This window comes from Giraffa tippelskirchi, chromosome 13 (assembly GCF_054371585.1).
Source record: "Giraffa tippelskirchi isolate mGirTip1 chromosome 13, T2T-mGirTip1v1.2.pri, whole genome shotgun sequence".
In the NCBI taxonomy this organism is placed as follows: domain Eukaryota; kingdom Metazoa; phylum Chordata; class Mammalia; order Artiodactyla; family Giraffidae; genus Giraffa; species Giraffa tippelskirchi.
Genome location: NC_137287.1, coordinates 47,069,866 through 47,214,044, shown reverse-complemented (window position 1 = coordinate 47,214,044; position 144,179 = coordinate 47,069,866). Strand labels below are relative to the sequence as shown.

General features: G+C 39.1%; 3 long non-coding RNA genes across 4 annotated transcripts; 1 reads left to right on the top strand and 2 right to left on the bottom strand.

Moving 5' to 3' along the window:
* Nucleotides 1–25,106: 25,106 nt before the first annotated feature.
* On the top strand, nucleotides 25,107–137,503 carry LOC145531567 (uncharacterized). 2 transcript variants are annotated; one of them, XR_014072537.1, is made up of 5 exons: nucleotides 25,306–25,377; nucleotides 102,373–103,595; nucleotides 104,680–104,881; nucleotides 106,242–106,362; nucleotides 135,941–137,503. It is a non-coding gene; the product is annotated as an uncharacterized LOC145531567 (long non-coding RNA). The 2 variants fall into 2 exon arrangements; XR_014072538.1 differs by lacking the exons at nucleotides 102,373–103,595; nucleotides 104,680–104,881; nucleotides 106,242–106,362; nucleotides 135,941–137,503 and adding an exon at nucleotides 43,881–44,999 and having other exon boundaries at nucleotides 25,107–25,377.
* Nucleotides 25,856–27,660, bottom strand: LOC145531568 (uncharacterized). The gene is made up of 2 exons (XR_014072539.1): nucleotides 27,243–27,660; nucleotides 25,856–26,968 (listed from the first exon to the last, which is right to left on the bottom strand). It is a non-coding gene; the product is annotated as an uncharacterized LOC145531568 (long non-coding RNA).
* On the bottom strand, nucleotides 74,630–78,297 carry LOC145531569 (uncharacterized). Its single transcript, XR_014072540.1, has 3 exons — nucleotides 78,116–78,297; nucleotides 76,618–76,775; nucleotides 74,630–74,881 (listed from the first exon to the last, which is right to left on the bottom strand). It is a non-coding gene; the product is annotated as an uncharacterized LOC145531569 (long non-coding RNA).
* Nucleotides 137,504–144,179: the final 6,676 nt, after the last annotated feature.

Below are 144,179 nucleotides of genomic sequence, written 5' to 3'. Positions count from 1 at the left end.
TATTTCTAAGTATAAAGGTCTCTGTCTGCATCCATTATATCAAAACTATTGTTACATTCACATTTATATATTCCTAGTTGTTTCCCAATTTGTTCTGTCACTTTTTAATATAATTGTACCAAACTCTTTCACTCTCATTGTGGTCTCATCATGGGCAGACACATTTCCGGAACATTTTTGTGAAGCCTAGGGGTAAGTAACATCCATCCCTGGTGCCCCCTGTCCCAGCCTTCTCCTGGAAGGGTATATTTTGAACAAGTTTGTCCTGAGATTTGTGGGTATATCTGGAAATTGCATGTTATTAGTCATTTTTGTTTGGAGATGTTGAAGACAATAAGCTTGTCCAGCTTCCCTGACTGAATATTAGGGGTCTGTGTGGTGGGAATAGGAATAAGATACCCATGTCCATTTCTATGACTTTTAGTTTATGAAAGGAAAAGAAAGTGAAAGTATGAGTTGCTCATTGGTGTCCAACTCTTTGTGACCCCATGGATACAGCCCACCAGGCTCCTCTGTCCATGGGATTCTCCAGGTAAGAATACTGGAGTGGGCTGCCATTTCCTTCTCCAGGGGATCTTTGAGATCCAGGGATCAAACCTGTGTTTCCTGTATTGCAGGCAGATTCTTTACCATCTGAGATACCAAGGAAGCTTGTGGAAGGAGGTCCTATTAATTCCTATGCCCTCGGGTATGCTGATGTTTGGGGTAGCCACTGGGCTGTCTTGATGTAATTGGCTAAATAATTATATACATTTCCAGGGGGAATAGGTAGTTTGTGGCTTACATGGATGCTATGCAAGGTGGCTGCCCCTTGGTGGGTCCTGTGTGCCCAGGAGCAAAAAGGGACCTAACTCATATTCTGGGTAATATTTGTCTCCTTGTTATTTATTTTCCATTTGGTTGCTGTTCAGTCGCTCAGTCATGTCCAACTGTTTGTGACCTCATGGACTGCAGCATTCCAGGCATCCCTGTCTTTCACCATTTCCCAGAGCTCGCTCAAACTCTTGTCCATTGAGTTGATGATGCCATCCAACCATCTCATTCTCTATTGGCTCCTTCTCCTGCCTTCAATCTTTCCCAGCATCAAGGTCTTTTCTAGTGAATCAGTTCTTCACATCAGGTGGCCAAAGTATTGGAGTTTCAGCTTCAGTATCAGTCCTTCCAATGAATATTCAGGATTGATTTCCTTTAGGATTGACTGGTTTGATCTCCTTGCTGTCCAAGGGACTCTCAAGAGTCTCACCCAACACCACAATTCAAAAGCATCAATTCTTCATCACTCAGCCTTCTCTATGGTCTGACTCTCACATCCATACATGACTACTGAAAAAAACCCATAGCCTTGACTATATGGACCTTTGTCAGCCAAGTAATAAATCTGCTTTTTAATAGGCTATCTAGGTTTGTCATAACTTTTCTTCCAAGGAGCAAGTGTCTTTTAATTTCATGGCAGCAGTCACCATCTGCAGTGATTTTGGAGCCCAAGAAAATAGTCTGTCACTGTTTCCATCGTTTCCCCATCTATTTTCCATATATAGTTATTTTCTACATATGGTTAAAAATAATTAAAATTTTAAATTTATTTTTAATAACATATGCACTGAAAACTGTAATAATATTTTCTTTGATGCAATCTTATGATAAGGATCTCAAGTCAGGTGATGACATATGAATTTATCAGAATATGTTGAAAGTAGCATATCTATTATCATTATTGCTAAAGTAGAAGTGATAATATAGCAGAGAGAGGTGACAATTACCTGTTGCCATGCTCTGACACTAACCATTCCTATTCATTACTGCCACTTTTTAATGCGCAACTTACTTAACAGATTGACCTCTGGCTCTTGAAGAGCTCTTTGTTTTCCCTCCTAATATCATGTTGGAATTTGAAAGAACAGTGGTTCTTTTGGTTCACTGCATTCCACTGGGACCCTTCCAACTCCAGCTCATTAGAAACACCCCGGACTCTGAGGACTAACTATGATGTCATATGTCATAGCAATGAAGTAATGGTGGCAGGCCAAGGCAAAGACCAAATTTATTTTTGCTGCTTTAAGAAATTTCTCATATTGTTGAAATGTTACTTCTACCTGTCAAGTAAAAATTATTACATGTAGATTCCTAGGGTCAAAGGAACAAGTGAAAACTTGTTAGATGGGGTCAACTCAGAATGAGTTCAGAAGACTTTTGAGAAGAATATCAGCTTCTCTTGGTTAAGTTCCATCCTTCTGACCATTTTGGGTGTGTCTCATATCAAACATCTAATTCTGGAAAGATATGAGAATACTGCAAGAAATTCTGTGAAAGGCTCTATCACCTTCTTATTAGTTTAAAAAGACAAGTCTTCATATCTTTTATATTGACTACAGCTCTTCCCTTTTAAACATAGTCTCAGACAGAAAACTTCTAATTTGGAGTAGCTATACTGTTGTAAGTTTATATCAAATAAGAATTTTGTATTAAATCTTTCTCTCTATCCCTATTTTTGAGGAAAGCAACTTAAACAATTTTTTGTTCTCAAGCTTCCTTTATTCTCCAATGTACTTTTCAGTGAATAGATTGAAAATTAATGAATGCCATTATCTACAAACTACCGCACAATTGCACTCATCTCACACGTTAGCAAAGTGATGCTCAAAATTCTCCAAGCCAAGCTTCAACAATACGTGAACCATGAACTTCCAGACGTTCAAGCTGGTTTTAGAAAAGGCAGAGGAACCAGAGATCTAATTGCTAACATCCGCTGGATCATTGAAAAAGCAAGAGAGTTCTAGAAAAACATCTATTTCTGCTTTATTGACTATGCCAAAGCCTTCGATTGTGTGGATAACAACAAACTGTGGAAAATTCTGAAAGAGATGGGAATACCAAACCACTTGACCTGCCTCCTGAGAAGTCTGTATGCAGGTCAGGAAGCAACAGTTAGAACTGAACATGGAACAACAGACTGGTCCCAAATAGGAAAAGGACTACATCAAGGCTGTATATTGTCAACCTGTTTATTTAACTTATATGCAGGATACATCATGAGAAACGCTGGGCTGGATGAGGCACAAGCTGGAATCAAGACTGCTGGGAGAATTGTCAATAACCTCAGATAAGCAGATGACATCACCCTTACGGGAGAAAGAGCCTCTTGATGAAACTGAAAGAGGAGAGTGAAAAAGTTGGCTTAAAACTCAACATTCAGAAAACTAAGATCATGGCATCCGGTCCCATCAGTTCAGTTCAGTCGCTCAGTCATGTCCGACTCTTTGCGACCCAAAGAATTGCAGCACGCCAGGCCTCTCTGTCCATCACCAACTCCCGGAGTCTACCCAAACCCATGTCCATCGAGTCGGTGATGCCATCCAACCATCTCATCCTCTGTCGTCCCCTTCTCCTCCCACCCCCAATCCTACCCAGCATTAGGGTCTTTTCCAGTGAGTCAGCCCTTTGCATGAGGTGGCCAAAGTATTGGACTTTCAGCTTCAACATCAGTCCTTCCAATGAACACCCAGGACTGATCTCCTTTAGGATGGACTGGTTGGATCTCCTTGCAGTCCAAGGGACTCTCAAGAGTCTTCTCCAACACCACAGTTCAAAAGCATCAATTCTTCGGCACTCAGCTTTCTTCACCGTCCAACTCTCACATCCATACATGACCACTGGAAAAACCATAGCCTTGACTAAACGGACCTTTGTTGGCAAAGTAATGTCTCTGCTTTTAAATATGCTATCTAGGTTGGCCATAACCTTCCTTCCAAGGAGTAAGCGTCTTTTAATTTCATGGCTGCAGTCACCATCAGCAGTGATTCTGGAGCCCAAAAAAATAAAGTCTGCCACTGTTTCCACTGTCTCCCCATCTATTTGCCATGAAGTGTTGGGACCAGATGCCATGATCTTAGTTTTCTGAACATTGAGCTTTAAGCCAACTTTTTCACTCTCCTCTTTCACCTTCACCAAGAGGCTCTTTAGTTCTTCTTCACTTTCTGCCATAAGGGTGGTGTCATCCGCATATCTGAGGTTATTGATATTTCTCCCGGCAATCTTGATTCCAGCTTGTGTTTCTTCCAGCCCAGCGTTTCTCATGATGTACTCTGCATATAAGTAAAATAAGCAGGGTGACAATATACAGCCTTGACGTACTCCTTTTCCTATTTGGAACCAGTCTGTTGTTCCATGTCCAGTTCTAACTGTTGCTTCCTGACCTGCATACAGGTTTCTCAAGAGACAGGTCAGATGGTCTGGTATTCCCATCTCTTTCAGAATTTTCCACAGTTTATTGTGATCCACACAGTCAAAGGCTTTGGCATAGTCAATAAAGCAGAATAAATGTTTTTCTGGAACTCTCTTGCTTTTTCGATGATCGAGCGGATATTGGCAATTTGATCTCTGGTTCCTCTGCCTTTTCTAAAACCAGCTTGAACATCTGGAATTTCATGGCTCACGTATTGCTGAAGCCTGTCTTGGAGAATTTTGAGCATTACTTTACTAGCATGTGAGATGAGTGCAATTGTGCGGCAGTTTGAGCATTCTTTGGCATTGCCTTTCTTTGGGATTGGAACTAAAACTGACCTTTTCCAGTCCTGTGGTCACTGCTGAGTTTTCCAAATTTGCTGGCATATCGAGTGCAGCACTTTCATAGCATCAACTTTGAGGACTTGAAATAGCTCAACTGGAATTCCATCACCTCCACTAGCTTTGTTCGTGGTGATGCTTTCTAAGGCCCACTTGACTTCACATTCCAGGATGTCTGGCTCTAGGTGTGTAATCACACCATCATGATTATCTAGGTCGTGAAGATCTTTTTTGTACAGTTCTTCTGTGTATTCTTGCCACCTCTTCTTAATATCCTCTGCTTCTGTTAGGTCCATACCATTTCTGTCCTTTATCAAGCCTATCTTTACATCACTTCATGGCAAATAAATGGGGTAACAGTGGAAACAGTGACAGACTTTATTTTTGGGGGCTCCAAAATCGCTGCAAATGGTGACTGCAGCCATGAAATTAAAAGATGTTTACTCCTTGGAAGGAAAGTGACGACCAACCTAGACAGCATATTACAAAGCAGAGATATTACTTTGCCAACAAAGTCCATCTAGTCGGGGCTATGGTTTTTCCAGTAGTCATGTATGGATGTGAGAGTTGGACTATAAAGAAAGCTAAGCAGTGAAGAATTGATGCTTTTGAACTGTGTTGTTGGAGAAGACTCTTAAGAGTCCCTTGGACAGCAAGGAGATCCAACCAGTCCATCCTAAAGGAAATCAGTCCTGAATGTTCATTGGAAGGACTGATGCTGAAGCTGAAATTTTGGCCACCTGATGCAAAGAACTGACTTATTTGAAAAGACCCTGATGCTGGGAAAGATTGAAGGCAGGAGGAGAAGGGGACAACAGAGGATGAGATGGTTGGATGGCATCACCAACTCGATGGACATGAGTTTGAGTAAACTCTGGGAGTTAGTGATGGACAGGGAGGCCTGACGTGCTGCAGTCCATGGGGTCACAAAGAGTCAGGATGACTGAGTGAGTGAATTGAACTGAACTGAACTCACTCTCCGAAACAGTGATCTTCACTAGTTCTTTCTAACAGTAAGGAAACACATTTTATAGTTCTCTTCTGAATCAGGAGACCCAGTCTTCTCTATTTACAATCTAAATGCTGCAGTGAGATAGCACAGAGGTAAAGAAAGTTCTAACATCCAGTAGGGAGAAAATCAACAAAAGCCTTTTATTTTCTTTTTAATGCTCTTCTCAGTTTAGGGATGTGAGAATATGATTTATGGAATGTTTTTTGCTGTTTTTTTTTTTAAGGAAACATCCATAGTTTTCATAACATTCTTATCAGGGCATGTAACCCACAGTATGTTTGGAACTCTTCCAAGAATATAATGTTATTTACTATTACAAATGCATAAAATTTAAAAAATACTATACATAAGGAATAAATGAAAAGAAAGATACAGATGTTTACTTAGTACATGAGCACATTATGGAAGTGACACGTTCTCAGTCACTAGTTTCTAAATTTCAGGGTATTCTGATTCTCCTTTTTGTATACATGTACTCAGTCAGCTATTAATTCCTTCTGAGAAGCAGTGTATTAGTCAAATTTTGCTGTTGTTAATACCAGACAACACACAGCCTCAGATTCTCATGGCTTACACTAACAAATATAATTTCTTGTTCATAGATTTGAATTTGGGATATGAACAAAAATTAAATGAAAAAACTAAAATTGTCCTTTCATTCAACAGTTGACAATGTTGAAGAAATGCAAAATTATGCCACAAGATAAACAAAATCAGATTAAGTCCACGCGCTGCTCCATCTTAGCTATGTTAATCTCTGAAGTTTCTCCATCAATTCTTCTCAAAAACTATTCTCTTCATCCACTTGTTTATCAAATGTTAGGCTTATGTTTTGTTTTTCAGTCACTAAGTCATGTCTGACTCTTTGTGGACCCACGGACTGCAACATGCCAGGCTTCTCTGTCCTTCACTGTCTTCCGCAGCTTGCTCAAACTCATGTCCATTGAGTCAGTGATGCCATCCAACCATCTCATCCTCTGTTGCCCTCTTCTTATCCTGCTCTCAATCTTTCCCAGCACCAGTATTTTTTCCAATAAGTTGGCTCTTTGTATCAGGTGGCCAAAGTATTAGAGCTTCAGCATCAGTCATTCCAATGAATATTCAGGGTTGATTTCCTTTGGGATTAACTGGTTGGTCTCCTTGATTCTCTTAGGCTTATGCCCTGGCACAAAAAATCACATCTAAAATAAAACCCAGCATCTTCACCATTATTTACCTCTTTAACACCTTGATACCTACCAAATCTGTTCTTCCTCTTAACCTTGTTAATAAATTTATATCACAACTAAAATTTCAGTATTATCTGCAACTCCTTCTTATTTTTCATTCGTCTAACTCAACAATATATAGGATTACCTTCACCATCTTTCACACATGATTTATTCCCTTTCCTGACCCTTTTAAAATATTATCAACACTCAGTTTTCCTCTGCTGCCTTGTTCAATTCAGTTCAGGTAATTTTTACCTTTTTCATTTATCTCTCATTTTAGTCTCTTTCCTAGAATACTGAAGTTATTTCCTGACTGGTTCCTTTGTTTCCGATCTCCCCTAATGTTTAGTCTATTATACTCATGATATAAGAATTTTCACAGAAATAAAATTCCTTGGTTTTTTCTTTAAAGTTTCTTAAAACTTTGGATCCACCTGAAGTTCAAAACTATTTAATGACTAATTGGACATCAATTTAAAGGTGACCTCTGTCATACACCCAATCTCATGTAGATTGGGTCACAATCTACATGAGAATTCAGACACATGAAAAAAATAAGTCTGAGAAAAGTATAATACTTATGTTCTAGTGAATGTACTGCATAGGGCTTGGAAGAACATCATTTTATCTTAATGTGTATGTATTCATTTTAAAGATTATGAATTATTTTAATGTGCTCTAAAAATGGGACTAGTCCATTACAGTTATGGTTGCTTGGTGTTAGTCAGAGAGAAGCTTAAGTAAGAATAATGTCAGATATAAATCAACTTATAGAAAAATAATTAATAATAACAAGGATAAACAAATATGCAAAAATTGGGCAAGTGATGTGAAAACTGACAAGCTTTGCATCTGATCTAGTAGTGATGGCGTGTAGAAAATATGGAAAAAATAGGAGATAAAACTTGAAAGGCAAATATATCAGGCCGATTTTAGTCTGTTTCTTCCACAATGGAGGAGCTCAAAATGGATAAAAATTAGTCCTAAAACAACAACCAACTATTATTTAGCTGCTGATTCTGAGAGTCAGTAGTTTGGGCTTTTTCTCTGCTGGTGGTTCTTCTGGCCTTGGCTGGGCTTGTTCACCTACCTATGACTATCACCTCGGCTGGCTGGGGCAGGGTGATCTAGGAAGACATCCACTGGAGAAGCTCATCTCTACTGTCCTTGTCTCCATCTTCCTGCAGAGCAGGAAGTGGGCTTATTTAAGTGTGGGCTTATTCACTTGAAGAATAAAGGATCTCAGTGGAGAAAAAGCAGAAGCAAAGTCTTCAGGCTTAGAATTTGTGCTTGGATGCTTTTGTGATATCTACATATGTAAAATACTGTCTTTATCTACACATCCTCGACAAATACTTACAGTGTTTCCATATCTTGGCTATTGTAAATAATGCAGTGATGAACACGGGAATGTGGCTCATTTCCTTCAGATATATATATTCAGTTGTAAGATTGCTGGATCCTATGGTAATTTTATTTTTAATTTTTAAAGAAATTGCATATTGTTTTCCATAATGTCTGTACCAGTTTACATTCCCAACAACAGTGTAGAAGGATTCTTTTTTCACCTTCATCATCCCTACCTTTACTTGTTTTTTTTTATTTATAAAAGTCACTCTAATACATGTAATTTTGGCTTTGATTTGCATTTCTCTAATGATTAATGATGTTAAACAGCTTTTCATGTACCTGTTGGACATTTGTATGCCTTCTTTGGAAAAATGTTCATTCAGTTTGTCCTGAAAAAGTTTTTGCTATTGAGTTGTGAGAGTTTTCTTACATGTTTTATGTATTAACCCCTTATCAGATACATGGTTTGCAAATATATTCTGTTTTTCTGTAGGTTGACTTTTCATATTGTTGATGGTTTCATTTACTGTGCAGAGCTTTTTAGTTTGATGTAGTCCCATTTGCTTATTTTTGCTAGCTTTTCCTTTTTGATGGAGAATGCACAAAGTCACATTTTAAAGGGTGTGGTCATAAGAAGAATGAAAGAGTGTGTTCAAACACAACATGCATATTTTAGGGTGACTCATTCATTATAAACCATTAAATGCCAAATATACTATAGAATTAATGGGGATCAGGAGGTATACAAGGCACGCTCGCCATTGAGAAAATTAATATAATAATAGGCCAGGGAAAAATAATGTGAGAGGAGCTGGGACAGTGGGTGTGTAAAGGATGTTTGAGGTTTTGTAAAGGAGAATCCCAGGATTTGCTAGGGTAGTATGATGAAGAGGCGTATGATATGGTGCAGGGTGAGGATACACCGGATGATGATGCCAATTAGTTCGGATAAGAGATGGGAGCAAAGGCGCCTTGTTTGGGGTGGCTGGTAGGTGAAAGAGTTGAGATGCTCATGGGTTATATATGTAGCTGTGTCCAGAAAGGAATTTGAATTTCAGATCTGGAGGTCAGGATACAATCAATAATAGAGACATAAAATTTGGGAGTTCTTAATATTTTGGTAAGAACTTGCATGCATAGGCGTGAATATGGTATGGAAAGAGCATGTTTTTTGTACCCTCAACCACACTGTACTTTGTGCACAGTGGTTACCAAATTGATAATTGTCTAGCTGTCAGCCAAAGAAGTGCAGTCTCCTCACTTTCTTGAACACTCAAGGTCAGGCCATTCCATTTCTTTTTTTTTAAATATTTATTTGGCTGCACCAGGTCTTAGTTACACCACGCAGCATCTTTGATCTTGTGGCATGTGGTGTCTAGTTCCCTGGCCAGAGGTCAAACCTAGGCCTCCTGCGTTGGGAGAGTGGCATCCATTGGACCACCAGGACCACTGGACCTCCTTCGGACCACCAGGGAAGTCCTAGGCCATTCCATTTCTTGATGAGCTGATTGTAATGTTAGAATTATAAGAAAAGTCAATGAGGTGCAGAGCCTAATATATTGAATTTGTGGGGAACATCAACCCTGTGGGTTCATGAGCTATGCTCTTTCCTTCATGAATCTTATTAGTAGCCTTCTCAGTGGGGTACTCCTGTCCACCTCATAGATGAAGGGCCTGAGGATTACAGATTATTGGTGCTTCTGAATATTTTCCAGGTCCTGACCCACATGGACTGTGATACCAATTGTCCTAACCATGGAAGGAAATGAAGGAAGCTTAAGGTTATGGGTCCCCAGACCAATCAACCTGTCCCTATGGCTGAGGACATCAATATCTTAGCACATGTGTTGTAGTCATATGCCACCACAGCGGACCTCAGCCTACCGGCTGGGAAATCTGGGTTAAATAAATGGCCAGAGTAGCAGGACTAATAAGTAACAAAACTATCAGAAGAATTCAGTTTTGCTTGACTCTGAAGTTCAGATTCTTTCCTCTATTTCATGCAATGATTCTGCCTAGGTTTTAAGATTGATAGACTACAGAAATCGTTTATCATTTGAGAGAGAACTCAAAACTCTAGGTGAAGATGCATGATGTCTTTTGTTTTTTAATCCCTGAAGTCAGTTAAATATTATGGGATAGGCAAACAATGATAATATTTCCTTTTCTTGCAATTTATATGGATAATTACTGAAACCACACCATATTGAGGAAACAAGCCATTCATTTTCCTTATACAGTATATGGACTTATAGATACATCTTAATGACCAATGTATGTGTTTTTATGTTTTATTTTGTTTTATTTCTGAAATATGCTTTCCATTTCAAAATATCCATTAATTTCATTGAAATAAACAAATCTTGGTTTAAAGATATGAGGTGAATTACATGAACTATTATCAAACCAGGGATTTTTTATAGTTTTGAATCTCTGAGTGACAGACTTATGTCTTCTCCAGGGCCAAGCCTGACTTAGGCATTGGCTGAGTCTGGACTAGGTGCTGGAAGGGGATAGCCACCCATGAGTTACATCCTTACATCTCTGCCCTTAATACTTACTGCATTCTGTTGTGCCTTTACAGATATGTGGAAAAAGTATACTTACTCTGTTTATAGTCACTTTCTTCTTTTTATAGGATGGTCATGATTCAATAGAACAGAGAAACATGGTATTCGACACATTTGGAGTAGAAATTTGCTTTTTTTGTATCTGTGTGATTTGGAGCAAGGGACATAACTTTTCTGACTTTCATCTGTAAAATGGGAAGTGGAATGCTCACCTCACAGAATTTCTGTGGGAATTGAATAAAGGTAATAGTTATAAAATACTCCCATTAGCTCATGGCTTACAGATACACTAGTGTAGTAGCAAAGAGGATGTAGTGATGGAGGTGGTGATGGTGCAGATAGTGACAGTAGTGGTGGAGGTGATGTGTTGTGGTGCTGGTCGGTGGTAGAGTTGGTAGGGGCAGTGATGATGGCAGAGGTGCTGACAGCAGGGGAGGTGGTAATGACAGTGAAGGTGGAGGTGGTGATGGAGGAAGTATGGAAGACGTCGTGGTGGACGTGGTAGGATTGGTAGTGGAAGTGGAGGTGTTACTGGAGTTGGTGGAGGTTGTAAAGGAGATAGTGGGGAGGTAGTGATGGAGGAGGCAGAGATCGAGATGGTGGTGGCAGAAGAAGGAGATGTGGTTAGGGAGAAAATGCTGAACGTGGAGAGGTGACAATAGTGGTGGAATTTGTGCAAGTAGAGGTGGTGGTGGTGAAAGTGGAGATAAGCATGTTAACGGTAGAAGTGAGGGGAGGTGAAAGGTGGTTGAGGTAATAGATGTGATGGTGGTGGTGTTGATAAGGGGTATTGATGAAGACAGAGGCAAGGTGGTGAATGGTGCCAGTGGTGGTGGTGATTGCAGGGTGGTGATGGACATGGTGAGGGTGGAAGTGGTAGTGACAGTGGGGAGGTGATGGTGAAAATGGAAGTGGGGATGGTAGTGGTCGAAGAGTTGTTGGAGCTGCTACTGATACTAGTGGATGTGGAAGTGAAGATGGCGGTGGGTTGAAGACAAGGAAGACGAAGGTTGTGGCAGAAGTGGAAGTGACAGTGGGAGAGGGGATGATGGTGAAGGTGACAGTACTGCAGGAGGTATTGTTGGGAGTAGAAAGAGCAGAGATGGCAAAGCAGCATGGTGATGCTTACAAGGATACTGGCAGCTGGCATGTGGCTAATATTCTTCCCTAAGAAACTGAGAAAAAAAGATGGATATTGTCCATCCTCGGGACAGCTTTGCTTTAATCAGGCAAGGTTCAGTTGCCACTGGATGAACAAATGATATCTTTTCCCAGTTAATCTTGATAACTGGCATCATCGAGAGTCAAGACAACATTCCTTTTACTTTCGTGTCCTGCCACTAGCCTCTGCATTTAATTCCCATCCTTTAAATTCACTGTTGGTGAGATAATAAAGTGAACTCTTGCATGCTCAGTTCAGTTCAGTTCAGTTCAGTGGCTCAGTCATGTCTGACTCTTTGCGAACCCATGAATCGCAGCACGCCAGGCCTCCCTGTCCATCACCAATTCCCGGAGTTTACCCAAACCCATGTCCATCGAGTTGGTGATGCCATCCAGCCATCTCATCCTCTGTCATCCCCTTCTCCTCCTGCCCCCAATCCTTCCCAGCATCAGGGTCTTTTCCAATGAGTCAACTTTTCGCATCAGGTGGCCAAAGTATTGGAGTTTCAGCTTCAACATCAGTCCTTTCAATGAACACCCAGGGCAGATCTCCTTTAGGATGGACTGGTTGGATCTCCTTGCAGTTCAAGGGACTCTCAAGAGTCTTCTCCAACACCACAGTTCAAAAGCATCAATTCTTCGGCCCTCAGCCTTCTTTATAGTCCAACTCTCACATCCATACATACTACTGGAAAAACCATAGCTTTGACTAGATGGACCTTTGTTGGCAAAGTAATGTTTCTGCTTTTAAATATGCTATCTAGATTGGTCATAACTTTCCTTCCAAGTAGTAAGCGTCTTTTAATTTCATGGCTGCGATCACCATCTGCAGTGATTTTGGAGCCCCCAAAAATAAAGTCTGACACTGTTTCCACTGTTTCCCAACCTATTTCCCATGAAGTGATTGGACCAGATGCCATGATCTTTTCTGAATGTTGAGTTTTAAGCCAACGTTTTCACTCTCCTCTTTCACTTTCATTAAGAGGCTTTTTAGTTCCTCTTCACTTTCTGCCATAAGGGTGGTGTCGTCTTCATATCTGAGGTTATTGATATTTCTCTCGGCAATCTTGATTCCAGCTTGTGCTTCTTCTAGCCCAGCATTTCTCATCATGTACTCTGCATGTAAGTTAAATAAGCAGGGTGACAATATATAGCCTTGACGTACTCCTTTTCCTATTTGGAACCAGTCTGTTGTTCCATGTCCAGTTATAACTGTTGCTTCTTGACCTGCGTACAGGTTTCTCAAGAGGCAGGTCAGATGGTCTGGTATTCCCATCTCTTTAAGAATTTTCCACAGTTGATGGTGATCCACACAGTCAAAGGCTTTGGCATCGTCAATAAAGCAGAAATAGATGTTTTTCTGAACCTCTCTTGCTTTTTCGATGATCCAGCAGATGTTGGCAATTTGATCTCTGGTTCCCCTGCCTTTTCTAAATCCAGCTTGAACATCTGGAAGCTCACTGTTCACATATTGCTGAAGCCTGGCCTGGAGAATTTTGAGCATTACTTACTATCGTGTGAGATGAGTGCAATTGTGTGGTAGTTTGAGCATTCTTTGGCAGTGACTTTCTTTGGGATTGGAATGAAAACTGACCTTTTCCAGTCCTGTGACCACTGCTGAGGTTTCCAAATTTGCTGGCATATTGAGTGCAGCACTTTCACTGCATCATTTTTCAGGATTTGAAATAGCTCAACTGGAATTCCATCACCTCCTCTAGCTCTTTGGTGTAGGTCATGATAAACTCAAATCTCTCTTGTAAGCACTTGTCTGCTTACCTGGCTCTCAATGCATGAATTCCTGTGGTAAGATGATTGATTACCTGAGCTAATATGGTCGTTCTTTGAGCCTTTCATCATCATTGGGGTGTGCTAGCTTGACCCTGTGTGGATGTGGACCATCCAGGGTGTCTGATCTTCGTCCTACCTGTATCTAAACCCACAGAAAACCCAACCTTACAACTCTGAGTCTTGGCTTCTCGGTCCTTATGTTTAGTTGTTCTCTTTTGCTCTTAAAACTGTTGCTTCTTGGGGTTCCTGAGGAACTGATTTCTAGGTCAGTGATAAATTCCACTCAGTGAAGCCACATATATCATTTCCTCCACCACTTTGCAAACAGCATTTCTTGGGCTGTGCCAGCCAGCCATGGGCTCTGCCGCTGGCATCAGCCGAGCCCACTCCTTTCTGGCAGTCCGCTGCCTTTGCCAGTTCAGAAGGCCATGGCCCCAGAGTCCCAGCACCACAATCTTGCATGGATCCTGGGGACCTGCCAGGCTGCCTGGCATTTTGTCTGAGCAGTGTTTGTGCTTGCCTTTCACATTGGCAGGTCTGAGAATTTCCACTGCTGGTGATCCACCTCACACAGCCACAAAACAGACCAGGGCCTGTGTGTCTCTCCAGGCTGGGGTGGCACTGCAAAACATTTCTGGTCCCAAACTGTGACTCGTGTGCCCGGCCAGGACTGAGGACCTTTGGGGAAGTGCCTTCCTTGTCCCAATTGAAAGTGTTTTATTGTTCAGAGCCGGGCTACTCGCTGTAGCTCTTCTTTCATCAGCCTCACTTTGTTAAGCATTATTGCACTCACTAATCTTCTCTTTCTGACAGCTCCTAGCCAACAGAATTACAAGTTCAAGCTATAGAAACAAAATGCATTTTATTTATTATACTCCTAAGATGTTTTCAATAACGCAGACTGTGCCTGTTTGGCCAAGTGGGTGTTGCGACTTTCTAGAGGTTTGGCTAGTTAGCAGCCTGCCAGTGAACACACATGCTTTCCTCCAGCCCTTTGGTGGGTGTCCTTCACCTGAGATGGAGCCTCCCCCATTATCATTTTTGGCCTCCAGTGAAGACAGACAGAAATGCTTTGGACCAAGGCCACCAGCTCCGTATAGTAATACCGTCTAAGGTGATTCGTGTGATCTGCGCTTTGACTACTTCTGTCCTTCCCTTGGGAATAATCATAGCAGCTAATGTTTATTGAGCATTTACTAAGTGCCAGGCACTGGTCTGGCAGCTTTATGTAGGTTATCACATTTAGCCCTCCAGCTATGGCGGGAGGCAGGCAGTGGTCTTATTTTTGTTTTATAAACGAGGAAGTAAGGCACAGAGAAGTTAAATGAGTTCCCCAAGTCACACAGCTGGTAAGGGATGCCTTTGGGATTTGAATCTACTTAACCACTCCATCAGACTGTCTCCTAGGTTTGGTGTCTGAACGAGAGAAAACAGGCAAACACAGTACGAGTTAAATGATCAGTGAAGATTCGGTTATATGAGTAGAAGCACATCTCTTGGCTTTTCAGTCAAGGAAATGCTTTTTTTTTTTTTTTGAGAAATGATAAAGGAGATTCTCTCTGCTACCAACCTTATTTTCAGGGCAAGGAATAGAGATGCAGATGTAGAAAATGAGCTTGTGGCCACAGGGCGGGGTGGGGAGGAAAGGATGGGACGAATTGGAAGAGTTGCATTGACATCCATATATACACACTACCATGCATAAAATAGATGGCTAGTGGGAAGCTGCTGTGTAGCACAAGGGGCTCAGCTGGGTTCTCTGTGATGACCTAGGGGGTGGGGGTGGGGGGAGGGATGGGAGGGAGGCTCAAGAGGGAGGGGATATATGTATGGAAAGTCCCCCTACCCTTTTGGGCACAGTGCATGCTGTGGCCATAGCTCCAGGCCTGCAGGCCGCCCAGGTGATGCTCTTTCTTTGCGGAGGCAGTGTCTCTTTGGTTGCCTGATTCTTCCCTGCTTGTTCCCCCCGAAAGATTGACAGTCTGTTTCCATGATGCTTTCCTCCTTTTTCCCTTTCATGCCTTGTATGTTTCGACTTGTCCAGTTTGGGGTAGAGGGGTGGGGTGGGCATCAGATAAATTCACTTCTTGAATCATCTTAAAGATGCCTCTTGATAAGTTCTGCGGGGGGCGGGAAGATTATTTCTGAAATCCTTAGGTGGGGGCAGCTGTGCACGAATTGATTTATTCGCAAGCCCAAACAGGTGTCTTGACCTCAGGCAGTCAAGGCAGGAAGTTGCCTCTCGTGGTGGTTTCAACCAGGTGAAGGGAAGGGAAAGTTGGTGTAGAACAGGCCTTCCCGCAGCTAACTTCTTGTTGGATGGATTTGAACAGAAAATTTCCACTGCTATCCAGGGAACGTATGTGAAATTGATTAGCATTTCTAGGACAAACCGGGCAACTGTATTCAGTTCTGAGACGCTTTAGATCTTGCAACAGGATACCTGGGAAGCATCTCAGAGAACACTGATGCCTTTCAGAGACATTATCGGGGTGCTTGTGATGCCAAATCACCATTGGTATTCATGGCAAAGAGAGTCCGGCATTGTCGCTAGCCCAGATCGCCTTACAGAAGGCTATTATTCCTCCGTCCTAGCGTCCCCTAGACACTAGACACAGGAGAATGTCATCATTTGAGTCACAGAGAGGAACTTTGAAGTTGGGTGACCTCAGTAAAGCTTGCAGGAACGGAACAAGGAAAAGGTGGACCTATTCTCAGGTTAAGAGAAAACATCCAAAGTTTGCAAAAAACCTAAGACACAAAGAAGCCAGCTAAGAACTAGGTTTTATAATCTTGGGGAAAATAGTGTATGTTTCTCTACATGGTGGCTAGCCAGTGTGTGGTTTGAAACAGTCTCTCTGCTGTTTTTATTTTTCCCCTGAAACAGGTTAAAAAAAAAGAAAAGAAAAAAAGAAGGAAGAAATTTCCAATAGTAGCAGATTTGGGCGCACCTGAATCAGATGTTTGTTTGTGGTATTTGAGTCTGGCAGGAAGCCATCATGGGGAGGTAACTGTTTGATATAAATGTGGCTGCCTTTCCATAGCTTCAGTCCTGAGAATGTTGGCTTTCTTTTACTTTCTCCCCCTTGAGGACCAAGGAGAGGAAGGAGGTGGCCCCCATGCTGTTTCCAAGGTCTTAGGACTGTCCTGGTTAGCGCTCTCATTAGGGAAATGTATACCTCTGATTGACAAGGACATTAGAGTGGTTTAACTCCATCTTCTCCACTGCACAAGGACACTGGTGCTTTGGATGAGAATTATAGAGGAATTCAAACTGAAGGCTTAATCTTCTGACATTCCTAAATCTGTGCCATCTGGGTAAGGAAGGCAATTTTGCATGAAGTGTTTTTCCCCTAATGTTCCAATCACACCTCTTAAATGACACCTTTGCTTATCGCCAGCCTGGGGCCGATGCTGTAAGAAAATAATAAAACACTAGCTTTTTGCTTTATGATCCTCCATGGTGTCTAATATTATCATTGCTTTTCCCAGGACCTTGCACATAGCTTGTGCTCTGTAGTTTTGCTTGGTTTGACATGAATTAGAGGACACATCATACTTGGTCTCATAGATTTCTGGTCATACTTTCAGGGAGTTTTGTGATATTCTTACCACCTATAAATTCAAAAGGTCTGGTAGATTGTAAGATAATGTACTGGAAAAGTGAATGTTACTGTAGAGAAAAATATATTCCTGGAAAAGTTCTTTTCGGCTTTTGAAGTTGGAAGAAGAGAACATGGTAAATGGCTTTATGAAACTAAGATGTGGGACTCAAATGAAAATCTGAATTTCCTCTGTGTGACTTTGTTAAAAAATAATTCATGTGAGAAAATGGAGTATCAAATATAATGCCTATTATAGATTAGGGAGGAGGCATTAGATGGTGTATGTCTTCAATTCTTACTGTGGGTGAGATTCCATGTTTTGATTGTGTGAATAGAAAAAACTGTGGTGTCTGCCCAGACCCTTGCCACTACAATGTCAGAGAGTAAAATGGAAATATATTTGGTGAAAATCAAACTTGTTATCACTTACTATTCTGACAGAGAGTAATGAAGGAGGGAGGTGATTAGATCTGACGGTCAAAAGGGAGAAAGAACCTAATGAACGCCTTTAGGATTATTTTTTTTTCTTTCCTCCAGAGATTAGTGTCACCAGTACTTATTCTTCACATATGGGAGACTGAGCAAATGACAGAGTGCAAGGAGGGTACAGTCTTAAATGTGGGACTGGAGTCACCCCTTGGAGGCTAACTGTATGTGTGGAGAGGGTTTGGCAAAAAGAAAGCGCTTTTGAGTTTACTATTTTTGTTTTCTACTAGAGAGGTTCATTCTATGTCACCCATGAACTGAAATATTAATCCAATGATATGCAAATGATTTTTCAGCTTAAATAGAAACTTGGGTTGTCACATTAGAATAGAATGCATTCTAGAGCCTCTGACATTCTGAAAAAGAATTTCAAGTAAACTAATCATCATTACTGCCGACTATTCGAACAAGAAGCTAAGATGAGCTCCCAAACAAGGATGAAAATGTTATCCTTCAGCAAACCCATTGTTAGCAAATTTTCTTTAAATCCACAGTCTCTCAAGCTTTATTATCTGTCTTTAGCAGTGTTATTTTCAAATAATTTATTCAATTGGCTCTGAGTAGAAATAAGCATTTATTCCTTTGGATTAAGATGATTATTCATCCTGTATCCCCCTGGCAGTTCCAAATGTAACTATTGTGTTATGGTTTTCCCATCGACCATAAAAATGTCCCAGTTAGTCTAGTAATTTTTTTATTCTCGTTGTTTCACACATGTGGAAGGGTCTGAATCTCACATCTGGAAGCAGCATGGCAATCATTTCCCGGACCACACATTTCACTGGGATTTGGGGGGGGGTTCAAAAATATGGGTACCATTCTTAGACCACTTATCTGGGGAGTTGGGGAGCAGGTGAGTGTGTAGTGAAGGATCAGTATGTACATGCTGAGCTGAGCTGAGCTAGAAATTTCTAAGAGCCATGGAGCTGAAGTGCTCTTCAGTTGTCTTGTCTTCCTTACTGCATAGAGTTGGATGTTATAAATATACAGCAGAACTGCTCCAATTCAAGACTAATTCTCAGATGTCCTAGATCCAATTGGTAAACATAATTTATTATTTGTAAGGGCTTCCCAGGTTGTGTTAGTGGTAAAGAATCAGCCTGCCAATGCAGGAGACACAAGAGACATGGGTTTGATCCCTGTATCAGAAAGATTTTCTAGAGAATCTAATTTAGCAAGTATTTGTTGAATATCTATTCTATGCCAGCCATTGTTCAAGGCCTGTGGAGATATGAGAACAAATCCCTCCTTGTTGTGGAGTCTATATTCTGGTTGGGTGGAACACTCCATAAAGTCAGTAAACAATTAATGTAATATATGATGATGAATATTCAGTTCAGTCTGGTTCAGTCGCTCAGTCGTGTCTAACTCTTTGTGACCCCATGGACTGCAGCTCGCCAGGCATCCCTGTCCATCACCAACTCCCAGAGCCTGCTCAAACTCATGTCCATCGAGTCAGTGATGCCATCCAACCATCTCATCCTCTGTCATCCCCTTCTTCTCCTGCCCTCAATCTTTTCCAGCATCAGGATCTTTTCAAATGAGTTAGCTCTTCACATCAGGGAGCCAAAGTATTGGACTTTCAGCTTCAACATCAGTCCTTCCAATGAACACCCAGGACTTATCTCCTTTAGGATGGACTGGTTGGATCTCCTTGACGTCCAAGGGACTCTCAAGAGTCTTCTCCAACACCACAGTTGAAAACCATCAATTCTTTGGCACTCAAGTTTCTTTATAGTTAAACTCTCACATCCATACATGACTACTGGTAAAACCATAGCTTTGACTAGACAGACCTTTGTCAGCAAAGTAATGTTTCTGCTTCTAAATATGCTGTCTATATTGGTCACAGATTTTCTTCCAAGGAGCAAGCATCTAAATTTCATCTATAGTGCTTTTGGAGCCCAAGAAAATAAAGCCTGTCACTGTTTCCCTTGTTTCCCCATCTATTTCCCATGAAGTGATGGGACCAGATGCCACGATCTTAGTTTTCTGAATGTTGAGTTTTAAGCCATCTTTTTCACTCTCTTATTTCACTTTCATCAAGAAGTTCTTTAGTTCTTCTTCGCTTTCTGCCATAAGGGTGGTGTCATCAGCATATCTGAGGTTATTGATATTTCTCCCAACAATCTTGATTCCAACTTGTGCTTCATCCTGCCCAGCGTTTCTCATGATGTACTCTGCATATAAGTTGAATAAGCAGGGTGACAATATACAGCCTTGACTGTATATTTGGGACCAGTCTGTTTTCCCATGTCCAGTTCTAACTGTTGCTTCCTGACCTGCATACAGATTTCCCAAGAGGCAGGTAAGGTGGTTTGGTATTCCCATCTCTTTTAGAATTTTCCACAGTTTGTTGTGATCCACACAGTCAAAGGCTTTGGCATAATCAATAAAGCAGAAATAGATGTTTTTCTGGAACTCTCTTGCTCTTTTGATGATACAATGGATGTTAGCAATTTGACCTCTGGTTCCTCTGCCTTTTCTAAATCCAGCTTGAACATCTGGAAATTCACAGTTCACGTACTGTTGAAGCCTGGCTTGGAGAATTTTGAGCATTACTTTGCTAGTATGTGAGATGAGTGCAGTTATGCAGTAGTTTGAGCATTCTTTGGCATTGCGTTTCTTTGGGATTGGAATGAAAACTGACTTTTTCCAATCCTGTGGCCACTGCTGAGTTTTCCAAATTTGCTGGCATATTGAGTGCAGCACTTTCATGGCATCATCTTTTAGGATTTTAAATAGCTCAACCGGAATTCCATCACCTCCACTAGCTTAGTTCATCGTGATGCTTCCTAAGGCCCACATGACTTCACATTCTAGGATGTCTGGCTCTAGGTGAGTCATCACACCATTGTGGTTATCTGGTGAGTATAATGATGATAAGTATAATAAAAGAAAAAGCTCAGTCAGAATACAGGACTGATATTAAGGGAAGAGCTCATTTAGACAGGATGGTTAGGAAAGACTTTTTTCTATTGAGATAGCGTTTGAAATCTAACAAACGCTGAGATCTAACATAGTGAAGAAGGAATCTACATGGATCTGTGAGAGAAGGAGGAAAAGAATGAACTACTATAAAGTAGAGAAATTGACATCTTCCAGAAACAGCAAAGATGCTACCTTATCTGGGCTAGACTAAGCAAGGAGAAGACAGGGAGAGATTAAGATCAGTGAGGCTGTGGGATTAAGCTCATTTAGGGCCTTCTAGGATTCAATGGTAAGTGTCCTAGAAGCCACTGCAGTAACTGGATGACCAGAGCTGCCATTTACCAAGGAGAAGGCTCCAGGTGGAGGGACCCCAAGCTCTAGACCAGATGAGCTTGAAGTGCCTCTATGTTTCCAACTAAAGTATTGAAGAGGCTATGTATACTGTAAGTTTGGAGTTCAGGAAAGAAGTATGGGTCAAAATGGCTATTTATAAGTCACCAATATGAAAATGGTAACTAAAACCAAGAGACTGGATGCAATCAAATAAATAATGAAATAATTAAATAAAGGAGACTTACTTGTGAGTTCTTGGTTAAGAACCTATGTATGGATTGATACAGGTTTATATCATGGGCTGAATTCTTTAGATTGTGAGAAGGATCACCACACTCATCCCCTGTGTAAAATCCAGTTCCCCTTGTCCACTTACTATGTGCTAAGGAAGAAAAAAGAGGAAAGGTGATGTTTATATTCTCATATGCTGATAAGAATGTTTTCACTGTAGGGCAGGTTCTTATGCTTTAAAAGGCATGTACTCATAATTCAATTTTCTCTTTCACTACCTCTTTTCCAAATGGTTCATTCTGAAAGATTGGTCTTATTCTTTGAGGCCAGCTAACTATATTTCCACTTTCTGCCTGTTCTCCCATGTGGTAACCTTGTCTTTGTAAAGGGGTTGACTTAACCTTCAGCAAGGTAGTTCTAGGTCAGTCTAGTAATGTTTTCTTTTCTAGTGTTCCATCTTGGGTAGTGGAGGCATTCCCACAATTGACTGACTAATTTGAATTGTGCTCTCTTTGGGAAATCAGTATTTCTGGATTTAAGGAAGTGGAATAGAATCACTCATCTTGGCCAAGAATCTGGGTCCTTGATTGCGTTTTTTCACCAGGAAACCGTGCATTGAGCATCCTTGGCTGTATGCCCATGGCTCTTTTTTCCTGTTTTATCAATTGTTCCTTGTGTTTTGCTCCTTGCTAGTGAAGTGTGGTTTCCTGGGAGTGAAGAAACACCTTGAAGTAATATGCATTTTGTAGGTTCCTTTGACTCTTCCTCTCTGCCTAGACAGGAATTGCATTTTGTTTCCAGATGCATTCCCAATGACTAACATGATCCCTGGCATATGGGAAGCACTCTGTGAAGCTTGTTGAATGAGGAAAGGAAACAGGGCCCCTGGCATTATCTATTTTCTCTGAAAGGGGGCAGTATCATGTTTTCACAATGAACCATTCCTTCCTCCTTTTTTCCATAGCAGGAAAATTCACCTCTCTGAAGGTGATTTTTATTTCCAACTCTCTGAAGGTACCTGGGATTCTGAAGGTCATTTGTTGCTTTGGCTTGGTTATTGGAACAACCATATCATGCATCTTTCGATCTCTTCTTGAAATTCTGAAACAGGCTGTGATCCAATGTGGGATTATTTCCCTCTACTTCTTCAGGGGTCCCTGACCTCTGGGATCTAAACGCCTGGTGATCTGATGTGGAGCTGTGCAATAATAATAGAAATAAAGTGCACAATTAAAGTAATATGCTTGAATCATCCCCAAACCATCTCCCTGCTCCCTGGCTCATTGAAAAATTGTCTTCCACAACACTGATCCCTGGTGCCAAAAAAGTTGGGAACCACTGCTCTACTTCACCTTATAAACAGCCTGCACCCCCAGTGTGGTTGGTGTACTACCCTGGGACCACTTGTGGATTCTGACCCCTTCCACTCCCAAGCACACATGATCACATACTTCTTTTGGCAAGGGGAATTGGAGGCCCATCTTCTTCCTGCTCACTCAGATCTTACCTCTCCCTAGTGGCCCAAATCCAGTGAACTCCTAGCATGACTTTCTCATAATACAGATGGGGCTTGGAAGCCCCAAGTGTCACTCGGCACTAACTGTTTCCTTTCTTTGTTACTATACACTAATACACAGGTTCTCAAACATTAGCATTTATCAGAATCACCTGAAGGGCTTGTTATAACAGATTCCTGGGCCCCACCCCCCAAGTTTCTGATTCGGTAGGTCTGGGGTGGAGCCTGAAAGTTTGCATTTTTAGCACGTTCTCAGGTGAGGTTGATGATGATGATTCTGGGACAAGGTATAGGAAATGACGAGGCTGGCAGCTCTTCATCCTGGCAGCACGTTGGAATCACCTGGGACAAATTCCAATCTTTGCAATGCTCAGGTACCAATTTAATCAGAATTGCTGAATGTGGAACCCACACATTGATAGTTGTAGGGGAAACCATCCTTTCCTCTCCTGGAATTACTACAGGTCTATAAAATAGACTCTTCTGCCTTCCTGGCAGTATTGGAGACAAATATGTCTCTGAGATGGTGTACTTTTAAAAGGCCAATAGACCATATTCCTTTATAACCATGGTTCTCAAGGTGTAGTCCCTGGAACAGTTTTTTTTTTCAGCATCACCTGGGCCCCATACCGGACAGATCCGATAAGTCAGAAACTTGGGTTGTGCAGCCCAGCAGTCTAATTCACAGCTCTCTAGGTGATTCTACTGCTGTTGCTAAGTTGCTTCAGTCGTGTCCGACTCTGTGCAACCCCATAGACGGCAGCCCACCAGGCTCCCCTGTCCCTGGGATTCTCCAGGCAAGAACACTGGAGTGTGTTGCCATTTCCTTCTCCAATGCATGAAAGTGAAAAGTGAAAGTGAAGTGGCTCAGTCGTGTCTGACTCTTAGCGACCCCATGGGCTGCAGCCTACTAGGCTCCTCTGTCCATGGGATTTTCCAGGCAAGAGTACTGGAGTGGGTTGCCACTGCCTTCTCTGCTAGGTGATTCTGATGTGCCCTCAGTATTGAGAACCACAGTTCTGTTAGATGGATAGGGGGGTTGATAGTTCAATCAGTCATTCTCAACCATAGCTGTGCAGTAGAGTAACCTGTGGAGCTCTGACATCTGTGCATTCTCCAGCCTCAGATATTCTGATTGAATTGTCCCTGGTGGGCATCCATTATTTTTAAAACACCACATTTGATTCTCTTGTGCAGCCAGTGTTGTGTAATGACTGAGATAAATATTTCTTTGTAACCAGTTAACCTACTGTTTGCAATGGCTGTGGTTCTATTCCCACATGAGCCAATTAGATCTTCTGGCTGATCAGATTTGTCATGAATGGATATGATGGTCAAAGTAACTACTATAGACTGAAAGTTTGTGTCCTCTCAAAATAGAAATTGAAATCTCAGTCCCTGAGATGATGGGGCTGTGGGGCCTTTGGTAGTTGATTAAGTCAGGAGCGCAGAACCCACATGAATGGAGTTAGTGCCCTTATGAAACAGATCCCAAGAGTTCCTCCGCCCCTTCTACCATGTGAGATCAGAGAGAGATGATAGCTTCCATAAACCAAGCTCTCACCAGACACCGAATCTGCTCCCACCTTGATCTTGGACTTTCCAGTCTCCAGAAGTATGAGAAATAAGTTTAGGTTGTTTATTAGACACTTAGTCTATGGTATTCTGTTATAGCAGCCTGAATGGACTAAGACAATCACCAACACCTTGCCCTGTGGAGAGTTGGGGTGAAGTTGTATGGGAAGTGTCCTGTGTGGAATGTACACTGACAAACACTGAGAGTAAGAGAAATGTAACAGAGGTTTTGAGGAATTACAATACAGAAAGGGACAGAGGTTGTGATAAGTTCACTGCAAAAATTGTCATACACCTATGCAATGTGTCTCTGCTGCTCTGAACACCAAGAGGTTGCTTTATTTCCTGATCCTTGAACCTAGACAGGCAGGTGCCTTGAATGGATGAACAGAATGCGGCAGAAGTGATGTGGTGCCTGTCTTCTGATTAAACCTCCAAATGCCTTGTGTGCATATATGTCTCTCTTGAATGCTGTATGGTCAGGCCATTCAAGGTGGCTGTTCTCTTGCTCTCTGTATACTCCCTGCTTGAGCAGTCCCTTATGCATTCACATGACTCTCCAATCCTCTCAATTATGGGGCTTAGTCCCCCGATAACTGAAGAACCCACAGGATGTCAATTCCCCTATACATAGTAGCATCCTACCCCCAAGTAGCTAAGACTTCTGCCTCGTCCTGCCCACTGTCTGCCACACACAGCAAGGGGCTGCACTCAGACCCTTTGTTCAGTAAACCATGGATGTCTCTGTCACTGCCTCTGGGCTCCTTGTTTGGTCTTGAGACCGGGCACCTACAGGGCTTGCAGGCCTGTGGAGTGCTGCCCAATAGACCCCCACTGCCATTATGAGAAAAAGTTCAGTGTAGGCTGCTGGACAATGAAAGACCACCTGGGACAGAGCTGATCTGAGCTGAGGTCATCCTAGGTCAGCAACCTTCATCACTCCAACAGCTGATGTGGACACATGAGATAGCCCAGATGGAAACAAGAGAACCAATCAGCTGAACTTAGCCTAAATTGCTAACCAGTAGAACCATGAGCCAAAGAAGTGAGTACTGTTTGAAGACACTAAATTTGGGGTAGTTTGTAAAGCACTAATGCCTAAATGATACAGATAATCTAAAAATAATCTGTGTTGTGCTCAGTCATGTCTGACTGTTTGTGACTCCATGGTTTGTAGCTCGCCAGGGGAATCCCTCTGTCCATGGGATTCTCCTGGCAACAATACTGGAGTAGGTTGCTGTGCCCTTTTCCAGGGGATCTTCCTGACCCAGGAATCGAACCCATATCTCCTGTGTTAGCAGGCAGGTTCTTTACCCACTGAACACCTGGAAAGCCCCATCTAAGTGTTCTTAATCTGAACCTATGAGCCTTAACATAAGGCTTAATGGTTTACAAACAATTACATTTAGGGGAAGAGAGAGAATGTGTACAGTGCCTGGAATTAGCATTCATTCCTTTGACAGCTTAGGATATAAAAATCAAAACCTTTAAAAAACACATATTCAACTAAGAATAAAAAATTATTTTTGTCAGGAAGGGAGGGGATCTTTTGTGATTCAGAGGAGACAGGAGACCAGTGTTTCTTTGGTAGCAGAAAACCTGTGACACTGAACAGGAGAGAAGAGTTATAACATTAGGCTAGTGAACTTTAGAGCTATATAAAGAGGGCCTATAACTTAGTCAAAGAGGTCATAAAATTTGTTGGGGTTGGATATTAAATGAAAGAGTTTCATCAGCCTGCCTAGTCTCTTAATCTTCTCTTTAACTGTAGGATACCCCTCTTTGTGTATTACAGCAGTTGTTTTCTTCATCAGTGCAGATTGATTGATTTATTTTTCTGATAAAATCTGTAGCTCTCTTTTGGTTCTGAAAGGAATTATTGATGGCCAAGCTCCACCTCAAGTTCAAAATCCATAATCCTAAAATTAAAAACACAATTTAAAGTGCCTATGGAGAATGATAAATATGCAGAGTGCAACTTTAAGGATGTTGAGAAGCGATTTGGGCCATTAATAGAAAAGGTCTGTGCTGTGCTAAGTCGCTTCAGCTGTGTCTGATGCTTTGTGATCTCATGGATTGTAGCCTACCTGGCTCCTCTGTCCATGAGATTCTCTAGGCAAGAATACTGGAGTGGATTGCCAAGCCCTTCTCCAGGGCATCTTTCCAACTCAGGGATAGAACCTGCATCTCTTGTGTCTCCTGCATTGGCAGGAAGGTTCCTTACCACTAGCACAACCTGGGAAACTCCAGAAAAGAGCTACTAAGTGTACTAAGTGCCAAATATTTTATGTATGTCATTTTATTTACTTTTCAAAAATGCACTACAAAGTAGTCGCTGTTATCTTCATTTTTTAGGTGAGGACACTAAAACGGAAGATTAGGAAGACAGTGAATCAGAGTACTTTGAATTCAAGAAACAAAACCAAATTCCAATGTCTTAAACAATATTAATAGTAGATCATGTAGTTGAAAAGTGGTGAGATAATACAAGCTTCAGGTTTAATCAGGGCTTTGGCTCCTTCAATTTGAGATTCTTTAAGTTTAGCCATTCTTCCTGTGTCAGCTTTGTCTTTCAGGTGTCTCATTTTATGGTAGTGGCTGGAGCTTTAAGTCTCTGAACTGCATACCACACCACCCTTAAGAAAAGAAAACAATCAATGTATGAGAAGTTTAAGCTCTACTGGGCTAGAACAAACTTAGGTCACATGTCCACTTTTGATCAATCACTATGGCTATAAGAAAACCATATGCTAATTGGCTCCATGCCTAAAAGACACAGTGACAACAGGCTTATATTGACTGGTTTAAATGATCATGAATCACCCCATGAACCATGGTCGAGGCCATTCACATCCAAAACCCTTAGCTCCTGTGCAAATAGCAGAAGGAACAGAGACTGATATTACCCACCTTGATTAGTAAGTGGAAGGGAAAGCATTTGAACCCCTTTTTACTCCAAGTCCAACCCCATGTTCTTTCTTGAATGCCTACCCTGTCTTTATTCAGGAAGTAAGACTTGAACTAACTGGGCCTTCAGGGTTGGACCTAGGGAGGTGATCTGCTTTTGAGGTCTGGGAATGAAAAGCATGATTGTGTGTGAACTCAGAATTAACAGTATGGGCTGTGCCTCCCTCCATTGGTAGGGTTATTAGAAGACTAGCAGTCGTTTGTTCTACTATCCTGACAATTTAGGGAATTTTCATAAGCAGCGATTTTTGTAAAGGAGGGGTTAAAATGACTACTTAGACGTTGAGGATCCATCTGTAATAATGCATGTTGGCAGAAGGAAGACAAAGCTACGATTCAGCTGCTAGGTCCTGGTGATGTCATAAACACTTATGACAGCAGTAGAACTTTAAGATTGAATTACCTTCTTTGTACCCACTGAAGGAGTGAGCCTTGTTATGTATAACACATTGTGTAAGCTAAACAGTGTTTTTGTGGTTTTCACATGGTGCTTGGGAAGAAGGGAACTTGATCTGTGAACCCAGAAGATCATGAATCTGATATGTGGAAAGACAATTTAACCTCTCAAATTGCTTTGGTCTCTGATACGTATTTCTAAAATTAAATAAATTAATATGTGCTGACATTTCCCTAACTTAATCTTAAGGCATCACAGTTTGATTAATCTAATGAGGAGTTCCAAATTGAACACTTCATTGTGTAACTAATAATGTTATAGTTCAAGATCATAGACTCAGTTAATGATTCAAATCCATTAAAAAGCATTGGTTGAAGTGCTCATAGTAGGCAAGGGGATTGAATCAAATGTTTGTTTGTTTTTTTTTTCCCCTCTCTCTTAGCAATGGAAAATTTTATAGAAATATTACCAACTGAGTATTCCAGGTATACTCATGGCCAGTTTATATAGGATTCGACTTTACAAGCCAAACATACCAGATATGCAAATCAGAAAGACTGTGGACAATAGATAATAGATAATCCCTCCAAAGCCAAAGAGAAAATGGGGTTAACAGAACAGATTATTGGAAAATATTAAATAAGCTTTTAAAAATCTTTTTACATTTTTTATACTTTTATTTTTAGTTGATATGGAAGTAAGTTTTACTTTAAAAGTAAGATTTATTTGTTTCTCCTTACATGTTTTTTTCCAGACAATTCAGGGTGACTAAGAAATTGAGTCACATTTTGCCTTAATTCATATACAGTTGTTGAGAAGACAGTTACTTCAATCATCAAAAAAAAAATCAAAACTTGTTTCAGTTACAGTTTTATAAGTTGTTACTGAAAAAAAAATTTAAAAACCTGTAAAAGCCCTTTGGCATATCTGTGGTTGCTTACAGTAGAGCTGAATGTGAAATTAAATCCGAGTTAAGGACAATCCAAAGATTCACCAAGAGAACACCTGAATCACTGCTGACAAAATGTTCTTAGGTGTTAACTACTCTTAGGTTAATGCTCCAGATTGAAAAATGTTATGTGCTTCATTAATTTAAATCACATACACATAAGAAAATCGTATAAATAAAAGATTATCTAACTTCAAGATTGCTATACTGAGTATCTAATGTTAGTAGATTGATTACTCCAGGGCTTGATGCTATCAAATATAATTAAGACCTTTCCTTATATAAACTATTCTTTCTTTTTATAATTTTTTCCTGATTAATTCTTACATAATATAAATAAAAAGCATTTAACCCATTCAGATGTGCACAGGGATTTTGTTCCCCTAATAACTTAGATATTAAAAGAAAAACATTGTTTGATCAGTTCTTGCACCACTTTTGAGTAATGATATTCTAACCTATTCATTCCAGAGATGGTTCAAAAGAGCAAATATGAAAATAAGAAAGGCTTGCACCAAATATGAAATATGCCCCAAATATGAAAATAAGGAAAGGCTATTTTTTTAAATAGTAATTTATTGTTGGACATTTAGATTGTTTCTGATTTTCACTGTTGTAATCTATACTCCTAAATAAATATTTGATACTTATTTTTATAAAAAAAAAGGTAAGACTTTTAAATGACAAGTTCTTGCTGTATTGACTTTCACCTTTTCAAGGAGACTTGTGACTTCTTCATATGTGACAATTCCCTTTATGTTTACTTCCCCACAGTTTTTTTTTCACCAAAGGTAGACTCTTGGCTTGGCGTGAACCGAACTGGCTAGCCTAAGCTTGGCTGCACAGTGGTGCCAACCCAAATAGATAAAACCTGTGAATTTTTCCCCAGCCCACAAGTCCTTATCTAGTGTGAATGGAATGCAGAGATTATTAATGATGTACTTTGAAGCCTCTTGCCCTGAGGGCACTGATTCAAATCCTGCCTATACCTAAGATGTAAGTCCTGAAAAAATGTTATTGCAGACTGAGGACTGAGCAGTCAACTATGTGAAATGAGTTGGTGGTTTGAGTCAAGAACTCAGTTGACCAGAGTCCAATTCACAAAAACCACCAATACAATTTATGCCCTTGTTGGCAGTGTCTTCAAGAGAGTGACTCAATGCCAAGTGGCTAAGTGGTCAACTTCTCTGACATTGCTTGTGCAGCTCACACAAAAAAACTTGCTTTTTGGCTAATTCTGGTGTTCCTACTTAGAAGAAATGAAAATGCTCGCTTCCATGAAGTTGATTTTCAGAAGAGTTTTATTATAATGAGGATGTGTTTTATAAAGCAACTCCTTGGCCTAGAGAGATTTGTGCCTGTAGGCTTTAAAGAGAGCTCAGGTTTGCACAACTATATAATAGATTTTGATAGATGATCAGATATTGGGCATGGGGTGGAGAAAATAAAACTACAGGTTTCTAGCTCAGCTGAAATCCAGTATTCAAGCAACAATGAGAAATAATTAATCTGTCTTTTAAAAGGTAATTTTGAATTTAGAATTTGATGGATGCTTGAAATTAAAAGGAAGAAATCAATATTTAATATAGCACGGCTGTGAGGGAGTTATTTTATCTTACAAAGTGTAAGTACGTCTGACTACCACTGCCATCACATAAGAAACAGAACCACGTGTAGAATTCAGTTTCTAAAATACTCCTGTTAAGTGTGCTTCCTTCCTTTCAACCACCTTCCTTTTCTTCTATTTTACCTTCCTCATTTAAAAATTAAAACAATTTTCTTTAAAAAAAACAAAACTTCAATCCTGAGATCAGATCACATCCAATGCTTGGAAGAGAGATTGAGGAAAAACTTTCTATTTAAACTGCTGATTCAGGCCAAAGCAAACTGAGGTTCTACCATCTGTAGTTCTACACTGTTTTTGTTTGTTTGTTTTTAGAATTTGAGTTTATTCTTCATTTAATTTTTAAAACACTACTATAGTCGAATACTAAAAACAATAGCAAGCAGTGAGTATATTAGGGTTAGAGTCCTTTGCTCAATCACTACTGCAAATAAAATGCCAGTGGTGTTATTCACTGGCCCATTAAGAGCTCTGACACTGAACACCTCAGGGCTGTCCCTGGGAGGTAGATGAGCCACATGAGCTGGATGGGTGACACAGGGACAGAGAGAGCAGTGCCTGCTGGAGCTGGGGATGGGGCAGCTTGCACAGGGTAGACACAGTGGTGCTGACAGGCACAGGGTGGTAACTGCTCTGCCCAAACCTTTACTAAAAAATCTTTTCTTTCTCTCAGGTAAGAGCATCACACACACACACACACCCGAGTAACTCCTTTTGGTTTGTTCGCCTCTCACCTCAACCCCCTTCCATTCTAAACTCCTAGCATATCTCTGCAGCACCTTGACTCCCAGGTACCTTACACCTAAGACAAGAACAGTCTTCCTTCATTGTTGTCAAGAATCCCATTGTCCCCAGAAAATGTAACACAGCTATTCATACAATCAATGGCTCCTACAAAACATAGTCTACTGGAGAAAGAAATGGCAACCCACTGCAGTATTTTTGCCTGGAGAACATCCATGGACAGTATGAAAAGGCAAAAAGATAATGACACTGGAAGATGAAGCCCCCAGGTCAGAAGGTGTCCAATATGCTACAGGGAAAAGTGGAGAGCGATGACTAATAGCTTCAGAAAGAATGAAGCCGCTGGGCCAAAGCAGAAATGATGCTGAGCTGTAGATGTGTCTGGTGGTAAAGGTGAAGTCCAGTGCTGGAAAGAACAGTATTGCATAGGAACTTGTCGTGTTGGAGAAGACTCGTGAGAGTCCCTTGGAGCAAGATCAAACCACTCAATCCTAAAGGAAATCAACCCTGAATATTCATTGGAAGGACTGATGCTGAGCTCCTTGGCAGGCAGATTCTTTTCCTCTGTATTACTGCATCGTAACTGCCCCACTCTTGAAAAGATGAGGACAGAGAACAGCCACCACAGCCACGAGAAGTGTCCATCCAGAGGAGGCTGCCCTGATGGGGGCAAGGACCTTTGGTCCAGGAACACACCCCTGAGATGATCTTGAGGAGAGGCAGCCGGAAGGTTCAGTCCCTTTCTCACTTCCCCCTTCACCCCTTTTCCTCCAGGGCTTATTGGGTGAACTCAACTGGTGGGTGAGGGATCATGTATAGAGCAGAATAAGGTCTGGAGGGGCAGATGTAAGACAGTTGCTAACAGATAGGAAATTTGACAGAACACTTCAACAGGTGTGGTTGTAGGCTCTTGTCTTCTTCCATCTTCCAGACTCTTCCAACCTGGAAGCCAAGTGCAGTGTTTCCTTTTGCAGTCCTCTTTCATCCAAAGTAGAAAAATTTCCAATTGCCTTTGTAAGAAGTGTGGATAAGGGGCCAGGAGATGTGGTGGAGAAAAATGCACCTACTTGGCAAATGAGACCAGAAATGAAATGAAAATCTAGAATATCACATTAACTTAAGATTTTAGAAATTAGGCAAATGTTCTAATAAGCAAATGCATAAATACAGGATGAAAAATTGGGTTTCTTTTAAGTAAGTGAGAAAATAATCTTAGCCATCATGGATCAAATATCAACTATGAGTCAGCACAAATGAGCAGTTGTTACCAGAGAGAGCAGAAGGCAGAAAGTAAATTTTGGAATCTGTGTTGAGAAATACAAGTCATGGTTAAAAGGCATGTTTAAGTACTGGGTAAAGTTGAGAGAACTTGGAGAGCATCCAGATGTGAAACAAGTTGCTTTAGAAAATATATTATGCTGTTTGAGGTTGAGTTTTGAATTTTATATTATATCAGCTAACACCTGCTGCTGATTCTAGTTACCTACTTAGTAGACCGTGTGTGAAATAAACTAGTTTTAGAAACTTGGCCATTGAAGCAGATCAAGTTTTACAGGATAAACTTATATCTCTTGCCATATAGTACCACTGTGCTTTTAATTCTAGTTACCTTGTATTTATTAACTTTTTTGACTTAGTACATATTTTGAGATAATGGGAGATCAACTTGGCATCAGGCTGACATTAATAATTAAAGATGTATTGGATATAAATCATCTAATACAAATTCTTACTAAAAAAAAAAATAGCTGCTTTTAATTTGCAAATATCCTTCACCTTCACTCAGTATACCAGGTAGGCTTTGAGAGTCATCATAATCTATTGCACAAATTGTCTATTTTTATTTTGGAAGGCTTTAAAATTCACACTTTTCATTTAAGAGGCTATACTGAAAAAGCTTTATAGTCTCATCAAAATCTTTATATAGTAAAATGTATAATTTACTTTCAGCTAAACTCCAGAAGTTTGTGGACATGCCAGTTGGAAAGCATTATTCTTTATGAACACTGCTAAGAAGATGAGGATGGGAGAACCTCTCCAAGGTTCTTGATGCTAACTGAGCAAAGCATGATGGGCATTTCCTAAGTTCTATCTTATTTTTTTTATGGGCAACACTATTACTAGGGTTGTCTATATCTGCAAACTACTTTCAAGAATTATTAGTTATAAAAGAAAAATAAAAGATTGAATCGACCCTCCATATGATGTTAAATAGTTGGTTTAATGGATTTTAAATGACTTGTTTTGGAAGCATATTTAAAACACAATACCCAAAAAATATATGTGGTACATCCATATCAAGCGTTCACATTTTTCAAAGAAATGTCCACACGTTTTCACTCTATTGAAGCTATGTCCTATCAAATGTTGCCAGGCTGGATTATTAGTTATAAAAGAAATTATTAGTTCAAGAATTATTAGTTATAAAAGAAAAATAAAAGATTGAATCGACCCTCCATATGATGTTAAATAGTTGGTTTAATGGATTTTAAATGACTTGTTTTGGAAGCGTATTTAAAACACAATACCCAAAAAATATATGTGGTACATCCATATCAAGCGTTCACATTTTTCAAAGAAATGTCCACACATTTTCACTCTATTGAAGCTATGTCCTATCAAATGTTGCCAGGCTGAGATTTAAAACCCACGTGTTACAGAGATTTCCATTAGCATCACATTCACATATTTTGCTTATTTTAACAATTCTCTATTGAAAAGAAATTATGCACTAATGTTATTTACCATAGCCCTGAGCCAGACTACCATATATATAACTGCTGTGGTGATAATGAGTTTAGTACCAAGAAGACAGAGATATGAAAAATTCTGAAAAAGAAAATGCCTCAGTATGGGAGAAGACAAATGGCATAAAAGATCATCCAGCTACATGACGAAGTACAACAGACTCATTTTCCCCCTGCCAACCTTACCTAATTTGTTGGCAGTTAAAATTTTGTAAATATGATGTGTTTCAAACTGCCATTCTAAAGATCTTTAAAATTTATCTTTCTGTAAGTGTGTTGGCTACAGCAGAACACTTCTCTATCCTAAAGAACCTCAATAGTATTACATGGTAACTAGTGATGAGGGACTTTGATTTCTGAAGATGATTGATATTGATTTAATAAACTTCTATACACGTTTCAAAGATACATCTGGTGGACCTGTTCATGATATCACAGGGATTGGTTCTTTCCTTTCCCTACCCTTCCTTCTTCCAAAAGTTATCTGGCTCTTCCTCTCAAATTCCACCCCTCCCCCCTCTCTCTTTCTGTCTCCCTCTCAGTTATTGCTATCATTAGTTTTTCTTTGGCAAGATTTGTTCCAAATCTTCATCTATGCTTAAGAATAAAACCAATAATGACCCATGGAAAACAATCAGGGGAAAGGTATATATGTCTTGATTGTTGTTGTTTAGTCACCCAGTCATGTCCAACTCTTTTGTGATCGCATGGACTGTAGCCTGCCAGGCTCCTCTCTCCATGGGGTTTTCTAGGCAAGAATACTGGAGTGGGTTGCCGTTTCCTTCTCCAGTGGATTGAACCCAAATCTCCTGCTTGGCAGGTGGATTCCTTACCACTGAGCCATTGGGGAAGCCCAGGTCTTGATTGTGTAGATGCTAAATAATGCCAAGATGCTAATTGATGCTTTTGAACTGTGGTGTTGGAGAAGACTCTTGAGAGTCCTTTGGACTGCAAGGAGATCCAACCAGTCCATTCTAAAGGAGATCAGTCCTGGGTGTTCACTGGAAGGACTGATGTTGAAGCTGAAACTCCAATACTTTGGCCACCTCATGCGAAGAGCTGACTCATTGGAAAAGACCCTGATGCTGGGAAGGATTGGGGGCAGGAGGCGAAGGGGACATCAGAGGATGAGATGGTTGGATGGCATCACTGATTCAATGGACATGATTTTGGGTAAACTCTGGGAGTTGGTGATGGACAGGGAGGCCTGGAGTGCTGTGATTCATGGGGTCACAAAGAGTCAGACACAACTGAGCGACTGAACTGAACTGAACTGAAATAATGACAGTTATTTATTGCTGTTTTTTTCTGAATGCAGGATTATAGCTAACAATTGAGGTTGAGGTGATGGGACTCAGGCCAGTGTATACACAGACTGCTACAACTCTGTGTTCCCCAAGGTCCCTGAGCTGTCTCTCCAAGATCCAGGCATCTCAGGAGATGCCTCTCTGTTTCCTCTGGAGCCATTGATTCAGGTCCAGTCACACACCTAGTTGGTTGTACATAGAGGGGAATGAAGAGCTACCTAGTTGGGTAAGCCCCTCAAGGCAGACTCATGAAGGGAAACAACAGCCTACAACCATAAGAAGCAATTCCCCTATCGTGGCATAAATGGCAAAACACTTTTAGTTTGGTGATCCTTGTCCCAGCCTTTTGAAGTGATTATTATTAGCTTCATTTTATCATTGAGTGAGAATGAGTCTCTGAGCTATTATGTGACCTCACCAAGGTCACTTAGTTGCATAAATTTCAGCCACTCATTCATCATCAATATTGTCCATGGATATTTTAAAATTAATTTTTATTGGATTATAGGTGCTTTACAATATTGGGTTAGTTTCTGCTGTTCAGCAAAGTGAATCAACTATATGTGTACATATATCCTCTCTTTTTTGAGTTTCCTTCCCATTTAGGGCACCGCAGCACTGAGTAGAGTTCCCTGAGCTATACAATAGGTTCTCATAGTTAACTATTTTATAGGTAGTATCAATAGTGTATATATCAATCCTAATCTCTCAGTTCCTTCCACCTCTCCCTTTACCCCTTGGTGTCCACATGTTTATTCTCCATGTCTGCATCTCTCTTTTTTTTGCAAATAAGATCAGTGACACCATTTTTCTAGACTCCACATATATGCATTTTTTTTTAGTCTTTTGAAAAAAAATTTTAAATTGAAGGATAATTGCTTTACAGAATTTTGTGTTTTTCTGTCATATATCAACAAGAATCAGACATAGGTACACCATGTCTCTTCCCTCCCGAGTCTCCCTCTCCATCACACCCTTCAGCCTGTCACAGAGCCCCTGTTTGATAGACTCCACATATATGCTTTAATGTACACTATTTGTTTTTCTTATCTATGGATTTTTAAAGAAATAAAAACTTGCTCTAAGGTGAAAACTACTTTTATCAGAATTTAGATCAAAGAAGAAGCAAGAGCATTTAATTTAAAAGCAAATCAAAGCAACCTTAGCATCTGCTTGGAGCATCACTTGGCTAAGCTCAAAGGAAAGTGGCTACACAAAAGCTGTCATATTCACAAGCAGCCTGATCCCATCATTGCTTCCCTGTAAGTCCCCTCCTAATGAAGTTTTAATAAGTGATTTTTCATTCCACATTTACTCTATGTGTATAATCCTTTGGCATAATGTTAGGCATACGCTGGCATCCAGGGTAGTATTTTCAATATCTTCAGCTTGTTTAATTAATTACCTTTCTATGAATGTTCACATAACATCAAAAATATCCAAGTGGAAAATTAAAAATTAAGCCAGACACCTAGATATGCCTAAATATGTAGATGTTTGGAATGATAAACACCTGTGTTGAGCACATATCCATGTAGATAATATTTGTAGCCTGTGTGACCACTTGTGGTCCAATTTCATGTTATAGAATTAAAACATGATTATTTTTTAAAATAGGCTCAAATATTAATGCTATCATAAAGGTAAAGCAGTTTCCTGAGCAACATTCTTTTATTCAGTAGATAATTCAACTGAATGAACATATATATATATATATATATTTATATACATATATATTTTTTTTCCCATGAGACTGAATAAAGGTATTTTAACTCACACTGGAAAACAAAATCCCCAGTTTTAAATATTTTTGCATTTTCTAAATTGGTTTTGTAAACAAAAAGTCTCATTGATATCAGTGAAACAGTATAATGAGTGATGGGATTTTTGCTCTCCATTTAAATATCTTATTAATACCCAGACATAAAACATCCTTGTTTGTTTCACATAGAAACTGCAAGTTTACTTTGTTTGAAAAATGGGGAAATAAACTCCTGTTTCAGACTTCTCTTTGTTGTTCTAGCTGTGTGTCATTGACACTGGCGTGACTTGTCATGGGAAGGGGTAATGAGGCAAGACTGGGATTGTAACAATTATTAACCTGCAAATCTGCTGTGGCAAAGTCAATTCCAGCTAGAGTGACATTTCTAAGTATCTCAGGAAATAGTACTCTTGTTTGAACTACTCACTTTATTAATTTGATTTGATGAATATGAGAGAGATTAATAACTTTTAAATATAAAGAGTAGCCATGTATCTTTAATTGTGCATTTCACATGGATCCATAGATTGGACGCTGCACCTCCCTCCCAGCCCCCCTGTCTATTTGGTGGTAATTTATTTAGCTGGGAAAGCTTGTGTTTGGTGTAGCATCTGGTTTTCAGTGATATCCTGCTGGTCTTATCCAATTTTCCAGCTGGGAGCGTGAGGCATAGGGAGGTCGAATGACTTGCCTAAAGGTCACCTGGTAGCTCAACTGGGATTATAACTCAGAATCTTTCTGATTTTCCCATCCTTTGCTCACTGGACCACAAAACTCCCTTGATCCCATCTTCTCAAGCTTGCCTGAGCAGGAAGTAATGTTTAGGCCTGGAAAAAGCAATCCCAAATTAAATACTGGCCACTATCATCTTCTTTAAAACGTGTTTCAGACTTGCATTGATGGGACTCTAAGGGAATCTCTCTTTTTCATTCTAACACTGGAGGAGATTGCTATTCATGGGAATGTTGTTTTTCCCACTGGTAACCTTGTGAAGGTTCATAGTTATTGCTCAGATGCTGACTGTGGTTGAAATGTTTTGAGAACGCCAGTGACTTGATGCTTGTCAAGTTACAGTTACTTATATGTATAATCAGCCTTGTACATTATACACCCGACACATGGTACTTGCCTATTAAATTAAAAAAAATCCACCTGGCTTATCCTATTTTAGAATTTCTAGACTTACCGTTCTCTCAGCCTGGAAATCCTCCTCATGATTTTCTATGACACTTTTTTTTTTTTTTTAATCATTCAGATCTTAGCAGAAGTGGTACTTTCTCAGAGAGAAGCTTCTATATCTATCCTCTTAATGTAATGGCTTTTTAAAAAATCTAATGTCTCCATATTTTTCTTCATTGCATTTATTGCTGTTTACAACTTTTGTTAATTTTTTGTTTCCTTGAGTATAGGAGTATAGACTGTCTTGGTTATGTATTAGACAATGTTGGATGTATGGGAAAAACTCAATAAACATTTGTTGAAAGAATGAGAAGCCATTCCTAATGAAAGAAGGGTTCTCTTTTCTTTTTTAAAAAATTATCATTCAAGGAGTTTCCAAAGAGAAAGCATGAGTGGAGATGACCCTTAGTCATCCACCCAGATCAGGTGAATTAACCCTGAAGGTCAACAGGGTGACAGATGACAGCTGTCCCTGTCAGATCACCCTCTCATCCATAGATTCAACCTTGGAATTGCCCTCAGGCTTGGCTTGTGATCAGCAGAGGAAAATAGGTTGTGTTATATTTATAGTCACACTTCATTTTTGATCTAAATTTGTACTTTTGCCCACTTTAATCACTCACCTTATTTACACGATTGATACTTAATGATGTGTGTTCACTTCCAAAAACCACATTCATATTGAAAGGCTGACCCATATGCAGAATATTGAAAAAAGCTATCTGACCCCTGAAAAGGAATTTCCAAGCTTTTGTATCAATAGATAGACTATGCTGGAATCTCCGAGGGTGATGACTTTAAATAAATAAGGCTTGAAAAAACGTTGCAGGTCAGTATTTTTAAGAATGCAGCCAGATAACTTTCCAGACTTGCTTGATGTATACTTATTCATGACTTTTGAGAGGGAATGAAATTGTATGGTACCCAAATTCTGCTGCAGGTGACTTTATGTGTATTTATAACCTAGTATTTATGACTCTGTGTCTATAACCTAGTTCATCACTTTATGGGAGAGGAAACAGGACCACAAAGTGACTTTCTCAAAAAGGACCCTGAGTTATTCTGGCTTCCCAGTGTGTGCCTAGCTGCAGGTGTTATGGACGAAGGGTTCAGGCACTTGTTTCCCCTGAGCTCTCTTAGGAAGTCATTTCTGGGGGATCTGGCCATTTTGCCAGCCACCACTACAACTCTGGATAGTAACTGCATGATATTCCGTGTGGTTGGGTTGAAGACCTGGATGACAAGGGTCTCAGGCAGCGAGAATTTTCCTTCTCACTTGGCAAGAAGTACCTTGGGGACATTTTGAGGTTAATATGGGGGAGTTTTGGGTTTCCCTCGTAGCTCATCTGGTAAAGAATTTGTCTGCAATGCAGGAGACCTTGGTTCGATTCTTGGGTTGAGAAGATCCCCTGGAGAAGGGATAGGCTACCCACTCCAGTATTCTTGGGCTACCCTGATGGCTTAGACGCTAAAGAATCTGACTGCAATGTGGGAGACGTGGGTTCGATCCCTGGGTTGGGAAGATCCCCTGGAGGAGAGAATGGCAACCCACTCCAATATTCTTGCCTGGAGAATCCCCATGAACAGAGTAGCCTGGCAGGTGACAATCCATAGGGTTGCAGAGAGTCAGACACAACTGAGCCACTAAGCACAGAGCAGCACATGGGAGAAATTGCAAGGTAACATAAGGTATCTCTGTGACCATTATTTAGTGTCTTTTGTTACACTTACAAAACTGCTGCTTCATTCCTTCACTGATTCAATTGCAACCTTCCAGCCATCTTGGCTGAGAGATGCCTAGTTTAGAGAGATGGACAAGCCACTGTAACCATCACATCAACTCTTCAACTCCTGTGATAATCTGTACCTACATGGATGAGTAAGCTTGAGTCCCTTATTCATGGTACTATTAAAAAGAACATTAACAATCTACTGGAACTGAGACAAACCTTGAAAATGAACTTTTCCCTTGATCTGCACGTTTTGGGACAGGTGTTCAGATTATTTCACATGGTTTCTCAGATAGACTGTATGCTTTTGTTCTAAAAAATATGGTGAGAATTCACTGGGTTCTTGAATGGCCCAGTAATCATCCTGGCTTCCAACATTTATTTTCTTTTTATCACTGGGAAATAATTAGATTATATTGAAACTATTTTCTAGGAAAGTCAAAAGTTGTTCATTGATATTGAGAAAATGGGATAAGCCATTAAGGCATTTCTCTGTTTTGAGTGGACAGAAATGTGATCTTTTCCAGAACTGATAATAAAGACCCTCCTAGTGTTCCAGGCCCCCAGAAAGTCATATATTGGGATCATTAAACCGATGATGGGAAACCTATCAGGGGATTGTTTCAAAACAGATGCGAATGCCTGTATCTAGAAAATAAACTCCATACACAATTCAAACAGAACACACTGATAAGTGTAATATAGCCACAAAAAATCATGAGACTTTTCCCAGTATCATTACTTGGACTTCATACTTTGTAATTTCATTCTGAGAGATAAGTTTGTGTGATACCTCAATCTTTTCCTCACAAATTACCTTTTGGAAAAGGAATTGATAACTACTTATAGAGCTGACAAGTATCTTTCCTTTTCCATTCAGATCAATGATTCTGTGGACCAGTTTCCTATTATTAATCATGCTGACATTAGAAGGAAACTCATATGAAAGAGAGTTTGTGAACAGGGTACTGAATGACAGCCAAGTTGAACCATCAAGCACACATTTGGTCAGCTCCTAATGGATGATCTTTTGAAACACACTGTCTGCCTGACATCATGGGAAAAATCTTCTTTTTCTTTACTTTTTGAGTAAACAGTCTGATTCCCTGGGACATATTCTACACTGCCTTCTCTTCTAAAGAACTTTACTTCCCTTTTCCAAAGAAGGAATGTTTTAGAGCCATTTAAATTTATAAGAAATAATCATGGGGTACAACCAAAAAATAAAAAATTCCTGCTGGTCTGATTCCTTTTAACCTATTCATTAATTCAATAATATTTATGGATTACCTACTATGTGCAATTGTGCAACATAGGATGTTGTGTTGCTTAAATAGCAAATGTCGATGTGTTTGGGGATTTTGGGGGGGCATCATTCTATTTTGAATACTTTTAAAAAATGTTTGTTATTTATTATTTGTGGCTGTGCTGGGTCTTTGTTACTGTGTGTGGGTCTAGTTGCGGCGAGAAGGGCAACTAGACCCACAACTTCGTTGTGCTGTGCAGGCATCTCATTGTGGTGGCTTCTCCTATTGCAGAGCACGGGCTCCAGGGAACTCAGGCTTCAGTAGTTGCTGCACGTGGGCTCAATAGTTGTGGCTCGTGGGCTCCAAAGTGCAAGCTCAGTAGTTGTGCCCCACAGCACAAGCATATAACTGGTCTTCCCAGACCAGGCATAGAACAGGTATCCCCTACATTGCAAGATGGATTCTTAACCACTAGACTACCAGGGAAGCCCCATCATTCTTTCTTGAAAGCAGTAAAAAGTGAAAATGAAAGTGAAGTCACTCAATCTTGTCCAACTCTTTGTGACCCCATGATCTGTAGCCTACGAGGCTTCTCCGTCCATGGGATTTTCCAGGCAAGAGTACTGGAGTGGGTTGCCATTTCCTTCTCCAGGGGATCTTCCCAACCCTGGGATTGAACCCGGGTCTCCCTCATTGCAAACAGATGCTCTACAGTCTGAGCTACCAAGGAAGCCCATTCTTGAAAAGAGAACTAGCAGCAATTATGGTACAGTTATATCTAGAATTTTGATTTGTAATGATGCTCCAAACTTGGCGTCTCATGAAATAGAGTGGCCCTGAACAGCAATGATCTCTTCCAGGGAGGAAGAACGTACAGATTTTTAAATGTCAACATGACTATGATAACTGATACTCCTTTTTGCCTCAGATTCCCATAGAGAGAGGGCAGGGGAAAATGAATTGGCCACACAATGTTATCCATTTCCATAGGCAAAAAAACAAACAAAAAAATTTAGGACAGAGGTCCTTCACTTTTTTGCTATCTTGAAATGTCAAGCGAGAGAGAGACATCTGAAGGGAATAGGAAAAGGGGGTGAGTAGGAGAGAAACTCAAACATTAATGGGGAATAGAATTTCTCTTGCACCGGCCACAATACATATGTTTGTTATAAAGCAAGAGGCGGGGAAGACATGCATGCCTGATGTTGAAGAAAAGCCTGTTTGTGCCTCATACACTGGAGAAATTGTTCAAGAACAGTTCATCCATGTGAAAATATGACCCATGTCATTTTGCCAGGGTCGTTAAGACACTGAGCTGCTGAGTAAGGCCTGACTGGGTAAATTCAAGATCTTGGGGGTGTACATACTTCCTTATGCCCAGTTTTTCTAAGATGAAAAAAAAAAAAAACGTCAGTGGAAATAAGGTTATGGAGTGCCACTTGCGTGGGTGAGACAGGGTCTACATAGGGTGGGAACCAGCTGCTCTCAGACATGGTCCATTCTTTTAGACTCTGCCCCATTTTCTTAGTGGGCAAAATGAGAAAAAGAGAATAAATCCCCAGCACTGGAAGCCAGAAGAAAACAGTGGTATTTAGAGATGGGGAAAGGGAAAGGTTACACATCATTTTGAAATGAATTCCCATTCTCTTTTGACTATTGTCATATTCATGTTTTGCAAACTCCTAGAATGTCTGGAGATAAAATTGAGATCATTTGTTGTGAAAAGAAATGGCCTCAAAGAAGAGCTCAGAAGACCTGAAAGCTATATTTGAATGAACAAATATGCAAAAGTTAGGCAGGAAATCTGGAATAATGGAGAAGATTTTTTCCTTGGTAGAATTGTATGAAGTTCGAGGGCATCCTACATGAAGTAAAATAGCTCACTGGAAAATAAAAATGAAGAAAAAAAAAAACCCATCCTTTAGCTCTTTAAGTTTAAACTAGGCTAGGACAAAGAAGCAATTTAATCTCAGTGTTGAATTTTTAAAAAATTGTTGACAATTCTGATTATTCTGGCTTATTTACAATGTCCCAGTTTCTCTTATTCAAGAGAGCGACAGAGTAATCATATAATTCATTCAACAAATAGTAAATTCTTACTAATTTACAATGGATCAGAACTTTAAATTCTCTGACATTAGTTGCTTTACCTATAACTTGATGGATTATAACTGTGGACTTTATTAGTGCTTCCCAGCTTTAATATTTCAGTAAGTGTGTGTGGGTGTGAAAGTCGTTCAGTCATGTCCGACTCTTTGCGACCCCATGGACTCTTCAGTCCATGGAATTCTCCAGACCAGAATGCTGGAGTGGGTAGCCTTTCCCTTCTCCAGGGGATCTTCCCAACCCAGGGATTGAACTCAGGTCTCCCACATTGCAGGTGGATTCTTTACCAGCTGAGCCACAAGGGAAGCCCAAACAAAACAATCACAGTAAAAGGGTTTATGATTCGGATATGGGTCTTGAAACTATTCATATTTCTAGAAAAACAAAATATAATAACCCCATTATGTTCTTTTTGCAGTGCCACCTGAATATATGAGAGAAGAAAAACTCCTGGGTTTCTTCTTATATTCTAGGAGTTGTTTTCTTTGGAGGGGGGTGGTTAATTTAATAGACACTTTTTTTTAAATCAGTAACAGAGCTGAGAATTGGGCAGGGTAGAGCTGACAATGAACCTATGTGGTTTAGTGTGATAAGTTTCAAAATCTTCCCAAAATTAAAGCCAGAGAATTTATTTTAAAGGACTTCTTTGAAAGATATATATATATATAGAGAGAGAGAGAGAGAGAGAGCAAAGCCTCTTTGCTTTAAGCTTCTTCAAGCCTGTTTCAAGTGCCTTAGATTAAGCAGCTTGAGATCTGCTAGTTATAAAAGTATTTTTTTTTTTCCAAGGAAGAAGATGTGCTTTTCAAATCATATTGGCAGGTACTTACAGAACTGTTACTCTGAGCGAAGGAGTGGAAACATGAGACCCTTGTAAAGATTTCACCGCCATTAAGAAGTTTCTTTTGAGACACTCGTATTAGCTCACTGATAAAATATCATAAAATAACTGTCATCTCCACCTTTTATAGGAGCAGCCCTTGAATTAGTCAGAGCTGCTGGATTGTAATAAGGAAACACGTGTTTAAAAAATGAATGAAAGGAAAAGATGACCTTCAGGTTACTCTGGTCTGTTGATGGGGTCAGGCGAAGGAATTCATAACCGAGAAGGACGGGGTGAGTCTGACTCTGGATGCGAAAGTTCACAAGTCTGCATTATAAATAATATATGTAGGAAATGAGTGTTTACTCCTCTCTAATACTGGCAAACTGGAAGGATAAGATGGCTTCCTTTTGACGCGAAGAAAGATCTAAATGTAAGATGCTATTTTAAACACCAAACAGCTGTTTCATCTTGAACTGAAAAGAACAAAGAAAACACCCTCAAGTCCACATAGGATATTTTGTGCTTTCCTTTGCATGTGTGTGTGTGTGTTTTCCCTCCTTTTTTTAACTTAGGATAATTGAAATGTCATTTTATCTTGGGATGTTTTCTTTACCAACCAGGGACTTGAAAAGTTAAAATATTGGAGAATTTCCTTTTCATCATTTTCAACATAAACAACTTTTCATTGCTTCAATATGAAATGTTTTCTTTGTTAATCCAACAGAGATTAATGCCTGGAATGCTAAACTGTATATTTAAAGGAAAAATTATGATGGTCCATGGATAATATATTTTAGGCAAGACCAAGCAATAGGCTGGCATTATATCACAGTCTAAGAGGTTTTTCTTGCTCTGGAGAACAGTTTGAAACAGAAAGGGTTGCCTGAGTCACCGATTTAAAAGATTTTATTTATCCAGTTAATGCCTAGGAATCCTTGAATCACATTCACAAAAGAGTTTAGACATTTACGTTTGGATGATTCAGAAAATGAATTTCTAATTTGCAAAGCAAGCTTCTTGGGAATTTAACTCAAAACACCTCTTTGATTGATATGAAAAATATATGTCTTTAAAAGTTTGAATTAATATGTAAAGTCATTTGCCTTGGTTTGGATTTTATGCTGAAAATTGTTCAGGCTGAATGCATAGAACAAACTTTTACATATTCAGTAAATAGCAGGTTTATTTACTTCTTAATTCTTCATAGATATTTATATCTGCTCTCCAACTTTAATTTTTGGGAAAATAAAGAGTCATTAGAATATATTCTATTCTCCCAGATAAGAAACACACACATATACTTAGTTCATTTTACCTGGAAACTTGTTCCATTAAGCAGGCAAACACACACTGAAAAGTTTAATTCTTTACTTATCTATCTCTAAAAGTCTGGCTCATAAGCTTGTGGCTTTTTTATTTTATTTTTTAATTGGAAGGAACAATGTTAGTTAGCTTGTTTGGTTATGTGGTTGCAAAAGGCATGTCTACTTCTTTATACTATTTCTAGCTCTCTTTCTTTTTAACTCATGAGACAATTTTAGTTAACTTTTCCTGGGACTTAATTCCTTCTAATTTTGTTTTTAAAATAAAAGATGAGTTTCTTTAACTTAAGAACAGGAAATTCTAGGCCAGAAACTGCTATTTCTCTTCCTTTAGATAGAGATCTCAAAGGTACTAACATCTTGTAAAAGTTTTAAAAAAAAAAAAAAAGGAAGATGAAAAAAAATCTGTGTCAGACCTTCTTTTTTAATCCAGACTTGGTTACTATAGCACATTAATAAATTGTCCTGTCAACCTTTAGGACATGGGTTCAACTCCAATTGGTTTAATGGTCACAAATGTTTCCTTAGAAGGATTCCGGATTTCTGGATGGAGGAAGAAATGCCAGAGATTTGAGAATCCCCCCCCCACCCCCCCCCCCCCCCCCCCCCCCGCAGAAGGTGGTCCTGGGAAGTAATCACACCCTGCTGATAGGATTTGGCAGTTAAAATAGATGGAGGTCAGCCTGTCATTTTGTCTATTTAAATAAGTCACTTGTGATTAAGGATAAGCAGCATTTTTTTTTTCTTTTTCTCTCTCTCTCTCTCACTTTTGGGTCCTTACAGGCTCTCATGTGTTTCTCTGACGTTTCTTTCCTTCTGGAGGACTTCTCTGTCTTATTCTCTCCTGCCTTTTACATGGAAAAATGATTATGTCACTTCTGTCGTTATCCCTTGGAGACATAGACTGGGGGACATGAAAAATGACAATTTATCATTTTAATCAATTTAAATTTCAAACATTGGTAGTCCAATCAAAACTCTTATTCACTACCAGATGTTCTATGACATCTGGAGAGAAATGAAATGTAAGACAGTTGTCTCTGCTATTTCCCTCTTTGCTAAGAGAAGTCAGTGGCATCTGTGTTATGTAATTGAGTTCATGGTTATTTCTCCATCTGCTTGGGTACTTTGGTATATAAACTTATTTTTCTGCCTTTTGAAAATTTTAACTAATGTGTATCATTTTATGCAATCCATGAGGACTGTCTTTGTTTTTAAGACTTTTTGTGACTATGAAATAGCAGGACCTTATAAAAATTGTGCACTTTTTCATAGAAGTATTTGGCTGTTAACACAAAATGTAATCAGAGATACAGAACTATTTGCATTCGCCAACTCATTTATTGTAATTGTTTGCCAAATGAAGTGCTGCTTCTCTTTCTCAGAGCATTTCATCCGGTCTTCTTCTACTGCTGCAAAGCCTGTGTAAGATTCTTCCTGCTGCCCAGGCCATTCACCAGGCACGGTGTGTGAAGGGGTAAGGCTCTGCTGAGTGAGAGCAGATGTGACCTGAACCCAGCCATCTCTTGGGCACTCTCTCACACCCTCAGTCTACTTTCATCTCTAATCATCTCTGACACATCTGGCTTTGTGAAGGTTTAATTTGATGGTATCCACTTCAGCCACATCACATAGTTTTTGCTTTATGCCCTGGGGCAAAAACCTCAAAGGACTCAAAGCCTGCCTTGCCTGGAAGGGCCAGAGGATGACCCCCCGTGGGGCAGCCCTTAGCCAGTGGCGGACAGGCGCTAGTGTGTCCTGTGAGCAGGCCATTTGGACGCCCTTTCTATCGTCTCTTCAACCTTTGCCAGTGGGGTTGGGCCCCAGGTAGTCAGAACAGTGATTAGTCCACGGTGGAACAAAGTTCTCCAGTTTTCTGCCTCCATTCTTGGTGTCATTTCCCCAAGTAAACTATTTGCCTACAGGTTCTTGTCTGAGATTCTGCTTTCTAGGGAAAGCCAGCCGCCCATAAAATAACACAACAGATGTGGATGAACCTGGAATCTGTTATACAGAGTGAAGTAAGTCCGAGAAAAACAAATACAGTAAATTAACGCATGTAGGTGGAATCTAGAAAAATGGTACTAATGAACCTATTTACAGACATAGAGAATGGACTTGTGGACGCAGGGGAGAGGGTGGGATGAATTGAGAGAGTAGCAGTGGCAAGTAAATTAGGTAGCTAGTGGGAAGCTGCTCTATAGCACAGGGAGCTCAGCTCTGTTCTCTGTGATGACCTAGGTGGGCAGGATGGGCGCGGGGGAGGGAGGCTCATGAGGGAAGGGATATATGTAATACACAGAGCTGATTCACACACAGCAGAAACTAGCATCACATTGTAAAGCAATTATACTCCAATTAAAAACAACACAGGGCAATACCGTGCAAAGCAAAACAAAAATCCAAGAGATCATCCTTCTAGCATGACTTGCTGCCTCATATCATGGTTATGTAGGTACAGTTCTTTGAAAAGTGAAAGTGTTAGTTGCTCATTTGTGTCCAACTCTTTGTGACCCATGGGCTGTAGACTGCCAGGCTTCTCTATTGGTGGGATTCTCCAGGCAAGAATACTAGAGTGGGTTGCCATTCCCTTCTCCAGAGAAATCGTCCCAACATAGGGATGGAACCCATCTCCTGTATTGGTAGGTGGGTTCTTTACCACTAGCGCCACCTCTCCTAAGGAAAAGAGTTTGCCTTTGAAAGTTGGGACAAATATGGTAAGTCCCTCTTTGATAGCAAGCTCTCTTTCATGAGGGTACAGTATGGAAAGAGAAGACACTGCTCCTGGGAACAGATCTGCAGTCTAGTGCTTACCCTCTTTGGATATTTCACTATAGAGGCACAGCAAATCATTTTTAAAAGTAGCCAAATGATGCTTCTCAAATTCATATAGAACTCTGGTTAAAAATGCTGTATACCTTCATTGCAGGACATTGTAAATAACATTTTGCAGAAAAAATCCAAATGTTGTGAGAAACAAACAGGAAACCAGGAGGTGAAGTGATTTGGGGAAGGCTTTCCCCAAGAGAGCTCTTGAGAGAGGTTTAACAAGAGGTGAAAGTCCTGGGTTGACAGAAGCAAAATACAAAGGCCTTTCATGGACAGAGAATGGGGAGAGAGAGAGCTCAGGATTCAAGAAGATAACTAGGTAAGTGTGGACACACAAACTTCTACTTTCCTGTGATCCTGCAGAATTTAACATTCTGTGATAGGTAGATACAGTTTGGTGATTAAATAAACTGGAAAAATACTCATGTTACATTCAGACTTAAGGAGTTCATAGCATACATTAAAGATCCCTAGGAAGTACTGCTATTTATAAAAATTAAACAACTCTTCAAAAAGCAAGCTTGTGGAACTGAGCATTTCCTAAACTTCTGTGACTATGAAATCTTTTGTAGGACACTATTCAATCATCTTGAGGCACATTGATGTTCCACAGAATGGATCTTGGGAAATTCTGGAAGGGAGCAGTGCTAAGAAATAAAGTTGATGGGGTCTGGGGTAGAGTGGGTATGGCAGTGAACCTCACATATATGTGTTTGGATTTAATATGTCAATCAGGTGCTACAATCTCTGTCCTGAAGAAAAGAATTATCTTGCTCATTGCAAGTTAATTCAGCACACCAAAGTCACACTTTCAATTTCATATTGACATTATCCACATGCTGTTACCTTTACCATGTCCATTGTTGGGAAGAGAGTATAACAGAGGATTTTGTAGCCAGATGTATGTCTGCTTGCCAAGTCACTTCAGTCGTGTCCGACTCTTTGCAACCCCATGGACTGTAGCCCACTAGGCTCCTCCTCCTGTGGGATTCTCTAGGCAAGAATACTGGAGTGGGTTGCCATGCCTTCCTCCGAGGGATCTTCCAACCTAGGGATCAAACCCACATCTGCTGTGTCTCCTGCATTGCCAGGCAGTCTCTTTACCACTAGCGCCACCTGGGAAGCATTCAAATCCAATTTCTCTTCTTCCCATGTGACCCTGGCCCTGTGTCTCCATGCTTGTTTCATTACCTATAATGAATATGGACACAATGATAATGGTGCCTAATTCACAGGGTTGTTGGAAGGATTAGATGACATAAAACAATTAAAGCACTTAGTAGAATGTCTAATATGTGGCCAGTGAGATATAACACATTTATTAATAGTATTGTGTAGTGGAAAATGCATAGGCTTGAGGACAGGCCTAAGTTCAAAGCCAGTCATTATCACTGTCACAAAACACCACTGGGTTTACCAAATCCTATGCATTAGTTTTTAGTTATTACTGTAAAGAAGGGAATAATAATACATATCTTACCAAGTTACTGTGAGCAATACTAATAAAGTAAAAAGGACATATAATCTTCTGCTGCTGGTATAGTTATTGTATTTCTATGGTATTCCTCCATTTCTTCTTAGGAGCAGTATACTGCTCCAGAAGGATCCTCAACCTTTCTATGAAATTGCCTGAATTTCTCCAATGATGCCTTGTGCTGATTATTGGAATATAGAGAATTACTAAATATTTGCTAAATAAATGAATGTGTAAATTAGTATTCCTATAATTGGGGATTTCACCCAGTGGGACACTGATAGAAAATATGTGATATCAAAGCTGAATGGCATGATAAATCATGCTCTGTGAAGTCAAAATGAAAATAGTTCTATTTTATCCTTGCTTAATGGAGAAGGAAATGGCAACCACTCCAATAATCTTGCCTGTAGAATCCCATGGACAGAGGAGCTTGGTGGGCTACAGTCCATGGGGTCACGAAGAGTCGGACATCACTGAGCAATTCAACACACATCCTTGCTTAATAAACAGAGAAGCTAAAATCTAAGAAAGTTATTAGTCATTCATTTTGTTCTTATGGATTAAATTTAGACCTAGACTCACTGTCGTTGTTTTTTTTTGTTTACTATGTTTTTTAATGTACAGATAGTATGGGAATAAAATATTAAAATTTTCTCTTTGGTGTCTGCATTGTCTCCTTGGGATTTTGTCAAGAAGCAGATTTAAAATTTCATTTAAAAGAAGATACTGTGAGGGAAACCTAGCATGCTGCAGTCCAGGGGGTAGCAAAGAGTAAGACAAAACTTAGAAACTGAACAACAACAACTTTGTAATAAAATATTTTATTCTGAGACATTTCCTAGTAGAAATCTTAAATTTACAAAATGAGGACTGTTTTTTTCCCATAGTGATGTCAAATAAAGATAGAATTACCAACTTCCCTTTTATTTTCCTACTCTTTTTTTTTGGATTAATACCTTATCAGGTTTTAATTCAGATCAGTCCTGGAAGGATTAGTTAGTCAGATGACATGTAGCTTTTGATAGGGTTGTATGTAATATGCTCTTTCATATGAAGTCTTTTGTGGGAATATTTTTAAATGAAACACTTAAAATTTCTTTTATAGTCCATCTTAATGTGCCACATAAGGCACATGACAATCAATACCTTTCTTAAAAGAGTATCCTCCCATGGGATGAATATTTTATAAAAATGGAGGCAGAATATATGGTTATTTTGTTCCAATGAAGCACATTTCTCTAAAAGACCAAGGATGAATCAGCCAACTGCAGAAGCAAAACATTACTATGTCAACAAAGATCCATCTAGTCAAGGCTATGGTTTTTCCAGTAGTCATGTATGGATGTGAGAGTTGGACTATAAAGAAAGCTGAGTGCCAAAGAATTGATGCTTTTGAACTGTGGTGTTGGAGAAGACTCTTGAGAGTCCCTTGGACTGCAAGGAGATCCAATCAGTCTATCCTAAAGGAGATCAATCCTGGGTGTTCATTGGAAGGACTGATGTTGAAGCTGAAACTCCAATATTTTGGCCACCTGATGCGAAGAGCTGACTCATTTGAAAGACCCTGATGCTGGGAAAGATTGAGTGCGGGAAGAGAAGGGGATGACAGAGGATGAGATGGTTGGATGGCATCACCAACTCAATGGACATGAGTTTAGGTAAACTCTGGAAGTTGGTGATGGACAGGGAGGCCTGGCGTGCTGCAATTCATGGGGTCGCAAAGAATTGGACACGACTGAGCGACTGAACTGAACTGAAAAGGAAAACATACCTTAGTTTTAAAATTTGGTCCTGAGTAGGTCCTCATCTTGGAGAAGGCAATGGCACCCCACTCCAGCACTCTTGCCTGGGAACTCCCATGGACGGAGGAGCCTGGTGGGCTGCAGTCCATGGCGTCGCTAAGAGTCGGACACGACTGAGCGACTTCACTTTCTCTTTTCACTTTCATGCATTGGAGAAGGAAATGGCAACCCACTCCAGTATTCTTGCCTGGAGAATCCCTGGGACGGGGGAGCCTGTTGGGCTGCCGTCTATGGGGTCGCACAGAGTCGGACACGACTGAAGTGACTTAGCAGCAGCAGCAGGTCCTCATCTCAAAATGCTTTTTGTCAGTGTATTGAGATTTTTGAATTCTTACAGCCCTAACGGGACTAAAAGTAATTCCCCCTATCTGTTAGTTCTTTTGGAGTTTATGAAGCATTTTCATGCACTTCATCCTTGTTGAAGGGTTCCTTCACATTTCAGGGGATATGGGTATTTAACTAAAAACATCAAATGTATGTGTTTTCCCAAGCTTCTGATTTATCCCTCCCTGCCACGTTTCCCCTTTCGTAACCATAAGTTTGCTTTAGATATCAGTAAGTCTACTTCTGTTTTGTAAATAAGCTCACTTGTATTTTTTCTAAAAAATTAGATTCTACATATGGGTGATGTCATATGATATTTGTCTTTCTCTGACTTATTTCATCTAGGTCCAAGGCAGATAACCAACAAGGGCCTACTGTATAGCACAGGGAGCTCTCCTGAATATTCTGTGATAACTCATATGAGAAAAGAATCTAAACAAGAATGAATATATGTATATGTGTAACTGAATCACTTAGCTATATACCTGAAACTAACACAACGTTATAAATCAACTATGCGCCAATAAAATTAAGATAAAAAACCATCAAATACAATGGCAAAACAGTCAACACATTTATTTTATGAACCATAAGTGAAGTGAAGTCTCTCAGTCGTGCCCTACTCGTTGCGACCCCATGGACTGTAGCCTACAGGCTCCTCCGTCCATGGGATTTTCCAGGAAACAGTACTGGAGTGGGTTGCCATTCCACTTTCACAGTTGTTTCTAATGCACACTCCCAACTTCTATCCTCCATAAACCAAGCAAATGGACACTACTGTTGATAGTTGGAACCTGCTTGGACAAGAGAGTTTTAAGGTTGCAAAGTAACACATGGTGGGTTTAAAGTGGAGCCCATTCCTTGCTGTTTTCCTATTTGCATATAGACTAATTTCTAAAAATCACTTGATTAGGATACAGAATGATTCTTAGAATATTTGATGTCTTTTAATTTACTATATGTAATAAGCACATGAAAGAAATTCTGGATTTCAACCTTAGCTATTTGCAAAAATTCCAAATGTTTTTAGTCTATGTTGTTTTTTAAACACACACACACACACACACACACTCACATAAGCAGAAAGGAAAGAAGAAAAAAAAGCCACCTGGCAATTTCCTGTGATGAGGGACAAATTAAAACTAACCAATTTGGGATGTTATTATACTTGGGAATTTTCAAAAGTAGGAGTCAGAGTCTAAAGATGGAAATTGGACCATCTTATTGATCTCTAAGGCAAATTTTGCTGCCTATTTATACTCTAAAATAAGAAAAATCTGTCTAGCACAAGGAATGAGAATTCAAAATAGGTTGTTTCACTGTGCAAAACTTGGTTTTTCAGCCCCAATTTTACAAAGTTTTGTCATGGGCAGTATTACTATTTTCCCACTTAATGGTAGCAGGCATGGGCAAAATCTCTTTGAAAATGAGTATCTTGTTTGATACTTATTTAAGATATTACATAACTTAGAGCTTAACAAATATATTGAATCATATTGTCCTGACTTATTTGCTGGGAGAAGAATAAAAGTGGAGGAGATTGGTACTGGGAAGGGAAAAAGGAGTCTTCAGTGACAGAACTGGCTTCTACTCTGGCAGAAAAACAATCTTGTTAAAATCTGAGAAGGCACTTTTAAGTCTTATAATAATCAGCAACCAAAAGAAGGAAGAGATCTAAAAATAGAGATGGATAATTAACAGTCTAAAAATAGACATGGCTAGCCATATGGAAGTCATTACACTCTGGAGGTTAAATGCTCTGAGGAAAATAAAAATCCAATCAAATATTATTGCATATTAAACTCACTACCTATAAACATAATCTGTAAATGCTTTATAGGGTTCAGCTTCATCTAAGACAATTTGGTACAAGAAAAATATAAAGGCACAAATTATCATTTCCTAATTCATCAAAGAGTTTTTCTTGGGAAGATGCTTTTGGCTCTAATTCAAAATGTTCTTTCTGGCTTAGATGTGTCTGTCATGCTATTGACATAATGGGGATTCTGTCTTTCACAACAGGAAAAGTAGTGATTTTCAGTTCACGTCTTATATTTATAATAAACAGTAATATTTCCAATATAAGTAGTATTGCCCTAAGAACAAGTAATTATGCAAAAACGGAGACTATCAACAGAGATGGATCTAGTATGGGCCAGCATAGGCTAAAGGCTTCTATTTTTTTTTTTTTTAAGATTAAAACCATCAGTGTGTAATTTTCTCCATTTTTATTGTTACTTTGGGAAGATTCAGGAACTCTATATGTTAAAGGGATGCTACAACCTCCTATCAAGGTTGTAGAGTGTCTAGGTTTACACCTTTAATAGCTCCTATCCTTCTTGTTGCCTGGAAGGCTGTGGGAGGAATCTAAAATCTGCTTGTTTTAGTTTTGAACTAAATGGGTTTTAAAAAAATGAATGTGTGAAAGAATGATTGGAGATGACTAAAATAGAAAGCAGCATACTAAATGGAACATAGGTGTGCTGTGTGAGGCAGAGACCCAAACTGGAGGTCAATCTCTGCCTTCTATCCTTTGTATGACTTTGGCCAAGAGATTTATTTGTCTGAACTTCATGTATCTTATTTGCAAAATGAGAATGATGGATTCTTGGTATTTATGTTGGGTATTCTAAGTATCTTGTGAAGGAACATACGTAAAATCTCTATGCACCCAAGGCCTTGGTACATAGAAATGTTTTAATAAATGATAGTAGCTTTCAATAATGATATCCATCAGTTCAGTCATAGTTAATAAGCTGTTAAGATGTTGACAAGATAGAAATGGCAAAATTCACCAAAACAAGAAACTTTATGGTTAAGAAAGATTGTGTTCTAATTTGCAGCCCTGCCATTCAAATTTTAGGAATGTTTATTGATTCTCCCTATTGATTTTAAATGATTTTTGCTTTCTTAAATATGGCCATTCATTCAAGATCTATTTTTTTATTCTTTTGATATCAGAATACTCTTTTTTAATATAAATTTATTTATTTTAATTGGAGGCTAATTACTTTACAATAATGTAGTGATTTTGCCATACATTGACATTAATCCACCACTGGTGTACATGTGTTCCCCTTCCTGAGCCCCCCTCCCACCTCCTTCCCCATTCCGTCCATCTGGGTCATCCCAGTGCACCAGCCCTGAGCACCCTGTCTCCTGCATCAAACCTGGACTGGTGATCCGTTTCACGTATGATAATATACATGTTTCAATGCCATTCTCCCAAATCATCCCACCCTCGCCCTCTGCCACGGAGTGCAAAAGACTGTTCTATACATCTGTGTCTCTTTTGTTGTCTCATATAAGAGGGTTATCGTTACCATCTTTCTAAATTCCATATATATGCATTAGTATACTCTATTGATGTTTTCCTTTCTGGCTTATTTCACTCTGTATAATAGGCTTCAGTTTCATCCACCTCATTAGAACTGATTCAAATGTATTATTTTTAATGGCTGAGTAATATTCCATTGTGTATATGTACCACAGCTTTCTTATCCATTCGTCTGCTGATGGACATCTAGGTTGCTTCCATGTCCTGGCTATTATAAACAGTGCTGCAATGAACATTGGGGTACATGTGTCTCTTTCAATTCTGGCTTCCTTGGTGTGTATGCCTGGCAGTGGGATTGCTGGGTCATATGGCAGTCCTATTTCCAGTTTTTTAAGGACTCTCCAAAAATAGAAATGAAAATGGAGAAATCACAACAGACAACACAGAAATACAAAGAATCATAAGAGACTATTATCAGCAACTATATGCCAAAAAAATGGACAACTTGGAAGAAATGGACAAATTCTTAGAAAAGTACAACTTTCCAAAACTGAACCAGAAAGAAATAGAAAATCTTAACAGACCCATCACAAGCAGAGAAATTGAAACTGTAATCAGAAATCTTCCAGCAAACAAAAGCCCAGGACCAGATGGCTTCACAACTGAATACTACCAAAATTTAGAGAAGATCCAACACCTATCCTAGTCAAACTCTTCCAGAAAATTGCAGAGGAAGGTAAACTTCCAAACTCATTCTATGAGGCCACCATCACCCTAATACCAAAACCAGACAAAGATGCCACAAAAAAAGAAAACTAAAGGCCAATATCACTGATGAACGTAGATGAAAAAATCCTTAACAAAATTCTAGCAAACAGAATCCAACAACATATTAAAAAGGTCATATATCATTACCAAGTGGGCTTTATCCCAGGGATGCAAGGCTTCTTCAATATCCACAAATCAATCAACGTAATATACCACATTAACAAATTAAAAGATAAAAACCATATGATTATCTCAATAGGTACAGAGAAAGCCTTTGACAAAATTCAACATCCATTTATAATTAAAACCCTCCAGAAAGCAGGAATAGAAGCAACATACCTCAACATAATGAAAGCTATATATGACAAACCTACAGCAAACATTATCCTCAATGGTGAAAAATTGAAAGCATTTCCCCTAAAATCAGGAACAATACATGGTTGCCCACTCTCACCACTACTATTCAACATAGTTTTGGAAGTTTGGGCCACAGCAGTCAGAGCAGAAAAAGAAATAACAGGAATCCAGATTGGAAAAGAAGAAGTAAAACTCTCACTGTTTGCAGATGACATGATCCTCTACATAGAAAACCCTAATGACTCCACCAGAAATTACTAGAGCTAATCAATGAATATAGTAAAGTTGCAGGGTATAAAATTAACACACAGAAATCCCTTGCATTCCTATACACTAACAATGAGAAAACAGAAAGAGAAATTAAGGAAACAATTCCATTCACCATTGCAAAGAAAAGAATAAAATACTTAGGAATAAATCTACCTAAAGAAAGAAAAGACCTATATATAGAAAACTATAAAACACTGGTGAAAGAAATCAAAGAGGACACAAATAGATGGAGAAATATACCATATTCATGGATTGGAAGAATCAATATAGTGAAAATGTGTATACTACCCAAAGCAATCTATAGATTCAATACAATCCCTATCAATCTACCAACGGTAATTTTCACAGAACTAGAACAAATCATTTCACAATTTGTATGGAAATACAAAAAACCTTGAATAGCCAAAGCAATCTTGAGAAAGAAGAATGGAACTGGAGGAATCAACCTGCCTGACCACAGGCTCTACTACAAAGCCACAGTCATCAAGAGAGTATGGTACTGGCACAAGGTCAGAAATATAGATCAATAGAACAAAATAGAAACCCCAGAGATAAATCCATGCACCTATAGACACCTTATCTTTGACAAAGGAGGCAAGAATATACAATGGAGAAAAGACAATCTCTTTAACAAGTGGTGCTGGGAAAACTGGTCAACCACTTGCAAAAGAATGAAACTAGAAAACTTTCTAACACCATACACAAAAATAAACTCAAAATGGATTAAAGATCTAAACGTAAGACCAGAAACTATAAAACTCCTGGAGGAAAACATAGGCAAAACACTCTGACATGAATTACAGCAGGATCCTCTATGACCCACCTCCCAGAGTAATGGAAATGCAAAAATAAACAAATGGGACCTAATTAAACTTAAAAGCTTTTGCACAACGAAGGAAACTATAAGCAAGGTGAAAAGACAGCCTTCAGAATGGGAGAAAATAATAGCAAATGAAACAACTGACAAAGAATTAATCTCCAAAATATACAAGCAACTCCTGCAGCTCAATTCCAGAGAAATACACGACCCAATCAAAAAATGGGCCAAAGAACTAAACCGACATTTCTCAAAAGAAGACATACAGATGGCTAACAAATACATGAAAAGATGCTCAACATCACTCATTATCAGAGATGTGCAAATCAAAACCACAATGAGGTACCATTTCACGCCCGTCAGAATGGCTGCTATCCGAAAGTCTACAAACAATAAATGCTGGAGAGGGTGAGGAGAAAAGGGAACCCTGTTACACTGTTGGTGGGAATGCAAACTAGTATAGCCACTATGGAGAACAGTGTGGAGATTCCTTAAAAAACTGGAAACAGAATACTCTCTTTGTTGTAGTTCAGTTGCTTAGTCTTGCCCGACCCTTGTGACTCCACGGACTGCAGCACGCCAGGCTTCCCTGTCCTTCACTATCCCTTGGAGTTTGCTCAAACTCACGTCCATTGAGTCAGTGGTGCCATCCAGCCATCTCATCCTCTGTTGCCCCCTTCTCCTCTTCCCCTCAATCTTTCTCAAGAATCTCCTCCAGTACCACAGAGCACTCTATACACTCATGTAATAGTTCTTATCTGTGTTTTGATTTTATTTTTGATCTTCATATGAACATGACTGCTTCTGATTTATAAATAAATGATAAAGCCTAAAGAATTGTAAAAATGGATGCAAAAATCAAGTCTTCATAAAAGATCTTGCATGTTTCTGCTTTCTCAGATAATTTACATTTTCTGTTGCCATTGTTCATAGGATTTTTCCAATAATCTTTCTAAATGGTTGCTATTATGAATATGAAAGTATTAACTTCCATGAAATGATACTTTACTCAATAACCTTTTCAATTATATCTTTGAGTTTCATCTGTTATTTAGTCAATTCATCTGAAAATTGTGATGATTTCTCTCCTCTTTTTTCAATTTGTATGCTGCTGCTGCTGCTAAGTCGCTTCAGTCGTGTCCGACTCTATGCGACCCCATAGACGGCAGCCCACCAGGCTCCACCTGGGATTCTCCAGGCAAGAATACTGGAGTGGGTTGCCATTTCCTTCTCCAATGCATGAAAGGGAAAAGTGAAAGTGAAGTCGCTCAGTCGTGTCCGACTCTTAGCAACCCCATGAGCTGTAGCCTACCAGGCTCCTCCATCCATGGGATTTTCCAGGCAAGAGTACTGGAGTGGGGTGCCATTGCCTTCTCCGCAATTTGTATGCTAGTTTTTCCTTATCTAACCATATATAAAATAATTATAATGAGAACCTGCAGTAGAATGTTAAACATTAGCGGTAATAATGGACATCTTTGTAATTTTCCTGACATTTTTGGGAATGTTTCTGAGATTCCCTGTTAAGTATCATGCCAGCTTTTGGACTGAAATAGTGCATTTTATTACATTTGGAAATTGTCCCATCTGTTGGTATTTTGCTGAGTTTTTTTATCAGAAGGGATTTTGAATTCTGGTAAATTTTTAGTAGCTCTTTCTTTTTCATTTTTAGGACAATTACTATCACAATTTAATTTTAATTTATTAAAATTAGTCACTTTTAAAAAATCTAAACTTGATATATGAACACATATATTTTTTCATAGTATTCAACTTTTGAAAGTTTGTCTGTGTTTGAGAAATCTGTAAAAAGTTATTTTGGATTATGTTTGAAAAATCTGTACCAAGTTATTCTGGATGACATTTTTATTAAGTAGTAATGAAATCTTTTTTATTGACTATTTTATGAACAGAAACACTAAAGAGATTATTTACCATATGAAGTATGTGTAGCTTGATAAAATGTATTATTGTCCCATTGTATTTTTCTCTTTTTGTGCTATTTTTTTGGCTCAGTAATACATTTGTTGTTTTTGTTGTTGTTTAGTTGCTAAGTCGTGTCCGACTCTTTGCAACCCCATGGACTATAGCCTGCCAGGTTCCCTGTCTTTGGGATTTTCCAAGCAAGAATACTGGAGTGGGTTGCCATTTCCTGCTTCAGGGGATCTTCCCCACCTAGGGATTGAACTCTTGTCGCCTGCATTGGCAGGTATATTCTTTATTGCTGAGCTACAAGGGACGCCCCATTAATACATTTATGAAATTCAAAAAAGAAAAATACTGAAGATATATAGGGAAAATTTCTGCTTCTGCACCCATCTTCTCAGCCCTTACCTTTCACCTTTCCACAGGTAACCACCAAAACACTCTTAGTTTTTGCAAGTCCTTGCAGAGTGTACATACAGGTACAGATAACTGTGAAAATGGCACTTATTCTTGCATCACTGTACAAGAGATAGAATAAAACACATGTTGTCTGCACTTTATTTCTTTGTCAGCAATATATCTTAACAATCATTCCATCTCAATAGAGTACAATTTCTCATTCTTTTTATTGTGCATTATATGGTATATCATAATTTTTATCATTCTTCTATTAGTGGACATTTAGAATTTCTCCAATATTTCTCAGGGGCAAACAATGTTGAAATGAATAAATTCCAAAGAGTCAAAATCTATATTAGGAAGACTGATAAACAAGCATTTTTTTAACCTTGTTAGAGGGATTATAAATTTATGTAGTCATTCAGACAGTAATTTGAAGTATAGGATTTTGGCAAAAACAGAACTATGTTCAGCAACATGGACCTGAACATTATTTTTCATATAAAGTTAAAAGCACATTGTATTTACATCCTGACCACTTGCTCAGATGGTAGAAAATCTGCCTGCAATGCAGGAGACCTGTGTTCAATCCTGGGTTGGGAAAATCCCCTGGAAAAGGAAATGGCAACCCACTTGAGTATTCTTGCCTGGAGAATTCCATGGACAAAGGAGCCTGGCAGTCTACAATCCATGGGGTTGCAGAGTTGGACATGACTGAGTAACTCTCTCACTCACTATGGAAGGCATTTAGTGACTGCTAACAAAACTACAAATACCTGTTCTCCTTAATGCAACAAATTCACTTCTGGGAAGAGATTCTCTTTTCTGTTTAGATTTCCATAGTAGTTGGTTTAAAAACAGGGAAGAGATTCTTGATTTAAAAGGCCTTGTACTCTATTTGCAGGATAATATGTTCTGAAGACTTTAAAGAATAGAATAGGTGCTTACTAGGAGATCTATATAGCCATCTACCAACCTTCTGAGACCCCTTCAAGTGTTATCTTTTTGTTTTTATTCATGTGCTATCATCAGAAATAGATTTGTGTCTTAGACCAACTAATTTTAGACCTACACACTTGGTGATTTCAAATGCTTTCTCTCTGGTTCATACCCAGAACATTTCCATTATACTTCTTCCTTGCACCAACTCATTACCTGGCCTCACTTTTATTTCTTTTCCTGCAGTAGAAAAAGTAATTGAATTGGCAGAAAATTATCTAAATTTTTGTATTTCCTTCCTATATTCCTTTCTCAAAAGATCTCCTGTGATTTAAAAGCTGAATAGACATTTTCCTCTCTTGGCATTCTCCTCCTTCATCCCTCTCCATTCTGTAATTTTAAAATGTCATTTGTAAACTAATTTTGAATTAATTTTGTCATTATCACATGGTAACACACAAATAGAATAGAAGGGTTATCCTGAAAAGAATCTGATCCTCCCCTACAATTAACCCCTCTCCTAGTTTCATTTTCCAGCGGTAATCTCTTTTAAAATTTCTGTTCAAGTGTCACCCAGTGTTTACTTTCATAACTTTAAATAATGTAGTCATACCACCATTCTTGAATTATTAACTTTAAACTTTCTATTTCTTTTCTTGTATGAAAGATAAAGGTTTATCTCTTACATATCACCCTACTCTCCCCATTCCACTTCTTTTTTATTTTGATAGCTATTTAATTTTTATCTAATTCCATTGGCTAAGTACATATATCTTCAATTTATATACTTGAGCCATCTTGCTTTTTCCATAATTATGCATGTTTCTTTGATTCTGTGTAAGATATGCTACTTTTTGTCTTTACTCTGTCTACCACCTTTCCCCACCACTACTATTTCCTACTTTCTGAGAGGTAGTTGTCAAGTTTGGTAACATTTATATTATATTCTGAAACAATAGTCAAGTTTTCTTTAATTTTTATGTATGTTGAGTCTCACAGGTGAAAACCAACAACACACAACTATGAAGTTATTCTTGTTCATGATAGAACCAAGAATTATAATTAAATTGCTCCTCTATTAATATAAGGTCTTAAACTCACTTGGAATTGCTATTTGGAGAATGTTTGTAGTGCCAAGAGGCAAGACAGCTCCCTGTCTTTTATGCTAAATTGGGTGCTCTAAATTATGTTTCTTCATGAAAAAAATTTTTTAAATTAATTTGTTTATTTTAATTGGAGGATAATTACTTTACAATACTGTGATGGTTTTCACCATACATCAACCTGAATTGGCACAGGTATACATTTGTCCTCCCCATCCTAAACTCCCTTCCCACCTCCCTCCCCACCCCATCCATCTGGGTTGTCCCAGAGCACTGGCTTTGGTTGCCCTGCTTCATGCATAGAACTTGCACTGGTCATCTGTTTTGCATATGGTAATGTCCATGTTTCAATGCTATTCTCTCAAATCATCCCACCCTTGCTTTCTCCCACTGAGCCCAAAAGTCTGTTCTTTTTGTCTGTGTCTCCTTTGCTGCCCTGCAAGTAGGAACATCAGTACTATCTTTCTAAATTCCATATTTATCCATTAGTATATAGTATTTGTCTTTCTCTTTCTGACTTACTTCACTCTGTATAATAGGCTCCAGGTTCATCTACGTCATTAGAACTGACTCAAATGTGTTCCTTTTTATAGCTGAGTAATATTCCATTGTGTATATGTACCACAGCTTTCTTATCCATTCATCTGCTGATGGACATCAAGGTTGCTTCCATGTCCTAGCTATTGTAAACAGTGCTGCAATGAAGACTGGGGTACACGTGTCTCTTTCAGTTCTGATTTCCTAGTTGTGTATGCCCAGCAGTGGGATTGCTGGGTCATATGGCAGTTCTATTTCCATTTTTTTAAGGAATCTCCACACTGTTCTCCATAGCAGCTGTACCAGTTTGCATCCCTACCAGCAGTGTAAGAGGGTTCCCTTTTCTATGCACCCTCTCGAGTGCTTATTGCTTGTAGACTTTTTGATGATGGCCATTCTGACTGGCATGAGATGAAACCTCATTATGGCTTTCATTTGCATTTCTCTATAATGAGTGATGTTGAGCATCTTGTCATGTGTTTATTAGCCATCTGTATGTCTTCTTTGGAGAAATGTATGTTTAGGTCTTTTTCCACTTTTTGTTTGGATTGTTCATTTTTCTTGTATTGAGCTGCATGAGCTACTTGTATATTTTGGAGATTAATTCTTTGTCAGTTGTTTCATTTACTATTTATTTTCTCCCGTTCGGAGGGCCGTCTTTTCATCTTGCTTACCATTTTTCTTTTTTTTAATTATTTAAAAGTCTTTAAGTTTAATTAAGTCCCATTTGTTTATTTTTGTTTTTATTTCCATTACTTTAGGAGATGGGTCATAGAGGATCTTGCTGTGATTTATGTCAGAGAGTGAAAAAATTTTAGTTAGCTTTTATTCTTAGACCAATAATTTCTTGCTTTTCATTTTATAGTTATTGCCTGCCTTTGTTTTCTTATTGAAAAAATTATACTCCCTATCACGCAACCTCTTTGAAAACTGAAATTAGAAATACCCTAAATGTTCATAACAGATGGATGGATAAAGAAGATGTGATACATATATACAGTAGAATATTACTTAACCACTTAAAAGAATGGAATAATGCCATTTGCAGCAACATGGATGGACCTAGAGACTATCATGCTGAATGATATAAGTCAAACAGAGAAAGAAAAATGTATGATATCATTTATGTGCAGAATCTAAAAAGAAATTATATAAATGAATTTATTTACAAAACAGAAATGGACTCACAGAGTTAGAGAATGAAGATATTGATATCAGGGGGAAGTGTAGCAGGGAAGGGATAGTTAGGGAGTTTGGGACTGACATATACACACTGGTATACTTCATAATGGATAACCACCATTGGGGAAACAATGGAAACAGTGAGAGACTGTATTTTTGGGGGCTCCAAAATCACTGCAGATGGTGACTGCAGACATGAAATTAAAAGACACTTGCTCCTTGGAAGAAAAGCTATGACCAACTTAGACAGCATATTAAAAAGCAGAGACATTACATTGCCAACAAAGGTCCATCTAGTCAAAGCTATGGTTTTTCCAATAGTCATGAATGGATGTGAGAGTTCAACTATAAAGAAAGCTGAGCATTGAAGAATTGATACTTTTGAACTGTGTTGTTGGAGAAGACTCTTGAGAGTCCCTTGGACTGCAAGGAGACCCAACCAGTCCATCCTAAAGGAAATCAGTCCTGAATATTCATTGGAAGGACTGATGTTGAAGCTGAAACTCCAATACTTTGCCCACTTGATGCAAAGAACTGACTCACTGGAAAAGACCCTGATGCTGGGAATTCTTTATTACAGAATTCTTAATTCTGTATTCTTTGAATACATATTGACTCCTTGCCAACTTCGCTTATGCTGGTCTCTCTTTTGGAATGCCCATTTCCAGTCTCTGCATGATTAATTTTTCCTCATTTTTGAAACCTTTTTCAAATTTAATTAGAGCCAATGAGTTTCTCTGATGCCTTAAAGCTGAGAAAGCTGGGAAAGATTGAAGGTGAGAGGAGAAGGCAACAACAGAGGATGAGATGGTTGGATGGCATCACCAACTCAATGGACATGAGTTTGAGTAAGCTCCAGGAGTTGGTGATGAACAGGGAGGCCTGGCGTGCTGCAGTCCATGCAGTCGCAAAAAGGCAAACATGACTGAGTAACTGAACTGAGCTGAACCACCAACGACTTACTATATAGCACAGGGAACACTGCTTAATATTATGTAACAACCTAAATGGGAAAATAATTTAAGAAAGAATATATATATGTATATGTATAACTGAATCACTTTTTCTGTACACCTGAAATCATCACAACGTTGTTAATCAACGTTTCAACAGCAAATAAAAAGTTTAAAAGAAATCTGTCTTCTCCATGAAGCATGTCCGCTGTGATACCACTGAGGCCATCTATCATGGTACAAGATAAATGTCTTCACAGTTAATATGATAAATCTGCATATTGATTATGATTAACATTAGATGCTTTTACTTAGACATAGTGCTAGTTTTGATAATTATATTTTGTGTTTCCTCAGGTGGTCACTGTATCCAAATCCTCTTGAAAAACTGTTTTTTTCACCTCTTGTGCTACCTATTCTTTATTCACTCTAATGCTTACAACAGTTTGAAGTTTCCTGTGGACTGCAATTTCCATTATTGAAAATCCAGCTTCTGAATGAGATCTACATCTTGTGTTATTCTATAGTCATCTTGATTCATTCTACAGGGAAATGGCCAACTAGGAGTATATTAATGGAAATCACTGGCTCAGGGATTCCAACTGTATTTCCTGGGTCAATCACAGACACCTCCACCCCTCCCAACTCTGTAGTATCTTAGTAACTTGCTCTTGTCTTGGGGCATCTCTTAGATTCCTTTCTCTTGTACTTTGTGTACCTTTCTGATATTTATTTCTTTATATTCCCAATGCCTTTATCAAGCCTTTATCTCCTCCTTAGGCTTAGGGTTAACTCCTAACTGACCGCCTGCTTTCAGAGGTCTCACCAAAACTCACACTGGCAGAACATTTCTTGGGTCCTAAGATATCCAATGATTCTTTATGATCTAGCAACTGCATTTCAAACTCTTCACTTTAGCACTTAAATTCCTCTGTGATCTAACCACATGTTGTCAAATGCCCCTAAACAATAATAAGCCTAATCTAATCCCCCAATAATGGTATAAAATTCTTTAATAGTTTTAAATTCTTTGAATACATATTGACTCCTTGCCAACTTCGCTTATGCTGGTCTCTCTTTTGGAATGCCCATTTCCAGTCTCTGCATGATTAATTTTTCCTCATTTTTGAAACCTTTTTCAAATTTAATTAGAGCCAATGAGTTTCTCTGATGCCTTAAAGCTGAAATGTATCCCTTTCCCCTTGCCTTTTTCTAGAACTTCCTTAACATCAACTCTTCACTTTTAAGAGTCTCTTACCTTGCCCTGATCTTTTTGTGTTATTCTCCAAACTGGATGTGTCTTCTTTGAGAAAAGGCATGTGCTATGCATATTTTTTGTTCCTCAAAGAATCCATTCTTGTGGGAACTCCAGAAATAGGTTGACTACAAAATTGAATCTGTAACATGAAATCAGTCATTCTCATGGACCTGCCTTATTTGGAGGAAGCATTGCACAAATATATGGAACTGTTCTAAGATGTAGTTTGGTTTTATTTTTTCATGAGCAGGTAAGAGACTATGCAAATGGTATTCAGGATGGATTTCAAATAAAACGATGGGGCTGAAGACTGATTGAGCTTCCTGTTTTTAGTGGAACATGATGTAGGGTATTTCATTTTTGCCTGGGGAAATTAAGACAAATGAAAGGGCCGACTGAAAAACAGTCAAAATATATTTTATAGCCATGTGTAAATTCAGACATGAAAGCATTTAGTCATTCATATTACAGGCAGAAAAGTCCTCCTGGCCTGAAATTGTATGTCTTAATTATCTGTGGGCCTTATTAAAACTGCAAGCTTGTTCGTCTCTGCTGTGTGTACTGAAAACCACTTCTCACAGCTCCATAAATAATAATGTCAGAATGATCAAGAGATGTGCACTTAGAAGTTTTAGGAGAAAATATTGCATGGGATAGTGGGTATTTATATATGGGAAAAGGAATTTTCCCTCACCTGCCAACATGACTTGACTATATAAGCAGATAGCAATTCACTTTCTTTCAGGGAGTTTGGAAATTTCACATGTTGACATTGCAGTTATATTCCTGCAGTAATGAAAATGAGGTCAGGAGTATCTGTAAAGATTTTATAAAATGTCAAATTAATGTCAAATGTAAAATGTAAGGGAAACACTAACGTGGTTAAATAAGCAGCCTGGTGGTGGAGGGAAGAAAGGAACGGGTAAATACCAATTTCAGATTAGAATAGATTAAAAATAGCATATCAGGTAAGGATCATACATTCCAATTGTTTTATTTTGTAGGTAAAGTGACAACTGAAAGTGAAAGTTGCTCAGTCATGTCCAACTCTCTGCGACCCCATGGACTATACAGTTCATGGAATTCTCCAGGCCAGAATACTAGAGTGGGTAGCCTTTCCCTTCTCCAGGGCATCTTCCCAACCCAGGGATCAAACCCAGGTCTCCCACACTGCAGGCAGATTCTTTACCAGTTGAGCCACAAGGGAAGCAGGAAATAAAGTCACTGCCTCTACTGTTTTATCATCCTCTTTACAATATATATTTGTGAAAAGTAGACTTTATGTACTTGATCCCTCTTGCCTTGGAAACATTAAATATTTTTCTATTCCCAATAACTTTGTAAAACAAATAGTTCTGCTGTTTCTTTTAATCACAGGGATGGTGAGAACAAAAATATTGTCATTAAAACAGTTATGTGCTTCATCTCTATCAGGAGCTGGTACAATGTCAAGTGCCTTCAACCTAGTGCCTTCAACCTTGTGAGTATAGGACCTGAGAGGGTCTATACACAGAATTCAGGGGATCTGTGAATCAGAAATCACATTTCTATTTTCACTAGGTTCTATCCAGAATAGAAAATTTCTTTCAGTAATGAATGTGAGCAACAACTCACAGTACCAGGATATATATATCATCATGTTTCATGACAGTGGTTACAATATGTTAAAATCTCATATATTTTTGTTACCTCTTTGAAAATGTAGTAGCTAATAGATGCATTTAAGTTAATAGTTACATATTAATTCATTAATTAAAAAAATTGTGTGTTTTACTCTATCACAAATCTTTGTGTTTAACCTCATTCATACAACTGATTTCCTTTGTATTCCTATGTATTTTTTCTGATGTTTTAAAAAATACTTTGAAAAGAGTCCATAGGCTTCCCCAGATTTCGAAAACTCAGGGCACAAAAATAATTTTGTGCCTATACTGAATAACAGCTTCATATGTTTAGGTTTTGTTTAGAAGTTAATCTTTATTTCTTTTCAAGGATGTAGTTTTGAAACTAGTTTTAACAGTGTTTTCATTGTAATTCAATCTATCATGCTCATTAACATTGATTTTCTATGTCAGCCTCTGTTAGAAAGAGAGATTAAGCTTGAGTTTCTTGTAGGAATTTTTACTGCCACTTTTAAAATGATTAGAATGAAAAAAAAGAAAAAAAAGATAAAATGATTAGAATGGAAACATCATATTTTTTAAGAATAAATTTAATGTCTTTTCAATAAATTTTCAATAAATTTAATGTCTTTTCAAAATAGACCTTAAAATGAGATTCCAAAACTTCTAATTTAATACTGGAGTTATTCCCATACTTCACCAATTATTGAGACAAGAGCTGATAAAATCAAGACTTCAAACAACACCACTCTTAAACCTAGAATAAAACATGTGGAGACATATGCATTTTTCCCACTTTATCCCTAAATAGATTAATTTGTGGCTGATTGTGAATTATGCAAAATGACCCATATATCACAAAGTTCCCTAAAATGACATGCTGTTGTTTGGACACAGAATGCTTCTTTTCTTCATTAAAAAAAAAAAAAGAGACTGAGGAATTGTTGCCAAAGGGAATTAGGATTTAATCTTAGTAAATAATATCCAGGATACTATGAATTAAACATGTAAAATGATTTAAAAGTTAAGAATTATCTCTCAAATAGCATTTCTCATTTAGGTTGAATTTTTAACAACTTGCCTGGTTTTATCTATACCTTTCTAGAGATCAAATGTCAGGGCCTGGAAATTGGGGCCAGATGGCACTAGCCAAGTTGAAATATGCAAATGAAGGAACACTTATCACACTGCTTGCTTTTCACCCCTGTTGTGCATGCAGGTTGGGTGGGAGGTCTTATATAAATTTTCCCAAGGCAATCCTTTGGAAAGGCACGGTGTAGCTGTCAGGGCTTCGGTTCTTTACATTTCAGTTTCAAAAAAACTTTAAAGTGTTTTTCTTTTTTTTTTCTGAGGTCACTGCCAATCATCTAAATATGTAGTAGTGGTGACACAGTAGTGGCAAAGTGATCACACATCATTACATAGTGCACACGTGATTATTTATGCCTTCTCAACCACAGTGTAAGTTACAAGCAATTATTTTTCTGTCTCCTCCATGTAATTACACTATAATCTACTGGGACATGTAATTGCATGGACGGCTTCTGCACTAAATTACTCAGCTCTCAGGGACCATGTGAGACCCCTGGAGTCTTTTACCAGCTAGTAGCTGGGCAGTCTCTTTGTGTAAACCTGGTGGCCTGACTGTAAGGGCTCTCCTGAAGGGAGATTTGCACCCCAGCTGTGGTGTAGGGCCACCAGGTAGAGTGCCCATGGGAGGGAGAGCCTGTGTGTGTGACATCCAGTCTCAGCAGATGGCCTCGTGATTTCCTATCCTCAGATTATGAAATGTCTCTGGGAGAAAAAGCAGCCTATGTGGAAGCAAAATTTTTATTGGTGGGAAATTTCTTTAGGATTTAGGGACCTTTTATCAATACTTGCCATTGTTAGACTCTATGTGTTTAATGAATGTTCAGTGCTTTAAAATATACACAGTTTTATGGAAATGTGTGTGCTCAAAGAAAATGATAAATTGATTGACAAAATGCAAAATAAATATACTATCATCCAAGAGAAAGAGGAAATGCATTTTCTTTCTTTCTTCCCTCCTTCTTTCTTTCCATTTACCTTCCTTTCTCCCTCCGTCACTCAATTTCTTCTTTTTTTTCTCTCATTCTCTCTATAAGGTACAAACACAAAAGCAGCACATTAAATAATCTGATTTTGTGATAATTTGCTACTATTTCTACTGTGTTTATCTAAGAAAGAGCAATTTTTAATTGTTTACCTATTGATTTATCAGGGTGCCTTCTCAGACAGGCTCAGAAGCCATAGTTTGTCCAAGTGGGAATCAGGAAAATCCCCAAAGAGGCTGTGCTGGAGCTTGGATCCTCTGGGAAGAAAGCAGGCATTAGATGGGCTTGATCCTCTATCTTTGTCTCACTGGCCTCCCAGGAAAGGTCAGGTTTTCCTCAGCTTCACTGCTGGGCTTGGTGATTATCCAGGTTGGTGTGTGGCATATGCACATGCCTGTTGAATGTTTCCTGTGGGTACACGTATTTCACTTCATGCTAGGATTCTTATAAGATGAAGTTGTTGGGGACAAGTGTATCTTCAGCTAAATAGAAATTTTCTAGCAGAAGTCTGCAGAATCAGAGCTAAAGCAACAATGTTGGATTGAATCCTGCGATCAAAAAGGCAAAATCCTTGCTTGATTAGCCTTTAACAAGAACTTTCAATTAAGTGTATAGTTACATTATTCGTCACTAGATCTTCCAAATGCATGCAAATTCTGGAGTCATTTTTCTTGAAGTGATTTGAATAAAAGAAGTATTCGAAGAATTTTAAAAACAGTCTTGCTCAAAACAAAGCTATTTTGAAAATGTGTTTCTCAAGTTGATCTTCCCTGACCCCTACCTTTATTGAGATAAATCGACAGTTTTTAAATGAGGAATAATTATCTATCTATCATCTATCACATTTTTTTCTCCAGAAAATAAAGTTTTATTCAGCAAATATATTTTTTACTATTTTACTCATGTATATGTAGATTAATATTTTTCTAATCTATTCATATGCACTCTAGTATAGTTTTATGATTTATATATTTGAGAATGAACATACATAGGTAGCTTAGGGCTTCCCAGGTGGCTCAGTTAGTAAAGAAGCTGTCTGCAATGAAGGAGACCTTCTCCAGGAGACCTGGGTTCGAGTCCTGGGTTGAGATTTCCTGGAGGAGGGCATGGCAACCCACTCCAGTTTTCTTGCCTGGAAAATCCCATGGATAGAGTAACCTGGCAGGCTACGGCACATGGGGTGGTAAAGAGTTGGACACAACTGAGCAGGTAATGCATACATAGGTAGATCCATAAATAGGTGGATATTTAGACATATAAATACAGTGAAATGATTGATTTTCATTGCTGAACATTTATAGGTGCAACTCTATAAAGTGTATACCTCAAAAAATTCTCTGAAATAAATGAACAATCAATGTGTATCCTCACATTTAGATACTTGGATGATTCAGTTCAGTTCAGTCACTCAGTGTCCAACTCTCTGCGACCCCATGGACTGCAGCACGCCAGGCCCTCTGTCCATTACCAGCTCCCGGAGTTTACTCAAACTCATGTCCATTGAGACTTGGATGATTAGTCGTCACCAATAGTTCTAAACATGTGGTTGGCATTACCTTACAAGCTTTTAATTTCTTGTCTAATGGTTTCCTTAGAGTCACTCACTAATAAGTCATGTGTTTTAGATGATTGCAAACTTGATTTGTTCCACTTTTGGCTCTCCTTCACCACAGTGACACATGCTTGTGGGGTAGAGGCTATAGTTAATTTTTTGTTGCCTGTGAAAATGCTAGTTTGTCTCCCTTTGACCTAGATGCTAAGTTTCCCTTAGGTTGTCATGGATTTTTGACTTTGCAAAATATTTTGAGATTTCAGACTTTTTTTTTTTTTTTTTGATGTCACCACCACATTCAGGGACCTCCAGTGAAATAAATGAGAGATTCAGATGAATCTGCTTGTGGTTTTGTGTGGTATATAAAGGTCAGTGTTCAAAGGGCAACCCCTTACCATGGGGAATGCAAGTACACTCTAATTAGAAGAGGCAAAGCGCTCTCTGTCTGTATGAGTACCACTAAGGACGGAGCTAAATGGGTTTTTTTCCCCCTAAAATCATACTATTCAGTAACTATATTACTATTGTAATTTGTGGAATTTATTGAGTTGTCAACAGAAGAAAGGTATTTAAAACATTTGCCTATTAACTGGTAGCTTCAAAAATCTTAGCTGCATAACTGTTCTACTACAGTGAGCAATTTATTTGCTTGCCCATCACAGGTTCATTCCTAATTTTATTAAAGCTTTCAACTATAAGAACTTGAATTCAGTGTACAATAAATCCACTTTCTAAATTTGTGTGAGATTTCTCACGTTTCCTCTTAGAGTTAGACTTCATGTTACTATCACTTGGTTCTTGCCTGGGAAAATCCCATGGACAAAGGAGCCTGGAGGACTACAGTCCATTGGGTCACAAAGAGTCGGACACAAATGAGTGACTGAGCACAGACATCATTTGGTTACATTAGCCCAAACCGAAGTGATAGTAAAGGAAAATTGAAGGTGCCCTAAACAGTCAACAAAAGGCTGGGCATGTCTTGGGGAAGCTGCCTAATAGGAAGAAGTATAGCCTTGTGAGAGAAGACCTGTGGTCCAAAACTCAGCTGTCCTGAGCAGGAGCTACCAGCCACCCCATGGTAAGTGAGTACTTGAAAGGCAGTGGGTCCAAATTGAGATGGACGCAAATTGAAAAGTTTTCACTGTTAAATGCACATCTATTTTGAAGATTTAGTATGAAAACAAGAATGTATACTATTGCATTCATAATTTTTAAAACATAACTTGTTGGAATGATAATACTTTGGACATATCAAATAAATCAACTATAATTTAAACATAATTTCATCTGATTATTGTTACTTTTTAAATGTGGCTACTGGAAGATATTAAACCACATACATGTCTTGCATTATATTTCTATTGAACAGTACTGTCTAGAAGTTAAATCAATGGGCTTTATTGGAAGCCCTTGATTCTTTTGCCAGCACAATTTGGCGTTGGATGATACATAGAATCATAAAAGCCCTAAGTTTCTTCATCTGTGAAATGGGGATAATAACACTTCCCACTTATTGATGTCATAGGGAAGTAACTATAATATTTAATGACCCAGAGCTTGTAAATGTTGAGTTCTTTGGATCTTCTAGAGTGAAACTAATTTTTTTTTCTTTTTTAAATTCCCTGAGGACTAGACTGTGTGAATAAACAAATAGAGTGCATGGGAAAACACCCACACACTCACATAGCTCTGGCTCATTTTCCCTTTGGTGAATTTATAGTGGCTACAGACAGCAGGGGAAGAAAAAAAGAATCATGTTCTTAAAAATGCCAAATGGACTGCTGTCAGGCATGTCTAAACTTCATACGGCCTAAATATCTGTAACTCTAAAAGTGTCCATACTGGACTGATAATTTTTGAAGCTGTGGGTACATGGGGCATGGAATTTTATTATATGTTTGTGTGTGTGTGTGTATTTGTGTGTATGCATTTGAAATGTTCACAATTAAAATGTTTTAAATAAATAACTAATGACCATTCTGCCCTATCTCATCTCTTGAAAATTTAAAAAATTTCCTTTATGCTTTCCATGACATTGTTGTAGGCTGATGCTCTCCTTCACAATAACTTTACATTTGCAACCATTCTGCCAAAGGAATATTTTTGCCCTGAGCTCAAGGTTAGATGAAATCTTTCTTTTCCTCATGACTTCAGAACAAAATGATCCCAACATAAGCAGGAATAAATGAACCAGGATGAGTCAATGAAAAACTCATCCTTCTTCTTCCTCCCTAACTTTGTGCTGTTTTAATAGTTAATAATTTAATTCTCTTGATGTCTTTTTCCCCCAGTGGAATCAAAGTCTTTTTTTCCCCTACCCCCAATCTCAGAATTGATGGTGTGGATATGAAGGATGCTTGTTTTTAAGCACCACAGAGTTTTTTGTTGTCAAGATGGACGCGGGTTCTTCCTGAAACACAGGAAGCATGAAATATTTTCATCCTCTGAAGAAGCAGCCTCCTGACCCGCTGGAGCCAGTGCAGTCATGCTGAGTGGTCTACGTTTTCCTGTTTCTTTGCTTTGTACAACGCGGAAGTCTTGTTTGATGTCTAAATATGAGGATGCTGGAAATTTGGCATGCCAAAGCTTGACTTTATATCCGTAATTTTCACATCCTCTATTGAGAACTACACACTTGCATGTTGTGGTAGGTTTTGGGGTAGGGGTAAATAGATGTCAGCAATTATATTTATGTATCTACTTCAGGTGTACAGCAAAAATGTCCTTCAAAAGATGACTGCATTAGGCTCGGGGAGGATATTATGTGTGTGTGTATATGCGTGTGTGTTTGATTGAAACTAGAACAATAACTTGAAATATCATTAGATGCTGAAAATCATAAACCTTAGCCTAGGGCTCTGATAAAACCCAGGAGACAATCTTCTTGTATCCTTTATCATTCAGTAGGCAAGTAACATTTATCCCCATTTTATCAATACAAATAAAAACTCTAAAGCCTGGAGAATTAAATAACATGATTAAGCTGCACAGGTCATTGAGGGTACGAGTGAGGGGAGGGAAGAATACCGAATGTACCTTGGAGAGAATTAGTCATTTAAGAGGAGTAGTCATTTGAAGTGGAGAGTGATGGCTATTGATTGAAATCATCCTTTGCCTAATCTTTTGAAGGAGTGATGGTGTCTTAGAGAATTTAAACTGAACAAGTGTTTCACTGAGTGGGAAAACTCAGGGGCTTAAGCAGTTCCCAATAGGCATCTTTGAACTGCAGCAGCCTGGAGATCCAAGGTTTGAGCAGGGGTCTTGAAAGTCCAACCATGGGTACCAGTCTAGCTGCTCTGCCTGGTGGGGCGACGTGAAGGGGAGTTGAGCCTGATGAGGGGAGCTGTGCTTGGAGGGGTAGATGTGGGTCAGGGGGGAACACATGCTCATGAGGCACAATAACACCAAGTGCCCAGAATCCCGCAGCAGAGGAGCCAGTGTAGACACACGTGTGTGAGTGCAGGTGACATTCTGCCTAGTTGGATGACCGCTTTGCAGGGCCCTAGAGGAAAGGCTGGGGGATATGTGAGATAGCCAAGCACTGTGTCTACTTGTGATGAATGAAACAGCTGAGATGAATACAAGGTTGGAAAGTAGCAAAGAGAATAGAAGTACCTCAATCGACTTAAGGGGTAGGAGGGAGTGCTCCAGACTTCCAGGGATGGTTTTACAGAAAAAGGTACTTCAGTTTGTTGTCTCCTGAGAGCCGAACCTGAGGTAAGGATCTAGGTGCATTTTGGTTTAATTGGAAGCACGTCCCAGGAGGCATCAGGGAGTCAGGGATGAGGGAGAGCTACCATAAGGGTGTCTTATCAAGGATCTCCTGTGGGCAGTGGGACTTGGTTCCACCAGGACTTCCTGAAAAACAAGCACAGTGCCTTCCAAAATGCTCCACTTAAAAGACAGGAAACTGGAGTACTTACCCACTGGCTCCTGTCTTCACTGGTGGAGAGTTCCCTCTGGGGACTATGCATGTACGTGGGAGATGCACAGGGAAGTTCTTGGGGAAGAGAATTGAAAGATGCTGGCTGGGTTTCTTGAGGTGGAGCCGCGTGGCGCGATGTAGATCCGGATGCACTTGGAAATCGCCAGGGTAGGTTCAGCTGCTACTGCTGCTGAGTTGAGGGATACAGCCATGGAGGCATTTATGAGAAAATGTGGTGGAAACTATGAATCTAGGTTGATAAAAGAATAAAAAGCCAAAGAGACATGGAGAAGAACATTTGTTAAGCTCCATGGTATAAAAGAGCAAGACTGATTTTAGAAATTTAAGGAAGTCTGTGATGTTGAATATAAAGTGGTGAGTCAAGATAAAGTTGGGTATTCTACACAGAAGACAAATTCATAGAGACAAGAGTCATTATATGGAGTTTTTCAATTTTATATTTTTAGAGCCCAGCAGCTAGGTCAATAGTGTCCAAAGTGGACTTTCCTTTTTTAAAAAAAAATTTTTATGTGGACATTTTTAAAGGTTTTATTGAATTTGTTACAACATTGCTTCTGTTTTATATTGTGGTATTTTGGCTGCAAGGCATGGGGCATCTTAGCTTCCTGAGCAGGGATCAAATCCATACTCCCTGCATTAGAAGGCGAAGTCTTAACCACTGGACTGCTAAGTCCTTTCTTAATTATGTATTTTTTACCCTAAAAAGGAAAGAAAATTGAACTTGATAACTGTTTAATATATGGCTGGGCCACAGCACTAGCATTCAGTCCTGGTAACACAGAAAATGTCATACATGGTGTGGGAGGAAGCGGGTAGAAAGCGTGGGAGTGCCTTCGCCCGCCAGGCAGTGCAGCGGTAGCAACACCGTCTCTTGTTTGCTCTCATAGCCTGTTGCAATGTGTTGTTAGTTAAGTGCATCTGGTTGGATAGAATCATGGACTTAATTAAGTGGTGTTCATTGAAATTCTTCTCACAAAATGGACAAGGGCATTAAAGAAGATTCTTGAAAAGAACCATGACCTTGAAGATAATACCAGTTAAGCAATGATAAGAAAACAGAAATGCCAGCAGCATTGACTTTATCCTGTTCTTACAGCAATTGCTTCATCCATCCTGTCATGCGATAACAAACAATGAAATAATAAGAAGTAAGTCCAAAAAAGAAGGCAGAAAAATAGAAATAATTAAGAAGACTTGGGACTTCCCTGGTGGTCCAGTGGTTAAGACATCGCCTTTCAATGCTGGGACTGTGGATTTGATCCCTGGTCAGTGAGCTAAGATCTCACATGTCTCATGGCCAAAAAAACCAAAACATAAAACAGAGCCAGCATTGTAACAAATTCAATAAAGACTTTTAAAAAATCTTAAGAAAAGAACACTATTTGAAGTGTGGACTTAAAACCATTGCTACTAAAAATATAGTCAAGGTCATACCTCAAGAAGACACCGTTTCTTGAGATGATAGCTGTTGTAAAATCATTTTCATTAGTAAGCTTTTTGGAAATAGTATACTGTTTCATATTCTTTTTCATATTTCTATGTCTTGCCTTTTTTTTTACCACACATAAGGTGTACTAGTACAGTATATGTATATAATGTATAGACAGAATCCATATACATATGTATGTACATGCATGCATATATATACATATATATTTAAATATGCATGTGTTATTGATAAAGGCTAAAATTCTCTCCCCTCATTATCAGACTCTGAAACAAGGGCCAAGGCAGGAAATTTGCTTGGGAGGTGATTTCAGGAAAGACACAAGAGGGTGAGGAAGTGACACAGGGAAGAGAGAAATGCCAATAATGGGTGTGAGTAGACTGGACAGCTAGTGCTCAGTTCAGTTTGGGACCATCTAAAGAACCTCAGGAATGCACCCTAGAATTGCCCACTGAGAGCTAGGATTGTTGGGGTAATTTCCACTGATTCATATCCCTCATTTGTTGAGCTTAACTCACGGAGGCATTTAATTGCTGGATTTTCCAATTTGCCCCTCCATATGGGTCATGAGGTCACTCTGTCCAAGGATGGAGGCCCCTGGAGAAGGCCCCGTGCAGTAATCAGAGGACGCAAGCACCAGTGGGGGCAGTTGTGTCAACATGCTGGGTACTGTTTCCTAAGTCATGGGTAGAAACAGAGTTGGGGTAAGTAGATAGAAGGCAGGAAGTTGAAAGCATCAGTTATCTCCATCATAAATATTTGAAGATTGGTATTCTAGGTAAAGGGTATACCATGGAGGAGATACATGCTAGATGGAGATGTTCAGAATTGAGGTTCAGAAAGGGCAGCAGTATGATAGTGAATATTTTGGAGGAACAGGAGATAGGAGACTGGAAGATCTGTCTTCCTGATGTTGTAGTAATCCAAGTGACCAGCAAAGGTGGATCTGAGGGGTAAAGTCTAGAGGTGTGTTTGGCCTAAGTATAAAGATCTTGGTGGCTGATTTGATGTTAGAGAGTGAAAGAAGAAACCATAGCTTGATCCTCAGACTTTGCCTCGAGTTACAGGGTTGATAAAGACCAAGAAGAATCAAAGGGAGGGAAAGGGAGGTGATGTAATGGTCTGTCTGAGCAGCTTCAGTGTCCCATGTCTGAGGGATAGCTAGCTAGCAGAGAGATAGATAGAGAGTTCTGAAATCCAACAGGGAGAGAGTTCAGTGAAAAACACTTTGGGAAGTATAAGTTAAAAGCACTTCCAGAAAAGTATCTAGGCAGCATCACTAGATTAAAAAAAGCATTTACAGATGTTTAGAAGAGTGTCTCTTAAATGTAATGTGGACATGAACTACTGTGTGATCCTGCTAAAATGCAGATCTTGGCTTAGGGCATCTGAGGTGAGGCAGGAGAGTCTGCATTTCTAACCAGCTCCAAGATGATACTGATGCTGGTGGCTTTGGACCACATGGTGAGTAGCAGAGATTCAAAGGATGAGATGAAAGAAGGTTCTAGAAGTCTTGAGTGTAGGCAGGATAACATGTATATAGATATAGCTGGGCAAAAGGAGGTGGGTAGGTTGTGGAGGAGTAATTCTCTGAAGACTTATTCAATTTCTTGCTAAGGAAAGCAGGAGTCAGTGGAAAAGGGTGATTTTCTCTAAGAAAGTATATTTGAGAGGTAGCAGAAAAGAAATGAAACCCAGAGAATTCAGTTTTCTCTCTTGCTTGGTTGGTCCTTTAGGAGATGCTAACCAAATAAATACCCAGAAGTGAAGTAGGGGGGTTGTAGAGATGATGTAGAGAGACTGAGGGTATGTTAATGACAATGAAGCCATTAAGAAAGACATTCAATACACAGAACTGGAGGGAAAAAAAAGAAAATGAAGGGAAGCAAACTCAACACTAAATAAAGAATTGAAGTAACTTGACTGTGGTGATGGTACCGTCAATGTTAGCCTATGTCCAAACTCATCGAATTGTATACATTGAATGAGTGCAGCCTTTTTGCATACCAATTATACCTTAATAAAGCTGTAAACAAAGTTTAAAGAACCACAGAGAAAATTGGGGTTATGCTGTCCAAGTGACTCACGGATCTACAAACAAAGCAAAACAATATGAAAATGCACTTCAGTTCACTACATGCTAGAACACAAATGGGAAAATGTGAAAGTCAGTTTTGATCAAGAAGTTCATTGGGATTGTCAAACTTTAAGAATTTAGAACAGAGACAGAAGAATTCAGAACTTATATCCAAGTAACTATAGCAAAATATTTATTACAGAGTATGAGAAGTAAGTGTGGGCCTTGCTACTCAAAACATTTGAATTGAACTTAGAAGATGTCTGGCTATGAAGAAAAGTAAACAGTTAAGCCTGTTACCTCCTTTGTCATGTGTGAGAATCCTTTGCTGGTTATGTCTGATGGATTTCTTTCAAATCCTTGTTCTGCATCCAAGAATATGCTCTTGTGAAAATATGAATAGTTGAAATCCCCCAAGCAAATTGTCCCCTTCAGTTCAGTTTAGTCACTCAGTCATGTCTGACTCTTTGCAACCCCATGAACTGCAGCACGCCAGGCCTCCCTGTCCATCACCAACTCCCTGAGTCCACACAAACCCATGTCCATTGAGGCGGTGATGCCCTCCAACCATCTCATCCTCTGTCGTCCCCTTTTCCTCCTGCCCTCAATCTTTCCCAGCATCAGGATCTTTTCAAATGAGTCAGCTCTTCGCATCAGGGGGCCAAAGTATTGGAGTTTCAGCTTCAACATCAGTCCTTCCAATGAACACCCAGGATGGATCTCCCCTAGGATGGACTGTTTGGATATTCTTGCAATCCAAGGGACTCTCAAGAGTTTTCTCCAACACCACAGTTCAAAAGCTTCAATTCTTCAGCACTCAGCTTTCTTTATAGTCCAATTCTCACATCCATAAATGACCACTGGAAAAACCATAGCCTTGACTAGACAGACCTTTGTTGGCAAAGTAATCTTCTGCTTTTTAATAAGCTGTCTAGGTTGGTCATAACTTTCCTTCCAAGGAGTAAGTGTCTTTTAATTTCATGGCTGCAATCACCATCTGCAGTGATTTGGGAGCCCCCCCAAAATAAATTCAGCCACTGTTTCCACTCTTTCCCCATCTATTTGCCATGAAGTGATGGGACCAGATACCGTGATCTTAGTTTTCTGAACGTTGAGTGTTAAGCCAACTTTTTCACTCTCCTCTTTCACTTTCATCAAAAGGCTCTTTAGTTCTTCTTCACTTTCTGCCATAAGGGTGGTGTCATCTGCATATCTGAGGTTATTGATATTTCTCCCAGCAATCTTAATTCCAGCTTGTGCTTCATCCAGCCCAGCATTTATCATGATGGCCTCTGCTTACAAACATGCATATTTGTGTGAAAGTATTTTCTTACTCGTCTATACTGAAATCTTTCTGAAATCTTATAAGTAATAGATATCAAAAAGAAAAAATACCACGAACTGGATCTTAACTAGCACAACTTTAGACAAGAACTTCTAAAAAATTTTAATCTTCTTTTAATTGATGTATAGTTGATTTATAATATTGTGATAGTTGCAGATGTACAGCAAAGTGATTAAATTATACATATATGTTTTATCCAGATTCTTTTTCATTATAGGTTACTACAATATACTGGATATAGTTCCCTGTGCTATACAATAAATCCTTACTGTTTGTCTATTTTATATATAGTGACATACTGTCAGTGTAGATAATAATTTTTTAAAAATACTTTTAATTTTACATTGGGGTATAGCTGACTAACAAACTGTTTTGTGATAATTTCAGGTGAACAGTGAAGGGTCTCAGACATACATATACATGTATCCATTCTCCCCCAAACTGCCCTCCCATCTAAGCTTCCACATAACATTGAGCAGAGTTCCCTGGGCTAGAGAGTAGGTCCTTGTTGATTATCCATTCTTAATATATCAGTGTGTACATGTCCAATCCAAACTCCCTAACTGTCCCTTCCCACCTTTCCCCTGGCAACCATAAGTTTGCCCTCTAAGTCTGTGAGTTTTGTAAGTGACTTCATTTCTATCATTTCTTTTTAGATCCCACATATAAGGGATGTCATACAGTATTTCTCCTTCTCTAGACAAGAACTTCTAAATGAACATTTAACCTAATATGTATAGAAAGTCATTTAAAAACACAGTAAACATAAAATATTTTAAATAATGATAATTTCTAATAATGTTTTTCTAACTAACATTTGAAAATATTTTTTTCTCCACACTTCAAAGACAAGTAATCATTCATTTCTATGTGTGCAGAATAACAAAATTATGTCTAATTGTTTTTCTGGAAACGGATTTCTTTTTATTGTGCTAGTTACTATTAATTTCTCTTATTAATATGTCATGTATTTTCCTTTTTTTCTTCCAATTTTCTTCCAAGAAATAACTAACACACAGCATTATATGGTTTAAGGTGTACACATAATGACTTGACTTCCATACATCATGAAATGATAACCATAATAAGTTTAGTGAACATCCATTATCCCAGATAGATACAAGATAAAGTAAAAGCATATTTTTTTTCCTTCTGATGAGGACTCAGGATTTACTTTTCTGTAGCTGTTCAGTCGCTCAGTCATGTCTATGACCCCATGGACAGAAAATGTCATGCCTTGCTGTCCTTCACCATCTCCGAGTCTACTTGAACTGACATCCATTGAGTTGCTATCCAGCCATCTCATCCTCTGTCATCCCCTTCTCTGCCTGCCTCCACTCTTTCCCAGCATCAGTGTCTTTTCTAATGAATCAGCTCTTCCCATCAGGTGGCCAAAGTACTGGAGCTTCAGCTTCAGCATCAGTCCTTTCAATGAATATTCAGGACTGATTTCCTTTAGGATTGATTGGTTTGATCTCCCTGAAGTCCAAATGACTCTCAAGAGTTTTCTCCAACACTGCACTTCAAAACCATCAATTCTCCAGCTATCAGCCTTCCTTATTGTCCCACTCTCACATCCATACATGACTACTGGAAAAACCATAGATTTGACTAGATGGACCTTTGTTGGCAAAGTAATGTCTCTGCTTTTTAAAATGCTGTCTAGGTTGGTCGTAGCTTTTCTTCCAAGGAGCAAGCATCTTTTAATTTCATAGCTGCAGTCACCATCTGCAGTGACATTGGCACCCAAGAAAATAAAGTTTGTCACAGATTCCACTGTTTCCACATCTATTTGCCACGAAGCGATGGGACCAGATGCCATGATCTTTGTTTTTTGAATGCTGAGTCTGAAGTCAGCTTTTTCATTCTTCTTTTTCAATTTCATCAAGAGGCTCTTTAGTTCCTCTTTACTTTCTTTCATAAGAGTGGTGTCATCTGCATATGTGAGGTTATTGATATTTCTCCAGCAATCTTGATTCCAGCTTGTGCTTCTTCCAGCCTGGCATTTTGCATGATGTGCTCTGCATATAAGTTAAATTAGCAGGGTGACAATATACAGACTTGACATACTCCTTTCCCAACTTGGAACCAGTCCGTTGTTTCCTGTCCAGTTCTCTGTTGCTTCTTGATCTGCACACATAATTCTCAGGAGGCAGGTGAGGTGGTCTGCTATTACTTTCTCTTTAAGAATTTTCTATAGTTTTTTGTGATCAAAGGCTTTAGCATACTCAATGAGGTAGAAGTAGATGTTTCTCTGGAATTCTCTTGCTTTTTCTATGATCCAACAAATGTTGGCAATTTGATCTCTGGTTCCTCTGCCTTTTCTAAATCCAGCTTGAACATCTGGACGTTCTTGGTTCATGTGCTGTTGAAGCCTGGCTTGGAGAATTTTGAGCATTACTTTAATAGCATGTGAGATGAGTGCAGTTGTGTGGTAGTTTGAGCATTCTTTGGCATTGCCTTTCTTTGAGATTGTAATGAAAACTGACCTTTTCCAGTCCTGTGGCCACTGCTGAGTTTTCCAAATTTGCTGGTATATTGAGTGCAGCACTTTCACAGCATCATCTTTAGGATTTGAAATGCTCAGCTAGAATTCTATCACCTCCACTAGCTTTGTTTGTAGTGTACTTCTTAAGGCCCACTTGACTTTGCCCTCCAAGAAGTCTGACTCTAGTTGAGTGATCACACCAACCTGGTTATGTGGGTCATTACGACCTTTTTTGTATAGTTATTCTGTGTATTCTTGCTGCCTCTTCTTAATATCTTCTGCTTCTGTTAGGTCCAAACTTTTCTGTCTTTTATTTTGCCCGTCTTTGCATGAAGTGTTCCTTAGGTATATCTAATTTTCTTGAAGAGATCTCTAGTCTTTCCCATTCTATTGTTTTCCTCTATTTCTTTGCATTGTTCACTTAGGAAGGCTTTCTTATGTCTCCTTCCTGTTCTTTGGAACTCTGCATTCAAACGGCTGTATCTCTCCTTTTCTCCTTTGCCTTTCACTTCTCTTTTTTTCTCAGCTATTTGTAAGGCCTCTTTAGACAACCATTATGCCTTCTTGCATTTCTTTTTCTTGGAGATGTTTGTGATCACCTCCTCCTGTACAGTGTTATTAATCTCCATCCATAGTTCTTTAGGCACTCTGTCTATCAGATCTAATCCCTTGAATCTATTTCTCACTTCCACTGTATAATCATAAGGGATTTGATGTAGTCATACCTGAATGGCCTAGTGGTTTTCCCTGGTTTCTTCAATGTAAGTCTGAATCTGGCAATAGGGAGTTCATAATCTGAGCCACAGTGAGCTTCCAGTTTTTGCTGACTGTATAGAGCTTCACCATCTTTGGCTGCAAATAATATAATCAATCTGATTTCAGTATTGACCATCCGGTGATGTCCATGTGTAGAGTTGTTTCTTGTGTTGTTGGAAGAGGGTGTTTGCTGTGCCTGATGTGTTCTTTTGGCAAAACTCTGTTAGCCTTTGCCCTGCTTCATTTCGTACTCCAAGGCCAAACGTGCCTCTTACTCCAGGTATCTCTTGACGAAAGTAGAAATAATTTTGCGTTCCAGTCTCCCATGATGAAAAGGGCATCTTTTCTAGGTGTTAGTTCTAGAAATTGCTGTAAGTCTACATAGAACCATTCAACTTCGACTTCTTTGGCATTAGTGATTGGGGCATAGACTTGGATTACTGTGATATTGAATGGTTTGCCTTGGAAATGAAGAGAGATCATTTTGTCATTTTTGAGATTGTACCCATGTACTGCGTTTCAAACTCTTTTGTTGAGTATGAGGGCTGCTCCACTTCTTCTGAGGGTTCTTTCCCACAGTTGTAGATATAATGGTCATCTGAGTTAAATTCAACCATTCCTGTCCATTTTAGTTCACTGATTCCTAAAATGTCTATGTTCACTCTTGCCAACTCCTGTTTGAGCACTTCCAATTTACGTTGATTCATGGATGTAACATTCCAGGTTCCTATGCAATATTGTTCTTTACAGCATCAGACTTTACCCTACTACCAGACACATCCATAACTGGGCATTGTTTTCACTTTGGGTCAGCCTTTTCATTCCTTCTGGAGCTATTTCCCCACTCTTCAGTAGCATATTGGGCAGCTACTGACCTGGGAAGTTCATCTTTCATTATCATATCTTTTTGCCTTTTCATACTGTTCATGGGGTTCTCAAGGCAGTTCTGAAGCAGTTTGCCATTTCCTTCTCCAGTGGACCACATTTGTCAGAACTCTCCACCATAGGTTTTTCTTGTGATGAGGACTCAGGATTTACTCTCTTAGCAACCTTTATATATAAAATCCAGCAATACTAATGATATTAATCATGTTGTATGTTACATTCCTAGTACTTATTTATCTTATAGTTGGAAGTTTGTACTTTTTAAACTTGTTCATTTAAATCTCCTTCCTCTCCCTCCTGCTTCTGTTGACCAGAAATCTGATCTCCTTTTCTATGAGTTTATTATTGTTTGTTTGCTTGTTGGAGAGCTTCCCTGGTGGCTCAGATGGTAAAGAATCCACCTGCAATGCGGGAGACCTGGCTTCCATCTCTGGTTTGGAAAGATCCCCTGAAGAAGGGAACAGATACCTACTCCAGTTTTCTGGCCTAGAGAATTCCACAGACTGTATAGTCTGTGGGTTCTCAAAGAGTTGGACACAATTGAGCAGCTTTCACTTTCATTTTGGTTGTTGGAAGTGTAATTGACCTACAACACTATGTCAGCTCCTGGTGCACAAAATAGTGCTTTGATGTTTTTATACCTTTCAAAATGATCTTCACAATAAGTCTACTTAACATCTGTCACCATATAAATACATTGCATCATTACTGACTGTATTCCCCATTCTTTTCATTTCATTCTATTCCCATGACTCATTTATTTTGTAACTGGAAGTTTGTACCTCTTAATTTCCTTCATCTATTTCACTCATCTCACTACCCTCCTCCCCTCTGTCAACCACTTGTATCTATGACTATGTTTTGTTTTGTTATAATTGTTCATTTGTTTTGTTTTTTAGATGCAACATATAGTGAAACCATATGGTAACTTGTCTTTCCCTGTATGATTTACTTCACTTAGCATAATACTTTCTAGGTCCATCCATGTCAAAGATTGCATTCTCTTTTCAAAGATTTCATTCTCTTTTCAAAGATTTCATTCTCCTTTATGACTGATTAATATTCCACATGTTCTTTATCCATTCTTCTATCAATGGGCATTTAAATTTGCTTCCATCTCTTGACTATTGTGAATAATGCTGCAGTAAATATAGGAGTGCATATGTCTTTTCAAATTAGTGTTTTATTTTCTCTGGGAAAATACACAGAAGTTAAATTGCTGGATCATTAGTAGTTCTATTTTTAATTTTTTAGGGCATCATCATACTGTTTTGCATAGTGGTTGCACTAATTTATATTCCCAGTGAAAATGCATGAGAGTTACCTTTTCTCCACATCCTTGCCAACACATGTTATTTGTTGTCTTTTTGATAATAGCAATCTGATAGGTGTGAAGTGATATCTCACTGTGGTTTTGACTTGAAGTTCCCTGATGATTAATGATGTTGAGCATCTTTTCATGTGTCTGTTGGCTGTCTGTATGTCTTCTTTGGACAAATGTCCATTTAGGTCCTCTGCCCATTTTTAAATTGAGTTTTTTTTTTTTTTGATGCTAAGTCGTATGAGCTCCTTGTATAGTTTGGATATGAACCAATCTTTTATTAATGTGTCATGTATTTTAATATGATCACTAGTAGAAAGCTTTTGTTTGTTTTAGGACATAACAATGATGGAAATTTGTGATATTGATATTTATTTTTTAATATATACTTCTGCAGAGCCATGAAGTGTGTTTAAGTGCTCCCAAGGTTGTGGAAAAACTGTTTGAAACTTTCATAAAATTAACTTTGAATTGTTCATATGGAAAATTCCCTTAGATTAATACATATTTTCAAAATGTGCAATATATATGAATGACAAATATCTCTTAATTTTCCCTCCTGCTTTCTCATTTTGGTCTACTAGAAGTCCAGATTGAGGTGGAATTAATAGTGTGTGTACTCTAACAAGTTAGAAGGAAAAGCTTATCAGTTTTATCATCTCATTTTATGTGAATTGATTAAATACCTTCTTGTGGGCATTGCTGTGTCAGGTACTTTGCAAAATAAGTTAATCATTCATTGGCCTGATCAGATCCTATAATCAGCTGATAGCAATGTGTTCTACAACCTGAAAACAGAATGGGTCCAAAAACAATTCTGCCCTAAACATTGGATAAAAGCAGTACTTACCGCTTACTGCTTAGTGTTTTTAGCCCAGTGGTTCATTCATAAAATACTGGAAATCTCCTTGAATCAACATTCTGTGAGGCTCTCGCATAAGAAACAGTCCTGTGATGAGTTCATATTTTAATGGGATTAATATATAAACAAATAATTAGGCTTAAATACCTTAGGAGCTATAATAAGTTATCTATAAAATGCTGAGAAAAGTCTATAAAACATAAATCCATCTGGCAGAATCCTTCTCAAAGGATATGCCACTTGAGCTAGTCTTGAAAGGTAAATAGGGATTTTTTTTTCCGGGAAAAAGAGTGAGGGAGGAACAAAACCTATGCGAAGTCACAGAATTGTAATAAGACATTCACTGTCAAGGTCTGAAGGGAAGAGTAAGTGTGAGTGCAGAATAAAGAAGGGAAAGGGAAAGTAATACAACCAAGAGGTTACAGAGAACCTATAAATTTATATTATACCAAGTATATAAATCAGAGTTCTAAGTTGCAAACAACAGAATTCAAAATCAATATCATAGAAATCCAGGGAGCAAAGATGTTCAAAAAGGTGGGAGTGGAAAAGTATGAGATTAAGCAACATGAGGACTGAAATTGGACCATTGAACTCATCAGTTACTAAAGCTCTGCTATAGTAGTAAGAGACTATTCTCTAGGGCAGGCACAGATCAATAGCATCAACATCATTTAGAAATGTGTTAGAAATGCAGAATCTAGAGCCTGACCCAGACTTACTGAATCAGAAAATAAGAGATAAAATCCATCATTTAGAGGATCCTGACACAAGCTGAAGTTTGAGAATTGCTGCTGGAGTGTGCCTAGGAAAGAAGGATTTTTGTGGGTTGGAGGTTAAAACAGTAAGCACAGAAAAATAAACTGTCCCTTTGTGAAGTTTGTTGGGGAAAAAAAGAAGGAAAAGAAAAAAGATGGTGGTTTTGGAGAGGAGGTAGGATTAAGAAAGCATAATAATCCATTATGAATTTCACTTATTAATACTTTACTTTTTCTAATGGCGTTTTTTTAAATTTACTAAAATTTTAACTTTTAAAATAGTCAGATCTTGTGAATTTTTGTGATTATTTTCCATTGCAAACTTATTCGCATATATTTCCATATTTTCTATTACCTTGCTATGACTTAATTTCTTACATCTTCCATTTTAAAAAATATGTCTGGAGTTTATTTCAACAAATACTGGGTTGAATGTCTCTCAAGTGAAATGTTTTTCCCTCAAAGGCCAGTTTCCTCAAAGTTGTTTACTCTTCCATCCCTAACTCTGTGTTATGAGTCTCTTCCTTTGTCAGATATTAAGTCCTTAAACACATATTTAATGAAGCAGCCCCTGCATGAAGTATCCTTCCTTTTTTTAATTAATTTATTTTTTATTGAAGGATAATTGCTTTACAGAATTTTGCTGTTTTCTGTCAAACCTCAACATGAATCAGCCATAGGTATACATATATCCCCTCCCTTTTGAACCTCCCTCCCATCTCCCTCCCCATCCCACCCCTCTAGGATGATACAGAACCCGTGTTTGAGTTTCCTGAGCCATACAGCAAATTCCCATTGGTTATCTATTTTACATACAGTAATGTAAGCTTCCATGTTACTCTTTCCATACATCTCACCCTCTCCACGCCTCTCCCCATGTCCATAAGTCTATGCTCTGTCTGTTTCTCCATTGCTACCCTGTAAATAAATTCTTCAGTACCATTTTTCTAGATTTCATATATATGCATTAGAATATGATATTTCTCTTTCCCTTTCTGACTTCACTCTGTTTAATAGGTTCTAGGTTCGTTTTTTTTTTTTTTCCATTGTAGTGGCTTTTGCCATACAGTGACATGAATCAGCCATGGGTTTACATGTGTTCCCCATTCTGAACCCCCCCAGTTCATCCTCCTCATTAGAACTGACTCATCCTTCTGAGCAAAGACACCCTAGTATTACCTCCTGATAAGTTTATGATTAGTTAAATTCGCAGATTGTCTTCAAGTTAATTCTTTCACGACAGGTCTCTCTTATTCAATTCTTATATGGACATCAGTGGAGATATAGATTATAAATATGAAATTTTCTCAACATTCAGAAAACTAAGATTATGGCATTCAGTCCCATCACTTCATGGCAAATACCTGGGTAAACAATGGAAACAGTGACAGATTTTATTTTTGGGGGGCTCCAAAATCACTGCAGATGGTGACTATAGCCATGCAATTAAAAGCCATTTGCTCCTTGGAATAAAATCTGTGACCAACCTAGACCACATACTAAGAAGCAGAAACATTACTTTGCCAACAAAGGTCTGTCTAGTTAAAGCTATGGTTTTTCCAGTAGTGATGTATGGATGTGAGGGTTATACTATAAAGAAAGCTGAGCACCAAAGAATTGATGGTTTTGAACTGCGGTGTTGGAGAAGACTCTTGAGAGTTCCTTGAACTGCAAGGAGATCCAACCAGTCCATCATAAAGGAAATCAGCCCTGGATATTCATTGGAAGGACTGATGGTGAAGCTGAAACTCCAGTGCTTTGACCACATGATGTGAAGAACTGACTCACTGGAAAAGAGCCTGATGCCAGGAAAGATTGAAGGTGGGAGGAAAAGGGGATGATGGAGGATGCGATGGTTGGATGGCACCACTGACTCAATGGACGTGAATTTGAGTAAGCTCCTGGAGTTGGTGATGGACAGACAGGGAAGCCTGATGTGCTGCAGTCCATGGGGTTGCAAATATTCAGACACAACTGAGCGACTGAACTTTAACTTTATTCTAATCCAATTTCAGGCTAAGAATAGAGATCAACTCTAGGTCAGTGGTTCTCAAAGTCCCAGCTTCCCATCGTACTTCAAGGAGCCTGGACCTCAGTGTCCTATATTAGTTCTTCCAGTAATACTGTTCCACACCAAAATTTGAGAACCATTACTCCACTGCTTTCAGATTTTATCTTTTATACACAACTGAATGGAGTTGAAATCGTGAAGCTAGTATTCAAATCAGTAAGACCCAGGTATACTCACACAGGGGCTTCCCAGGTGGTGCTAGTGTTAAAGAACCCACCTGCCAATGCAGGAGATACAAGAGACTCAGATTTGATCCCTGGATCAGGAAGATCCCCTGGAGAAGGGCATGGCAGCCCACTCCAGTATCCTTGCCTGGAGAATCCCATGGACAAAGGAGCCTGGCAGTCTATAGTCCATGGGGTTTCAAAAAATCGGACATGACTGAAGCTACTTGGCACACATGCACGCTCACACCCAGACAACCATATTGGCACAGAGAGGTGATTCTTGGACTGTGTTATCCAGAGAGGGCATTCATTCTTTACCTCCCATGACAGTAGCGATGCTGAGTAATTCTAATGTTTTTTTCAGTTTGAAAGTGTTAGCATTCATGAGCAGATCAACATACTGGAGCTACTGGTTTACCATTGCTCTGACAATTAGATGTTGAAAGATGGATTCAGTTTGGACATGGTTCTGTATTTTTAAAATCCACGAAATTAAAGTTACCTTAAACATAGGATTTGAGTTCTGTCCATATTGATATTTTAATGAGCAGCACAGTGCTTATCTCTTATATATGTGTGTGTGTGGGTGTGTGTGTGTGTGTTTAATTGAAGTATAGTTGATTTACAATGTTGTGTTAAGATGTTCCTTAAATTTGTGTTCACCATGGGTAGGTGCCAATATTTATTGTACAATGTGTGGGTGATATATTTGATTTAAAATTATATTTTTCTCCTTTGCTAAAGATCAACATTCTTTCTAGTTTCTATTAAAATTATATTCCATGGTGTGATATTATCTGCTGTAGAAAGACACTGACATTTCAGATTGGCTAACACTTCAAATATTTCTCAGGTGTAAATCTTTTAGCAAAACTTCAACAAACTTGACCAAATACATTATTTTCTCTTTGAGTATGTTTAAACCCAATATATTTTAAAGCAAAATTAATTCATCTCTTTCTGATTTACTTACAATAAACTAGTAAAATTACCATTTTAAAGCATTATCTAATGGCTATGAAGTCCTTTGAGCATTTTTATTTATTTTTTATGAGAAAGTTAAAAAAGACCTTTGAACCTAATATTGATAATAAATACAGCATTAAAGACTGCAGATTGGATCTTGGAAACCAAGGTATTGTTAACATATAAACACAGGGTAGGGACATGGGGGAGGAGTTGGGAAAACCCCTTCATCGAGCTTCCTGAGAATGTCTAAGTATTGTTTCATTTTTGTATAAGGTAGTGACAGTAGATATTTTAAAACAGAGCTCTGGATGGGGAACACATGTAAACCCATGGCTGATTCATGTCAATGTATGGCAAAAACCACTACAATATTGTAAAGTAATTAGCCCCCAACTAAAATAAATAAATTTATTAAAAAAATAAATAAAATAAAATAAAATAAAACCTGCTAATATCTAGACAAACTGAATAAAGAACAATCCAATTAATAAATTTAAAAAAATAAAAATAAAACAGAGCTCTGCCCTGTTGCAACATTAAGTTTCTTTTCGTATCTTAATTTTTCAAATAAAACATTTCTTCCTTTTCTCTACCTTTCTTGGATGAATTCCACAAAAAGATCTTCTGGGAAGTCATCCCTACTCCAGTCCTTCTAGCCCTCCTACCAAAAGCCTAACCCTTCACCATAAGATAGGCATAAAGGGTCAGGTAGCAGAAGGTACTTGAAAAGAGAAATCCAAAAACTGTGAGTTCACATTATTATTGAGGAAGAAGATTGAAAAATTAGAGAAATGTTTCACGTTTCTAAGATAGTACAGATTTGCAAAGTGATTGCCCATAAACTTTGTCATTAGAGTGCTCTAATAATGGCTACTGATGTGTGATTCAACTGGTAGGATGTTTCAACGGAAATTGAAAGACAGTTTTAATACGTGGCCCATCATTCCATAGTGTTACACTTGGCAAATAGTACAACCAACTATAAAGTCTGTGATAATCACATTATTATATCAAATTGAAAATCTTATGTACCTTAATCAGTGGAGCACTGTCACATGTCTATTTCATCTTTGTAGGTATATTATAGTGAAAATTGTAAAAATATTAGTCACTCAGTCATGATTGACTCTTTATGACCTTGTTGCCTGTAGCCAAGCTTCTCTGTCTGTGAAATTATCCAGGCAAGATAACTGGAGGGGGTAACCATTCTCTTCTCCAGGGAATCATCGCGACCCAGAGATCAAATCCTGGTTTCCTGCATTGCAGATGGGTTCTTTACCATCTGAGCCACCAGGGAAGTCCACATTACAGGAGTAATGAGTTATATTATATTGTAAGTATATTATGTTCTATTAGGGATATTATATCATTATGTCTATTTCCTATTCATAGGAAGCTGGAATGTTAGGTCCACAATTCAGTTCAGTCGCTCAGTCTGTCCGACTCTTTGTTACCCCATGAATCGCAGCACACCGGGCCTCCCTGTCCATCACCAACTCCTGGAGCTTACCCAAACTCATGTCCATCGAGTTGGTGATGCCATCCAGCCATCTCATCCTCTGTTCTCCCCTTCTCCTCCTGCCCCCAATCCTTCCCAGCATCAGGGTCTTTTCCAATGAGTCAGTTCTTCGAATCAGGTGACCAAAGTACTGGAGTTTCAGCTTCAACATCAGTCCTTCCAATGAACACCCAGGACGGATCTCTTTAGGATGGACGGGTTGGATATCCTTGCAGTCCACGGGGCTCTCAAGAGTCTTCTCCAACACCACACTTCAAAAGCATCAATTCTTCGGCACTCAGCTTTCTTCACAGTCCAACTCTCACATCCATACATGACCACTGGAAAAACCATAGCCTTGACTAGATGGACTTTTGTTGGCAGAGTAATATCACTGTTTTTTAATATGCTATCTAGGTTGGTCATAACTTTCCTTCTAAGGAGTAAGCGTCTTTTAATTTCATGGCTGCAATCACCATCAGCAGTGATTTTGAAGCCCCAAAATTAGAGTCTGACATTGTTTCCCCATCGATTTGCCATGAAGTGATGGGACCAGATGCCATGATCTTAGTTTTCTGAATGTTGAGCTTTAAGCCAACTTTTTCACTCTCCTCTCTCACTTTCATCAAGAGGCTTTTTAGTTCCTCTTTACTTTCTGCCATAAGGGTGGTGTCATCTGCATATCGGAGGTTATTGATATTTCTCCCGGCAATCTTGATTCCAGCTTGTCCTTCATCCAGCCCAGCATTGCTCATTATGTACTCTGCATATAAGTTAAATAAGCAAGGTGACAATATACAGCCTTGAAGTACTCCTTTTCCTATTTGGAACCAGTCTGTTGTTCCATGTCCAGCTCTAACTGTTGCTTCCTGACCTGCATACAGGTTTCTCAAGAGGCAGGTCAGGTGGTCTGGTATACCCATCTTTTTCAGAATTTTCCACAGTTTGTTGTGATCCACACAGTCAAAGGCTTTGGCATAGTCAATAAATCAGAAATAGATGTTTTTCTTGAACTCTCTTGTTTTTTCAATGATCCAGCAGATGTTGGCAATTTGATCTCTGGTTCCTCTGCCTTTGCTACAACCAGTTTGAACATCTGGAAGTTCACGGTTCACGTATTGTTGAAGCCTGGCTTGGAAAATTTTGAGCATTTCTTTACTAGCGGGTGAGATGAGTGCAATTGTGTGGTAGTTTGAGCATTCTTTGGCATTGCCTTTCTTTGGGACGGGAATGAAAACTGACTTTTCAGTCCTGTGGCCACTGCTGAGTTTTCCAAATTTGCTGGCATATTGAGTGCAACACTTTCACAGCATCGTCTTTCACGATTTGAAATAGCTCAACTGGAATTCCATCATTTCCACTAGCTTTGTTCAAGGTGATGCTTTCTAAGGTCCACTTGACTTCACATTCCAGGATATCTGGCTCTAGGTTAAGTGACCACACCATCGTGATTATCTGGGTCATGATGATCTCTTTTGTACAGTTCTTCTGTGTATTCTTATCACCTCTTCTTAATATCTTCTGCTTCTGTTAGGTCCATACAATTTCTGTCCTTTATCGCACCCATCTTTGCATGAAATGTTCCTTTTTTATTTCTAATTGTCTTGAAGAGATCTCTAGTCTTTCCCATTCTGTTGTTTTCCCTATGGCTTTGCAATGATCGCTAAGGAAGGCTTTCTTATCTCTCCTTGCTATTCTTTGCAACTCTGCATTCAAATGGGTATATCTTTCCTTTTCTCCTTTGCTTTTTGGTTCTCTTCTTTTCACAGGTATTTGTAAGGCCTCCTCAGACAACCATTTTGCTTTTTTGCATTTCTTTTCCATGGAGATGTTCTTGATCCCTGTCTCCTGTACCATGTTGTGAACCTCCATCCATAGTTCATCAGGCACTCTGTCTATCAGGTCTGGTCCCTTAAATGTATTTCTCACTTCCACTGTATAATCATAAGGGATTTGATCTTACCTGAATGGTCTAGTGGTTTTCCCTACTTTCTTCAATTTAATTCTGAATTTGGCAATAAGAAGTTTATGATCTGAGCCACAGTCAGCTCCTGGTCTTGTTTTTGCTGACTGCATAGAGCTTCTCCATGTTTGGCTGCAAAAAATATTATCAGTCTGATTTCGGTGTTGACCATCTGGTGATGTCCATGTTAGGTCCACCAATCAAGGCAAATTGGAGGTGGTCAAACAGTCAAGAGTGAGCACTGACATTTTAAAAATCAAGAAACTAAAATGGACTGAAATGGGTGAATTTAACTCAGATCACCATTATATCTACTACTGTGGGCAAGAACCCCTAAGAAGAAATGGAGTAGCCATCATAGTCAACAAAAGAGTAAGAAATGCAGTACTTTGGTACAATCTCAAAAACGACAGAATGATCTCTATTCATTTCCAAGGCAAACCATTCAGTATCACAATGCTGAAGCAGTGAAGTTAAACAGTTCTATGAAGACATACAAGCATTCTAGAAATAACACCCCCAAAAGCTGCCCTTTTCATTATAGGGGACTGGAATGAAAAAGTAGGGAGTCAAAAAATACCTGGAGTAACAGGCAAATTTGGCCTTGGAGTACAGAATGAAGCAGGGCAAAGGCTAACAGGGTTTTGCCAAGAGAACACACTGTTCATAGCAAACACCCTCTTCCAACAAAACAAGAGAAGACTCTACACATGGACATCACCAGATGGTCGACACTGAAATCAGATTGATCATATTTTTTGCAGCCAAAGATGGAGAAGTTCTACACAGTCAGCAAAAACAAGACTGAGAGCTGACTGTGGCTCAGATCATGAACACCTTATTGCCAAATTCAGAATTAAATTGAAGAAAGTAGGGAAAACCACTAGACCAATCAGATATGACACAAATCAAATCCCTTATGATTATACAGTGGAAGTGAGAAATAGATTCAATGGATTAGATCTGATAGACAGAGTGCCTGAAGAACTATGTATGGAGGTTCGTGATATTGTACAAGAGGAAGGGATCAAGACCATCCCCAAGAAAAAGAAATGCAAAAAAGCAAAATGGTTGTCTGAAGAGGCCTTACAAATAGCTGTGAATAGAAGAGAAGTGAAAAGCAAAGGAGAAAAAAAAAGATATACCCATTTGAATGCAGAGTTCCAAAGAATAGCAAGGAGAGATAAGAAAACCTTCCTCAGTGATAAATGCAAAGAAATCAGTTCAGTTCAGTCGCTCAGTCGTGTCCGACTCTTTGCGACCCCATGAATTGCAGCACGCCAGGCCTCCCTGTCCATCACCAACTCCCGGAGTCTACCCAAACCCATGTCCATCGAGTCGGTGATGCCATCCAACCATCTCATCCCCTGTCGTCCCCTTCTCCTCCCGCCCCCAATCCTACCCAGCATTAGGGTCTTTTCCAATGAGTCAACCCTTCGCAGGAGGTGGCCAAAGTATTGGAGTTTCAGCTTCAACATCAGACCTTCCAATGAACACCCAGGATTGATCTCTTTTAGGATGGATTGATTGGATCTCCTTGCAGTCCAAGGGACTCTCAAGAGTCTTCTCCAACACCACAGTTCAAAAGCATCAATTCTTCGGCACTCAGCTTTCTTCACCGTCCAACTCTCACATCCATACATGACCACTGGAAAAACCATAGCCTTGACTAGACAGACTTTTGTTGGCAAAGTAATGTCTCTGCTTTTCAATATGCTATCTAGGTTGGCCATAACCTTCCTTCCAAGGAGTAAGCGTCTTTTAATTTCATGGCTGCAATCACCATCAGCAGTGATTTTGGAGCCCAAAAATATAAAGTCTGACACTGTTTCCACTGTTCCCCCATCTATTTCCCATGAAGTGATGGGAATAGATGCCATGATCTTAGTTTTCTGAATGTTGAGCTTTAAGCCAACTTTTTCACTCACCTCTTTCACCTTCATCAAGAGGCTCTTTAGTTCTTCTTCACTTTCTGCCATAAGGGTGGTGTCATCTGCATATCGGAGGTTATTGATATTTCTCCCGGCAATCTTGATTCCAGCTTGCGTTTCTTCCAGCCCAGCGTTTCTCATGATGTACTCTGCATATAAGTTAAATAAGCAGGGTGACAATACACAGCCTTGACGTACTCCTTTTCCTATTTGGAACCAGTCTGTTGTTCCACGTCCAGTTCTAACTGTTGCTTCCTGACCTGCATACAGGTTTCTCAAGAGACAGGTCAGATGGTCTGGTATTCCCATCTCTTTCAGAATTTTCCACAGTTTATTGTGATCCAAACAGTCAAAGGCTTTGGCATAGTCAATAAAGCAGAAATAGACGTTTTTCTGGAACTCTCTTGCTTTTTCGATGATCCAGCGGATATTGGCAATTTGATCTCTGGTTCCTCTATCTTTTCTAGAACCAGCTTGAACATCTGGAAGTTCACGGTTCACGTATTGCTGAAGCCTGGCTTGGAGAATTTTGAGCATTACTTTACTAGCGTGTGAGATGAGTGCAATTGTGCGGTAGTTTGAGCATTCTTTGGCATTGCCTTTCTTTGGGATTGGAACGAATACTGACCTCTTCCCGTCCTGTGGCCACTGCTGAGTTTTCCAAATTTGCTGGCATATCGAGTGCAGCACTTTCACAGCATCACCTTTGAGGATTTGAAATAGCTCAACTGGAATTCCATCACCTCCACTAGCTTTGTTCGTCGTGATGCTTTCTAAGCCCACTTGACTTCACATTCCAGGATGTCTGGCTCTAGGTGAGTGATCACACCATCGTGATTATCTCCAAAGAAATAGAGGAAAACAATAGAATGGGAAATTCTAGAGATCTCTTCAAGAAAATTAGACTTACCAAGGGAAATTTTCATGCAAAGATGGGCACCATAAAGGACAGAAATAGTATTGACCTAACAGAAGCAGACCATATTAAGAGGAGGTTGCAAGAATACACAGAAGAACTGTACGAAAAAGATCTTCACAACCCAGATAATCACGATGATCACTCACCTAGGGCCAGACATCCTGGAATGCAAAGTCAAGTGGGCCTTAGGAAGCATCACTACAAACAAAGCTATTGAAGGTGATGGAATTCCAGTTGAGATATTTCAAATCCTGAAAGATGATGCTGTGAAAGTGCTGCACTTAATATGCCAGCAAATTTGGAAAACTCAGCAGTGGCCACAGGACTGGAGAAGGTCAGTTTTCATTCCATTACCAAAGAAAGGCAATGCCAAAGAATGTTCAAACTACTGAACAATTGCACTCATCTCAGACACTACTGAATCAATGCTCAAAATTCTCCAAGCCAATCTTCAACAGTACGTGAACCATGAAATATCAGATGTTCAAGCTGAATTTAGAAAAGGCAGAGGAACCAGATTCTAACTGCCAAGATCCGTTGGATCATCAAAAAAGTGAGAGAGGTCCAGAAAAATATCTACTTCTTCTTCTTTATTGACTATGCCACAACCTTTTCCTGTGTGGGCCACAAAAAATTGTGGAAAAATCTTCAAGATATGGTAATACCAGACCACCTGATCTGCCTCCTGAGAAATCTGTATGCAGGTCAGAAAGCAACAGTTAGAACTGGACATGGAACAACAGACTGGTTCCAAATAGGAAAAGGAGTACATCAAGGCTGTATATTGTCACCCTGCCTATTTAACTTGCAGAGTACATAATGAGCAACACTGGGCTGGATGAAGCACAAGCTGGAATCAAGATTGCTGGGAAAAATATCAATAACTTCAGATATGCAGATGACACCACACTTATGCCAGAAAGTGAAGAAGAACTAAAGAACCTCTTGATGAAAGTGAAAGAGGAGAGTGAAAAAGTTGGCTTAAAACTCAACATTCAGAAAACTAAGATCATGGCATCTGGTCCCATAACTTCATGGCAAATAGATGGGGAAACAATGAAAACAGTGACAAATTTTATTGTTTTGGATGCCAAAATGACTGTATATGGTGACTGCAGACATGAAATAAAAGACACTTGTGCCTTGGAAGGAAAGTTATGACCAACCTAGACAGCATATTAAAAAGCAGAGACATTACTTTACCAACAAATGTCCATCAAATCAAAGCTATGGTTTTTCCAGTAGTCATGTATGGATGTGAGAGTTGGACTATAAAGAAAGCTGAGAACCGAAGAATTGATGCTTTTGAAGTGTGGTGTTGGAGAAGACTCTTGAGAGTCCCTTGGACTGCGAGGAGATCCATTCAGTACATCCTAAAGGAAATCAGTCCTGAATATTCATTGGAAGGGCTGATGTTGAAGCTGAAACTCCAATACTTTAGACACCTGATGGGAAGTTCTGACTCTTTTGAAAAGACCCTGTTGCTGGGAACGACTGAAGGCTGGAGAAGAAGGGGATGACTGAGGATGAGATGCTTGGTTGGCATCACCAACTCAATGGATATGAGTTTGAGTAAACTCCCGTAGTTGGCGATGAACAGGGAGGCCTGGAATGCTGCCGTCCATGGTGTTGTAAATAGTCGGACACTACTAAGCAACTGAACTGAACTGAACTGATGTCTATTTCATCTTTGTAGGTATATTATAGTTAGGTATATTGTTATAGTGACATTGTACTGAAAGCACTGAAATAATACATCAGGACTTATATAGTTCTCTCCACCTAAAATCACTGTTTCTGAATCAGAAAGTCAGTAATACCCCTATTAACTAATACTTCATTGGTTACTGGTAACTTTTTAATCTAGCAATTAGCTATTTTAAGAATTATTTTTGCATATCTATCTATCTATCTATATCTATATCTATATATCTATATCTCAGACATTTGTGCTTGCCATATTATACTGTTGAAATTCCTGGTACCTGCTGTGATGGATTTTAGCAAATACATTTTTGCTTGTTGGACTGAAATCCATCCTCGAAGTCCCAAGAGAACCATGACATCTCCCATGCTCACTGACTATCTGTGACATGTGAATAGTTCAATATACAGCATGGTCATTTCCCTATTCTGAGGGTCACCTTGTAAGTACAACTATTTAGTTGAAAAGGACATTGGATGAGACAAGGGCTCAGGGCCGGGGCAATGGGATGACCCAGAGGGATGGGATGGGGAGGGAGGTGGGTGGGGGGTCCAGGAAGGGGAACACATGTAAACCCATGGCTGATTCATGTCAATGTATGGCAAAAACTATTACAATATTGTAAAGTAATTAGCCCCCAACTAAAATAAATAAATTTATAAAAAAAAAAAAAAAAGAGAAAAGGACATTGGAAATACTTATAACTCTCTGATAAGGCAAGGAAAACACTAAATAGCAAAATGGTATGGCTCACATAATACAGTAAATGTCATAAGGTCAATATTTTAAATACTCACTATTCCTGATGTATTACATTTGCAGCAAGTGTATTATAGACATTTCACTTTTTTGGTAAGTATAAATAAAAGGTTTTTTTTAAATAAAAATAGTCATCAGTGATACAAATTCAAAGAAGGAGAAAGTTATGTGTGGAGTTATAGATTTCACTTAATAGAAGTTGTGACTTTTGCTTGTAATCAGGGTCAATTACTCAACTATTAGTTCTCCCTGCAGAAGCATGGTCTCATTTCTGTGGCTGGTCAAATCCAAACTTGAAATATTTAAGCAAGTCTGTCACCTAGAGCCAGACATCCTGGAATGTGAAGTCAAGTGGGCCTTAGAAAGCATCACTAAGAACAAAGCTAGTGGAAGTTATGGAATTCCAGTTGAGCTATTTCAAATCGTGAAAGATGTTGCTGTGAAAGTGTTGCACTCAATATGCCAGCAAATTTGGAAAACTCAGCAGTGACCACAGGACTGGAAAAAGTCAGTTTTCATTCCTGTCCCAAAGATAGGCAATGCCAAAGAATGCTCAAACTACTGCACAATTGCACTCATCTCACATACTCAAAATTCTCCAAGCCAGGCTTCAGCAATACGTGAACCGTGAACTTCCAAATGTTCAAGCTGGTTTTAGCAAAGGGAGAGGAACAAGAGATCAAATTGCCAACATCTGTTGGATCATTGAAAAAGCAAGAGAGTTCCAGAAAAACCTTTATTTCTGCTTTATTGACTATGCCAAAGCCTTTGACTGTGTGGATCACAACAAACTATGGAAAATTCTTCAAGAGATGGGAATGCCAGACCACCTGACCTGCCTCTTGAGAAACCTGTATACAGGTCAGGGAGCAACAATTAGAACTGAACATGGAACAACAGACTGGTTCCAAACAGGAAAAGGAGTACATCAAGGCTGTATATTGTCACCCTACTTATTTAACTTATATGCAGAGTACATCATAAGAAACTCTGGGCTGGAAGAAGCACAAGCTGGAATCAAGATTGCCAGGAGAAATATCAGTAACCTCAGATATGCAGATGACACCACCCTTATGGCAGAAAGTAAAGAGGAACTAAAAAGCCTCTTGATGAAAGTGAGAGAGGAGAGTGAAAAAGTTGACTTAAATCTCAACATTCAGAAAACTAAGATCATGGCATCTATTCCCATCACTTCATGGCAAATAGATGGGGAAACAGTGAAAACAGTGGCTGACTTTATATTTTTGGGCTCCCAAATCACTGCAGATGGTGATTGCAGCCATGAAATTAAAAGACGCTTACTCCTTAGAAGGAAAGTTATGACCAACCTAGATAGCATATTAAAAAGCAGAGACATTACTTTGCCAAAAAGGTCCATCTTGTCAAGGCTATGGTTTTTCCAGTAGTCATGGATGGATGTGAGAGTTGAACTATGAAGAAATCTGGGCACTGAAGAATTGATGCTTTTGAACTGTGGTGTTGGAGAAGACTGACAGTCCCTTGGTCTGCAGGGAGGCCCAACCCGTCCATCCTAAAGGAGATCCGTCCTGGGTGTTCATTGGAAAGACTGATGTTGAAGCTGAAACTCCAATACTTTGGCCACCTCATGTGAAGCGTTGTCTCATTGGAAAAGACCCTAATGCTGGGAAGGGTTGGGGGCTGCAGGAGAAGGGGACAACTGATGATGAGATGGCTGGATGGCATCACCAACTCGATGGACATGAGTTTGGGTAAACTCCGGGAGTTGGTGATGGACAGGGAGGCCCAGCGTGCTGTGATTCATGGGGTCACAAAGAGTCAGACACAACTGAGCAACTAAACTAAACTGAACTGATGCCCTAACCTTGTGTTGCCATTAGAAAACAGAGGTGATGTAGAGTTATTTCTCAGTAATGATGGCCTTTTGGGAATAAGAAAAAAGTAAGTCATCTAAAAATGGTGTTTTTAAGTTAAAATTCTAGTCTGGGATATTGTGATCTACACAGCTTCTGACAATCTCTTAGTTTTGTATGTATTTCTTGAACTTTTTTCTGTAGGACAGAGGAAGCCTTCATGATGGTAGAAGATTTTCTCCCTCTCTTCAAAAGCTTCAAATTCAGTTCAAATATAAATCAAGAAAGTCCTCTTCAAATTTAGTTGTAAGATTTGTATATTTATCGCATCTGTGATAGTAATGAGGCTTATTATTTTCTACTTCATTTCTATATTTGTATTGTCATTTAAAATTTCAGTTTAGAAACAATACAGATTTAAAGAATATGATCATCACTTAAAACAATTGTTACTTCCTTCTATAAAATTCTATTTTATCTTGGATGTGATCACTTTATCAGCCTAAACTGTAAAGCAAATCATCTTCTAGAAGGGAGATTTGACCTTTGGAAATAGGTGACTGTGAAAAACCTGGTGATCAAATGGGGAAATGATATTCTTTTTTTTTTTTTTTTTTGGTAAAAAAGTAAATTCCTCTATGTTTTTCCATAGCTCATAGACTGAGATACTTGACAACTTAATTCAGACTGATTAGGAACTCTATCATCATTTGAGCAAAAATACATTGATTTTTTACTCTGAGTAAACTCAGAATGAATGAACAAATTAATTCCATGAATATTGATTAAATATCTAATATATGACAGGTACACTTTTAGATGTCTGGTAACAGTTGTGTACAAAAATATTTATACTCCTGGTATTTACATCCTAGAAGGTGAGAAATATAAATAAATATATATATATGATAAATAAATAAGTTTAAGGGTAGATTAAGAGAAAGATTAAATAGGGAAGAAAATGTTGTGTTGAGTTGCAATTTTAGATATTGTGGTCAAGGAAGGTCACTCTGAAAAGATACTATTTGAGTGAAGGCATGAGGGAAGTCTGGAGGGAGCATAAAGATGTCTGAGGGGATGAGCATTCCAGATGGAAGCAACTGGTCCATGATATGAGCTGTGAGAAGAGATCCTGCTGGATGGGCAGAGTAAAAACAGGAAGTGAGGCAGGAGCAGATCCTGTAGGGCCTGTGGGTCAACAAGAAGACTTTGAGTGAGTCAGGAAGCCATTAGAAGATTTTTAATAGCCAAATGTATTTATCTCACTTATACTTTAAAAAGATCATTCTGGCAGCTCTGTTAAGAGTAGATTAGAGGCAGACAAAGGCTAAAGAAGCGAGACAAGTTACAAGGCCATTACAATAACCATGGTAGAGAAGATGGTGGATTAGATTAGGGAGAGTTATCAACCAAGGTCCCAACAGGAAACAGATGGCACACTTAAATTTTAATAATTCAAAGAGAGAATTTTGTTAGTTGTTTCACAAGTGGGTTAATTATAAAGTGTGGGTGGTGTATAGGAGAACCAAATGGGATGGTGTAGTAACCCGTGATGAGTAATTTTTACTAAGCCTGGGCCAAAAAGGATAAAGAAAGAAAAGAGTTCCAGAACCTGACAAAAGGGGAGAGTTGTGTAGAGAAGGTCCTCTTGAGAGGGGCAGGGACACAGCCATCCCAAATGATCTCATAGAGTGAGCCAGTGTGATAGATAATATGACCTCAGTCTCTTCCATCCATCCAATTACCCTCAAAGGCTCTACATCGGCTAAACCCAGTCAAGGGTCAGAGGACAAGGAAACCTTCCATGTCCTTACACCGTCAGCCTCCTGGGGCAGAAAGCAAGCTGGAACCTAATGAAAAGTAGATCTGAAGAGACAAATAGAACTTATGCACCAGAATTTCCTACTCTTGCCCTCAGCTTTTTTCTTTTTTCTTTCTTCTGGCTAAAAAAATTGTCTTCAACCTAGGGAAAGCAGGAAATTCCATCAGATATCGAAAACGCAGAGGAACCAGAGATCAAATTGCCAACATCTGCTGGATCATCAAAAAAGCAAGAGAGTTCCAGAAAAACATCTATTTCTGCTTTATTGACGATGCCAAAGCCTTTGACTGTGTGGATCACAATGAACTGTGGAAAATTCTGAAAGAGATGGGAATATTAGACCACCTGACCTGCCTCTTGAGAAACCTGTATGCAGATCAGGAAGCAACAGTTAGAACTGGACGTGGAACAACCGACTGGTTCCAAATAGGAAAAGGAGTATGTCAAGGCTATATATTGTCACCCTACTTATTTAACTTATATGCAGAGTACATCATGAGAAATGCTGGACTAGAAGAAGCACAGGCTGGAATCAAGATTGCCAGGAGAAATATCAATAACCTCAGATATACAGATGACACCACCCTATGGCAGAAAGTGAAGAGGAACTAAAAACCCTCTTGATGAAAGTGAAAGAGAAGAGTGAAAAAGTTGGCTTAAAGCTCAACATTCAGAAAACTAAGATCATGGCATCTTGTCCCATCACTTCATGGGAAATAGATGGGGAAACAGTGAGAACAGTGTCAGACTTTATTTTTTTGGGCTCCCAAGTCACTGCAGATGGTGATTGCAGCAATGAAATTAAAAGACGCTTACTCCTTGGAAGGAAAGGTATGACCAACCTAGATAGCATATAAAAAGCAGAGACATTACTTTGCCAACAAAGGTCCATTTAGTCAACGCTGTGGTTTTTCCAGCAGTCATGGATGGATGTGAGAGTTGGAGTATAAAGAAAGCTGAGTGCCGAAGAATTGATGATTTTGATCTGTGGTGTTGGAGAAGACTCTTGAGAGTCCCTTGGACTGCAAGGAGATCCAACCAGTCCATCCTAAAGGAGATCCGTCCTGGGTGTTCATTGGAAGGACTGATGTTGAAGCTGAAACTCCAATACTTTGGCCACCTCATGCAAAGTGTTGACTCATTGGAAAAGCCCCTGATGCTGGGAAGGATTGGAGGCAGGAGGAGAAGGGGACGACAGAGGATGAGATGGCTGGATGGCATCACCAACTTGATGGACATGAGTTTGGGTAAACTCTGGGAGTTGGTGATGGACAGGGAGGCCTGGCGTGCTGCGGTTCATGGGGTCGCAAAGAGTCGGACACGACTAAGCGACTGAACTGAACTGAACTGATGGATGTTGTCTGTAAGGTAATTCTCCTAACTACCATTTTCCATAGTAAGCGTCATTTGTATTATTCATATAAAGTGGTAGAAAAACAAGAGAAAGAATTAAGTGATATAAAACAGAGCTACTACAGTCTTTGCTACTGTGTTTGATCATGAGCCAAAATTGGTACTCACAATTACCTTCTACAAATCACTGTATATTTTTCTCTTCCTTGGCCAAAAATCACATAGTCAAATTCTTTACTTAAAGGAATACATGACATTTCAGTCTACAAGATATGAGCCCTTGATGCTTTGTCTTTTTTTGTCTTGCCACATTTTTCCACTGGTCAAAGACTTTTGGCCAAAGTAGTACTAATGGTACTTCACCACGTGCATGGGTTCCTAAAGTAATCCTCTTGCACCCATTATGTAGCAGTGACTCATTTAGAGATCAGGATCAATCTAGAACAACCTAAAACAAGGACTCGCTTCTCTCACTGTTGGCTCAATGGCACAAGGAACAAAAAATGACCAGGGTGAAGTCTTAGTTTCCAAATCGTTAAATCCACCATAATATTTCCTGATGGAAGCATTTGATTGGACACCAGGGCCTCAAAACACAGGTGTGTTAGATTGTGAAGATGGAAAGAAAATATTTTGTCAAGTGGTTTATTGGTAAAATTGTGAGAGGGATCATTCTACCACTTGATTCCTTGATGGTGTTACAAAAATGAAGGAATGTGTATTGGCAATATATATAAGGCATATATTACATCTATAACTTTGCGTCCAATATACCAGGTTATTACCTTAGACTGGTACTGCATGCCATGGTAAGCTGAGTAGGCATGACGCCACCGCTTGCCCTGGCTATCTCTTGTCCCATTTCTTCCTTTGCTATATGTGCAACTCGATAGCAGAGCCTCACTTTGAAGGTCTAGTTCTTGAGTTACTTTTGGTAGCAGTTATTGCCATCTGGGTTCTCAATCAGGAAACAAGTGCCCTATGCAAATTAGGATAATTTAAAGGTTTGTCTACAAAGTGAGTATTTACAAAAGTGTAGGTGGAATATAAGGAAACTACAAGGGACAGTAACAATCAGAGAATTTGTTACCACTCCTAGGCCAGAAGAAACTGAACCCAGAAGGAGGAAGTTGTGTGAAGGAGGCTTCCTTGAGAGGAATAGGAACCTTCAATGGAGACATGTCAGCCTGAGGGGATTGCAAGAGAGAAGCCAGACATAATGCCCTGAACTCAGCCTCTCTCCATCCTCTGCAGTCCTTATCTGTGTTTCTGCAGGATTGCACCTCACAGGCAGATAGGAGGTAAGAGCTGATTCAGAGAGCTGGGTGGAGAAGGGTAGAGGAGACCAGTGGGAGCCAACTCGATGACAGTGACAGAAATGCTGAAAAGAGTTCAGTGAAGGACAGTGACATCGCTCAGTCGTGTCCGACTCTCTGCGACCCCATGGACTGTAGCCTACCAGGCTCCTCTGTCCATAGAATTTTTCAGGCTAGAGTAATGGAGTGGGTTACCATTTCCTTCTCCAGGGGATCTTCCCAACCCAGGGATTGAACCCGGGTCTCCTACATTGCAGGCAGACACTTTACCGTCTGAGCCACCAGGAAGCTGAAAAGAGTTTGGATTTTCTCAATTTGAAGGCAGAACAGATAGAATTTGCTAACAGATTAATTATGGGGTATGAGAGAGAGAAATCGAGGGTGACTATAGTTAAACATTATCTAAATAATGTAGGTAAATAACACCTTTCATCTGAAAGGTGAAATCAACATTTACTGAGATGGAGGAGAACGTGAAAAGAAAAGGTTTAGGTGAGGTAAAATAGAGATGATTAATTTGGGGATCGGTTCAATTCTGACGCCATTAGACATCCAGGGTGTTTGATGTGTCACCCTAGAGTTCTGGGGAGAGATTCAGCTTACAAATGCTTAAAGCTATGAGCCTTGATGAAATTACCAAAAAAAAGTGAATAGAGAAAACACTTAAGGGCTTAGCCCAAACACTGCAATGATTAGAGTTTATGATGATTAAGAAGAACCAGTAAAGCTGATTGAAGGGAAAATGGAGTAGGAGAAAAGCAATATCCTGGAGGCTAAATGTAGCAGGTATTTCTAAAATATGAGTTGTCAAATGATACTGACTAAATAGATGAGAATTATTAACATTGCATTTAGAAAACGTTAAGTCATTGATAAACTTCGTGTTTAGTAGACTAGTTGGGACAAAAGCTTGAGTAGAGTGAGTTCAGAAGAGAATGGGACAAGAAAAACTGGACAGTAGGCATACATTTTTAAAGAAAATTTTCTATAAAGGGCAAAAAGAATACGGTGTTTTCTGGAGGGGAAGATGGGGTTCTTAATTTTTGTTGTTGTTATTGTAGTAGTGATGGGAGATATCAAGTGCTTTCATCATGTATGATGAAAGAAATGATCCTTTTGTAAAAGAGGAACAGTTGATGATTCAGCAGAAAGAGAGGTGAATTGGCAGAGAAATATCCTCTAGTAGGTGAAAATGGAATAGCTGGTCTTAGCTAGATACATGACAGTTTATTATTGCACCAGGAGAGAAAAATAGACTATATGAGCTCATGGGAAGCTAGGAGAGCACTTGTGGTGAGGAGACCTTAGGGAGTCTAATCTGATTCCTTCTATAATCTCCCTGAAGTTGGAGCACGATTGGGCGGTGCAGGATCGGCAAGCGGCAGAGAGGAGATACCCCATGTCCAAGGACAGGAGCAGCGTCTTGGCTTTGCTGGAGCAGCGTGAAGAGATACCCCAAGTCCAAGGTAAGAGAAACCCAAGTAAGATGGTAGGTGCTGAGAGAGCGCATCAGAGGGCAGACAGACTGAAACCACAATCACAGAAAACTAGCCAATCTGATCACACAGACCACAGCCTTGTCTAACTCAATGAAACTAAGCCATGCTGTGTGGGGCCACCCAAGATGGACAGACAGGTCATGGTGGAGAGGTCTGACAGAATGCGGTCCACTGGAGAAGGGAATGGCAAACCACTTCAGCATTCTTGCCATGAAATTAAAAGACAATTACTCCTTGGAAGGAAAGTTATGGCCAACCTAGAGAGCATATTAAAAAGCAGACATTACTTTGCCAACAAAGGTCCGTCTAGTCAAGGCTATGGCTTTTCCAGTAGTCATGTATGGATGTGAGAGTTGGATGGTGAAGAAAGCTGAGCACTGAAGAATTGATGCTTTTGAACTGTGCTGTTGGAGAAGACTCTTGAGAGTCCCTTGGACTGCAAGGAGATCCAACAAGTCCATCCTTAAGGAGATCAGTCCTGGGTGTTCATTGGAAGGACTGATGCTGAAGCTGAAACTCCAACACTTTGGCCACCTGATGTGAAGAGCTGACTCACTTGAAAATATCCTGATGCTGGGAAAGATTAAGGGCAGGAGGAGAAGGGGACGACAGAGGATGAGATGGTTGGATGGCATCACTGATTCAATGGACATGAGTTTGGGTAAGCTCCGGGAGTTGGTGATGGACAGCAAGGCCTGGTGTGCTGTTGCTCATGGGGTCACAAAGAGTCGGCCAGGACTGAGCGACTGAACTGAACTGAACTGAAGTCAGAGCAAGGTTATCAGCTAACAGTGGAGATGAAGGAGGAAATATTGGACATTCGAGGAATGGAGCAGTCCTCCAAAGAGCAGGAGAATGAATGGACTAAGGAAATACAGGGTGTTTTCTGGACAGTGTTGATGCACTGCATAAGGTTGTTTAAGAACAGTCCTCATAGGTGTGTGCTTTTCTCCAGCCACATTCAGCTGTGTGGGTACAGATTGGGAGTAGACCCATATGGGGTCGCAAAGAGTTGGACACGACTGAGCGACTGAACAACAACAAGGGCTGCAGTTTAACCAGCAAGTTTGGAGAAGTCTAAAGATAGATGTCACCCTCTGGTTAAACTTCAGTGACAATAAGCAAACACTCTTTGTTTCTAATACTGTTACCAAAGGTAATTATTAAACTATAAGCTTCACTGTGGAATACAGTCATCTTTTTCAAGGTTAATTTAATACAGCATCAGGCATTTCAAGTCATATAATTAAATTCAATCAAAATATTTATATGCTGTTACTGTTAATAAATCAGAAGACAGAATCTAGTCACATTTTACAATGGCATGATATAAACATTAAATTAGTTAGTTTTCTAAAGTGTTGCTTTGATTTTGTATTAGCTATCGAGTGATCTTTAGTTGTCATTTCCCAACAAATTAGGGAAAGATTATGCTTAAGAGAAGTGAGATGGTTCTTTCATTCTGGGTTTTGACTATTAAACCTGTATGTTAGTTTCTAGTTTGTAAAATGAGGTATTAGTTCTACGTTATACAGTGGAATGAATGAATGGGAGTTCTGCCCTTCAGTGTGGTTATGAAAGTGAAAGTGAAAGTCACTCAGTTGTGTCTAATGCTTTGCGACCCCATGGACTATACAGTCCATGGAATTCTCCAGGCCAGAATACTGGAGTTGCCTGGGTAGCCTTTCCCTTCTCCAGGGGATCTTCCCAACCCAGGGATTAAACTGGTGTGTGAGGGTGTGGAGAAAAGGGAACCCTCTTACACTGTTGGTGGGAATGCAAACTAGTACAGCCACTATGGAGAACAGTGTGGAGATTCCTTAAAAAACTGGGAATAGCACTGCCATATGACCCAGCAATCCCACTGCTGGGCATATACACCGAGGAAACCAGAATTGAAAGAGACGCGTGTACCCCAATGTTCATCGCAGCACTGTTTACAATAGCCAGGACATGGAAGCAACCTAGATGTCCATCAGCAGACGAATGGATAAGGAAGCTGTGGTACATATACACAATGGAATATTACTCAGCCATTAAAAAAAATACATTTGAATCGGTTCTACTGAGATGGATGAAACTGGAGCCCATTATACAGAGTGAAGTAAGCCAGAAAGAAAAACAACAATACAGTATACTAATGCATATATATGGAATTTGAGAGATGGTAACGATAACCCTATATGCGAGACAGAATAAGAGACACAGATGCATAGAACAATTTTATGGACTCTGAGGGAGAAGGTGAGGGTGGGACGTTCTGGGAGAATAGCATTGAAACATGTATATTATCATATGTGAAACAGAACACCATTCCTTGTTCGATGCATGAGACAAGGGCTCAGGGCCGGGGCAATGGGATGACCCAGAGGGATGGGATGGGGAGGGAGGTGGGTGGGGGGACCAGGAAGGGGAACACATGTAAACCCATGGCTGATTCATGTCAATGTATGGCAAAAACTATTACAATATTGTAAAGTAATTAGCCCCCAACTAAAATAAATAAATTTATTAAAAAAAAAAAAGAAGATAGACAATTGTTACTAAGATTAAGAAACCTAGTAGGAAAAATTAATAATAAGCCTGAAATGGCAATTCACAGCAAAAAGAACAAAGGCCCACTAAGTGTAAAATATAATGAAAGTTATAGAACAAAAAATAAATAAATAAATAAACCCAGATCTTCCTCATTGCAGGCAGATTCTTTACCAGCTGAGCTACCAGGGAAGCCCCTGTCTGTTGTTCAGGGGTATCCAATTCTTCGCTTATTTGAGGTTCTTTCCTTGGAGATCATCTTGGTACCTACATTTTCTGCCATTATTCTGTACTTAGAATTGAAGCATAACCTCATGAAGGATATTTAAGATCTCATCTGTTACTCATGAGTGATAATACGAAGTCCATTTGTCCCAATCATCATTCAGGCTTGGTTTAGTTCATCATAACTAACAGGGAAGAAAGTGGAGCCTGGAGTCTATGAGGGCTTCCCCTTGACTCAGTGATAAAGAATCCTCCTGCAGTGCAGGAGACCCAGGTTGGTTCCCTGGATTGGGAAGATCCCCTGGAGGAGGGCATGGAAACCCACTCCAGTGTTCTTACCTGGAGAATCCCACGGACAGAGCAGCCTGGCGGGCTACCGTCCATGGGGTCACAATGAGTCGGACATGACTGAGCGACTGAGCACACATGCCAGGAGGTAAGAAGGAGTTTGTTTCTTCAGGAAACTATGTCTTGGTCAGTGTTCTATTTACCTTCAGCGGTTACCTGAGTTGTGTTTGCCAAACAAGGGCAAGGGCATCCCTCAAGGACTCTTGAGGATAAATTGAAGATTGACTCCAAGACAGCCTCTGGCCTCCAGCATCTAATCTAAAATTGATAGTTTTTAAATATAAGTTTATCTTATCTCTTAGAAAAGCTAAAATGATAACATTCAGGGCTTCCCCAGTGGCTCAGTGGTAAAGAATCCGCCTGCAATTCCGGTAAAACGGGTTGATCCCTGAGTCAGGAAGATCCCCTGAAGGAGGAAATGGCAACCCACTCCAGTATTCTTGCCTGGAGAATCCCATGGATAGAGAAGCCTTGTGGGCTATAGTCCTCTGAGTACATGCTAAATTGCTTCAATCATGTCCAACTCTTAGTGACCCTATGGCTGTACCCTGCCAGGATCCTCTGTCCATGGGATTCTCGAAGCAAGAATATTGGAATGGGTTGCCATTTCCTTCTCCAGAGGATCTTTCCTACCCAGGAATCAAACCCGGGTCTCCTGCATTGCAGGCGGACTCTTTATCAACTGAACTATGAGGGAAGCCCACACATAAGTGATAACATAGGCTATTTATCGTTCTCTCTCTGACTTATTTCACTAAGCATATTATCGTCTGGGTTTATCCATGTTGTTGCAAATGGTAGAATTTATTTCTTATTTAATGTCTGAATAATATTCCATTGTGTTGTTGTTGTTTAGTTGCTATGTCATGTCTGACTGTTTTGTGACCTCATGGACTGTAGCTTGCCAGGCTCCTGTGTCCGTGGCATTTCCCAGGCAAGAATACTGGAGTGGGTTGCCATTCCCTCCTCCAGGGCATCTTCCCAACCCAGGGATCGAATCCGTGTCTATTAAGTCTCCTGCATTGGCAGGCAGGTTCTTTGCCAGTAGCACCACCTGGGAAGCCCAGGCTACAGTTCATGGGTTGCAAAGAGTCAGATACGACTTAGCAACTAAACCACAAAGCTACTGTACATGTTTCAGTTTTCAAAGTCTAACAGTAACCAATGAGGTTACTGATTTGCAGATGAAAAAACCAAAGCTTAAATAACTTGCTTAAAGTCTTAAGATTAGTGGAGGATCTGGACAAGATTTTGGAGAAGATCTAACTGACTCCTTATAATAAAAAAATTTATAAGAGCAAGCATCCTCCTTGTATCTATTACAGTGCCTTATGTACAGTTTGCCACCGATCAATGTTTATTCATTCAGTGAAGGGGACTTCCCTTCATTAGGTTATGACATCCCACAAATGCAAAATAAAGTGGAACATTGTGATGCTTTGCAGAGATAGTGAACTCTGCATTAAGACCAAATTAAAATCCCATCATGTTTTCTCTTAGTCTGATCAGTTCAGTTCAGTTCAGCCATGTCTGACTATTTGCGACCCCATATACTGCACCACGCCAGGCCTTCCTGTCCATCACCAACTCCCGGAGTATACTCATACTCATGTCCATTGCGTCGGTGATGCCATCCAACCATCTCATCCTCTTTTGTCACCTTCTCCTCCCGTGTTCAATCTTTCCCAGCATCAGCATCTTTCCCAATGAGTCTGTTCTTCATATCAGGTGGCCAAAGTATTGGAGTTTCAACTTCAGCATCAGTCCTTCCAGTGAATCTTCAGGACTGATTTCCTTTCGGATTGCTGGTTTGATCTCCTTGCAGTCCAAGGGACTCTCAAGAGTCTTCTTCAACACCACAGTTCAAAAGCATAAATTCTTTGGTGCTCAGCTTTTTTTATAGTCCAACTCTCACATCCATACATGGCTACTAGAAAAACCATAGCTTTGACTAGATGGACCTTTGTTGGCAAAGTAAAGCCTCTGCTTTTTTTTTTTTAATTTATTTATTTATTTTAATTGGGGGCTAATTACTTTACAATATTGTAGTGGTTTTTGCCATACATTGACTTGAATCAGCCATGGGTGTACATGTGTTCCCCATCCTGAACTCCCCTCCCACCTCCCTCCCCATCCCATCCCTCAGGGTGGTGCCAGTGCACCAGCCCTGAGCACCCTGTCTCATGCATCGAACCTGGGCTGGCGATCTGTCATATATGGTAATTATACGTGTTTCAATGCTATTCTCTCAAATCATCCCACCCTCATCTTCTCCCACAGAGTCCAACGGTCTGTTATTTACATCTGTGTCTCTTTTGTTGTCTCGCATGTAGGGTCATTGTTACCATCTTTCTAAATTCCATACATATGCATTAATACACTGTATCAGTGTTTTTCTTTCTGACTTACTTCACTCTGTATAATAGGCTCTAGTTTCATCCATCTCATTAGAACTGATTCAAATGCATTCTTTTTAATAGCTGAGTAATATTCCATTGTGTATATGTACCACAGCTTTCTTATCCATTCATCTGCCGATGGACATCTAGGTTGCTTCCAAGTCCTGGCTATTGTAAACAGTGCTGCGATGAACACTGGGGTACACATGTCTCTTTCAATTCTGGTTTCCTCAATGTGTATGCCCAGCAGTGGGATTCTTGGGTCGTATGGCAGTTCTATTCCCAGTTTTTTAAGGAATCTCCACACTGTTCTCCATAGTGGCTGTACTAGTTTGCATTAACATGTTGTCTAGGTTGGTCATAACATTTCTTCCAAGGAGCAAGCGTCTTTTAATTTCATGGCTGCAGTTACCATCTACAGTCATTTTGGAGCCCCCCCAAATAAAATTAAAAAAATCTGTAACTGTTTCCCTGTCTATTTGCCATGAAGTGATGGGACCAGATGCCATGATCTTAGTTTTCTGAATGTTGAGTTTTAAGCCAACATTTTCACTTTCCTCTTTCACTTTCATCAAGAGGCTCTTTAGTTCTTCTTCACTTTCTGCCATACGGGTGGTGTCATCTGCATATCTGAGATTATTGATGTTTCTCCCGGCAATCTTAATTCCAGCTTGTGCTTCATCCAGTCCAGAATTTCTCATGATGTACTCTGCATATAAGTTAAATAAGCAGGATGACAATATACAGCCTTGATGTACTCCTTTCTCGATTTGGAACCAGTCTGTTGCTCCATGTCCAGTTCTAACTGTTGCTACTTGACCTGCATACAGATTTCTCAGGAGGCAGGTCAGGTGGTCTAGTATTCTCATCTCTTTAAGAATTTTCCAGAGTTTGTTGTGATCCAACAGTCAAAGGATTTGGCATAGGCAATAAAGCAGAAATAGATGTTTTTCTGGAACTCTCTTACTTTTTTGATGATCCAGCAGATGTTGGCATTTGATCTCTGGTTCCTCTGCCTTTTCTAAATCTAGCTTGAACATCTGGAAGTTCACAGTTCATGTCCTGTTGAAGCCTGGCTTGAAGAATTTTGAGCATTACTTTGCTAGCATGTGAGATAAGTGCAGTTGCGCAGCAGTTTGAGCAATCTTTGGCATTGCCTTTCTTTGGGATTGGATTTCCAGTCCTATGGCCACTGCTGCGTTGTCCAAATTTGCTGGTATATTGAGGGTAGCACTTTCACAGCATCTTCTTTTAGGATTTGAAATAGCTCAACTGGAATTCCATCACCTCCACTAGCATTGTTCCTAGTGATGCTTCCTAAGGCCCACTTGACTTGGCATTCCAGGATGTCTGGCTCTAGGTGAGTGATCACACCATCGTGATTATCTGGATCATGAAGATCTTTTTTGTACAGTTCTTCTGTGTATTCTTGCCACCTCTTCTTAATATCTTCTGCTTCTGTTAAGTCCATACCATTTCTGTCCTTTATGGTGCCCATCTTTGCATGAAAATTTCCCTTGGTATGTCTAATTTTCTTGAAGAGATCTCTAGAATTTCCCATTCTATTGTTTTCCTCTATTTCTTTGCATTGATCGCTGAGGAAGGCTTTCTTATCTCTCCTTGCTATTCTTTGGAACTCTGCATTCAAATGTGTGTATCTTTCCTTTTCTTCTTTGCTTTTCACTTCTCTTCTATTCACAGCTATTTGTAAGACCTCCTCAGACAACCATTTTGCCTTTTTGCATTTCTTTTTCTTGGGGATGGTTTTGATCCCTGCCTCTTGTACAAGGTCACAAACCTCCATCCATAGTTCTTCAGGTACTCTATCAGATCTAATCCCTTGAATCTATTTCTCACTTCCACTGTATAATCATAAGGGATTTGATTTAAGTCATATCTGAATGGTCTAGTGGTTTTCCCTGCTTTCTTCAATGTAAGTCTGAATTTGGCAATAAGGAGTTCATTATCTGAGCCATAGTCAGCTCCTTGTCTTGTTTTAGTCTGATAGTTGAGACCAAAATGCTTTCTGACACAAAACAGCACATGGCTTCATGTCTTTCATAGGACATATTTTTTACTTGTGCAATTTCTGCTAAACCTACAGGTATACTTTTGTTGTTGAGATCATTTGAGAAGTGTGGCCAAATCTTCACATTCTCTAAGGTGTCCATGTGAACACGAGGACCACCCTAAGCAATATGCGATATCTGGCTACATTTTGATAACTCTGTTTTCCATTGTAACTAATTCCAAGTTACTTGCCAACAACTTCAGACATCAGCTGAACACTTGCTGGAGGGGAAAAGCAGCTTAGGGGGTGGAGATATATTTTAAAGTATATTGAAGAAGATTAGTTTTTGTAACTGGGAAATAAGAGGCATTGCTCTGGGAGGTATGGCTGTCCTGCAGAACTGGCTCAGGGCAGGGTTTTAAATGGCTCTCCTTTCTGTATCCATTCAATTCAAAGATTTCTGGGTAAATCTATGGAAGGAAATTCAAGCAGGAAAGAGGGTGGAGATGGAAAAGAAAGTTCATACTTCAGTCACCGTCTATGGATAAGGAGGAATTTGAATATTAATACACAACCTTGAGAATTAAATTCCCTGTCCAGCAACCTTAAGAGCTGGCAGTTGGCAAGAGGCTGATAAGGAGTGCTGGGTGGAGGGGTAGGTCCTGGGAGGAACGCGTTCCCAGGGAAGGCTCTCATCCCTGGCTGGCATCAGAAAGAATTACAAAGCATGATTCAGAATCTAATTTTTTCAGCTGATGATTGGCTCCCACAAGGCTCTGGCCTCACAATGTGTTCTATTAAGTAATGGGAATCGGGCTGTGCCCTTTTTCTCTGTTTCACGCCTCCCACCCCATTTTTCTTACAGGGTTTCTCGTGTCTCCATCATGAACTTAGGTGTACTTGTTCCCATATACATTCCAAAAGGCATTTTAAAATGTCTCTGCAATGCTCGGATGTTAACACATACAGAAAAATGCCAACACAACAGTAATTTTTTTTTTTAATTTAATTTCAATTTTTTGACTCTTGGGCTGCATTGGGAATAATACCGTGGCTGTGCCAGAATGGGCAAAACTCAAATGGGAACGGGGCCAGTTTAGATGAAACCCCTCTGTATCCTAACCCTGCTTTGGTGACTTTGCATGAGACAGGCTTTTATCATGGGTAAAGAGAGAAATTCCATGCAGAAATACCGAATACACATACTGTGTGAGAAATCATTTGGTTTATGTTAACGTCACAGAAAGGGAAATGAATGGAAATTGACTCTGGAACTCACTTATTTTGCATCCAGATGCCAGGTGCCTGTCAAAACATCTGTTTATCCTTTACAATATGATTTATATCATTAATGAGTAAACTAATTTTAAAGGTAGTAATTTACACATCTATTAATGCAAAAAGGTGGCATTATATGTTCAGAGGACCTGCAATATGAGTTTTATTACTCTCTTACATAATGTAACAGGAATGATTTTAAAATTTTGTTATTCTTTCTGGTTTACAGAACATACAAAAATATAATTAGTGAGTGAGGGTGAAGTGTTCATTGGACAGAAAATGTTAAGCTCAATAAACATTTCTAGAATATTTTTTTCTTAAAATTAAATCACAGGATCCATTCTTTCTCTTTGAAATGATTTCCATAAACCAAGATTGAAAGATCCCCTCACAAAAAAGCTCCATAATCTTATTTCTCTGCTGTCCTTTCTTATCTTCAACTTATGCCTGTTTCAGATTGAAAAAGCCAGCCATTTGTTAAAGAAAATGTCCTGCATAAGATACTAGAAGACCAGGACTCTATTTTGTTCTGGCACAAACGAACCATAGCGATTTGACTAAGTCACTTTCTGGACCAATTTTCTCATTTGCAAGAATGAGGGAAATGGCTAGTTCAGAAGGCAAACACTGTTGGCTGGCAGACAGCTTCCAGATGTGTTTCCCATAGCAAGCACAGCTTTCTTTTTTTAAAAAACCTGTATTTGAATTCCTTTGGATAGATATGCATCACCACAGTTCACCATTCACCACAGTCCTCAGCACTCCTTATTACCCTATCTGTATGTATATGTATACCTGTGTATCTGTTAGCTTTTGTCATGTAACAAAACCCCCCAAATATGACAGCTTAAAAGTACAAGTATTTGCTGAGCTCAGTATTCTAGGGTCTGTCATTTAGTGGGCTCATTTGAGCAGTTAGTTCTGTTGGTGTTGCCTGGGCTCACTTACTCATCTGTGGTCAACTGCCACTTAGCAAGGTGACTCTGTCTCTGACTGGCTGTCACCTAGGGCAGTAAATATTTCTGAGACAACTCATCATCTAGCAAACTAACTTGAGTTTTTTCCCATGGCAGCCTCTGAGTTTCAAGGCCACAAAAACGGAAGCTACAAGGCCTATTGTGGCCTAAACTTGGAACTCTCACAACATCACTTCTATTGTATTCTCATATCTAAAGCAAGTCACAGACCAACTCACATCCAAAAAGTGGAGAAATAGGCTTCATCTCCCCAAGGAAGGGGCTGCAAAGTCATTTTGGTCATTTTTGCAATCAAGGCAACCTTCCCGTCAACATTTAAACTTGCAAAATATGGGCTGCATGGCCCTGAATTCATTCCCAGACTAAAACCAAAGCAAATAACAACCCAAACAAACAAACTACCTCTCTATCAGGAGCATACTCAATGCTCAACAAGATACTCAAATAAAAATCACTTTAGAGCAGTATTGGAAAGTACCTCACCCGTTGAACAACAAGTCCCCAGCTGGTTGGGGATTTCTGCCCTTGGTGACCAGACGTTTATGCCACAAGTTGCTGGCAGCTTCTAAACTTGGGTTATGTGCTAGTCATAATAGGGAGTCACAGTTCAATGGTGGTCAGCCTCAGGGATGAGAATTCTGACTGGAACAAGGAAAACCTCCAACTGTGTCCCTGCATGTCCCTATAGCAAAACAATCTGAATCACTTTAGGGGATTGGAACTCAATTTCCAGACACCCTGCTTTGACTTTTTCGCAGAATACACTTAGTTTGACATGATGATTTAGGGAAATTTCCTTTAAGAGTGGAGAAATGACTTGACTATCTTTTAAGCACAGTGTGGAGTGAAGGAAAGGCAGGCCATTTCTGAAATGAAAAGACAGTAAAACCCACTTTATAAAGCACATACTTAACCTGCCTCAGGCTCATTTGTAAGCTCTATGTGTGAAGGTAAAGTTATGTAAAGTTATAAATATCACATAAAGATATTATAATACATATTCATTAATTGCTCATGTACTAAGCTCAAAATATTGTCCTGGATACTGCAATAACAGAAAATACATATAGTAAAAAGTTCTTTTTCTTGAAAGGCCAGAAGTCAGTCTGTGATAGGAGCTTTTCAAACTCTGAGTCCTTATAAAAGAATTTCTCTTGACATGATTTAGAACTTATAATAAGTTTTGTCCTGTCGCAGTATTTTAACTGAATCTAGTAAACAGAGAAGTGCCTTATTTCATCACTTATTTTGAATCTAAGAGGGAAGATCAATAGATAGATCTTAGCTTACTGTTTTCTTTTTTGGAAGGTGACAAAAATCATGGGGAAAAACACCTCATTCATAATATTTAATTAAGAATGCTATTAACTGGAAGATGGGGATTGACATATATACACTACTATGTATAAAAATAGGTAACTGATGAGAACCTATTGTATAGCACAGGAAACTCTACTCGATGCTCTGTGGTGACCTAAATGGGAAGTCCAATGTTGTAAAGAACAATATTGCTTGGATCCTGGAATGTAAGGTCCATGAATCAAGGTAAATTGGAAATGGTCAAATAGGAGATGGCAAGAGTGAACATTGACATTTTAGGAATCAGCGAACTAAAATGGACTGGAATGGGAGAATTTAAGTCAGATGACCATTATATCTACAACCGTGGGCAAGAACTCTCAGAAGAAAGGGAGTAGCCCTCATAGTCAACAAAAGAGTTTAAAATGCAGTACTTGGGTGCAATCTCAAAAATGACAAAATGATCTCTGTTCATTTCGAAGGCAAAACATTCAATATTACAATAATCCAAGTCTATGCACCAATTACTAATGATGAAGAAGCTGAAGTTGAAAGGTTCTATGAAGACCTACAAGACCTTCTAGAACTAGCACTAAAAAAAGATGTCCTTTTCATCATAAGGTACTGGAATGCAAAAGTAGGAAATCAAGAGATACCTGGAGTAAAAGGAAAGTTTGGCCTTGGAGTACAAAATGAAGCAGGGCAAAGGCTAATACAGTTTAGCCAAGAGAATGCACTGCTCATAGCAAACACCCTCTTCCAACAACACAAGGGAAGACTCTACACATGGACTTCACTGAATGGTCAATACCGAAATCAGATTGATTATATTATTTGCATTCAAAGATGGAGAAGCTCTATACAGTCAGCACAAAAACAACACTGGGAGCTGACTGTGGCTCAGATCATGAACTTGTTTCAAAATTCATACTTACATTGAAGAAAGTAGGGAAAACCACTAGGCCATTCATGTATGACCTAAACCAAGTCCCTTATGATTATACAGTAAAAGTGACAAATAGATTCAAGGGATAAGATCTGACAGATAGAGTGGCTGAAGAACTATGGATGGAGGCTTGTGACATTGTACAGGAGGCCATGATCAAAACTATCCCCAAGAAAAAGAAATGCAAAAAGGCAAAATGGTTGTCTGAGGAGGCTTTACAAATAGCTATGAAAAAAAGAGAAGCGAAAAGCAATGGAGAAAAAGAAAAATATACCTATCTGAATGCAGACTTCTAAAGAATACCAAAGAGAATTAAGAAAGTCTTCCTAAGTTATCAATACAAAGAAATAGAGGAAAACAATAGAATGGGAAAGACAAGAGATCTCCACAAGAAAATGAGAGATACCAAAGGAAATTTTCATGCAAAGATGAGCACCATAAAGGATGGAAACGTTATGACCTAGCAGAAGGAGAAGATATTAAGGAGAGGTGGCAAGAATACACAAAGAACTATTCAAAAGAGACCTTCATGACCCAGATAATTATGATGGTGTGATTGCTCACCTAGAGCCAGACATCCTGGAATGTGAAGTCAAGTGGGTCTTAGGAAGCATCACTAGGAAGAAAGCTAGTGGAGGAGATGGAATTCCAGTTGAACTATTTCAAATCCTAAAAGAAGATGCTGTGAAAGTTCTGCACTCAATATGCTAGCAAATTTGGAAAACTCAGCACTGGCCATGGGACTGGAAAATATCAGTTTTCATTCCAATCCTGAAGAAAGGCAATGCCAAAGAATGTTAAAATTACTGCACTATTGCCCTCATCTCACACGCTACCAAAGTAATGCTCAAAATTCTCCAAGTGAGTCTTCAACAGTATGCAAGTTGAGAACTTCCAGATGTTCAAGCTGGATTTAGAAAAGGCAGGAGAACCAGAGAACAAATTGCCAACATTGATTGGATCATAGAAAAAGCAGGAGAATTCCAGAAAAACATCTACTTCTGCCTCACTGACTATGCTAAAGCCTTTGATTGTGTAGATCACAACAGACTGGAAAATTTTTAAAGAGATGGGAATATTAGACCACTTACCTTCCTTCTGAGAAACCTGTATGCAGGTCAAGAAGCAACAGTTTGAACTGAACATGGAACAACGGACTGGTTCCAAATGGGAAACGAGTAATTTGAGATTGTATACTGTCACCCTGCTTATTTAATGTATATGCAGAGTACATCACGAGAAATGCTGGGCTGGATGAAGCACAAGCTGGAATCAAAATTGCTGGGAAAAATATCAATAACCTCAGCTATGCAGATGACACCACCCTTATGGTAGAAAGTGAAGAGGAACGTAGGAGCCTCTTGATGAAATCGAAAGAGGAGAGTGAAAAAGTTGGTTTAAAACTCAACATTCAGAAAACTAAGATCATGGCATCTAGTCCCATCACTTCATGGCAAATAGATGGGGAAACAATGGAAATAGTGACAGACTTTATTTTCTTGGTCTCCAAAATCGCTTTAGATGGTGACTTCAGTCATGAAATTCAAAGATGCTTGCTCCTTGGAAGAAAAGCTATGACAAACCTAGATAGCATATTAAAAAGCAGAGACATTTATTTGCCAAAAAAGTTCCCTATAGTCAAAGCTATGGTTTTTCCAGTAGTCAGTATGGATGTGAGTGTTGGATCATAAAAATGGCTGAATACCAAAGAACTGATGCTTTTGAACTGTGGTGTTGGAGAAGACTCTTGAGAGTCCCTTGGACTGCAAGGAGATCCAACCAGTCCATCCTAAAGGAAATCAGCCCTGAATATTTACTGGAAGGACTGATGCTGAAGCTGAAACTCCACTACTTTGCCACCTGATGAGAAGAGCCAACTCATTAGAAAAAACCCTGATGCTGGAAAGATTGAAGGAAGGAGGGGAACTGGACGACAGAGCACCAGACAGTTGGATGGCATCAGTGACTCAAAGCACATAAGTTCGAGCAAGCTCCAGGACATGGTGAAAGACAGAGAAGCCTGGCATGCTGCAGTCCATAGGGGTTGCAAAGAGTTGGACATGACTGAATGACTGAACAGTAAAAGCAACAGAAATCTCTATTCAAAATTTTAATTTTTTATTATAATTAGCTCTTTGCAGTGATAAACTGAAGTGTGTAGTTTCAAAGCACCTGGTCCATGCATAATATATAGGAATGACTCATTGATTGTTTGATGAAAGTATGAAAGAATAAATGTTTCTCTCATCTTTAGTTGTACTGAAGAATTGTTTACACTGAATACTTCTCAGTGTCCCATCTACTTTCTTCAGTTGGCAGTAGTTAGCATGGTTTTGTTTCAATACATAATTTAATTTTTCAGTTTATATTCTTATCAGGGCAACATGTGGATACAGATAAAATACTTTTAAAATGGCTAATGAAGAAAAATACCTGTTCCCCACTCTTTATTTTCCCATTTCAACTCTTTTGACTTTTCCTTCTACTTTTAAGGTATTTATTTCTAAATAATATACTTTCCCTGAAATGTGTTTATTGATTGTAGTTATTATCTATTGATTTGCAGTTATACTTGTAGGTTAATGGCTAGCTAAGTCCAGTAGAAAAGACTGTAATTGGAGGCCAAGGAACAGAGTTTTGTCTACACAGAGCCAGTTGATTCTCAAAGAGATTGAGCCTGTGACTTGCCTTGTGTTGGCCTCTGACTCTCTAACACTCAAAAAACCAATTTCTCAGCTTAACTGATATGACCATTAGCTTAAGTACTGGGGCTGTCTGTAGAGACCACTGTAATGCTTGCTTCTCTACCAAGCTTTCAGTTGATGCCTGGGTTTAAACATTAGTTCAAGGTTAATTTCTTATATTAGCATTTATTAAATGCAATAATATTGCATTGAAATTTTGGCGAACACTACATGTAATCATCATCCATGTATCTCCATGCATTCACTCTTAATGACAAAGTGCCAGTGCCATTTTCCTTTTGCAAACACATGTGAGTACAAATTATGCAGAAATACCATCTGTAAAGCACAGTTTTTCCTTTGAAACTTCTCAAGAAAACACTGTAGCCATATCAATATTAAGAAAAATTAAACATGAATTTCAGAACAATTCAGTGCATTTCTAAGAGAAGACTTGTGAAGGTTAGTTTCTATTTTTTATCGTCCAAATACAACTTCATAACTCAAGGGAGATGGTGTCAAACATAAGCTGTGTTTGTCCTAGACATGTTCATTTAGTCAGAAGAGGTCAATCAAAGGCTAGGAAATGTCTTAAAGCTTTTCTTCTTATATCTTGGCCAAGAATATACAACAAAGATAGAGATAAGGTAAAGAAAGCAAAAGTAAGTGTGGTCTAATCCTAGATGGTCTGTGTTTAGGAAGGATGTTTTCATTGTTAAAATGCAGAGCCAGGTAATGCTTCCTATCACCGTGTGGTCAGGTTATTAACAGTGGTGCTGTCATCAGCACATCATTATTGTGTCTGAGCCGTGTGTGTGCAAGCCTCTTAGTGACTCAGACTGATATCATCAGTGTAGGCCAGGGGGGATACTGGCAAAGACAAAGACTGAATCCAGTAGAGGAAGAGCCAAAGAAAGTTGGCTTTTAAGTCAACATTAATGTCTACATTCTCTCAACTGCGGAAAGCCCAGAGTGTCTCCATGTCCAAAACCAACCAAATAGAATTTTTATGAAGGTAAAATCTTTATTAAATAAATCAGCTTCTATGCAAATTTTAAATGAAGGGAAGCAAATTTAATGAAACAAAATAGTATTGTATTGTCCAACATGTTTTCAGAAGTTAATCTTTGGGTGAAGTGACTTCTAGGTTTCTCCACTAGCTATGGTTTCAGAGTGTGAAGTTTTACATCCAGTACGTTTTTATCTATTAACTTTCTTTGTGGGCTTTTGAACAGGATAAGGAGAGACATTACTCAGAATGAGGACAGAAACTGTCTGCTTTCCAGTAACAAAGCTTTGTTTTAAACGTCTACTTCGCTGCAAATCTTGTTGTATTTTTTATTTGTGTGTATGTATGTGTGCATGTAAATGTGTAATAAAGAAATTTAGGATGCTTATCAGTAAATGATATGAACTAACAAATCTAGAGAGAAATTCAGATTCCTCAAAGCTTGAACATGCCTTTACAAAGAATAAGTTATAAGCAATGGAGTTGCTTCCTTGATGTCTGAAACGGCCATGGAAAGTTCATTTCTTTCAGAGCTGGAGCATTTAAGCAACTTCACATCATTGTTTTTCATTAAAAAAAATCACGTTTTGTAGACAAAACATTTGTTATATGTATGTAAGTTGATTACATACATAAAGGAGCTCATGATTACCTATTTTATCATTATTATTATTATTTGTTTTTCTTTTTATAACACATATTTAAATAAGATGTTGTTCAGTCGTTAAGTTGCGTCTGACTCTGCGACTCCATGGAATGTAGCATGCCAGGCTCCACTGTCCTCCACTCTCTTCTGAAATTTGCTCAAATTCATGTTTGTTGATTCAGTGATACTATATAACTGTCTCATCCTCTGCTTCCCTCTGCTCCTTTTGCCTTCAATCTTTCCCAGTATCAGTCTTTTCCAATGAGTCTGCTCTTTGCATCAGGAGACCAAAGTATTGGAGCTTCAATATCAGTCCTTCCAATGAATATTTAAGGCTGATTTCCTTTAGGATTGACTGGGTTGATCTCCTTGCAAGGCTGTGATACATGAAATAGTTATATAAGATGACAATCCTGCATTTAGCCAGAAAAAATTAATTTAGTTAATCTTGTATATTACTTCCCACATGCGTAAATGGAAAAAAATGAAAATCCTCTTTCAAAATAAGAGACAACTACTCTTTCTTGCACCTGGAGCCTGATATGAATCAAAGAAAAATGTTAATTTGACTTATATGTAAGCAGTTCCTCTGTATTAAATGACTTATCTCTATATCTTCTCAGTACTATCTCTATATCAAATAATATAATTAATTTACCCTAATTTTTTATCTATGTGTAGTTTTAAAAAATTATTCTGATATCCAGCAAGATGTGACACGGAGTGCTGAATTATAAATCAAGAGACCAAAAGTTACACTGGAGAACAGTATGGAGGTTTCTCAAAAAACTAAAAATAGAGTTACCACATGATTCAGCAATCCCAATCCTGGGCATATATTCAGAAAAGATAGAAATTCTAATTAGGAAGATGCAGTCACTCCAAAATTCATAGCAGCACTATTTATAATAGCCAAGACAAGGAAGCAACCTAAGATCTATCAAAAGATGAATGGATAAAAATTATACATAAATACATATACACACACACACATAAGTATATAAAATGGAATATTACTCATTTACAAAAAGAATCAATTCACTTCAATTCAGTCGCTCAGTCGTGTCCGACCCCATGAACTGCAGCACACCAGGCCTTCCTTTCCATCACCAACACTCGGAATTTACTCAGACTCATGTCCATCGAGTTGGTGATGCCATCCAAACATCTCATCCTCAGTTTTCCCCTTCTCCTCCCGCCTTCAATCTTTCCCAGAATCAAGGTCTTTTCAAATGAGTCAGTTCTTTCCATCAGGTAGCACAAGTATTGGAGTTTCAGCTTCAGCATCAGTCCTTCAAATGAACATTCAAGACTGATTTCCTTTGGGATGGACTGGTTGGATCTCCTTGCAGTCCAAGGGACTCTCAAGAGTCTTCTCCAACACCACAGTTCAAAAGCATCAATTCTTTGGCACTCAGTTTTCTTTATAGTCCAACTCTCACATCCATCCATGACTACTGGAAAAATCATAGCCTTGACTAAACGGATCTTTGTTGGCAAAGTAATGTCTCTGCTTTTTAATAGGCTGTCTAGGTTGGTCAGAGCTTTTTTTCCGAGGAGCAAGTGGCTTTTAATTTCACGGCTGCAGTCACCATCTTCAGTCATTTTGGAGCCCAAGAAAATAAAATCTGTCACTACTTCCATTGTTTCCCCATCTATTTGCCATGAACTGATGGGACCGGATGCCATGATCTTAGTTTTCTGAATGTTGAGTTTTAAGCCAACATTTTCACTTTCCTCTTTCACTTTCATCAAGAGGCTCTTTAGTTCTTCTTCACTTTCTGCCATAAGGGTGGTGTCATCTGCATATCTGAGGTTATTGATATTTCTCCCGGCAATCTTAATTCCAGCTTGTGCTTCATCCAGCTCAACATTTCTCATGATGTACTCTCCATATAAGTTAAATAAGCAGGGTAACAATATACAGCCTTGATGTACTCCTTTCCCAATTTGGAACCAGTCTGTTGCTCCATGTCCAGTTCTAACTGTTGTATCTTGGCCTGCATACAGATTTCTCAAGAGGCAGATCAGGTAGTTTGGTATTCCAGTCTCTTAGAATTTTCCACAGTTTGTTATGATCCACACACTCAAAGGCTTTTGCATAGTCAATAAAGCAGAAGTAAATGTTTTTCTGGAACTCTTTATCTTTTTCAATGATCCAACGGATGTTGGCAATTTGATCTCTGGTTCCTCTGCCTTTTCTAAATCCAGCTTGAACATCTGGAAGTTCACAGTTCACGTACTGTTGAAGCCCAGCTTGGAGAATTTTGAGCATTACTTTGCTAGCATGTGAGATGAGTGTAATTGTGTGGTAGTTTGAGCATTCTTTGGCATTGCCTTTCTTTGGGATTGGAATGAAAACTGACCTTCTCCAGTCCTGTGGCCACTGCTGAGTTTTCCAAATTTGCTGGTATATTGAGGGTAGCACCTTCACAGCATCTTCTATTAGGATTTGAAATAGCTCAACTGGAATTCCATCACCTCTACTAGCTTTGTTCCTAGTAGTGCTTCCTAAGGCCCACTTGACTTCACATTCCAAGATGTCTGGCTCTGGGTGAGTGATTACACCATCATGATTACCTGGGTCATGAAGATCTTTTTTGTATAGTTCTTTGTGTATTCTTGCCACCTCTTCTTAATATCTTCTGCTTCTGTTAAGTCCATATCGTTTCTGTCCTTTATGGTGCCCATCTTTGCATGAAAATTCCTTTGGTATGTCTAATTTTCTTGAAGAGATCTCTAGAATTTCCCATTCTATTGTTTTCCTCTATTTCTTTGCATTGATCGCTGAGGAAGGCTTTCTTATCTCTCCTTGCTATTCTTTGGAACTCTCCATTCAAATGGGTATATCTGTTCTTTTCTCCTTTGCCTTTTGCTTCTCTTCTTTTCATAGCTGTTTGTAAGGCCTCCTCAGACAATTATTTTGCCTATTTGCATTTCTTTTTCTTGGGGATGTTCTTGATCACTGCCTCCTATACAATGTCATGACGAACCTCTGTCCATATTTCTTTAGGCACTCTGTCTATCAAGTCTAATCCCTTGAATCTATTTGTCACTCTCACTATATAATTGTAAGGAATTTGATTTAGGTCATACCTGTATGGCCTAGTGGTTTTCCCTACTTTCTTCAATTTAAGTCTGAATTTGTCAATAAGGAGTTCATAACCTGAGCCACATTCAGCTCCCAGTCTTGTTTTTGCTGACTATATAGAGCTTCACCATCTGTGGCTGCAAAAAATATAATCAATCTGATTTTGGTATTGACCATCAGGTGATGTCCATGTGTAGAGTCTTCTCTTGTGTTGTTGGAAGAGGGTGTTTGCTATGACCAGTGCATTTTCTTGGCAAAACTCTATTAGCCTTTGCCCTGCTTCAGTCTGTACTCCCAGGCAAATTAGCCTGTTACTACCAGTATTTCTTGACTTCCTACTTTTCCATTCCAGTCAATTATAATGAAAAGGATGTCTTTTTTGGGTATCAGTTCTAGAAAGTTCTTGTAGATCATCATAGAACCGTTCAATTTCAGCTTCTTCAGTATTACTGGTCAGGTGATAGACTTGGATTACTGTGATATTGAATGGTTTGCCTTGGAAACGAACAGAGATCATTCTGTCATTTTCGAGATTGCATCCAATTACTGCATTTCAGACTCTTCTGTTGACTATGATGGATACTCCATTTTTCCTAAGGGTTTCTTGCCCACAGTAGTAGATATAATGGTCCTCTGAGTTAAATTGACCATTTCCAGTCCATTTTAGTTTTCTGATTCCTAAAATGTCCATGTTCACTCTTGCCATCTCCTGTTTGAGCACTTCCAATTTATCTTGATTCATGTACCTTACAACATCAGACAAAAAGAATGAAATCATGCAATTTGCAGCAACATAAATGGAATTATAGACTGCCATACTAAGTGAAATCTCAGACAAAGACAGACGATATCACTTACTTGTGAAATCTAAAAAAAAAATGATACAAATGAAGTTATGTACTAAACTGAAATATACTCACAGAGATAGAAAACAATTTTATGGTTACCAAAGGGGAAGGGTGGGGAGGGATAAATTAGGAGTTTAGCATTAACTGATAGCACTAGTAAATATAAAATAGATGAACAACAAGGACCTATTTTATGGCATAAGAAACTATATTGGAAAAAACCTGAAATTGAATATCTATATACACACCTGTATAAGTGAATCACTTTGCCTACACCTGAAACTAACACAACACTGTAAAACAACTATACTTCAATTAAAAAGAAATCAGGAGATGAATGAATAAGAAAGTTATGGTACATATGCTGCTGCTGCTGCTGCTGCTAAGTCACTTGAGTCGTGTCCGACTCTGTGCGACCCCATAGACAGCAGCCCAGCAGGCTCCGCCGTCCCTGGGATTCTCCAGGCAAGAATACTGGAGTGGGTTGCCGTTTCCTTCTCCAGTGCATAAAAGGGAAAAGTGAAAGTGAAGTCGCTCAGTCGTCCAACTCTTAGTGACCCCGTGGACTGTAGCCTACCAGGCTCCTCCGTCCATGGGATTTTCCAGGCAAGAGCACTGGAGTAGGGTGCCATTGCCTTCTCCGATGGTACATATACACAGTGGAATATTACTCAGCTATAAAAATGAACACATTTGTGTCAGTTCTAATGAGGTGAATGAAACTGTAGCCTATTAAACAGAGTGAATTAAGTCAGAAATATAAACACCAATACTGTATATTAATCCATATATATATAGAATTTAGAAAGATCTAAAGAATTTGGATGATCTTATATGCAAGGCAGCAAAAGAGACACAGATGTAAAGAACAGACATTTGGACACTGGGAGAAGGTGAGGGTGGGATAATTTGAGAGAAAAGCATTGAAACATGTATATTACTATATGTGAAATGGATCACCAGTGCAAGTTCAATGCATGAAGCAGGCATTCTCTGAGACAACCCAGAGGGATGAGGTGGGGAGGGAGGGAGGAGGGGGCTTCAGGATGGGGGGGGACACATGTGCACCCATGGCTGATTCATGTCAGTGTATGGCAAAAATCTATCACAATATTGTAAAATAATTCTCCCCCAATTTAAATAAATTAATTAAAAAAATAAAATCACATCAAGCCAGAAAGTGTAAGACATTTTAAAAAGTCACAATAAAGTGCTGGTTATTCAAAAAAATTATCACGAGACCAGTACTGGGGCTGTAACTTGGCCAGAGATTTGCTCTGTGGGTTTAGGTCTAATCAGGTGATCACTTTAGGTATCAGTACCAGCACGTGGAGGAATCTTTCAGGGACTGAATATAATAGTGCCCAAGCCTCCCCTTGGTTTGTGTATTAAGTAAAAGCCTTTGGTCAGAGTTGCTGTGCATTTTATCTTGGCCGTGATAAGTTTGCCCTGGTCTTACCTCAGAACAGTACCATGTAAGGAAAGACACTACACAACATTCCCCTTCCCCAGAGTCAAACTGTTTTCAAGCTCACTTGGAGCTGGGAATGAAGAGCTCACCCCACAGGGGCATATGTTTTCTATTTTGAAAACAGATCTGGGGAGGCCATTCTAATTGGGATTGTGCACCTTTCTTTGAACTTGATGGCTCAGTAAACAAAACAATACCTCCAAACTATTCCAAACAACAGCATGAGCTGCCACCCTTGATAAGTTAGTGTGTGAATCTCTCTTTCCTCTTTGCTTTTATTGGAAGTGACATATAGTATTTCTGCATCAAATTAAATCTGGCCCACATGGAGCTCTTTTATACAGAAAACGCGAGAACATGGGTTGTTGGCAGATGTAAGGTAAATATAGAACCTCTGATGGTGTTTGGGTGCGATGAAGCTTATTCCCTGCCACAGACCAGCAGTGACTACATAGTTCACAAGTGGTGAGGCTGTAATAAAGTTGTGCAATTCTTCAAAAAGTTGTGGTTTTGAAATTTATACTAATCATCCTCCTGCCAATTTTATTCATGTCTACATATCTATCTAACTGTGCTAACTTGTACGGACTATTATACTCCTTTCCATTCCTTTTCTTGGTTACCATGGAAAGGATTGGCTCATTACTCTGAGTGGAGGAAGAAACAATGGCAGCCAGTCTTGAGTCTGAAATGTATTCTGGGGTCTGGAAAAAGTGGGATTTGAAGGAATTCTGAACTCAATTGAGTATTCAGTAGTTTAAATGAAACTATACTAAACTGAATCTCCTGAACTGGCAGAACATGAACTGAAGACAAATTAGTCCTTTATAGGACAACAGACTTATTACCTTTGGCAGTGAAAATATGACTAGCTGTATTTTGTTCAAAACTTAGTATCAGTGTTATGATAGTGTAAGTTGAAGCATCACTTGATTTTGGATATACAGCTTTTGAGTACATATCGGCTGACTTCAAGACTTCTTAGTTTACATTCCAAACTTAGACTGGTGTATGATATTCAATCAACAGGAAATTAATGAGGGCCTATTGTGTGCCAGGTACTTTGCAGATGTTAGATATATAAATATAGCTCAAAATTGACTGGAATTCTGGGAGTCATGGAGTTTAGATATTACTTACTTTCTTTTGGTTTCTAGATAACAGTTAACCTCTGAGGTTATCTGTGAAAGCCATTCTGATGACTTCATTATTGTATTCAGAGAGAGAATTCTTGGCATACATAGGTCCATCCCATATCTGGAAAATCAAGTGTGGTCCCCTGAAATGTTCTAGAAACCCAGTATTGACATTTGCTAATGAATCTAGCATTCAATTCTTTTCATGAATCTTAAGAGCCATGGTCTCAAAGTCTTTTCACCTATGATTAAAGAAGAGGCAATTAAAAAACATTTTTAAATTGTTACTTTCTTTAATTTATTTTGGGCTGCGCTGGGTCTTTGTTGCTGCGCAGGCTTTTCTCTAGTTGCAGCAAGAGGGGCCTACTCTCCAGTTCTGGTGCGTGAGCTTTTCATTGCAGTGGCTTCTTTTGTTGCAGAGCATAGGCTGGGTTCTAGGGCTTCAGTAGTTGTGACACATGGGCTCAGTAGTTGCAACTTGTGGGCTTTAGTGCACAGGATCAATAGTTGTGGTGCGTGGGCTTAGTTGCTCTGCAGCATGTGACATTTTCTCAGATCAGGGATTGAACCCATGTCTCCTGCATTGGCAGGCATATTCTTTACCACTGAGCCACCAGGGAAGCCCCAAGAAGAGGCAGTTTTGAGGAAAACAGCAAGAAGTTAGATTTAGGTGGAATGGGAGTGAGAGTTTGCTGTCTGTAGAAGGTTTTTGGATCCTCTTGGTAGGTGATCAGGAGACCAGGAACTCCAGGCTTTATGGAAAGCTAGGTCAAAATTCTTATAAAACTAAATAATTCATTCATAAACATATTTTCTATTTTTTCATTCATTCATTTTAATGTTGTGTACCTCTGCTTATATATTGACTTCCTGTCAATTTTAAAATTTACTAGCATGAAATTATTTATATCCTTATCATTTATTAATATCTTAGAATCTTTAGTGAAGTTTCCTTTATATTACTGACTTTATTTGTTATTAATTTGATTATTTGCCTTTTCTCTCTTCCTTTCCTCTGTCCCTTTCTGGTTCTTTTTTCCCCTTTCTCTCTCTATTTCCCCCCATCAGTTTCTCCAGGGGGATACTTTAAAGAGTCACCATTTAGCTTTGTTGGAGAAGGAAATGGCAACCCACTCCAATATTCTTGCCTGGAGAATCCCGGGGACGGCGGAGCCTGGTGGGCTGCCGTCTATGGGGTCGCACAGAGTCGGACACGACTGAAGCGACTTAGCAGCAGCAGCAGCAGCATTTAGCTTTGTATTTCCACTGTTTAATTCATTTTTTTATGCTTAGTATTTCTTTTTTCTATTTTCTTTATATACACTATGCTGTTCTTTTTCTAAATTCTTGATATGGATACTTCGAGATTATTGACTTCTAATCATTCTTCTTCTCTAATATGTACACTTAAGGCTATAAATTTCCCTTTAAACACAATTTTAGTTACAGCTTATAAGTTTTGATATATAATATTTTCATTTTAATTCTGTTCAAAGTATTTTCTAATTTTCATTGTTTCTTTTTGACTCATCTGTTTACTTAGAGATGTAATGCTTAATTTCAAAATAGAGATTTCCCAGTTAACTTCTTCTTATGATCTCTAGCTAAATTCCACTGTGATTAGAGTATATCCTTCATATTATTTCAGTTCTTTGAAATTTGGTGAGATTTTCTATATATTCCAACATATATCATTCTGGAAACATCCGCAAACATTTGAGAAAGCTTTAATTTCTGCAGTTTGGGAATGCTGTGTGCTAACAGGATGAGGTCAGTCATATTGATCATGTTGTGTGTGTCTTCTCTCTATTTTCTAATTGTTTGGTCTGCTTGTCAACTAAAACTTTTTTATTATAAACTTCTGCCACTTACATCAAATATTATTTGTACATCTATTGAACTGTTATATTACTTTCCCATTTATTCCGTTAATGTGGTAAATTTTATATATATATATATATATATATATTTTTAAATGTTAAGTGAACTTTACATTTTAGTATTGATGAATTGTCTTTTTTTATGGGTCTCTGAATTTATTTACTAATATTTTGTTCCTATTGAATTTGTGCCTTGATGTCTTTTGTCACTTTAGAAAACTCCTAGTTATTATCTTTCAAATATTGTTCTATCACGTTTTTTGGTGGTGGTGGGTGTGTGTGGGGGGGAATTCCAAACACTTTTATTTTAGAACCTTTTAATAACTCTCATATAGTTTTCACTTTTTTCCCTGTACTTTTCATTAATTTTTCCTTTCAAGTGTCAGTGTGTATATTTCTTCCTGATACATGTTTAGTTTCATTAATTCTCTCTTCAACTCTTAATGTTGCCACAATCATTCATTATTTTCTTAATATGTTATTGCATTTTTAAGTTCTATAGTTTTCATTTTAAAAACAAATTGTTATTCTATTCCAAAAATTTTCTTCCTGTCCTTCAAAATTTTTTCTTCAGTATTTCACTAATAATTAATTTCATGTCTGATATTTTCAGATTCAAAATATCCTGTGGGTCTGTTTCTATTTTCCTTTAATTTTGGGGGTCTTTTTTCAGCTATCTTACCTTTAATATGGAGAAGGAAATGGCAACCCACTCCAGTACTCTTGTCTGGAGAATTCCATGGATAGAGGAGCCTGGCAGGCTACAGTCCATGGGATCGCATTTTGTTTAGGTTTTATAGATAGATAGACAGCTAGATAGATACAAGATACTGTATTCAATTATTTTTAGAGGTGTTTTAGAGCTCTGGCTGATTTTTCTATTTCTCCATAGAGGATTTCTCTTTGTTTCTGGTAGAGAGCTAAATTGTTGTTCAGTCGCTCAGTTGTGTCCGACTGTTTGCAACCCATGGACTGCAGCACACCAGGCTTCCTTATCATCATTATCTCCTGGAATTTGCTAAAACTCATGTCCATTTAGCAGCCTATGATGCCATCCAACCATCTTATCCTTCATCATCCCCTTCTCCTCTTTTGTGGAGATGAGGAGAAAGAGAGCTAAATTAATCACTAACAATCCTATGTCATGTTAGTCCAATTGGGATTTGAGATGGTTTGAACCTACGTTCAGTCTCTATGAGGTCTGGGCTACTTCCAGTTCAACTTTCTTTCTTAGGTGTGGTCTTCCAGTTACCAGCCAAAAGACAAAGTTTTTACCAAGTATCTTCTTGGTATACACTGGTATACAGTATAGTCCCATTTTTGTCTCTCCTAACAATAAAAATCTAGCAAAATCTCTGATCAGCTTTTTGGCTTCTCTTCATCCATTTTCAAAATGAGCAAAAACTTTGAGGAGGAAAGTGGAAACCAAATGCCTGGATCATGTCTCTGGACTTCCCTTTGTTTTATGGATTATGTACCATTCAAATCTTCACTGCCTCAATAACTCTCCAATGCCTTTAAATAGATTCAAAACTAGTTCTTTCCATTGTTTTCAAGGATGTAGAGATGGATCAAAACTACTTAATCCATTTTTGCTTGGAGCTAAATTTAAAACTGAAATCTTAATTCAGTGCACCTATTCTTTCACTCACAGTCTTCTCTATTTTAGTGTCTGGCCTTAGAAAGTGGGCCGTCAGGCAGAGCAAAATCACGGAGTTCATCTGTTTTTTAACTTCCTTTTTCTGAGAGAAGATGGTGAAGAGTTTACTGACCATGACAAAGATAAGGGGAATCATATTTAGAATCCTCTTGTCATGATTTTGTAACATATTTGGCTTATAAAGCCCTATGTGTGTTTTTGCCCCAAGTCCTTTTTTTATTTTTTAAACCCATCTATATTTTGGAGTCAATTTAATCCATATGTTTCTGATTAATTTATGCTTAGCTCATCAAAATGTTGTTTTAAGAAGAAAGCTTATAAAAAAACAGAGTCATGCTTCACCAATCACTGATGAAATCAACTCCAGAAGACTGTAGCTTAGTCAGAAAATCAGACAGGCTAGGGGTAGAGTGGGTTGTAAAATTTGGAAACTCATTGCTTTAAGCCCAGTGAAACGGAGTATATTCAACACTTAGGGAAAAAAATAAATCTTAGTTTTTTGTTTATTTGTTTTTGTTTTTACATGTGCTTGTTTTGATTTCTGGATGTATTGGTTTAGTCTCTGGATTAACTATGATTTCTTTACTTAGTTGTTTAATCAGCTTCCAGTTGCTATTCATATAGCCAAGTAGGGAGGAAGCTGGGAGATGTTATAAAGTGATGAGTTTATTTTCATGGAGGGTATATGGGATTGAGTTTTTTCAGTTGAAAGACATCTCTGCAGAACAGGCCATAGAGGTTTAATAGAAAAATCTATATATTGTATCTACTTGGGTAATACAGGTGGTATAATTATGAGTGTGATTCTATCAATGCATTCAAGATTTAGAAACAAGTAGTTTTAAAAGTTTTAAAATTCTACCTTCTTTATGTCAGAAAAATCCTAAAAAAAATTACAAACACTTCATTCCAGAGTTAAAATTTACATCATTTTCCTAAAAGGACAACATTTGCATGGAAATCATAAGTAGACATCAACAAAATACGATCTTTTTTATTTGAACATTTGTATACTATCACTAATAATTTAAAACTAACTCTACTCTCCATTTCCTTCTCTGTCCTCTTTGCAAATATAGCTTCATCTACTTCCTCCCTCAATGTTGGTTTTAGCCTTATCTTTCTTCCTATTTTACTCCTCACACATTTGGGTGATCTCAGTCACTCCAATCTCAGTCACTCTTGAATCAAGATTGCCGAGAGAAATATCAATAACCTTAGATATGCAGATGACACCACCCTTATGGCAGAAAGTGAAGAAGAACTAAAGAGCCTCTTGATGAAAGTGAAAGAGGAGAGTGAAAAAGTTGGCTTAAAGCTCAACATTCAGAAAACTAAGATCATGGCATCTGGTCCCATCACTTCATGACAAATAGATGGGGAAACAGTGGAAACAGTGACAGACTTTATTTCCGGGGGCTCCAAAATGACTGAAGATGGTGATTGCAGCCATGAAATTAAAAGATGCTTACTCCTTGGAAGAAAAGCTGTGACAAATCTAGACACCATATTTTTTTTTTTTTATTTTAGTTGGGAGCTAATTACTTTACAATATTGTAGTAGTTTTTGCCATACATTGACATGAATCAGCCATGGGTTTACATGTGTTCCCCTTCCTGGACCCCCCTCCCACCTCCCTCCCCATCCCATCCCTCTGGGTCATCCCATTGCCCCAGTCCTGAGCATTTGTCTCATGCATCGAACATGGAATGATGTTCTGTTTCACATATGATAATATACATGTTTCAGTGCTATTCTCCCAGAATGTCCCATCCTCACCTTCTCCCTCAGAGTCCATAAGACTGTTCTATGCATCTGTGTCTCTTATTCTGTCTCTCATATAGGGTTATCGTTACCATCTTTCAAATTCCATATATATATGCATTACTATACTGTATTGTTGTTTTTCTTTCTGGCTTACTTCACTCTGTATAATGGGCTCCAGTTTCATCCATCTCAGTAGAACCGATTCAAATGTATTTTTTTAATGGCTGAGTAATATTCCATTGTGTATATGTACCACAGCTTCCTTATCCATTCGTCTGCTGATGGACATCTAGGTTGCTTAAAAAACTGGGAATAGAACTGCCATATGACCCAGCAATCCCACTGCTGGTCATACACACGGAGGAAACCAGAATTGAAAGAGACGTGTGTACCCCAATGTTCATCGCAGCACTGTTTACAATAGCCAGGACATGGAAGCAACCTAGACAGCATATTAAAAAGCACAGACGTTACTTTGCCAACAAAGGTCCGTTTAGTCAAGGCTATGGTTTTTCCAGTATTTATGTATGTATGTGAAAGTTGGACTATAAAGACAGCTGAGTGCCGAAGAATTGATGCTTTTGAAGTGTGGTGTTGGAGAAGACTCTTGAGAGTCCCTTGGACTGCAAGGAGATCCAACCAGTGTATCCTAAAGGAAATCAGTCCTGAATATTCATTGGAAGGACTGATGTTGAAGCTCAAACTGCAATATTTTGGCCACCTGATGTGAAGAACTGACTCATTTGAAAGATCCTGATGCTGGGAAAATTGAAGATGGGAGGCAAAGGGGATGACAGAGGATGAGATGGTTGGATGGCATCACTGACTCAATGGACATGAGTTTGAGTAAACTCTAGGAGTTGGTGATGGACAGGGAGGCCTGGCGTGCTGCAGTCCATGGGGTCGCAGAGTCAGACATAACTGAGTGACTGAACTGAACTGAACTGAGTCACTCCAAGGTTTGATAGTCATCCATGAATTAAAGACATTCAAACTCATATTCAGACTTCAGCTCATTTCTCATGTTCTAGATTGGTATATCCAAATGTTTCTATTCAAATGTCCAAATGTCCAATGGTATAAAAGGATGGATACACCCAAAACAGAACTCCACTTTTTTTTCTCAACCTCCTCAGTCTTCTCCTCTTTGTCCTGGAATCTCTATTCTGTGTTGGGAACCAGTATCCACCTTTTGACCTGCACGGAGAACACTGGTGTCAGCCAAGATCCTTTCCTCTTGTTCACTACCCACACCTAATCAGGCACAGACCTTCCAATTCTACTTTTTAAATGACTTTCACATTTTTCTCTTTTCTCTATCTCCATTTCTAGGAGGCAAGAATCTCTTGGTTACTATAATTTTTTCTCATCTGGGTCTTCTCCAATTAAATCTTATTACTACCACTTCCACCATTTCAAAACAGAAATATGATCTTCCTGCTCAAGTGCTTCAAGTCTTTAATATTCCCTATCTTCTACATGATGAAATTCAGACCACCAGGCATTGTTTCTAAGATACAACATGATCGTCTCCATTTACTCCTTCAAGCTCATTTGCTCTCACGTCAAATTCTGCCATATTGGATTTCAAGTTCAAGTTCTTAAGACTCACCATTTTCTTATTTAACTCTATGCTGTTACCCCACAGGAAAAGGAGTACATCAAGGCTGTATATTGTCACCCTGCTTATTTAACTTATATGCAGAGTACATCATGAGAAACGCTGGGCTGGAAGAAACACAAGCTGGAATCAAGATTGCTGAGAGAAATATCAATAACCTCAGATATGCAGATGACACCACCCTTATGGCAGAAAGTGAAGAAGAACTAAAGAGCCTCTTGATGAAAGTGAAAGAGGAGAGTGAAAAAGTTGGCTTAAACCTCAACGTTCAGAAAACTAAGATCATGGCATCTGGTCCCATCACTTCATGACAAAAAGATGGGGAAAGAGTGGAAACAGTGTCAGACTTTATTTTGGGGGGCTCCAAAATCACTGCTGATGGTGACTGCAGCCATGAAATTAAAAGACGCTTATTCCTTGGAAGGAACGTTATGGCCAACCTAGATAACACATTTAAAAGCAGAGACATTACTCTGCCAACAAAGGTCCATCTAGTCAAGGCTATGGTTTTTCCAGTGGTCATGTATGGATGTGAGAGTTGGATGGTGAAGAAAGCTGAGCGCCGAAGAATTGATGCTTTTGAACTGTGGTGTTGGAGAAGACTCATGAGAGTCTCTTGGACTACAACAAGATCGAACCAGTCCATCCTAAAGGAAATCAGTCCTGGGTGTTCATTGGAAAGACAGATGTTGAAGCTGAAACTCCAATACTTTGGCCACCTCATGCGAAGAGTTGACTCATGGGAAAAGACCCTGATGCTGGGAAGGATTGGGGGCAGGAGGAGAAGGGGACAACAGAGGATGATATGGTTGGATGGCATCACCGACTCGATGTACATGGATTTGGGTAAACTCTGGGAGTTGGTGATGGACAGGGAGGCCTGGAGTGCTGCGATTCATGGGGTCACAAAGAGTCGGACACGACTGAGCGACTGAACTGAACTGTTACCCCATAAGGACACTATTGCTTGAAATATTCATTCTATTCTGCCTGGATCACGTCTATTTACCTTTCAGTTGTGGGTTTAAATGTAACTTCTTCCAAAAAACCCTCTCTTACTTCCCTTATCCCCATATACTGTAGGAGCCTCTCTTTTTCTATCATAATATTCAGAATACTTTATTTCATTTTCATTGCTTTTTAAATCATAAGCCCCACAGAGATATACGCTCTCTGAAAGCAAGTTTATTATAATCCTTACTTATCTCCGAACCTCGAACTTTGAGCACAGTCAACACCTGGCACGTAATATGTTTTCAATAAATGTTTGTTGAGAAGATGAGTGAAAAGCTTTTTCATATCTCTGTACTTTCATACACATGATTTCTTCCATCCTGAATGCCTTTCTTTGTCTTGTGTGATCAGTGAATTCTTACCTTTGCTTTGACAATTTATTAACATCCTACAGAACTAGTTTCTATAATACACACCCTGGGAAATGCTGATGTAGTGCATCTCTCTCCTTTGACACAAAAGGACACTGAAACCTGGAGAAGTAAAGTGACTTAGTGAATGTCAGACAGCTGTCTATAAACGGAAACCAGGATGCAAGTATAGTCCCTAATACGCTATACATTTTGGCCAATGATAACTCAGTTTCATTTGTAAAATGAGTCCTGTCATTTTTCTAATGACATCAAATCACTTCTTCATTTGCCAACTGCCAACAAGGACACATTTCATTCATCCACTTCTGGTTCATCCAATAACAAAAGAAAGCTCAGATAGGAACAGATGAGTACTTGTGTGTCATTGACAATGGGAGAATGAGAACATGAACAAAAGAATGAAGTGGGCTGCACTCTCTGAGTAAATTTTTCCACAGTAATAAAATGATCAGTACTGCGTATCATCAGAATTTGGAGTCTCTCCTTGGGAATTTGGTGTTTATTTTAACCAATACTTTTTAAAAAATTTGTTGCTCCTCCCTAAAGATGTAAAATTTCACCATTTATTAAGTTTTCTTGGCTGAGTTGAGGATTGTTGCATTCACATTCTCACATGCAAAGCATTTCCTAATCACAGTAAATGTCTCACATCTGCTCTGAGTAACTGGCCAGAAACCAAGAAATACAGGCATTCTTAGAGGAGCTCTGTTGATCCCCAGCCAGTCTCCTTGACATTGGAGAAGAACTAGAGTGAAAGGGACTCCTCCTCCCCCCACCCTCTTTCTGTTCCCCAACTATTTCTTCTTTTGGTTACTTGATGACACCTTCTGTATGGAAAGCACACTCCACTATGCTAATATCTAGGAACTGGGCCAGAGTTCCAATTATGTTTTTAGTTCTGTCTACTCTTTCCACGCCCATTGGAAAGACAAGAACAGATCTGTGTGGCTTCCAACTCCTTTTTGGCTACTCTGGTCTCACTTTACCACATGGAAATTCTTTACCCATGCTAATCAAACTTAACTCCAACACTTACTCAACACTCAAGTGATGGTTTACAAAGATCCAATTAATAGCATATTCATCTTCTTGTTCTGCTCTTACTTATCGGTAGTATTTTCTACAGTGGTCTTGACTTCCTCATTTCATTCTGTTGTATTTTTGGCTAACCTATCAGAGCAAATAAGAGGAGAGTTTCATGTCTATCTCCAGAGAGAAGAGGAATGGGGTTGTCCCCAAAATTATTCACATTGGAAATGATTGTGTGCTTTCATTTTGATCCAACTTCCTCTCTTTATTAGAAGCTGAAATTCATAGTAGATGTCATGGTTAGTGGGCCATTTTCATTACTATCACCTGCTTTCCAGGCATAACTCTAAGTGGCAAAGTGATACCATTGCTGAGAAAGTTTTAGATGGGGATGAAGCATTGAGGCAGAAATGAAGATTTTAATACACAACATATTCGATGGCAATAACAGAAAACCTAACAGAGATTGGATGAAAACCTCTCAGAATGAAGCCAAAAAGAAGATGCACTGGCTTAGAACTGAAAAGATTAGAGGTAGTTCAGCTTCAGGCATGACTAACACCCAATGATGCCATTGGTGTTAGGTCTCCCACCATTATTTCTGTTTCTTCTGTGTTGGTTCCACTCTCCTACAGACTCTCCCTCCATAGTAGCAAATTGGCTTCCAGCATCTCCACATGTAGATTTCATCACCTCAGTTACCTCAGTAGAAAAGAGAGTGCTTATCAGTCCTTTTTTTTTTTTAAATACTAAAAGTAACTATGAGTGCAGTGATTTGAGTCGTATGCTTTCCCTGAACCAGTAATAGTAGCTACATGTGGAAGATGCTGATTGGTCAGAACTAGGTCTCGGATCATGGCATCCAGTCCCATCACTTCATGGCAAATAGATGGGGAGACAATGGAAACAGTGAGATACTTTATTTTCTTGGGCTCTAAAATCACTGCAGATGGTGACTGCAGCCATGAAATTAAAAGACGCTTGCTCCTTGGAAGAAAAGCTGTGACCAACCTAGATAGCTTATTAAAAAGCAAAGACATTACTTTGCCAACAAAGGTCTGTCTAGTCAAAGCTATGGTTTTTTCAGTAGTCATGTATGAATGTGAGAGTTGGACTACAAAGAAAGCTGAGCACTGAAGAATTGATGCTTTTCAACGGTGGTGTTAGAGAAGACTCCTGAGAGTCTCTTAGACTGCAAGGAGATCCAATCAGTCAATCCTAAAGGAAATCAGTCCTAAATATTCATTGGAAGGACTGATGTTGAAGCTGAAACTGCAATACTTTAGCCACCTGATGTGAAGAACTGACTAATTTGAAAGACCCTGATGCTGGGAAAGATTGAGGGCAGGAGGAGAAGGGAATAACAGAGGATGAGATGGTTGGATTTAATCACCAAATCGATGGACATGAGTTTGAGTAAGCTCTGGGAGTTGGTGATGGACAGGGAAGCCTGGAATGCTGCAGTCCATGGGGGTCACAAAGAGTTGGACAGGACTGAGTGACTGAACTGAACTGAGGTCATATGCCTTCTCCAAGTCACATGGAAGAAGAGTAAGATTGGGATGGTTTCACACAGAATTATCAGGTTCGTATTACCATAACAAAGGGGTCAAATATACTTAGCAGAATAAGATAACTCATTTCCACCAAGGTATTATATTGCTACATCTTCCCAATAGCCTCAGTAGTAGATTTCATCTATATGCCCAATTATTTTTACAAAGGAACAACCTCTATAGAAAAAAAAAAGAATAAAAATATCCTGAGGGAAAGACTTAAAATCCTTTCATATGACTGTCCGCATTGAAGACAAATTTGATCACTGATGATTCAACTGCAGACTCAGAGACCCTTGGAGGAGACACTTACCAGAAGCTGATCACTGCTTGGCAATGAGATGACTGTATTCACAGGTGGGTTTTGGAGGAGTGGTGTCATGTCTGCGGGCAGAGATATAGTTCTTACCTGTGAGAACAAAGCAGAATAATGCCTAGACTATTTCAAAGGAAAACCACCTTTATTTCCTCTATTTATTTTTAGTTGTTCAAAAGGCACACCTGGGGATTTCCAAGGGGATATGGTGAGAGCCAAGTGACTATTAATGTGTTTCCTGAGACTATGTGGAAGTAAGACCCACTGCCTGCCTCTGCCTAGATCATCAGGAAATTGCATCCTCTCTCCCTGGGGTTAGGGGAGGCTGGGTTAGGGTGAGGGCCAGGATCTGGGAGTGGGGTAGCTTTGGAGTGTGTTTCAACTCTTTTCCAGCTTCTAGTCTTTGTGTAAGAGGACAACGCGAATACAAGGGATGAAAAACAAAACAATGAGGGGTCCCAAGAAGGCACCCCAGCATGTTAGTATGGGAGTGTGTCTGCAGATCATGCTGGTTGGATCTGCAATTGTTGCCCAACTCGGGGTCACGTGGAGAACTAATGCTCTGGCGGTGAATCGTGGGAATTTTATGCACAGTTAGCAATGCAGCCTTTTCTCTGCTCCCTTGTTCCCTCCCAGACTCCCCACTCCTGGAACTTCGGGCTTTTTTTTGCCGTCTTTGGACTGAAGGGCAAACTCCATCCCAGGCAGCTAGGAGACATTTTTTCCCTTGAGTAATAACTGTGTTGGACATGACTAAATTTGTTCAAGTCTGTAATGGAAGCAACGTCCCCAGATGCCCTCAAGGCTGTGAAGGGATGAAGGGAAGCATGCGCCCACATGTGTTAAAATGGTCTGTGTCTTTATCACAGGAAACTTCCACTGTAGAGAGGAACCCTGCACACAGACAGCCCTTCAGCCCAGAGTCAGTGTGGTGAGGTGGTTCACTGTGTCCTTGGATGGAATGAGGAACCGCTGGGCCTCTGCCAACATACCTTTCCCTTTCCTCTGCTCCTTCCTTCGGCTGAGCCTGGGCTTGTCCCTGACTGCTTCCTTTGTTCCATTTCTTCTCTCTCATCTTCCCTCAGGCCTCTGTGTCTAGAACAAGCTCTCCCTTGCAGTCTGCCAATCTGGCAGGCTCCTTTGCTGACCTGCTCTCAACACTTTATCTCTGAAGGCACTGCGTTAGCTGCTTCTCTCCACTAAGTTCAGGGATGTGGAGAAAGAAAGAGGTTTGGGGCAAGCTTCAAATTAGGAGACAATGAAAATAATTATGTCTTAGTCTTTGGATCCACTCACTTCCATATCATTTTACTGTTATTTACGTGAGTTGTTTCTTTTAAACCAATACCAAGACTGTTGTTGTAGACTGAAATCTAGAAAGGTGACCTAAAATAATCTTTTTTTTTTAAAGTTTTAAAAATGCACCAGGACTTCCCAGGTGGTCCAGTGGTTAAGAATGCCTGCCAGTACAGGGGACATTGATTCGCTCCCTGGCTGGGAAGATTCCACATGCCGTGGGGCAACTAAACCCCACGGTTTAGTTGCTAAACCCCTACTAAATTCTAGTAGTTGTGTGCCACAACTACTAAAGCCCTCTCACTCTGGAGCCTGTGCTCCTCGATGAGAGAAGCCAATGCAATAAGGAGTCTGAACACTGCAATAGAGAGTAGCCCCTGTTCACGGCAACTAGAGAAAGCCCACACACAGCGGTGAAGATCCAGCTCAGCCAAAAATAAAATTAATTAGTTCAGTTTTAAAAATGCACCAGATCTTGAGTCCTCAAATTCCTGGCCTGCCATTTCATGTTCTGTGTTCCCCATCAGGGCTGTGAGTATAAATGACAACTCTCGTATGCTCCCCAAAACAGAGTATCCTATCCATTCTGCTTTCAGTGGCTCCTGGTTTTACTTAAGATACTCTTAGTTTGTGCCAAACACCCAACTTGTCCTTGCTTATTTGAGGTGAAAAAACTGATTCCCAATTGATGTAGCAAATAGCTAAAATTGCTTATGTATATGCTTTCTACACGTACATCAGTATTGCCTTTCAGTGTTTGCTCATTTTGGCATTCATTTTGAGGACTGGCAACTAAGGATTTTACTTTGATTTTCATTCTATTTAGTCCTCATGGCAGGAAATGGTATTCAATAACACTGTGAAGGCTTTTTAAACTTCCATTTGGAAATTTTTTTCATATGTAGTGGACAAGTAATTTCTGTTAAACTTTAAGTAAACACTTTATTTAATTTACCCCTCTAAGTAGCCCTACGTAGACATATAGGGAGAAATGTGAGTCATGACATGTGAAAGAAACATTTTACATGTGTTATTTAAAATGCACAGGCTGGTGAAAAAATTGCTGAAGCTTTGCAAAATTCACTGTGTTTTCCCCTAGGTCAAAAGCACAATTATGTGCTTCCTGAGTTTTCAAATTGGAAAGTATATGGAGTTTCATGGTTTACCCAATACTTAGAAACAAGAAAGTGATTATCAAGTAAAACTGAAGGCTTAGTTCAACAGGTAAACTAACGGAAATGACTCTCATGCTCTTAGCAATGTATATGTACCTACATGGAATCCATGGGGCGGTCCCACCAGAACCGAAATAGTTAAATCCTTTGCTTGTGTTATCTCACAGCTTTTTCTAGCCTTTGCCAAGGTTAAAAACTGAGAAAACTCCTGCTAGAACAAGATGAAGATTGGAAGAGACCTGGAGGTAGATGCATTTTAAAGATAAAGATAAGTTATGAAATGTGGATTGACTGAATGTCAAAGAAAGGCTGTCTACACCTCAAAATGAAGCGTAAATTGTCAGGAATAGTTCATTCTTTGTTTCACTGATGCTGGACAAAATTTAAGAATTGTTTCTGAAATGGTGTAAATGAAAACCTAAGCCACACAGCAAGCAGTAAATAAACATTCCTTGGGGTAGAAATTATTCAAAATGAAATATATAGTAGAAACACTATGGTTTGACTCATTTAAAACTTGTCTGGACAAAGAAGGATGAGGAATAACATAAGGAACACTATTTCTTGGTGATGAGTAAAGAGCTATGTGGTTTTACATTGTCCATAATTAAGTGTTTGGGAAACAAGACTAAAAAAAAGATTCACTAATTCAGATGCTTAGAGAATGGGCTAACACTTGGGAGGCTGATGCAAAAGAAACAGCAACACCCATTAACCCTTGTATGGAAGTAGAATGATCCCAAGAATGACTAGAGCATCTTGTGAGTTGTCCTTGCTCCCCTAAATCAGGTTGTCCTTTCTGCAGTCCCACTTCTAGAGAAAAATTCAAAGTTTTTTGAATTCAAAAAAATTCAAAAATTTCAAAGAAAAATGAAACGATTATCTCAAAGAGATATCTATGCTTCCATGTTCATTACTGCATTACTCCCCAAAGTCAGGGAATGGAAATGGCATGATATTTAGCTAAAGAAGATGTGAAATACACACACATACACAGAGGAATACTATTCAGCCTTAAGAAAAAAGGAAAACCTGTTACTTGTGACAACATGGATGAACCTGAAGGGCATTATGCTAAGTTACATAAGTCAGACCCAGAAAGACCAATACAGTACGATCTCACTTATATGTGGAGTATATAAGGCAGAACTCAGAGAAACAGAGTAGAATGTTGGTTACCAGGAGCTCAG